Below are 144,179 nucleotides of genomic sequence, written 5' to 3' on the forward strand. Positions count from 1 at the left end.
TAAAAATATTAAATATAGTGCATCATTTCTAGCGGCCAGTTTTCACATGGAACTTTAAGCAATTGCTTAAAAAAGCTCACTTTAAGCTTAAATTGCTTACAATTGCATGTAAAACGTACTTACAAAATTGCAATTACTTAAACTCCTTAAAGGTGCAGTGTTTAATTTTTAGCAGCATCTAGTGGTGAGGTTGCAAATTGCAACCAACGGCTCAGTCTACTGCTCACCCCTCGCTTTTGAAAGACATAAGCTACGGTTGCCACCACCAGACAAACATTGTCGGAGACAACTTAGTAGAAAAATGTGTCCGTTAAGGGCTTCTGTAGAAAAATGGCGGCACAAAATGGCGACTTCCATGTAAGGGGACCATCTGTGTATGTAGATAAAAAGGTCTCGTTATAAGGTAAAAAGAAACACATAACAGTTTATTATGAAAGGTTTTTTACACCCCTAATAATATAGTTTTGTATATTATTTTGCATTTCTGTCAAGAGATCCTTCTAAAAAATTACACACTGTGTCTTTAAAATTCCATGTAAAACTTGACGCAAAATGACGCACTATATTTAATTTTTTTTAGTAAATCCAACATATTATTTTTTTCAGTGTAGATAGTTCATGTAAATCAGGTTTTAAATATTTGAAATATTTATAATGTAATGTAAGTGTTGTTAATAAAGTTATTACGAATTGTCACTTAATATATTTTACTCTAATAAGTTGAAAATGTCTCTTACAGACTGCCCTGCACTGGGCTGCAAAACACGGTAAAGCAGATATGACCACGGCATTGGTGGAAGCAGGAGCCGACATAAACACAAAAGCGGTAAGCACTTCACTTAATACATCATCATGACTCCATACCATAAATAATAGGTGATATACAGTAATATTATGAATGCATACATGACTAAACTCAATAAATTCACTAATCAAACATTTGATATTTTTGTGTCTTTCTGACAGCATGTAAGTATTGTACGCATCACCTCACATGGACTCTGGATATGTAAGCGTGCATGCATGGGTTAATGTTCCTCATGTTAATGTCGAGCTGTCAGAGAGTGTCTGTTTAAAAATCTGACAGCTCCTCTCCAAACCAGCTGTACAAATGAATCCAGAACGTATGTTCATAAATCAAACTCTGTCATGTTAACAGCTTCCCTTAAACAATGTCTTCATGTATTTCTAACAGCAGCCTCAGAGCAAAGCAATTTCACTCAATTACTAGCCAATTATGATTCTGCCATTAGTTTGTGTTGCTGTAACCTCACTTAACTTGCGCATTTTCTTTCTCCACCCCTTTTTCTTCTCTCTCTCTCTTTATCTCTCTTACTCTCTCTCATTCTCTTTGTGACATTATAGGGGGTGAGTGTTGAAATTAATTTTATTTAAACTACAACAAATACTAATATTGCAGTGCATAACAAATTTATTAAACTAATATTTACACTGCAAAAAATGATTTTCAAGAAAAAAAATCTTAAATTTCTTAAATTAATATGTTTTTTCTTGGTGAGAAAAACGACCCAAGAAAATAATTTAAGTGATTTTGTGCATAAAACAAGCAAAAAATAATGGGGTACGCAAATTTTTCTTGATTTTTTCTTGAATTTAGTGTTTAAGAAAAATGTTCAAGATTTTTTTGCCTGCCCCATTGGCAGATTTGTTTGCTTGTTTTATGCACAAAATCACTTAGGTTTGGTGTTTTTGGTTTGAGAACTGGACTTGTTTTCTTGGGTCGTTTTGCTCATCAAGAGAAAGCATCTTAATTTAAGAATTTTGAGATATTTTTACTGAAAACAAATACTAAGAATATTTTTTCTTGAAAATCATTTTTTTTGCAGTGCACTGCAAAAATTACTTTCTTACTTAGTATTTTTGTCTTGTTTTCAGTACAAATATGTAAAAATTCTTAAATCAAGATTACTTTTCTTTATTAGCAAAATTTCCCAAGAGAATAAGTCTACAATTTAAGTGAATGCGTGCTTAAAACAAGCAAAATTATCTGCCAATTGGGTGAGATTTTTTTCTTGAATTAAGGGGGCGTGCACACCAAAGCTTATTTATGCAACTTGTTTTAAGCACAGGTATATTTTTTCATTTAAAACTAGACTTATTTTCTTGGGTCATTTTGCTCATTAAGAGAAAGAGAAATTGTTAGATATTTGTACTAAAAACAAGACGAAAATACTAAAAAGAAAGTAATTTTTGCGGTGTGTCATAGTTGTCTTAAACTAACATTATTGGTGCTGACCAAAATCATTTGTTATGTTCTCTAATGGTTAATCCATTAGTTTATGTAAGCACTTTAGTATTTCTAATGCTAAAATATAATTATTGTTATCCAAGAATTGTCACATTTACTTTTTCACAAGGAAGGCAGAAAAAAATAGTAAAGCACTTTGTTTTTATTCAAATGCCCCCCAAAAAGTTGAATGTGCCACTTCAAATGTGGGTATAAAAATTCAAATTCAGCTTGACAGTCATCACTTCATTAAAAATGATGAAATATTGAGTCCACATTAAAACACTTTACAATGCTGCATGATTTTTGAGACAAATAGACAAATGCTCTTAAATTTGTTCAGAACTGTTTATGATAAACAGATGATCACACTGTAAAAAAATTCAACATTTTTGTCAAATCAACATATATTTTTATGTTAAACAATTTCAACTTGATTTTATAAGTTATGTCAACTTTTCACAGCCAAAACTTTAAATAGTAAGTTGAATTGACTTGAAAAACCAAGTTGTTTTAACTTCATGCTGCATATTTTTTACAGTGCACATTTAGAAAATGAGAATAAGATTTTGCATTATAGAAATGAGCTTATATCTTAATAGACATAAAATTCACATCTAATGATGAATTACATCATTCTTGTTTGTTATTTATACAGGGATACACACCTTTACATATAGCGGCACTACATGGGCATCGACATATAGTTGACCTGTTGGTCAAGAAATACGGAGCAATAACTATGCCACATTTGTACATAATATAAGCGCATTTGATTGAGTGACATTGCTTAAATTCATATTATTGAAATACACAGGAGCAAAGCTAAACCTGCGGGACTACAGCGGTCGCTTGCCATATTATTACCTCAAAAAATTGGAGACACAAATAGAAGACAATGAACTATGTAAGTCAAATAATTTTTATTTTTAGTGCATAAAACAGCAACATTAGGGCTTCAGCCTGTTTGTGATTTGGCAGATTCAGCTAGGTTTTTACACCAAACTATATGTTGTTGCTGTTGTGTTATTTTGCTGTGATTTGTATTTTCTTAAGGTGAGGCAGGTGAATGCCAAAGTCCTGCTCAGGCCTGCGAGCGCAGGAACAGAAAGATTTCATCCTTATTTCAATCCATGAAGAAGTGGGGTTCAGCGGAGGATCTCGCACCCATACAAGAGGAAAGAACCGTTCCCCATCAACTCATGCTCCCTGCGTTTAGGACCAGAAAGTTCTCACGGTAGAGCGCATGAGCTCCAAACGTCTGCAGATTGATCGTTTATAGATCAAATCACATGATACTTTATTCCTCTGGGCATATATATCTGCATTCACATTCCATAACATTTCGTTCACTTTAATGATTTTTACTGTATGATTAGCTTTTGTAGTTTATTATGCCTTATAACACGGGTCTGTTGAATGCTGTATTCTGATTGGCCGAGAAATGTTCCGTAGGTATGCATTAATTTCTGATAACCGCACACCTAACTTGTCAAATGTCTTAAAAAAAGGCACCAGAGCAATGTTTGTGGTAACCGTGGTATAAGAGGAATAATTGACTCCGGTCCTTTGAATTATTTGAAAATAATGCACACCCAAGGTGCAATGTGGCACGACGCGAATTTTCTTCTAATTCAATGGCCCGTCGTCAATTATTCCTTACATAACGGATTGTTACATGTCAAGTGTACAAACTTATATTTATCTTTGATCTGTATCATTAAAATGGATAAAATGTTTACAAAACCTAAAAAAAAGTCTTTTAAAACAACGCACATAATTTTTTTCAAGCAAGTAGAAACATTTTGGACCCTTGACCACAAAACCAGTCATAAGTCGCACGGGTATATTTGTAGCAATAGCCAACAATACATGGTATGGGTCAAAATTATAGATTTTTTTAATGCCAAAAATATTAGGATATTAAGCAAAGATCTTGCTCCATGAAAATATTTTGTGATTTTCCTACCGTAAATATATTTTAAAAAAATCTATTTATCCTTAGTAATATGTGTAGCTAAGGACTTCATTTGGACAACTTTAGAGGCGATTTTCTCAATATTTCGATTTTTTTGCACCCTCACACTGCAAGAAATGATTTTCAAGAACAAAGTTTCTTAGTATTTTTGTCTTGTTTTCAGTAAAAATATCTAAAAATTCTCAAATTAAGATTGCTTTTTCATTTTCTTTTTTTTTTTGCACAAAACAAGCAAAAAAATCTTGAACATTTTGAACATTTTTCTTAAACACTAAATTCAAGAAAAATTCAAGAAAAATTTGCTTACCCTATTGGCAGATTTATTTATTTTTTTGCTTGTTTTATGCACAGAATCACTTACATTTGATAAGTTGTTTTGCTCATCAAGAAAAAGCATCTTAATTTAAAAACTTTTAGATATTTTTACTGAAAAATACTAATAATTTTTTCTTGAAAATCATTTTTTGCAGTGCAGATTACAGATTTTCAAATACTGTAGTTGCAATCTGCAAATATTGTCATATCTTAACAAATCATACATCAATAGAAAGCTTATTTATTATAATAAAAATTGACCCTTATGACTGGTTTTGTGGTCCAGGGTCACATTTTTGTTTTATATTTTACTCTTAAGAAATGCTGGGTTGTTTGTTTCGACCCATGGTATGGACAAACCCAACCATTTTTACCATACAGCTTTAATTTGCCTCATGTTACCATTTTAAACCATAACTGAATTCAGAAAGCGATTTACACCAAATACCACAGTGTCAGAAAAAGTTCATAGTACTTCAAAGGGGCATATTGGTACCAAAGAGTGCCTATTAGTACATCAAAAGCACATATTATTAACAAATGTATACATCTCTGTACCTAAATGGTTCATGTCAGGACCTTTTTAAAGTGTACTGCCCCAGTGACAGCTTGGGACTATTTTTTGCTATTTTTTTCCAATTTTTCTGTTCACCTATGGTTTATATCCATACAGATAATAAATATTAATAAAATAAACAACACCTTGCAATCCAATCAAATATCTATGAATAAAAATAAAACATGCCTTATAATATTTCCTATTTGGAAATACATTACTTTAGGGAAGTTAAATGAATGCTGTTTATTTAATTTTTGCCTTTATTTTCTATAGATGTGATTTAGGGCATATTTGTCTTGTATTTCAATGTTTAAATAAATTATAAACAAATAAGCTTGTTTCCTTATGCTGAAATCCATCTGGTTTGTTTTTAACCCATGCTGGGTAAATATTGGACAGAACTTAACGCTGGGTTAAAAATTCAACCCAAATTCAAACCCAGCATTGGGTCTTTTTTTGTTTATGGTTTACCGAAACATTGGCTTTTTGAATGTTTATTTTCACAGTGACATTTATATTCCCTTATATGAAAAGGAAAAATAAATTTTACTGACGATCACTTTTATCTTCTGGCGCTTTTATTATAAATCATTACACGATTTTCCTCTAATTCATCATAACAAATAAAAAACTCCTAAACTCCCCCACCTTTCCTCTGGGTCTTCCGATAATCTACCGTGCCCTCTCTTTCATCACCCTCGTGGATCAGCCTAACAAGATTACACCCTATCAGATCTTCCACCTCAGTCACTATCCCCTCGCACCTTCGCAGCTACACCCCAAAGAAAACCACTGCGGTTCTTTTCTCCTCTCCGTCTTTGATTTCCACGAACCGCTCGCCTTTGAGTTCCCCAGATGGAGTAAATATGGTCCTCCGTAAGGTCCTGAGCCCTTAATTCCAGCTTAGTCGCAAAAGGCCAACACTTGCTTTCGGGTTTTGGGTATCACAGGAGTAAGAGGAAAGACAGCCAAGTGGTTTTGTGCCTTGTTTCTGAAGGCCACGGGGGTGTTTGAAGGATAAGAGGGAATTGCTGTAATAGATACTTATCTGACTGCCCTGCAGTTCTCAAACAAAGTTCTCCTCTGAAGAGATTAGAACCCAGGGAGGGCACATTAGCTCTAATCCCATGCTTTGAGGGGCCTGCCCCACCCCACGCCCCACTTATTCTTGCCCCTTCTGTTGCAGGGGGATACCTTGTATCTGGCCCATGTGTAAGGGAAGCCTGTGGCTACAACGGAGGGGGGTCGGTGGGTTTGTGTATGTGTGTCTGTGTTTTCGGGGGGGTGGCCGGTTCAATGGTGAAAAGCATGGAAACCCTTACTGCTGTGTAACTGATTCCTGGCTCTCTGAAGAGATTAGGCCATACATTGTTGGTTTGGTTGCTCATTTCCATCTGAGGGCCGCTCCCCCTGTGGTTAAGGGCTGCCATTGTACTGCGGAGGGGGAACTGAAACCAGCGGTTTAGGGCTTCTGGCTACCTTGTAGTCTTTGTTTTACAAATGGCCCAAAATGTAGATGTCATGTCACAGAGGCCTTACAAGCTCACCAGGTATTGATTGTGAGGCCTGGTTTGGAGAAAATGATCGCATAAAGAGTGCGTCTGTTAACCGATCAATGCAATGCTTTGTTTGTCCCCTTATGCCGCTTGTTATGCGGACTTTCTACATGTTTTTAAACAGTAGCGATCAATAATATCTCTTCTGTGTGCTATCTATTTATCGATCCATCCATCGATCTATACGTCTACCTATCTATATGTTCATCTTTACATCCATCCACACACACACATAAAGTACATACATACATACATACATACCTATATATCTATGTATCTATCTATTTATCTATCTATCCATCCATACATGCATATGTTCATCCATATATTTATCCATACATACATACATACATAAATACATACATACATACATACATCTATCTATCCATCCATCCATCCATCTATACATCTACTTATCTATATTCATCCTTACATCCATACATCCATCTACACACACATACAGTACATACAGTACATACATACATACATACATACATACATACATACATACATATGTCTATCTATCTATCTATCTATCTATCTATCTATCTATCTATCTATCTATCTATCTATCCATACATATATTCATCCATCCATACATACACCTATCATCTATCTATCTATCTATCTATCTATCTATCCATCCATCCATCCATCCATCCATCTATACATCTATACATCTATACATCTACATACATACATACATCTACACACACATACATACATACCTCAGACTATCCATCTATCTATCCATCCATCCATATCTATATCCATACATACATACATATATCTATCTATCCATCCATCCATCCATCCATCCATCCATCCATCCATCTAGTTATCTATATTCATCCATACATCCATCCAACTACACACATACACTACATACAGTACATACATACATGCATCTATCTATCTATCTATCTATCTATCTATCTATCTATCTATCTATCTATCTATCTATCTATCTATCTATCTATCTATCTATCTATCTATCCATACATACATACATACATACATACATATGTTCACCCATAAATTTATACAAACGTACGTACGTACGTACATACATACATACAAGTTTATCCATCTATCCATCCATACATATATTCATCCATACATACATACATCTATCATATATCTATCCATCCATCTATACATCTACTTATCTATATTCATCCTTAAATCCATATATCCATCGATCTACACACACATACAGTACATACATGCATGCATGCATACATACATACATACATACATACATCTATGTCTCTATCTATGTATCATCTATACATCTACCTATCTATATATTCATTCTAACATCCATCCATCTACACACACATACAGTACATACATACATACATACATACATACATACATCTATCTATGTCTCTATCTGTGTATCATCTATACATCTACCTATCTATATATTCATTCTTACATCCATCCATCTACACACACACACATACAGTACATACATACATACATACATACATCTATCTATCTATGTCTCTATCTGTGTATCATCTATACATCTACCTATCTATATATTTATTCTTACATCCATCCATCTACACACACATACAGTACATACATACATGCATGCATGCATACATACATATATACATACATACATACATACGTCTATCTATCTATCTATCCATCCATCCATATCTATATCCATCCATCCATCTACTTATCTATATTCATCCTTACATCCATACATCCATACATCTACACACACATACAGTACATACATACATGCATGCATGCATACATACATATATACATACATACATACATACGTCTATCTATCTATGTCTCTATCTATGTATTCATCTATACATCTCCCTATCTATATATTCATCCTTATCCATAGATCCATCTACACACACACAGTACATACATACATACATCTATCTATCTATGTATCCATACAGCCGTTCATCTATATATTCATCCATACATAGATACATAAATAAATAAATACATACGTCTATCCATATATCTATCCATCCATCCACATCTATCTATATATCCATCCATCCATCCATCTATCTTTATGATGAAAATCAGGGTATATTGGGCAGATTTCTGCACAGCTATGGTGGTTGTGTGTTGCTCTTTTATCAACATTCCTGTCTTTCAGCACATAGCCTGATCCTGGGTGTCCCAAATCCACATTGCTCTGTATTCTCAACCAGACCCAGATGATGGCCTGAAAACCCCCATAAGACACCACATGGCTGAGCCACAAACTACAACGCAAACTCCATCCGCCCATGCTGCCTGTCGCAGGCTAACGAACGCCACCTGTCACTCACCCCATGCGGAGGGCTGTCAATCAAATCACACCCAGGAGAGAAAGAGGAGGAGGCGGGACCGGGCCAAACCCCTAACAAAGGCTTCCACCCATTGGTGAGTACTTGCAATGCCACTTTTGTGAATAGAGGAGTGATCTAGTGCTCCTGATAACACAAATGACAAAAGATAGATGAGTAGTGAGGGAGGGGGGTGATAGAGGGGAGGTGAGAAAGACCGATAACACTCACGTTCAGATATCTTCCCTCTGTTTGGGGCTTTGGCCTTGGCAGAGCTCATTAGCTCACAAAATGAGTGTTTTGAAGACTAAAACAACAGCATTGTTTGAGGACAGGAATTTTACGTCATACTTTTTAAATTAGGTTTTATGTTTTTTTTATTGTTGTATAGATAACCGTTCAAAAGATTAAAAAAACACTTATTTATACTTTATTTATATCCACATTTTAGAATAATAGTACAATTTTTAAATAATGCAAATGTAGGATTAATGTTATGACTAAAGCATCCAAAATAAATCAAAACTATGTTATAGTTTATCATATTTAAAGTAGCCATCCTTGACTGAAAATTTGCTTAATGATTTTCTATTTATTTTAATATAATATAAATATATGTAAATTTTCTTACCCCAAGATGCTTTTTAAACAATATTAAATTAATTTCCGTCTATTCTGGGATTTTATTGGCTGCTTTTACTTCATTATTTTGTTCAAGTTACCTTTTTCAGAAATATATATTTTAAATAAAATTTTAGTTTTTTAATTAAACAAATTAATATGCACAAATATATTATTGCCTACAAAGCAAAGTAATAGGCAAGCATTAAACATACAACTCCAGATCACAGCGCTTTAATAAAGTGTTTTAAAACTTTTGAACAATAGTGTAAGTCTATATAAGTTTTCTCAAACTTTAAACTTTTTGTGTGAAGCTAAAACTATTTGTATACAGTATGCATTCATTTCTCAATTGTTGTAACTGGTATTGGTTTAAGTCAGATGTGTTATATGATTTAATCCCACAATTGAATGGCTGTATATATTTTACATTTATGTCAGATCAGGGAAGAAAAGTTTTATTACATTTTTCACTGATTTTACACTGATTTATTGACAAACATTGTTGTTTGAGTTTTCTGCTGGCATTGATTCAAATCATTGATGATATCATTCATATTTGATACACAGTGTTTCAATTCAATCTATTCAATCTTCTTATTATCTTGTTGATGTTCCTCTCCCTGCTTAAGAATTACAAGGGACTACGTTCAGAAAGAAAAACTAACATGTTGAAGGTGTGAAATGCTCTCAGTGGATTCTCAACAAGCTTTTGTTAACAGATCTTATTCACACCTGACTATTGGTCATTCTAATGACACGACCAGTCCCTTTTGTCTGCTCAGTGGTTTGTGATGAGCGTTAAATGAAGTCGCACCTCCGTCCATTGTCATTATCAACTCATTAGGCTTCACATACTGCAGTCAATGGGTGATCCTCCTCTTGGGCGATTTCCATTTTGGGCAGATATTTTTGTTTTCAGTTCTGGGGCACTTAAACAGAACAATGTGGTGTTGTCTCAACATGTTTATCCATAATATTTCCTCCCCACTAGATGTGTTGCATTAGTTGTTTTGTGTTGACAGTGATTATCACAATAGATTAAAGTTTATACAAGTTGGGAACAAATGTTATAACATGCTATTATACAAAATGCTTTACAGCATATTACCCTGCTTACATATAATTTTAAGAATATCACAATATGTTTCCCAAACAACAACAACTTAAAATAAGATACATTTAGCAGGAATTGGATATATTAATATATTAATTAAGCATTGTTTTCAGATGGTGTATCTATGTTAAGTGCATTTTGCCAATTTTTAAATGTACTTTTTGCATCATATAATTTTTTTACTCTTCACTATACTAAATGCTGGGTTATTTTATTGTGCAAAACCCAGCAATTTGGCTAAATTAACCACAAAAAAATTATATTTGACCCAACAATGGATTAAAGTAACCCAGCATAGGTTAAATTACAACACAAACCCCAATTTTTTAAGGGGTATAGTTATTGCAGCATTTCTTATAATGCATCAAACATATGCTTATGTTATGAAACTAATATATCAATGTATTTATAATGTTTCCATTTATAAAATACACAACATGACAAGCAATGATCAGGATTTGATTAGCAAATAAAGTGTGTCTGATTTACACCATGTTGCTAATTAAATTCTGATAATCGCTTGTCATGTTAGTAATGTTAGTTTCATAACGTAAGCATATATTTGATGCATTATAAGAAATGCTGTAATAACTATATTATAACTATACTATAATGCACTGAAAAAAACATTTATTCAATTTACGTATTTTTAAAGGTAAGTGGTTGCAATCAATTTATTTAAGGTACATTTAAACAAAAATAAAATAAAAAACTTTTTTTTAAATGTAGCTTAAATAAATTAATTGCAACCACTTACCTTAAAAAAATTAGTAAATTTAATTAATAATATTTTTTTTAGTGTGTGTGTCTGATTTGTTTAAAAAGGGTGGAAAGTATGTTGCAATTTTAGCACTAATTTTATATATTTTTGATCTCACATTAAAACAATAGTAAAAAGTACGGAGTAATTAAAATCAACATGTTTAAATAGTTTTATTTATTTATTAGTCATTTGAATTATTTGCAAATATTACATGTGTTTTATTATGTATTTATCTGAAATTATATGTTTAGCACTTTTTACAGAATTTTACTTAATTGCAAATTTAAAGAATTCAAAGAAAGTGTAAGAATCTTTCATTCAAATTTCTTCTGTTACAGTATTTTAACAATTATTGAAAGTATTTTTAAAGCAGACCTGTATGTATAAGGTATTCTGACCTAGAAAGCTGATCAAATCTAATTCTATTTGTTGATTTGTATTGATTAATCTGGTTGATCTGTTTGGTTAACCACAGTCCAAACCGCAAGGACTCTGATGAGAATGAACATCAGTAGAGTGGAACCAAATTGAATCCGGTTCTCAAGAGAAATATCTGCTGATGTTTGTTTTTCAATGAAGGAGGTCTGGCCGAGCTCATCTCTTATCTAAAGTATGTTCCCCTTGCTATCTCACATGTTTCTCCTCTCTGCAAATGACTCGCATCCCCCGAGCAAACAGTTTTAACTGGACCTGTCAGAACTTGAGTACACCTGCATTGTGTGTGTGAGCAAAGAGGAAGGAGAGGAGAAAGCCGAGTTTGAGAGGAACACAATAATCACAGATTATCTTCAGAGATGCAGCAGAGCTCTTTGCACCCTGTTTTCACCATTGTGCTAGTTGTGTAAATTTGCTCTTGGTCCGAAGGGATCTGAACCCCACCCTGCTTCCAGGTTTGCTCTGTGTGTCAGGCTTTATCTTTTTGTCTGTCAGTCTCACACGTTCACACAACTTCACACTAACCTCGCACTAAACCTTGCAAAATCTTAATACACATCACTAAATGAAAGGTGTCAAGTGCTTTGAAGAAGAAAATCAGAAGCTTTTTGACTTCAACAACTACAACTAAAGTGCTTAGATCAAGTGAGAAAGTCATTCTTAAATATACATGCATTGAGATATCCTGTTTAAAACATTTTGGTACAACATTTTGTGAGACCTAGTTGTAGTTTTAGGAAACAATATCAGCCACAACATGGTTAAAATCTGCCTTTAGGATGCTTTTAACTATAGATAACAGATTAAAGAGCAAGTTTCAACAAAAACCTTGTATTTCCAATGTCAGGGACCCCACACCCCCTGCTACTGGGCTGTTTGCTGTTCCTTTCTTTCTAGGGCATTGGTATGTATAGTTAGGAATTCTAATCTTATCTTAGTATCTCCCTACATTAACATCTGTTATGCTGAAATTACCATATACATTAGTCGACACCTGTTTCACTTAAACCTATTTAATTACACCAATTGTACCGGTTTGTTGTGGGCAAAAACAAAGTCATCCCCTTTTAAAAGAAGTTTGATGTTCGGTCACAATAATTCAGAGTTAATTTGACCTGAAACTTATCGAAAATATTCTTTAAAAAATATTGAATAGTATTAATACATTTATTTTTATAACAAATATATGGAAATTATTTTGAATTGTTTCATTTATTTAATAAACATGTTTTTTGTTTTACTTCTACAAAAATGTTGTTTATTTATTTATTATAAATTGATTTAATGAGATAAAGTATTGAATTCTTACACTTTCTTTTAAATTCTTTCGATTTTGCGATTTCTTTCGATGAATAATTAATCAAATAAAAAGTGTAAGCATGCAAATAATTAAAATTTATCTGCGAATCTACAAAGAAAACTATGAAACGCGTTCGTTTGTTGTACTTTTTATTTTTATTTTAATGCGAGATCAAACCAAAGTAAAGATATTAAATTAGTGCTAAAATCGCAACAAGGTATTTTCCTTTCAAACGCATCAGACACACATTACACCTTGTTGCTAATCAAATTCTGATAATCGCTTGTCATGTTGTGTGTTGTATCGGTTTGCTCAGACGACAAGATGAAACAGTCTCAGCAAGATGGAGAAAAGTTTATTGTAAGCTGTTAATGTGCGACATTTAAAGGTGTTCCGATGGCTCTCAATGCATGGCATGGGCAAGTTTTCCTTTTGAGTTTCATTTAATTCCTTAGAAAATCTTACATGTAATCAGAAAAGATTGCGTAGAGTCAATATAAAATGTATTTAATAAATTAAAAATTAAATTTAAAACTTATATTAAAAAATAATTTAATATTTTTTGTTTTTGAACACACAACTAAATCAAATGATAATTAACGTATTGCCCAGTAAAATAAATTATTTTATCATGACATTGATGTTTATTCTAATGTGGGACAACATCAAAACATGGATTCCAGAATTTCCAGTTAAGAACATTTCTAAAATGCGAATTTCAAATGCTTCCCTAATATCTTGCTCTCTTCAGTACGGATAAGATTTAGATAAGCATCCTTGTTTTAAAGTCTTTTAGGGGCCGTTAAAAGGAACAACCGAAATTCTCCTTTGAAGGGATTTAGTCCAAGTGAAAGCCCCAGAGAGAGCTTTGGAGCACAGCTGTCAATCAACTGCCTGGCCCCACCCATTGGTGCTGCTCGTCCTATAAAGAGAGCCAGCGACTATTAGGGGAATATCATTTAAACACCAGAGCTCAGGGAGTAAGGATGCCTGCTTCACCTACCGGGTTTGGAAACTTCTTCATGGAGCGAAACATCAACATGCCCGCTGGATATCAATTATTGGGCTGCCCACCAGGAATGCAACAGCCACCGGCACATATGGTGGGCATGACTGGGATGCCCTTACCTTTCTCAGGAATACCAGGGTACAGTTTCATCCCATACCCTCATCCAGGACACCTGGCACACATTGTAAGTAGTATTCTGCGTTTTATAACTTATTTCCATCACTTTAACTCTTTAGAATCGACAAAAACATCTTGTTTATCTTGCGTATGATATAATATATAGAATTTATGCAATTACGCATTGCAATTATGCATACCTTGCAAAAATCTTATTTCCATATTTTTAAAACGAATCTTTTTCTTATTCAGAGCAATGCTTATGATATCAAGACTGCATCATCATATCACCAAGCTCTTCTCGGTCGCGGTGGACCCTATTACGCTCCGTATCGCCCCATGCCAGCGGATGACCCCAGCCGGGTAACCAAAGTGGCCACACGGGAGAGCACGAGCGCACTGAAAGCCTGGCTCAGCGAGCACCTGAAAAACCCTTATCCCACCAAAGGGGAAAAGATCATGCTTGCCATCGTCACCAAAATGAGCCTCACACAAGTTTCGACGTGGTTCGCCAACGCTCGGCGTCGCCTCAAGAAGGAGAACCGGGTCAGCTGGGCCTCCAAAGGAAAGTCTGACGAGGAGGACGAGGAAGAGGACGGTGAAAGCGAAGAAGAGGGTTCATTGAGAAAAGACGCAGAGGATGAGGATGAGATCGATCCTCAAACAATTGATGAGGAGGATGTAGAGGTGTCAAATGAGCGTCTAGTAGAAGGACTTGACCATAAGGAAAGTGTGAAGTCCGAGACTTCATGTGAAACCAGAAGCGAAGTGTGTAAGCAAGATGCTGAAGTCCAAAAACCCAAAATATGGTCGCTTGCTGAAACCGCGACCTCAGACATTGTCAAGAAACCAAACGATATGAAGCTTCTTCAAAGCCAGAGTCCAGATTTTGGGAAATGGTGGGCTGGCTGGCCTTCAAGGGAAACATATTCGCCTATAAACCTCTCCACACATGATCTTCTCAAGCAGAAATAATTCATGAAACGGGTTTTTCCAAGACACTATAGACTCAATCTTGCACTTTGAAACCTTTAAATCCCTGGGAACTTTTGTGGAAGTTTGCCTACAAGATTTATTGCAATGGCTGGTTTAAAAACCAAAGTTTTGTGTGTAAATATTGTACATTTTATTTTGTTTAAATTATAAATGCATTTAACTGATGTGCTGACTTATTTTTGCTAAAATAAAACAATGAAAATTTAATAAGTTTTGTTCACGGTCAATGGCAGTTTGACAATTTTAAGATGCTAAAATTAATTTATGTATTTGTGTAACGTTTTGAATAGATTTGTTAAGGTTTTAATTCTACTTTCAAAATAATAGATTGCTAACTGTAATGATATTGCTTCAGAAATTCACACTTAACTTTAGACAAAAACGAAATAAACGAAACTGCGATAGCAATTATTATAGCCTAATATACTCAAATGTAATATATATATTTTTAAGTAATATAACGTTTGTTTATCACAACTGTATGTTGTTTACTGCTTGTAAGCAACGTAAAACATGATTTTAATTTTGGTGGAACTTTCACCTCAGTCAATCAGAGTTTAGAAATGGTGACGATTTGGGCTGTTTCTCAATCCGAAGGCTGCAGCCTCCGGAGGTCGCATATCTAGGCTGCATACGTCATCAAAAGTGTCTTATTTCAAAATATTAGCAATTATAAAGTTGACCATTATTCTTGTTTAATCGTAAATTGCTGTAATATGCTTAAGACTTGCGAATGTAATGTTCAGTTAACGTAAAAAAAAATCAAGCTTGATGACGTATCATTGATGACGCTGCAGCCTTCAGATTGAAAAACGGCCTTTATAAAACGGTGCTAACAGCAATATTATAAAATAAATCAATATTCATCAAACATATATATTTATTTTATTACATAAAATACTTTTTCATAATATAAGACTTTTAAAAAGTAGTTATCTGTGGTTGGATGTGCGGTCACAGGTGTGTAGACTCATTTACAACTATTTTCAACGCGTTGTCATAATTATATAGTAAACAGTTTTTCTAAGATCACTTCGTAAGATTTACCAGCTAAACTCTATGTATGGTAATTGATGTGGCTGAAGAGGAATTGGCAGATGTAGAAGCAGATCAAGGCGTTCAAAGCGTTTCACTTCAAGGCTGGATTTAGACCTCATGTTATCAGTAAGTAGACTACTATTAAGGGATTTGCATATCTGGCTGTGATCTGTTAAAACAATTCAAAGCTGTGCGGATTAAAGAGACGAATTGTTCCCTACTAAAGGGTGATAATTAAGATTATTCTCCTGTTTAGTTACGACTTGACAGACCAAATGTGCCGGAGGCTTTTTTACCTTAACATGTATTTAAGGATAGGTGCTACAGGATCAAATCTGAACAAAGAGACTTGTGAGAAAATAGTTTTAACAAAAGAAGTCAAGTTAAACGCGCAAGTAATAAAAGTCAATGCAATTTGCAGTGTAGAAAAGTTGGGAAAAACTGTATTTATGAAAGTAAAGAAATCAAAATCTAAATGCTAAAATATATGCTAAAAAAGTTTAGAAGTTAAAAAAATTAAATTACACGAATTAATGCTAATTGCAATGATAAACAATCAATTATAAATTAGCACCTATAAGACAAAACTTCAAATTGAAGGATCAGAAATTAAAAAATAAAATATAACAAATAATGAATATATTTTTATGTTACTTTAACTTAACAAATTAAGTTAAACAATTTTAACTTTTTATAAGTTATAAGTTATGTCAACTTTTTTCGTCAAAACTTAAAATAGTAGGTTGAACTGACTTGCAAAACGTAGTTTCAACTTCATGCTGCTTTTTCTTTACAGTGTAGGCCTAAATAAAAACTCAATTGTCAAGGGCTATCTTGCAACAAAAATCTGGCATGCTTTGGTTTCTTTTATAAATCTCTTGGACACAAACACACCAATGAGATTAGACCCTAGGACAATATTCTGTTTTTGTGACCTCCCCTCTGCAGAAAGAATGATAAAAGGAAAACTCTTGCTTGCCAGTCTTCTTTAGGTCTTCATGTAAATTCAAAGGCCTGTGGCCTGTTAATCCGAGGATAATGAGAAAACCCCTGGGTACAAAAAAGGAGCCCCTCCCATTCATCCCCCGAAGCACACAATTCACAGCTAACACACACTGGGCACAATCTCTTCCATGCCCCCTTTTCAGTGGCCCAAATGATGTGTAATCCCAGTCTAAACATGACAGGCAAAAGGCTGTGATATTGAGATAAGGATTGAGGTGTTGAACAATGGTGTGAGATACAATGCCTGTATCAGCCATCAAACGTGTCAAACAAGGGGTTTCTGATCTGAGCATATGGTCATATGCTTTGGGCAGTACAGCTTTATAGTTTAACAAACTACTTTGTTTATATGCATGCGATACTATAAGTGTACATTGGATCTGAACAAAATAACTTTGCCATGACAACTTTAACCCTAATAAGACCCTTGGGGTCAATTCTACCCCCAAGCCACTTTTCTTTAGTTTAAAAACATGGTTTCCTTTATCTCAGTGGAATAAGATTTTGTGACTTTTCCAGATTATAATTTGCATCCAGCTGGACATTTATTATCTTAATGCACCTCTAATATGCAAACAGCAGCCTCTAGTGGACAGGAAGAGTATCGCACTATTCTCCAATGGAGTTTTACATCAGTTAATACATTTTAAATGGATCAAAAAGGTTCATCAAAGTTGTCTTGAGACAAGAACAGATATTGGTTTTAAGACAACCATAAGAAAAGGGTTTGATTCCCTTTAAAGGGGCCATGGCATGAAAATTTGACTTTTTCCATGTTTAAGTGCTATGATTGGTTCCCCAGTGCTTCTATCAACATAGAAAATGTGAAAAAGATAAACGCAGTAAATTAGTTTACAAGCACATGAAAAAATAGGTAGTTGAAATTTGGCTCTCCTTATGATGTCATAAGGAGCTCTTATTATAATAATATCAGCCTATTAATCTGCACTATCCAACCACAGCACTGCCATTTAGAGCAGAGAAAAGCACAATTGAGTTTTAAGTGCAACAAACCACCATCATTGTGATCAGTGTTTGAATTTCATCAGCTCATTTGCATTTTAAAGGACACACCCAAAACGGCACATTTTTTGCACACACCTACAATGTGGCAATTTTAACATGCTATAATTAATAATTTATATGGTATTTTGAGCTAAAACTTCACATATGTGCTCTGGGGACACTAAAGGTTTATTTGAAATCTTAAAAAAGTCTTGTGCCATGGCCCCTTTGAAATTTTGACTAGTATAGTTTATTTTACAGGTGACACGTATTAACAAAGAAGCAGGCTCATAGGAAAGTTTTCATATCACTGATTTATTATGTAATTTTTTTTCCAAAACAAAAGCATGTTCATCTAACAAATAAAGATAATAATGTACAGTAAAATATTTACAGAACATACTACAAAGATAGGCAGCCGATACAACATCTATCTTACAGCAAATAAACAATAAAAAAGTTACAAAATAAAAATAAACACATATGCAAACCTTTAACTAGTTACACATAGTCTTCATAATTTTCAAGTATGAAACGCCAAAAACATAAAAACAATAACATTGGTATTGAAATGGATTTTTTATGTAGTTTTTGTTTCATTGCATTAATGTTGTTGTGACATGGAGCAATTGTTAACCATGTGCACTGTAGTAAAGGCTTTTGTCAAATTTCTTCTGGGTTTTTCTGGGAAGCACAAAACCATAAACATTCTTTAGCACGCATCTGTCCTTTTCTCGCTTGACTAGTGTTACTCCCATATTTTACATTTTGACAGATCCAGACAGATGCATTCACTGTATATATTATACAACTGTTGTTACTGGGTTAAACCCTAAACCTTGTGTTTTAAGTGCCGTGCTCCACCAGTTGAGCTACATTAACACTGCTTCATGTAATTTTGTCTACATGCATTTCATAACAGTGTTGCTGGTTGTACCGTAACGGCTGTATGTTTGCGAAGATACTGTTTCAGCTTTAACACTTAAGATTTACAACCAAAAGCAATGTTAGTGAATATTGTGACATGCAGATTTGTACTACATTTAGAATAAAGCAGGCTTGTAATGTAATGCTCTTTATGTTGATTGTAGCATACTGGGAGCAGATTTTAGAGGTAGCTGTTCTCTGAAAATGGGCGTGTTTCAGTACTTGAAACAATCGAATGTTTGCCATCCTCTTGCACAACAACATTCCCGTTTTCCGTAACGTTACTTGGTGTGGGGCTCACAGGTTCAGGGGTTTCTACATCTTCCTCAGGCTGCTGTGCATTAAATGGCTCAGCTACTGAAGGGTCTTCTTTTAGTTGAGTTCTTTTAAGTTTATTCTGTAACTTAAAACAGAAGCATTTATTTAACACAACACCAATAAACTGTAGATGCCTTTGTGTAACATTATATTTGGATGGAAAAGACATGAAACATTTAAAGAAGAAAATATTTACCCATGTCAAGTTGATTTTTCCTGAAACAGATCAAAAATGGCAAGTGTTAAAAATGCTTAAAGTCGTTTTTGTAAAATCGTAATATTGTGCGCCTATTTAGAAAATATCAAAGCTGAGCTCATGGTTCCCACACCTTAGCTAACTTCAAATTCAAGGACTTTTCAAGGACTTTCCAGGTCCAATACCCTCAAAATTCAAGGACTAGATGTGGGGACACATTTCAATTGAGAGCAAGGTTACATCGTGTTACCTTTTAAGATACACTGTTACAGTTCCCTTTCGAGGGAACTCGCACTGCATCACTGCGTTGACACTTTAGGGGTAAGTGCATCTGAATGTGTATATCAAATTCAATGGTGAGCCTTTACAACAAAGACAGGGTGACGCGGGAGCCAGGAAGTATATTGCTATCTGAAATATTGCCAAAGACGGTTTTACAGGGACGCAGGAAGTATGACAAGGGAGACGCAGCGCCTCGTTCCCTTCTCAGTGAACAATAGTTACATACGTAACCCGAGACGTTTTCAGGTGTCAAACACAACTATGCAAAAAAGCATTTTGGTATGAATCAACATTCGCATACAGAAGATATAAGCATTTAAAACAAACCGTTTAGCACGCGTGCTTAAAGTCTAGAACTTTATGATATTATCCTACACTACACAGGGAATAATTTTTTGTATGAAATAGATCCAAGCACTTTCAATGCCCTGTATCTGGGTGATTCTCACGAAACCATTGAAACACCACGGCACTAATGATTTTAGCTTTAAAATGTGTAATATAGTAACATTAAAAAGCATCAGAATTAACACAATACTGTGTTCTACCTTGCACAATGTGTGATTTCAATTTTATCTCATTTTCTGCTGAAATTCTCATTACCGCAATGTGTCCGGCTTTGTTTGAAAATGCGTTATGTTGTAATTTAATCAAATTAACACAAACATATTAGGAAAAAAAATAAATGGATGTTTTGCTAGACTACTTTAGATGACAGAAAAAATATTTACTGAATATTCATGTATAATAATAATGAAGAAAAATTAGGAAAATTATGTGTCCATGCCTGATGTTCTCATCCTCCGCAACACTTTTTGAGAACAGTTTAAGCACACATACAGAATTTTAATAAAGTTTGATTTTGAGTGACCAAGCACATGGACCAGTTACTTCAAGATGGCTACCAGGTAAGATCATTTTTTTACAGTTAATTTGAAATATTGTCTTGTCAGAATGCTTACACGACATTTTGATTATCATTACCGCAACAGATGCTTATTAAATGTTAATTTAATTAATAGAAGCATAATACTTTGATTTTAAATGCATGTGCAGAATCTCCAAATTATGTTCTTTCAGGTTTGTCATGTCATTTTGAAAATATGTCAGTGTTGATGTTTTCTGACTGTTGCGGTAATAAGATTTTTTAGGACTAATTTTTTAAATTATGTTACAAAAAGTGTTAAATGATAAGTAAAAGTTTTTAAATTAATGTTCCCATTTACTCCAGACTTTGTTTTTCAATGTCTGGTGGGAAAAAAGTAAATTTAAGCAATTTTTACATTTTCATGCTTGACATTTTTAAAACCAAGTTTTCGTGAGAATCACCCATCTATGTATGTATATTTTCAAAAACTTCCAGGGATTTCAAGGACCCGTGGGAACCCTGTGAGCTGTCATAAGCAAAATATGTTTTGGTACTTAAGATAAATTAGGTTTCTTACTCTTTTTGAGAAAAAACATTATAACAATTCCTGTAACTATCAGCAACAGAACTCCAAAAACTGCTCCCAAAATGGCAGCTCTGTCAGAGGGCGTACCCTTTTCTGAAAAACAAAACATTTAACAAACAGAATCTACATTAATATTAAAATCAAAACATCAATACTGACAAAATTATGAAATATTGGATATTTTATAGTCTTCTGGGGTCTCATATATAAAACTGGCCGTGGGATCCTTACTACAAGTCTACATACGCACAAAGGCCGAAAATGGCATAGGCCAAAAATATTAAGACTTATAAAACAAAGCAATGTTTCCTGTATAAGTCACAGATCACCTGCAAGTGTGCGTACATGAATCATCCTCAGATCCCACCCTGCAAGCCCGTTGTTTTTTATAGATCACAACCTTTGCGTGGGTACGCAAGCTTTATAAATGAGGCCCCTGGTGTCCTTCTTGTTCACCAATTTAGGAACTAGGCTGCACCCACGTAAAGTTCTCAGGTTTCACTTCTGTACTGTACACCACGTTTACTCTTTCACATATTAACTGACTTTAATAATGACTTTTTTTGGTGATTAAATAAGTTGAAGGTCTCACCACAGATCCTGTCTGATGTTGAAGTGCCTGGAGTTTTCTCTACATATCCAGAATCACATCTAGAGAAGCAAAATGAAAAACACAGCTATTTAAACAAGAGCATGCTCTTCATAATTTTTTTTTTAAATATACAAGCACACAAGGTGCATTATATGAGTAAGCTTTCACATACGTTGTCCATTTTTCACAGGTGGTGGCCGAATTGTTGTTGCTAAATGTCCCGATTTGACAGTCTTCACAAACTGTATCACTTTCTGGTGAACCTGTAAAAAAACAGAGAAATAAACAGATTAAAGGTGGAGTCTGTGATTTGGAAAATGCTAACATAGCCTGATAGCATTTAAGGCATCTGATCCCATCCGGCCAGAAATTTTGCATTTTAAAGATGTTTAAAGATGAAGGTATACATTAGATTAGACAGCAGGTATACAAACCAGCTTTGTGGATTTTCTGTCCTGCGCTGCAGACTTTGTGTGGCCTACAAACGCTGCAGTCATCGTCTTTGGTACAGAAGTATCCAGGTTTGCATTTGCATACACTAAGTTTGTCCTTGGGAGTGGGAGTGATTTGTGGCAGAAAATTTAAATCTATTAAAAAGCAAAACAAGAAAAATAAAATAAAAGAGTGAGTTTTAATTTCAAAACATAATCTGTTCAATACATTATCCAGATCAGTCAAAAAATTAAAGATACATTTATTTGAACAAATAACCAACACTTTTATTAATCAAGATTTGTTTATAATAGTTTTACTCACTGGTGTCACAGCTGGGTTGGGGCTTGCATTTGGTCTCACTTGTGTATCCGCTCTGATATTCTCCTTCTGAACAGTCCTGACAACTCGGGTCCATACAGTCATCATTCATCAACATCCTCTTCCCTGTAACACATTCATTGTTAATGCATGCAAACAGTACAGGATCACATCCAATATATATTCACATTCACCAATAATGCATATAATTACAGATGCAGCTATACATTATATATACACTGATCAGCCATAACATTATGCAAGCGTAAGGGTCTTAGCGACTTTGACAAGGGCCAAATTGTGATGGTTAGATGAGTGGGTCCGAACCAACAGACGGTCTAGTAAAGTCCAAGCCTTGATGAGTCAGACCTGTTTTGGTGGCAAAAGTGGGACCTACACAATATTAGGCAGTCATAATGTTATTGATAATCGGTGTATGCTATATACATTATATAGTGTAATATTCTTCTTTTCTGCTTGAAAGCAAATTATGTGAGATTTGTGGAGATACTTTCATTATCATACAAATTAAACAGACCTGGTCCACATTTCTTGCAGCATTTGCCATCCTTCTCATAATGTGTTTCCTTTTCACAAGACCACACAAGGTAAAACAATGTGACCTGTTAGGGGTAAAAGGGAGGAACATTATTTAAAGAAAACAACATTATTTTCTTATGGGAGATCCCAGCATTCATAACCTTAATCTGTACATTTTCATAGACATTTGAAGGATGTTAACATACAAATCTAAAATCCAGTGTCATGAAATTACACTTTTAAAAAGTTTGGAATCGCTAACTTATTTTTTATTACCCCCCACATTTCATAATAATAATAAAGCATCTATTCTCTCCTGAAAAATCCAGCTAAGACCAGCATAAGCTGGTGAGCTGGTTTTAGCTGGTGTAGCAAGCTGGTCTACCTGTGTTTTGGTCACTTTTTAAGGACTTAGCTGGTCAGGCTGGAAGACCAGCTGACCCACCCGCTTGACCAGCTTTGCCAGGCTGGGGGTACCATCTTAAACCAGCTACTGCCACCTTAAACAAGCTAAAATCAGCTACCAGCTTATGCTGATCTTTGCTGGATTTTTCAGTAGGTTTGGATTTTATCAAACTTGAGATCTCAAATATGAGATCATTTTTAAAGAATATTGAAAGACTTTCCTTTTTTTGAGCTTGTATAGGCTGCTGTCATTTATTATTCAATTCAAAATCTTATGTTGGCACAATTATGTTTGTCTACTCTACTGAAAAATCCAGCTAAGACCAGCATAAGCTGGTGAGCTGGTTTTATCTGGTCTCCCGGCTTGGTTTTAGCTGGTATTGCTGGTGTAGCAAGCTGGTCTAGCTGTGTTTTGGTCACTTTTTAAGTTGGTCTAGCAGGACTTTGCTGGTCAGGCTGAAAGACAAGCTGACCCACCAGCTTGACCAGCTTTGCCAGGCTGGGGGTACCATCTTAAACCAGCTACTGCCACCTTAAACAAGCTAAAATCAGCTACCAGCTTATGCTGGTCTTTGCTGGATTTTTCAGTAGGTTTGGATTTTATCAAACTTGAGATCTGAAATCTATGAGATAATTTTTAAAGAATATTGAAAGACTTTTTTTTGAGCTCATATAAGCTTCTGTCATTCATTATTCATTTCAAAATCTTATGTTGGCACAATTATGTTTGTCTACCCTACTGAAAAATCCAACTAAGACCAGCATAAGCTGGTGAGCTGGTTTTATCTGGTCTCCCGGCTTGGTTTTAGCTGGTATTGCTGGTGTAGCAAGCTGGTCTAGCTGTGTTTTGGTCACTTTTTAAGTTGGTTTAGCAGGACTTAGCTGGTCAGGCTGGAAGACCAGCTGACCCACCAGCTTGACCAGCTTTGCCAGGCTGGGGGTACCATCTTAAACCATCTACTGCTACCTTAAACAAGCTAAAATCAGCTACCAGCCTATGCTGGTCTTTGCTGGATTTTTCAGTAGGTTTGGATTTTATCAAACTTGAGATCTCAAATATGAGATGATTTTTAAAGAATATTGAAAGACTTTCCTTTTTTTAGCTTGTATAGGCTGCTGTCATTTATTATTCATTTCAAAATCTTATGTTGGCACAATTATGTTTGTCTACTCTACTTAAAAATCCAGCTAAGACCAGCATAAGCTGGTGAGCTGGTTTTATCTGGTCTCCCGGCTTGGTTTTAGCTGGTATTGCTGGTGTAGCAAGCTGGTCTAGCTGTGTTTTGGTCACTTTTTAAGTTGGTCTAGCAGGACTTAGCTGGTCAGGCTGGAAGACCAGCTGACCCACCCGCTTGACCAGCTTTGCTAGGCTGGGGGTACCATCTTAAACCAGCTACTGCCACCTTAAACAAGCTAAAATCAGCCACCAGCTTATGCTGGTCTTTGCTGGATTTTTCAGTAGGTTTGGATTTTATCAAACTTGAGATCTCAAATATGAGATGATTTTTAAAGAATATTGAAAGACTTTCCTTTTTTTAGCTTGTATAGGCTGCTGTCATTTATTATTCATTTCAAAATCTTATGTTGGCACAATTATGTTTGTCTACTCTACTGAAAAATCCAGCTAAGACCAGCATAAGCTAGTGAGCTGGTTTTATCTGGTCTCCCGGCTTGGTTTTAGCTGGTATTGCTGGTGTAGCAAGCTGGTCTAGCTGTGTTTTGGTCACTTTTTAAGTTGGTCTAGCAGGACTTAGTTGGTCAGGCTGGAAGACCAGCTGACCCACCAGCTTGACCAGCTTTGCCACACTGGGGGTACCATCTTAAACCAGATACTGTGACCTTAAACAAGCTAAAATCAGCTACCAGCCTATGCTGGTCCTTGCTGGATTTTTCAGTAGGTTTGGATTTTATCAAACTTGAGATCTTAAATCTATGAGATGCTTTTAAAGAATATTGAAAGACTTTCCTTTTTTTTTTTTGAACTTGTATAGGCTGCTGTCATTCATTATTCATTTCAAAATCTTATGTTGGCACAATTATGTTTGTCTACTCTACTTAAAAATCCAGCTAAGACCAGCATAAGCTGATGAGCTGGTTGGTCTCATGGCTTGGTTTTAGCTGGTATTGCTGGTGTAGCAAGCTGGTCTAGCTGTGTTTTGGTCACTTTTTAAGTTGGTCTAGCAGGACTTAGCTGGTCAGGCTGGAAGACCAGCTGACCAACCAGCTTGACCAGCTTTGCCAGGCTGGGGGTACCATCTTAAACCAGCTACTGCCACCTTAAACCAGCTAAAATCAGCTACCAGCTTATGCTGATCTTTGCTGGATTTTTTAGTAGAGTTGGATTTTATCAAACTTGAGATCTCAAATCTATGAGATGATTTTTAAAGAATATTGAAAGACTTTCCTTTTTTTGAGCTTGTATAGGCTGCTGTCATTTATTATTCATTTCAAAATCTTATGTTGGCACAATTATGTTTGTCTACTCTACTGAAAAATCCAGCTAAGACCAGCATAAGCTGGTGAGCTGGTTTTATCTGGTCTCCCGGCTTGGTTTTAGCTAGTATTGCTGGGGTAGCAAGCTAGCTGTGTTTTGGTCATCTTTTAAGCTGGTCTTCTTGACCCACCAGCTTGACCAACTTTGCCAGGCTGGGGGGTCCAGCTTAAACCAGCTACCAGCTTATGCTGGTCTTTGCTGGATTTTCCAGTATAGGGACAAAAATAGCTGCTTTAAGGTAGCAGTAGCTGGCTTAAGTTGGTCTTCCCGGCCTGGCAAAGCTGGTGCGTCAGCTGGTCTTCCAGCATGACCAGCTAAGTCCAGCTAGAAAAGTCACCAAAACACAGCTAGACCAGGTTGCTACACCAGCTAGCTGGGAGACCAGCTAAAACCAGCTCACCAGCTTATGCTACAACTACAAACATTTAAGCAAACACCTTATAATTAAAACGTTTTAAGATCATGGGAATTGAAACAGGTTTAGACGGTCACAAAGTAACTGCCTCATATTTAAATGTATTTCATTTCTGAGCCTGGGTGGTGTCTGTCTGAAACCCCAAACAGATCACGGGGGGATCTCAAAACTGAAACGACATGCGCAGACGGAAAGTACCCGACACTCCCCACCACAGAACAGCAGTTTTTGTAGCATATAAACGCATTCTTTTAGCGAATATTCAACAACACACAATGCAACGATCAACAATTGACAATGCAAATAACTGATACCACTTATTTAGATCCGTATGTATGTATATATTCCTTCCCATTCTACTTATTCAAAACGAAAGTGAAAGTAATGCATCAACAACAATACTCCATAAATCTCTTTAATGGCCCCCGAACGTTCTAGATATTGCACAAGTAGCGACACAATGTTACAATAACAATACTGAAGAAACACTACAATGTAAGTTACAATGTAACGAACAGCATCGTGAACATTAATATTAGCAGTTTTAAAGCGAAACGCATTGAAATGACACGAGCGGTCACTTACCACAATACAAAGAGTGTAAAATATCCTCATGATGGTAACGGATCTTTGAAAATAACCTCACAGACACAACACACTGAAAACAAACGACAGTGCAGCTCTGAGTCTCTTGAAGACACGGCTCCTCTGATAAGACTAGTAGGGTAAAAGGGAATTCTCCCAGACACGCCCACACGTGACGTAACCATTTCTGCTTTATTCCAAGAAATGAGTAAAAATAATTTTTTATTTATGTATTTTGGCTCCTGGAAGATTATATCTTATAATTTTATAGTTTACGGTAAATGTTTTAAAGTTGTCATGTTAATTATTTAGCATATGTTATGGACATTTACAGAAGAATGGCTGGATTTTATTAATTGTCATCTTTACTACCATGTTTTTGTAGCTAAATCTTAATTGTGGCTTGGCTATAGTCAGCTATTGAGGATTATAATATGACCTGACTGTTTTTTATTTGATTATACTTTAAATGCTATTTGTGCTAATGTGTTGCATGTTGATAATCTGTCATTCGCACACCATGACAATTGGCATCTCAACTTACCAGAACTTCCCACTTCCCGTTACCATGGCAGTTGACTTTCACTTCCTTGTAACCTTTACACTATACTATTTAGACACGTCATTTGTGGCAAAAACATTTTTGTCTCTTATCTGGAATCGGCTTTCCTTGATTTATTCCCTTATATGCTTTTAATATGATTTATTTTTGAGTTGACAGTAATAAGAACAAATTAACATAGCTATCAAAGTCTTATGTGTGACAGAATAGTTTGCACAGGAGAATAGAAAATAATTAAAATAGCTAATAAATAAATAAATGCATAAATACATACAATTCCATCTACGTCTACACTAGCCACAGGTAAATCCCACTCCTGCTGCAGGGCTCTCCCTCATGAAGCGATAAAATTTCCAGGCTTATATCCTAGAAGCAGCAGGTACTTTCCCACATTTTAAGGAAGTTGTTTTACTGGGAAAGGACAGGAAAGAAATTCTCTCTGACCAGTGACCTAATCAAAATCCCAGCAATGTCTGTGCTGATCTGAATAAGGCTGAAAAAGACATTCTCTCACTTCCTCATATAACAATTATTTGAGGCGTGTAATACAGTAATTAAACATCCTCTTGAAAATACCCTTGAGTCCCACGAGAAACTGTTCAGAGAAAACAGGGGTCAGATTTTAATACATCTTTAGCCATTTTTTAGTGGAAGTCAGGTGTTTTAAAACACTACACTGTAACTTCATTGGCTTAGCTGGTAGAGCATTAGCAGCACAAAATGTCAAAGGTCTGATCTCAGGGAACACACATAAATGTGTAGGGTAAATGTAGGTTACTTTGGACCCCATTACACATTTCAAGCTAAAAGCTTGCTATATGGTTTAAAATGATAGAAATTTAAATATTTAGTTCAAAATAAGGGACAAAAGAATTTGTACACTTTCTGGCTGTTAAAATAAGCAGAACATACTCATAGTTAATGTGATGAATTACATTACATCTGTGGTTACTCTGCATACATAGTGGTTGGAAATTCAGTTATCCAATGCAAAGACATGCATAGATTTATGTGGATTATTATTATTATTATTTGAGGCCTATGTATGTCAAAGTCAGACTGTACACTCATATAAGCTGTCATCAATGCTGAATGTCTATGTAACTCAGTTAATAAAATCAAACGAAACAGGAAATCATTTCTTCTTTGTCACTTCGTCACATCTTTGCTATTTTTAAACAAGTGTGAACTGACAGCTACACATGAATATTGTTGCTTTGGTATTGAAAGGCCACGTAAAGACAACCAATATTATGTTTGTAGGTATTATAAAAAAATTTTTAAAAACCCCAAAGCTTAACATTTATTACATAAATAGACAGAGCAGACATTCCCATTTACAAAGATGCCTGGATTGTAAAAATCCATTGAGGATTAAGAAAGATATAATATTTTTAATATTAGAAATCCGAGGAAAAAGTTATATATGGATGTCAATGGAAGGTGTGAAAATGAAAATGCAGCTTATTCACATGTTTTTGCTTGTAACTTTCTCATTTCATCAGATACACTCACCTAAAGGATTATTAGGAACACCGTACTAATACTGTGTTTGACCCCCTTTCGCCTTCAGAACTGCCTTAATTCTACGTGGCGTTGATTCAACAAGATGCTGAAAGCATTCTTTAGAAATGTTGGCTCACATTGATAGGATAGCAGTTGATGGAGATTTGTGGGATGCACATCCATGAAGCTCCCGTTCCACCACATCCTAAAGATGCTCTATTGAGTTGAGATCTGGTGACTGTGGGGGCCATTTTAGTACAGTGAACTCATTGTCATGTTCAAGAAACCAATTTGAAATGATTCAAGCTTTGTGACATGGTGCATTATCCTGCTGGAAGTAGACATCAGAGGATGGGTACATGGTGGTCATAAAGGGATGGTCAGAAACAATGCTCAGGTAGGCCGTGGCATTTAAAGACACACCATGCAGTTATTTTACCTTAAAATAACAGCCTCAAAGTTATTTCGGTGGTAAACAAAGTAAGGTGAATCATCCTCCTGTTGACGCTCGGGGAGGACGCCGCTACCAAAACCAGCAATGCAAGCTTGAGAGAACCGCCCCTGACAAATCTCGCGAGAATCACGACTTGCTTTACGGAAACGATGTCACACACGTTAGGCTTGTTCAAATTCGTGTGGCGCTGCAAGAACCGACCGCCGGATGACGTCAAAGTACCGCGAGAATGATCCGAGACGGCACTTTGACGTCATCCGGCGGTCGGTTCTTGCAGCGCTGCATGAAGTCGATCAAGCCCATTACAACAACTACACGCGCAAATTTGAGACGTGAGGCTAAACGATTTAAAAGTTAAGAAAGCGCGTTCGGAAGCGAGTAACAGTTAGGAAAAGGAAAAGAGAATCTGACCGCGTTAGGAACCGGACAAGAGTCCCACTCGGTCAGGTTTTTACTCGTTGGCGTGAGCTAAAAGACAGCACCGGATGGGATGCTGATCTGGCGATCTTGTTGATGGACTAGTAAGTAAATCTCTCATTTGTAAACTTATTTGCGGCCTATGTTGTATGTTGTTGCGCTTGCTTGTAGTATGTCATGCGATTATCATGACAACAGTTGTCAATATCTCACATAATTATCAGGACATAAATAAGCCTAGAGGTTGTAAATAGTGTAAACATGCACAATTTGCAAACTATTATGATAAATAGCAATAATCATGTATAGTGACATTATAACGAACAATGTTATGAGATAATGCCACGTACACAATTAACTTTGTCATGGCATTTTGTAATGTTTAATTGTGATTTAGCTGCAATCATGTTAAAACATTATAAGCTAGCAAACGCGGTATTTTATTATTATATGCACTTTACACTTGGAATAAACAACTTCTTATCCTATTACCATCATCTGTAGTTTAGTAGACTATGCAGTAGCCTAATATTTGTATGAAATTGTGAAACATTACCTGGTCATTATCTTTGGAGTACTAGAGTGGGAAATTACGACAGTTGCAAATATTCTTCAGCGACTCTAGGGGTCGCTGTTTGACAAAAAACGCCGAATTGCATAGAGCAACTTTAAATGATGCCCTATTGGCACGAAGGGGACTAAAGTGTGCCAATAAAACAGATGGAGACAAGTGGAGATAAGTGGTACCCCGTGGGGTTTTCTGCTGTTGTAGCCCATCCGCCTCAAGGTTGGGTGTGTTGTGGCTTCACAAATGCTTTGCTACATACCTCGGTTGTAACGAGTGGTTCTTTCAGTCAAAGTTGCTGTTCTATCAGCTTGAATCAGTCGGCTCATTCTCATCTGACCTCCAGCATCAAAAAGGCATTTTTGCCCACAGGACTGCCACATACTGGATGTTTTTCCCTTTTTACACCATTCTTTGTAAACCCTAGAAATGGTTGTGCTTGAAAATCCCAGTAACTGAGCAAATTGTGAAATACTCAGACTGGCCCGTCTGGCACCAACAACCATGCCACGCTCAAAATTGCTTAACCTTTGAAGCATCACCCCACTCTATTGAGTTAAATCTACACTCTTGGAGCTTTCAAACAATATACAGTTTGTCATGATTAGATAAGAATTCATATGCAAACATTGAAGTAAATGTAGTCGTCCTGCTGCTGGGACAGTGACATTTAGCAGAAAATACATTTTTTGAGGCACACTTTCTTCATAAATGAATCAATTACTCTCCCTACATAATTTATTTTATAAAAACACTGTTGAAATGTCTATTCTGGAGGCTTAGACCTTTCCAACGATATATAGTTTGTAGTGATAGATTAAAATTTACATCTACAATATTAATGCAAACTTAGGTGTCCCGTATTCGGGACGGCGACGCTTAAAGGTGACATAGAATGATTGAACGGAGTATTTATCCTTGTTCTGTGATGTGACATGTAGACAAAATTCTTTTTGTTTGGGTCTGTAATGCCTTAGAAGTTTCCTAAAAACCTCTCTCAGACCTCGCTCTATTAGGGTGGGGGATTTTAAACAAGTGGTTTTGCACCTATTTGGCTCCCCCTACTGGCTTAACTTGCAATCTCATTACTGATTGGCTGACTTTGCTGCCACTCAAAAAATTTTGCCAATTATTTTAAAGTGGAGGGGCAGTTAGATGCCTGTGATGTCATAAGCATCAGTTTTTCAGATTGGGCTGTTTTCTGGCTGACATTTCTAAAAGAGGAATTTCTATAAGACTAAGATGTTTAGCATGTTTAGCACTTTTTGTATGTTTGTGAATGTGGGTAGACTACCATTATTCAACAAAGACAAGGTAAAAATGGTTTTTCATTCTCTGTCCCCTTTAACAGTTTAAATCACCTTTCTTTCCCATTCTGACATTCAGTTTGGAGTTCAGGAGATTGTCTTGACCAGGACCACACCCCTTAATGCATTGAAGCAACTGCCATGTGATTGGTTGATTAGATAATTGCATTAATGAGAAATTAAACAGGTGTTCCTAATAATCCTTTAGATGAATGTATTTGCATGAAATTTTAACAGACGGCAGAATTTTGATAGTTTTTTCTAATGAAATCATGAACATTTACTGTTTTATTTGGAATGGGCCATTTAGTTAGAATTAGTTTGTCATATTCATACTCGGACCCATGGTTTTTGGAACGATGCCTGCAGTTCTGATGTTCTGACAGGACGTTCTCTATTCATCAAACATGTTTATTATGATTATTTACCAATAGCAAACAACACATTTGTACTTTGATTTGTGAATACTTGGGCTAAAATTGCTAAATATAAATAATTCTGCTTTCTGCATTATTAACATATACCAACAAAAACTTACCACCATCGGAGGCTTGTTGCGCAAACCGAACAGACGAAAGGTGTTTCGACTTCATGCGTGCGCCAATCGATTGACTGATGTCACTTTACCGCGAGAGCGAAAGCTTTCGAATCGATCTCGCGGATCTTTGATGTCATATCTGTGATCACGCAACTGCGATTTCGAACGCAGCTAAAATAAATTAATTTTAGGATAATGTCACTTAATATGTTTTATGGTTATTAACTTTCTCTTTCAACCCAAGTTTAAATATTAAAATAAATATGAGAAGTTTTAAACCTAGATTTGCTGATTAGTCTCGCAATAAAGATATAAAGATTTAAAAACTCGATCATAACCCCAACATATTCAAGTACAATTTTTTTGGAAGACACTCTCGAGGTGGATTATTATGGGATTGACCCAAGCGTGCACACTAATGGCCATGTTCGAATTAATGCGGCTTTGCCAGAACTGACAGGTTGATGACGTCAAAGTACCGCGAGATCGATTCGAGAAATCATACGGAGGAATCTGCTTTCAAATCGCTCTCGCGAAACTTTGACGTCATCCGCCTGTCGGTTCTCGCAACGCCGCATGAAGTCAAACAAGTCTAGGCCTACAGCGGTCTGCCTTTTGTGAGCAGAATCGGTCGGATTTCTGCCGTGGCAGTCGAAATGTACGGTTTAACAACTGACTATTTTGGTCTGACAGGACTCCGTTGGTGTGTTCCTGATAAACGTGGTCCTTCTGATTGGGTAATAAGGTGAATGCTACTTTTAATATTTACACAGGGTTCTCAGTTCCCTTACGAAAATTAACCATGGTTTTACTACAGTTAAGGCCAAAAAACCATGGTTACTGTAGTAAAACCATGGTTACCACAAAATAACCATGGTTTTGACAACCATGGTTTTCAAAAACCATAGTTAAACCATGGTTAGTGTAGTAAAACCATGGTTTTGCCCATAGTAATCAATTTACCAAAAAAACATGGTTACTACACTTTTACCACAATAAAACCATGGTTAATTTTCGTAAGGTATGATTTATGCCTATATAGTTTGCCAAATAGTTAAATGTTAACTAATTACGCCTTGTTTTACTTTCCTCTTGCTTAATGTATTTCCTTTAATCACCGCATTTTTATACTTTACATGTTTTTTAATATAGTTTTTATTACATATATTGTTTATTATTTTTTTTACATGTTTCAATACAAAATACAGTATAATATTTCATCTGAAGCTTGATTCATACCGGTTTGGCTCCATCTAGCGGACAAAGCATCGCTTTACAACCATGAGCTAATAGAAATCAGTGTTATATCTGACATTAATTAGAAACAAACTAAAGAACCTTAGACGAAAACTAAAACATGAAAGTGATGCTGATTTCAGAAACATTCACATAACATTTACAATTGAGAACCAAATATTATAATGTGTCCAATATAGAGATCAGAAATCAGATAGTGAAGGTGTGTAACTTCATCAACTTACTACCTGTAAGCCACATTTAAGGAAGTTGTTTAGTTACAAGGTTAACATACCACACAAGTTCACTCTCTCTCTCTGTCTCGCCCTCTCTCTCAGATATTCACAAACACACCTCTTATTTCCAAGAGACGGCAAATCTCAATGTATTCGTATCATTTGGCCGCACTTTGTGAGTGATCTGATGTCTTGTGAGTGATGTTGTCTTATGTCTTCAGTTCTAACAGTATGGATCACAAGGCAGTGGTTGTTCCTCAGGTAAGACTCACTTCTTATATCTGCATCGTGCAAATGTTGATTTAAATTAAACTATTATCTTATTTAACTTAAGACAACACATAAGCAGGCTGATACAAAAGTGCATTTAAATTAAACCTTTTTAAAAACTTTTCAAATATCAAACCTGTTATCTTAAATAAATTGTGATGCATTTGATAAGTTAAACTGTTTGACACTTGATAACATGAAAAAGATGTTATACTGTGCAGGTGCTTTTAAAATGTTATGTAGGCAATGAGAAGTGCTGTGATACAAACATATACAACAGGTTGAAGCCAACCGAACGCTTCCTCATTTTAACAGACCTCAAACATTTTCATGGATACAGTGTATATACGTGTTCAGTATCTTTTGACTTTTCTTTCATAGCTCAGCAATGAGATGCAGATCAATCTTATGAGCATGGTGAAGTCAGGAAAGCTGAGTATTGATGAAGCGCTGATTCGTGCTAAGAGTGGCACGCTACAAAAATCACAGAGGAACTTCTATACGGAGGTGAATTTATGGGATATGAGAAAAGCACAACAACAAGTCAAGAAAAATACAATGCAATACATTTCTTGTTTTGTAAATACAGTTAAGCAACATTCCTTTGTTGATTCAAAGAAAGATCTTATCTATATTTAGAATCTCTGTGTCTGTTTTTAGCACAAGTTCCCTTTGTTCGCTTTATATTTTAACAATATCTTTTTGTTTAATTATTTTTAATTGGTTGTGCAGAGACTGAATAGCTAACATAGTTGTCATTGGAATTCAATCTCGGAGACAATGGAAGTGGAAAGTCGTCAGCTTTTGCTCACATCTTGTTAGGGAAATGTTTGTTGCTTAACCAGTTTTCATTAAACAAGCGGTAATAAAGACATGTCACCAAGGTGATTATAATCAACCCGAGGCAGGTTTTGTAAATGTTTTTGAATGCATTGAGGAAGTATAGCTAGTTATTACCTGAAGTCTGTGTTGTTTATCAGTGTTATTGATATGCTTGTTTTAGGAAAAACAATACAACTTCAGTGTCCGCAAGTTCAACCGCTACATCTGGCAGAAAAGAGTGCTACAGGTTTGTATACAGAAACCAGAGATATGTAAACCTTACTGTGAAAACCCAGCTATAGTCATTTTTTTACTGATTTGCTGTTTATTGCATAAAATACATAATCCTACATAATACATAAAATTGCATAATCCTACATAATTTAAAGGTGCAGTGTGTAAATTTTAGTGGCATCTAGTGGTGAGGTTGCGAACTGCAACCAACGGCTAAGCTCACTGCTCACCTATAGCTTTTGAAACACATAGAAAAGCTACGGTAGCCGCCACCGGACAAACATGTCATCGTTGGAGACATCTTAGTAAAAAAAGTTTGTCCATTAAGGGCTTCTGTAGAAACATGGCGGCACAAAATGGCGGCTTCCATGTAAGGGGACCCTCTGTGTATGTAGATAAAAACATCTCATTCTAAGGTAATAAACGCATAACGTTTCATTAAGGTCTTTATACACCCCTGATAATATAGTTTTATATATTATTTTGCATTTCTGTCAAGAGATCCTTCTAAAACGTACACGCTGCACCTTTAAAGGTGCATTGTGTAACTTTTAGAAGGATCTTTTGACAGAAATGCAACATAATATACATAACTATATTATAAGTAGTGATTAACTATATTGTTTTTATTACTCTAGTATGAGCTATTTTTTATCTACACACACCACCGTTCCCCTTACAGGGAAGTCGTCTTTTCGCGCCGCCATGTTTTTTCAGTAGCCCTAAACAGACAACTTGCTATATAGACCGTTTCAGCAGTAACAACATAAACAAGCGGCTGTCGCGGTCCGCACGTAACTTCCGGTAAACTCCGCTAAGAATGAATAACAACAAAGTTCTTTAAACTTAATTTATTTATGTAACAAGCAAAAAAAACAACACATAGATTACCTAGGAAACCAAAACATTTGTTATTTTCGACGAGGCATTTGTTCAAGAGATCAGTTTAGCAACTAGTCAGACCATTAAAAAACGAAACCGGAAGTAAGGTTCGGATCCAGACGTGTATCGCGTACTTTGTATAGAGCACCTAAGTCACTACGTTGTCTCAGACGACGAGATGTTTGTCCTGTGGGACTACCGTAGCTTCTCTATGCGTTTTGAAAGGGAGGGGTGAGCTATGGACTGAGCCGTTGGTTGCAATTCACAGTTTCACCTCTAGATGCCGCTAAAAACCTACACAGTGCACCTTTAAAGAACGTTCTGTAAAATTATTTGATGTTATTTAATATTAACTGAGTAAGGACATTGAAATCAATATGAAATCATTAGATAATGAGACTTCATGGACTGGGTCACATATATGAACATCCATAAATAGTAATACTCCTTAAAAAGAGTCTTGTAAATTGTGTATTAGGAATGAAAATGTCGTGATTCCTCCTTTTGCAGATTGATTTTGCCAAGAATCTAATATGCAGCATTGAGAAAGGAATTGTAAAACGCCAACTCCTCTTCTCGGATGTAAAAAACTGCCATGATTCTGCGGGCACCAAATTCTCCATTTCATTCAAAGGACGGACAGACTATGAGCTGGAGGCTGCGTCCTCAGAGGACAAACAGAAAGTGAGATTATGTGTAATAATAATCTGTGCCAGATTAGTAAATGCACATCTGTTCTGATGACCTGAATGAATACAAATATGTACACACAACTGTTTGCATGTATATGTGTTGTACGTAGAGACGAGTTTCTAATGGCATCTTCATCTTCAGATCATGCAGCTGGTGAATCAGGTAATCTTCAATAATATATACAGTCTTCCCGTGGACAGTTCAGCTGACGTAGAGACTCTAGATGAACCTTCGGAGAACCTCAAAGAAGGACAACTTTTACTTCAAAGAGGAGGACTGGCATCATTCAAATGGAAGAAATATGAATTGTTTGTGTCTTGCAAAACCAATTTTCGGGTTGTATAGCGGCTTGGATGGTAGCAATGTTGCCTCATAGCACAAAGGTTCCTGGCTTGAGTCCTGGCTGGATGCTCTGCTTTGTGTATAGATCGACTGATTTCAGGGTTCCCATAGGTCATGGAATTCCTGGAATATCATGAAATGTCTATTCCAGATATTGAAAGTCAGGAAATGTTATCCTTTTTTGTCCAAGTCATGGAATATCAGGGATTTTTGACACCTTAAATTTTAGTTTTTCATTTATTAACTCATTTTCTGCCAGCTATTACTTAAAAAGTTACCCGCAAGCATTTTTTTTGTGATTTTCACAAATGTTTCACAAAATCTCTTCTAAAAATATATGAACATACAAATATATCAAATGAAAGAACAGACCCAAACAAACAAACAAAATGAAAAAAAAAAGTTTCATTATATCTATATCTTTTCTTTGCTCTTAATTTTTTTTGCAAAAAGCTGAAATAATTGTATTTTTTTGAAGGAATTTTGTTAGCGATCAGATTCAGAACGATTATCAAAACATACACAGAGTTAAAAATTTATGAACATTTTGGCTTCAGTTTTTTCCATAAATTGGGTAAATGCCATCTAGTGGTTAATTGCGGTATTGCAGATTAACAAAAATTCATCAGGGACACTTTTTTATGCAAATTTTTCTCTTAATTGGGGAAGAGTTAAAATGTAATCTTCTTGTTAAGTTGTGATGTACGGATTGTTTTTCTGGTCCAGGGCCCCACTGATTTATTCGTCCTGACAGCCGTTTATTGGCATTGTTTACTCATTTCAGACATTTAAGCCACATTTTTATATATTTATTTTTATAAATTTTTATTTTTACATTATCCAGGCTCACGGCATTCCGGATATAAGTCAATAAAAAAATTCAGCTTCATGAAGAAGGTCTTTTCCAGACATTTAAAGGTGCAGTGTGTAATTTCTAGAAGGATCTCTTGACAGAAATGCAAAATAATATACAAAACTATATTATTAGGGGTGTATAAAGACCTTACATAATGAACAGTTATGTGTTTATTAACTTAGAACATGATCTTTTTATCTACATACACCGAGGGTCCCCTTACATGGAAGTCGCCATTTTGTGCCGCCATTTTTCTACAGAAGGCTTTAACGGAATTTTTTTTTACCAAGTTGTCTCAGACGATGTCATGTTTGTCCATTGGCGGCTACCGTAGCTTTTCTATGTGATTCAAAAGCGAGGGGTGAGCAGTGGACTAAGCCGTTGGTTGCATTTCGCTAAAATTTACACACTGCACCTTTAAAGTCTGAAACTTTTGTTTGTTGCTTTAAATTTTAGTTTTTATTCATCAAAAATTGTTATCTTGTGACATAAGGAATCAGTCTGCACTGACTACAATTTAAACAGCTGTTTATCAGCACTGTTAAGTCATTTCAAGCGTTTAGGCAAAATTTTTATAAACTCACGATCTACACTAAATTATCCAGACATAGGTCATGGAAATTCAGCTTTGGAGCTAGTGAAAGTCAGGGAAAAGTTGAAAAATGTGAACTTTGGCGGATTTCCGCACCACGTTAACCAATCAGATTCTTGCTGTAGTCGCAGAAGCCTCTCCCATGACACGAATTTCTGCGTGAAATCGCAGCGAATAAAGCGAGTAAACTCAAATGTTCCAGCGTCCAACTACGCGCAAATAGTGCATTTTTGCCGCCTCTACCGCGGCTGGTGTGAATGCACCATTACCGTGGGTTCAAACCAGCCGCGTTTGAGGCGTCAAATTCGCGTCTTCCGTATCTAGTTTGCCGCTTGAACATTTTAAGTTTACTCGCTTCATTCACGCGTGAAAGCCGCTTGTGAAATTCTAGTCATCGACACACGCGGAAATTTGTGTCATGGAAGGGGCTTCTGCGACTCCGCTCGCTTGCTGTAATCACGTCACTACTAGAGCAAGCTCCTGATTGGTTAACACGGTGGGTTTTTCCGCCAAAGTACAAATTTTTCAACTCGCGCTATTCCCGCGGCAACGCTTCATTTGCGCCATTTGCGTCTACGGCGCTAAACGCCTAATTCGCTCCGCGAGACCTCCAGACGCACGTTAACGCGTCTTTACATGGACTTAATGTTGAAATCACTCTCGCTTGACACCTCTACCGTGGCTGGTCTGAACATGGCATTAGAGTGGGAACCCTGTGTTATTTTCGAACAAAAGTAACTTTGTATTTTAATAGACAATTAAATCAGCACATAAACCTCTTATGTTTACTCCAGTAATCACCCATAACCTCCTAACAACCATATAGCAATATGCTTAAAACCACTCAAGTACCATAAAACTGTAATAATCATCTATCGATTTTATTTAATTGCAAATTACTTGATGTTTGAGCAATGACTTCAATGTTACTAACACATATATCATGTTTTGTGTCGTAGATATGAGGCTCATCTTCAAACTGGCTTGCTGAACTTGTTGCCAGTTGCTGTTGACACAGACACGTTGGTTTACTCCAGCGAATTTGTCTATAATATTTCGGAAATTTACAACAGTGTGGATAATGAAACATGTACTGGAGGAGACAGGACCGCTGTTGTCATTCATCTCTCAGACGGTAACGTCAGGGTGGAGACGTCCGGCGCCCCTGATACCTTTACACTAATCAACGACAGAAATAACTTCCTGTGAGTCTAGTGGTCTTGTGTTTTAAAATAAGGTGCACTGATGAACAGTAAGCATGAATTTGAGCCAGTTTCGATTGAACGTCAAGACATAAAATGGCATTTGTGATGCATACATCATCAGAAAAGACTTTATTTTCATATTCTTGTTTGACCAACATTTATCTCGCTTATTCATCTCACAGTCATATCTCTTATATTTTTTTGTCTTTTTTAAACATTAACAGGTTCAAAATACCAAAAAGTGACCACATGACCTCAGAGGCCATCACAAATGAGCGAGACGCCTGGGTGAAAGCCCTTAAAACATTATGTATCGACTGGAAACGAAAATCACAGCATCAACACTTCTACGAAGTCACTGAACCAGAGATAAATCACAATGGCATTATAGAAACCAACAGCGAATCAGAATACGGAATGCAATGTTACTACATGCCCACCACGCCTCCACCAGTACCACCTTCACCGAGACCACGCTTACCCAGAACTCCTTCAGCCGTACCCGAGGCCGAAGAACTCAACTCCATACAAGAATCAAAACCAAGACTAAAGTCCAACCCAGAACCACAGGTTCAATATGAGGAGATACCTTTAGCAGCGCCTATGATCGTACCAGCTTCTCCTGTGCCATTCTCTCTGACCTCGATGATGCTCGTGCCAGGTCCTGTTGCAAACCATGCCGTGCCACCTGCTCCTTTACCCCCTCCACCATTACCCAATAAAACAGCCAAGCAGCTCACAAGCCGAATGAAAGCTTTTCACTGGGACCTGGTTTCTCAGGATAAGGTATTTGCTTTTGTGTATTGGATTTTAAGGAAATAATTTACTCATCCTCATGTCATCCCAGATGTATATACAGTATACAACACATTAATAACTTTAAATCTCACTGGTTCTCAGATGTCCTCGTGACAGATTGCACTGTATGTTTACATGGATATACAACGTATCGATCACTAAATTTTATTGAAATGACCTGTCATGCTAAATCATCCTTTTTCAAATGGTGCATTTGCTATTTTCCAGTTGGCATGATAAGAGAAGATCACTTACAGTTGAGAAAATGTAGATATTGTCTGCTTTCTCCCTTTGCAGATCGAGAAGTCGATATGGGCCCGCAGGAACCCCAAAAAGATTGATCTCGACACATCACGCTTGTATGAGCTGTTCGGAGTAAAGGACTCAGGAGCCGCTGGCAGATCTGAGTCCAGCACTAACATGGAAATCATGCTGAACGCAAAGATCGCTCACAATTTCAGTGAGTACTTCACAAGTGGAAATTATTTATGGGTCATAAATCACAGAAAAAATGTCACATTCAGGCCAAATTGGATACAGGTGTCGGAAAAAATAGGGAAAAGGACCAACCTAAATGTCTGCATAGTAACATGCCAAAAATGTATTAGCATCCGTATTAACTCTTTCCCCACCATTAATTGATGAGTTATCTCGTCAATTAAGAGAAAAAATGTGCATTAAAAAACATGTTCCTGATGAGCTTTTATGTAAATCTGTAATACTGTGACCCACTTTATAAAAAAACTGAAACAATTTGTTTTTTTTACTAATTTTAAACTCTACACTGTAAAAAATACTTTGCTGCCTTAAATTTTTTTTTATAACAACTCAGATTTTCAATTCATGTCAACAGAGATAAATTATAAAGTGTAGTTGAGAAAAGTCAACTTAATTTTATAAGTTATAACAACTCACCTGTAGTCAAGATAAAAAATAGTAAGTTGAAATGACTTGTAAATCTTGAGTTGATTCAACAAAAAATTATAAGGCAGCAAAGTATTTTTTACAGTGTGTTTATATTTTGATAATCATTCTGAATCTGATCTCTAACAAAATTCCTTCACAAAAATGCAATTATTTCATCTTTTAGCTATTTTTTTTACCCAATTTATTAAAAAAAAAATGAAACAAAAAAATGTATTAATTTTAAACTCTGTGTATATTTTGGTAATCATTCTGAATTTGATCTCTAACAAAATTTCTTCACAAAAATGCAATTATTTCAGCTTTTTGTTAAAAAATATTTTTACCCAATTTATAAAAAAACTGAAACAATTTTTTTTTACAAATTTTAAACTCTGTGTATATTTTGATAATCATTCTAAATCTGATCTCTAACAAAATTCCTTCACAAAAATGCAATTATTTCAGCTTTTTGCTAAATTCTTTTTTACCCAATTTATAAAAAAAATGAAACAAAAAATATTTATTAATTTTAAACTCTGTGTATATATTGATAATCATTCTGAATCTGATCTCTAACAAACAAAATTCCTTCACAAAAATGCAATTATTTCAGCTTTTTGCTAAATTTTTTTTTACCCAATTTATAAAAAAATGAAACAAAAAATATTTACTAATTTAAACTCTGTGTATATATTGATAATCATTCTGAATCTGATCTCTAACTAAATTCCTCCACAAAAATGCAATTATTTCAGCTTTTTGCTAATTTTTTTTAACCCAATTTATAAAAAAACTGACATTTTTTTACTAATTTTAAACTCTGTGTATATTTTGATAATCATTCTGAATCTGATCTCTAACAAAATTTCTTCACAAAAATGCCATTATTTCAGCTTTTTGTTAAAAAATTTATATTTGAAGAAAAATATCCATATTAAAGATTAAGCAGAGAAAAAAATATAGATAGGATGAAACTTTTTTCCCGCTTTGTTTGTTTATTTACAGTTTGTTTGAAAGCAGAGGGTCTGTTCTTTACCGAGCCATTAGGTGACATTAGAGTAAAAAATCAAAAGTTTAGTTTTATGTGCTCAAGTGAAACTTTAGGGCGCACACGTGACAGTTTTGCACGACCACGTGAAACTAAACTCGATAGTTTCACGTGTGCATGCGAAAGATTCACTTTATTTAATTTTTCCTCCATGTCCCCTTAGGGGCTCCGTATTTCTTTCATTTGATATATTTGTATGTTTATATATTTTTAGAAGAAAATTTTCCTGGAAGGCATTTTGTGAAACTTCTGTAAAAATCACAAAAAATGCTGGCGAGCAACTTTTTAAAAAATGACTGGCGGGGAATGAGTTAATCTCGGTGACAGTCTGGCGCCAACCAGACCTTATTGACTGGAAATCAAATGTATATTTATAAACGTAAATAGTCCTATTATTTTAATATTTATCTCAAGACGTCCATAAATTGAGTGGGGTTTGGCATTTGTGCAGTCTTTTTTAATATTTCATGACATCTGATACTCTGGTGGTCATTATGGTATTGAGTTGCATGGCTGTTGACGATCCGTGTGTTTTACAGAAGTTAGCTTGAGCTAAACTATGGCATAATATTGAAGCAAAATGTGATGCCTTGCTAACGATGCAAAATATGATATGCAATACAACACTTGTATAACAACTCACGCTTTACATTCTTCTTGTAATTCATGAAGCTTAGTGGAAGAGCATTGCGTAAGCTGTACAAAAGGCCATGGGCTCGATCCCAGGAAACACAAATACTAAAATAATAATATTTTTTTTGTGTTGCTTTGGATAAACGCATCTGTCAGATGCGTAAACGTAATATGAAAAATGCATCACTCACTAGACTCCCTAATATCTGCATCAAACTAAAACTTTGACTATACATAACTTTTTAAAGTATTAAAGTCATTCAGTTATTGCAAACCGATGCGTGTTACGTTATGCACATTTGCAATATTTTCAATAATTTCCATATATCTTGCACCCCTACAAATAGATGTCTTATTTTGTTACTTTGAGAAATGGCAGATGTTTATAAATGTTGTGTTTGTTATGGAACCGGTAGATTTGGTCACGGTGGGCAGGTTATTGATCACTGAGAAAGGATTAAAGCATCAACAGAGGATTGGTGGCTTGACTTTGAATAACAATAGAGTTGGCAAACACTTTTGCTCATTTAGCCGAGAAAGCTTTATTTATTAGACAGCTACCTTATGTTTGCATTTATTAATGATGCCTCCTGAGGTCAGTCTCACTATTACTGTTAATCATATTCAGTGTTTAAACTTTAATATTAAACGAACTGCAAATCGTCTCATATGTATTGTGTGGCACGTTGAGGAGAAATGTGCTATTACTTTTCTATACTATTACATCTCTTGAATTATATTATATGATATCCAAATACATAAACCTGATATATGACTTTAACAGAGACCACAGCTTTGAAAGCTACAGCTAGGTGGCAGTGTTGCTTCATTCTGTACTTGCCCAGACAGACAACCTAAAATCAGACAAAAATGAAGAATTGGTCATACATGGTTTTAAGTTTTTATTTGCCTCTTGCTCACTGATCCTTGAATAGGTGCATTGTAATTTCATCTCGTCTGAAATCTTTAGAAATGTAATAACGGTTTCTCTTTGTGTCCTCTGTATTAAAATACATTTAAAGATAAAAAAGTTTAATTTGCAATTTGAAGTGGGTCCTTGTGATCTCAGTTATTAATATTTTGAAGCATCCTTGGCAATTATGGAGGTCACGTTTTCATTTTATCTTTATGCTTGATTCTAATAAACCAGCAACATTTTATGTCCAATTGAATGAGCCAGAAGCACTTAAACTTATTTAAGAGTTACCTGCAGAAATAACAAAGATCAGATGATCCATACTAGAACAAGACAGTTACATAAATATGTAACCCAGTCATTTTTTGTGATTTACTATAAAATCATCCTATGTAATGTAAAGAAAATATTACCTTGATATGAGTAAGGCAATGCCAAATCAACGTTAAAGACAGGATTACATTTTACGCTCTCACAGAGATGTTGCCTTGGATGCAGATCATAATAAAAGAGTGACTAGGTTTCAAAAGATTAATTTACAGCGAATCCTTGTAAATCTTAACAACAACAGCGCACCTGCGACAGCCAGATGACTTCTCGATTCCCATGCAGGTGGATCAATTAGCAAAGCGGTATAAAAAAAAATGCATGCCACCCTTACAATCATGCGTCAGCCATCTTTTTTCCTCTCCAAGTGTCTTTTCCTGGTCTCTGACATGCTGTAGTTGTAGGCAATCAGAGCCCAGAGCAACCCCCAGGCAATCTTATCTCTCAGCCAGTCTAACTCGAGGAGGGCAAAGGGGCACGGAGCACAGAAAAATCGTAATGCATCTTCGGATGAATATTGCATGTTGATCAGTAATAGCGCAGTAAAAAGATGTGCAAAGTGATTGAGCTCGTAGGGCTTCTGGGATGATGGCATCAAGAAGAGGCGACTCAATCGAGATGGCATTCGGAAGGAAATGCCCACTTCAGACAAGCTGATTAACTTCACCAAGTTGGTCCTCTGCTTCTACAGACCACAATTTGGTGTTCATGTCTTTGCCCGCATTAGCCAAATTTATTGACGTGTGCAATATATCAGCAAAGTTAGGAATTTGATCCTGCACATCCAAGTGAGTTTATTACTACTGTAGCTTTAATTCACAGATACAGAGACTAGCGTTTCTTTATGCACAGATGGCCATGAGGTGAAAATACAGATGGAGGAATTACAAGAATTTGAATTTCACTCATCTAAGAATATTATTAACATTCAGCTTTGCACTCGCCGATAGCTTGACTTTATCAACATCTCACGGTTAATTAATTTGTGCTAAAATAATTCTGTTAAAATTCTTTGTACTCTTACCGTCTACTTTTATTCATAGCAAATATTTAATGTGAATAGCATTGCATAGAACATTTTTTGGGGGGAAGAATTTGCATTCATATCGAGGTCCCTAGCTGAGTCACACACTTGCATTTTGGTGTATTTTTGTAAAACCATTGCATATACCGTTCATAAAAAAAATTCGTTTAAAATCCATGATTGGAGCCGCAATTATGGCTTGAAGTGTTTTTCCCAATAGTCTGACTGTTCGTCTGATGGTAAAGCACTAAACCCCTGCAGCTCTGAGCAGCTCTGCGCAGTCACAGCCAGGAAATAAGACGAACGGTATATAATTTACACAAACACAAGTACCGCATAAAACCTACAGAGAGGGAATTATATCTTATAGCTTTTGAACAGGATTTAAACTTCTTGAGCTAAAGAACCTCCCCTTCAACGTGACTTAATAAAATAGCTTGATTTTTCACCATTAGATGATTAAAATAACTCTTATTATGGCTTATTATGGTTGCAAAGGGGCGGAAAGTTTCCGGTAAATTTCTGGTAAATTTTCGGAAACTTTTCAAGGGAACTTAATCTGGGGAATTTTGGAAATAATTTCCAAATTGGAAACTTAACAGAAATTTATGGGAAATATTTTAAAATTAAGCGGAAATGTATATAAACTATATTATAGACAAATATAAATAAACATTTTGTTTGGTCATAACATAAGCAGGCATGCATGTAAGGTAATACACATTTTAAAGAATCCTCATACTTAGGCTTATCAAGGCTGGATTTATGTATGGATATATGGATTTAAATGTATGTAATTTACGTGAATACAGGCAAAGATGGACATTTTGACATTATTTTGTGTGCAGGATTCAAGAAATTATCTGTGCATGTAATGGAAGAATGCAATCAATGCCTTAATGGCCCTTCAGTAAGCTGTGTGCATGTGACTGAGGAATGTGCAGGGTTGAAATTCAACTGAAATTGCATAAAATCTTGTTGTTTTAAACAAAACTATGCTGCAAGATTTTTTTTACTTACATTTAAAATATAATTTCCATGTTTAAAGGCGGAGTCCACGATGTTTGAAAGCCAATGTTGATATTTGAAGTCACCTAAACAAACACGCCCCTAACCCAATAGAATCTGGACCTTCTGTTGATAGACTCGCCCCACACATACGCAACCCGGCAAGGATGTCGGTTAGTAGACACGCTCCTTACTGCTGATTGGCTATAAGTGTGTTTTGGTAGTCGGCTCGTCTCCTTTTCCAAAGCGTTTTTCAAACATCGTGGACTCTGCCTTTAAGTGCTATAATTGGATCCCCAGTGCTTCTATCAACCTAGAAAATGTGAAAAAGATCAACCCAGTTACTCAGTTTTGGTAAACCATTGCCTGTAAGCATGTGAAAAAACAGGTAATTGAAATTTGGCTCCCTTTGTGATGTTAGAAGAGGATTATACCACCCCTTAATCTGCATTATCCAACCACAGCACTGCCATTTAGTGCAGCTACTCAGTCTCACAAAGTTTCGTGATATAGTCACGTATTTTTTTTATTCTTTTTTCGTGCTATTATCACGAAATTTCTTGTTTTTTCGTGATCGTATAACGAATTCCTGTTTTCGTGTGATTATCACGTATTGGTTACTCAACTGTTTTGTCCTATTTTTAAACCATTGTCGCTATGGTTTAGGGTTAGATTTGGTGCTTGCATTAGAATGTCACTTTATATATTGATTTTTACTATTTTTTCTGATTTATTTTTTTATATGTCGCCTGGCGTTAGGGTTAGAGTTGGGTTTGGGTAGGGATGTAATTTTATGTAAATCTAACCCTAAACCGAAGCGACAATGGTAAAAAAAATAGGACAAAACAGTCGAGTAACCAATACGTGATAATCACACGAAAACAGTAATTCGTTATACGATCACGAAAAAACACGAAATTTTGTGATAATAGCACGAAAAAAGAATAAAAAAATACGTGACTATATATAACGAAATTTCGTGAGACTGGGCTGAGTGCAGAGATCAACTCATTTGCATTTTAATGGGCACACCCAAAACGGCTCATTTTTGCTCACACCTACAAAGTGGCAATTTTAACATGCTATAATAAATTATCAATATGGGATTTTGAGCTAAAACTTCACATACATACTCTGGGGACACCAAAGATTTATTTGACATCTTAAAAAAGTCTTGTGAAATGTCCCCTTTAAGTTTACTGTTATAGGCAACTCAAGTTTTCAGCCTTGAAATTCCCAGAATTTTGCCACCCTATTCAGCGGTCAAGAGTTTGTTGCGCTATGCATCCTAACTTGACATGTTATTGAGAGTGAGAGTTTTCATCATGTATGAAAATAGATCAAACGCCTCATCTAAGGGCACACTCACACTATCCAAACCACGCCCGGGCGCATTTGACCCCCAAAGCCTGGTTTGTATGACTAGTGTAATCACTCTGTACTGCGCCTGGGTCCGGTTTGGTTAATCGCACCCTGGATGGCTTGCAGAGGTGGGCTCGAGCGCGGTTTACTTGGGCGCGGGCGCTCAATGTGATCGTAAATCGCGGCAGAGAGCGTTTTAAAAAGCAACCACCCACCTTCATCTGCCTTCGTAAAAACCTTCTGATGCATGCAGAATGTCTGAGCTGCACGCGCAACAGACCAACTAAGCAATATGATAGGCATGTGAGAGGGCTGTGTGTCATCGTGCACCAAATGACTCCGAATATAAAACACAGACTTAATATTACGATGGGCTCCAGTGTTAAGAGAGCGCTTTACTTTCTGCTTTGTTCAAAACAATCGCATCCTAATGACGAAAGCGCGCCCGGGTCTAATCGATAAAAGTACAGTGTGGGTGTGTACTTGTGGGGGAGAAGGGAGTGGGGGACAATCGCGCTCAGTGTTGTACCTGAATGAGTACATTGAACGAATGTTCATATACTGCCTGATGAACGTTAATGTGAGCTCGTTCATTCTGGTGTTTGTGAACAGCACGCTCTCTCAGTTTAACATCATTTAATAGGGTGCCAGATTTGTATAGAGTCTTCCAGGCGAAAACCCGGCTAAAACACACTGTAAACAGGCCTTAATGTGTAACAGAAAAAAAACACCCAATCTGGCAACACCAGCCACCAGTGTTTCACGGCTGCATGCGTCATCAAAACAAAAAGCAGCATAGAGGTGACTGACTCTGGATGCTGTTGAAATCCCTGCCGCGCCACTCACATAGTTTAACATTAAATAACATCATATTTGTCCCAAATCGTTAATGATTAAAGGGGACAGAGAATGAAAAACCATTTTTACCTTGTCATTGTTGAATAATGGTTGTCTACCCGCATTCACGAACACACAAAAAGTGCTAGACATGCTGAACATCTCATACTCATAGAAATTCCTCTTTTAGAAATGTCAGCCAGAAAACGGCCCAATCTGAAAAACTGATGCTTATGACATCACAGGCATCTCACTGCCCCTCCATTTTAAAATAATTGGCTACATTTTTTGAGTGGCAGCAAAGTCAGCCAATCAGTAATGAGATTGCAAGTTAAGCCAGTAGGGGGAGCCAAATAGGTGCAAAACCACTTGTTTAAAATCCCCCACCCTAATAGAGCTATCTGAGAGAGGTTTTTAGGAAGCTTCTAAGGCATTACAGACCCAAACAAAAATTTTTTGTCTACATGTCACATCACAGAACAAGGAAAAATACCCCGTTCAATCATTCTATGTCACCTTTAACATAGGCTGCTAGTGCATATTCTGGATCTTGAAATAGACTCTGACTAAAGGCGGGCGTACACGGTGCGATTATTGCTGTGGTAGGAGCTCGCATGCGACTTTTTTTCTCTGGAGCAAATCGTTTATGCTCGTATGGTCGCGGCTCGCACTGTGTGAGAGGAATTAGGAGCCGAGCCGGTTACGAGCGCCTCACAACCTCCAGATAATTTTTAAACATGTCAAAAAAGTTTGGGAGTTGTCGGTATAAATTCGTAATGTTGGTGCAGGTGTACGAGACGATCTGGCAATGCATTTCAAGTTGACCAATCAATCAGAAGGTGACAAAACACAGAAGAAGAAAGACAAATGTGGCACTGCAACCTCGAATCTGGACGACAACTCTATAGCTGGCTATATGTTTCGCGCACACACACACACTCCGGTGACCGGACATCATGACAAATATGACAGGTCCTTTCAGTGACGACCTCTTGATCAGCTTCTTTGCCTGAAAAACCTGTCATACGTGTTTTTGTGATGTCCGGTCACAGCTTTGGATGTGTGCGGAAACAGGAGAGAGTGTATAAAACGAGGGCTACTTTTTGATATTAAAACTTTTTTGTTTTACTTTGTAATACTGTTGATTTTTCTTTACTTGTTAATATGTTTATCATTATTTACAATCTAAACATAAAATAAGCCAACTAAAACATGTAATAAATAAATATAAAAAATATTAGACTCCGTGCAGAGACCATGGTTTAAACAGTATAGGATGGACAAAGAATGTCGCAATTTTGTGTAATCCAAGCTGTGCCAAAGTCGCTGTAGTACAGTTTATAAATGAATGGATATTAAAAGGGCTGGCGTGACAGAGAATAAAAAGCAACGGAATGTCCATGTTTAATAGGCTATAAGATATGCATTTATTGTTTTACACTTTTTACTCATATAATAAATGCAAAATAAATTGTCAATGAACAAGAGACTATATTAAACATGATGATCATACGCGGAGACGACGTTTTCCAGATTATTATGGAGCTTCTGCTTTAGCTTAAACGTTTTTGTTCGGTGTTTTTTACCCATATATATATTTTTTACATATTTTCGACCAAAGGAACACATGATATAGCCCAATGTACGTTGTTATGGTAGCCTAAGCTTGTTCTGAAATGATGAGAATATTTAAATGACTAAAAATGTAGGCTATCTCTGAAACTTTATTTAAATAATGATTAATTTGTTTTCATACTATATTTGTATTGCTATGTATTAATTTACATAGGCCTACTGAGAAAATGCCATATATTAATATGCAATGCCTTCTGTATGGCATTTATTTTGTACATTTACATGAGCACAAATGCTGCGTGCACTTTTACTTCAATACCCCGCATTGACCGAGGGTCCGCGTACATTTGCACTAGACAATGCAAACAAGCCTAGACAATGTGCTTAATATTACATTAAATGATTTTCGTTTTACAAATTAATATTTGGCTGTAGATGTATTGTCTAAATAATTTAATCATAAAGGGAAAGACGTGTTACGTTATCTTACCTTGCGTTTTACCTCAATTGCTCCTCATTCTGCATTTACAAATAAATAAATATGCCCACTGAATTTGTTTTTAAACGTCATATTTATAAAAAAACAACAATATATGTAACATTAATAATACCAATATAGATATTTACTTGGCACTACAATCAAGATATATTAAGAAGATAAAACCGCATATGCGCTAGCAAGAAAAACCACTGCCAGAGAAATTCCTTCACCGCCACAGCACTAGACCTATATTGCAATTTCGGAATGCATAAACAGAAATACAAAAAAACAGAAACAGTTTTCTGCACAAAAGCCAATATCTTTGCCGTATTCTTCTTGTTTTATTTTTTGTACATTCTGCCACTCACAGGTGCGAAATTGCTTACGTCAGAATTCCTCAAGTCCTACAGTAAAATCTTGTCGTGTGTGACTGCGTACGAATTATTTTCGCATAAACTCACTCGTGTCGTGTGCGAGAGCTCACGACGTTCCGACCGTCAGAATTCGCACCGTGTACGCCCAGCTTAAGCTCACGCTATTTAACGTGCACCTGCGGTTTGCGATAGCTGCGAGTTGTCCTACACACGACGCCGCGCAGTGCTTCTCGCCCGGTGTGCAACCCCCTTGAAGCACCCGGCTAGCCTTTCAAGGTATGTGCAACTGAAAACAAGTACAAAAATTAAAAGACAGTCAATGCTAATGTAAACCCTGGTTGGATAAGGATTTAAAGTTGGATATGAAGATGAAATCTGATAAAACAAAATAATTGATGTCTGTTGTTTTATATGGGCTATATACTAAACTATAAATTAGTTCATTAACTGTGAATTATGAACTAAACTAGTTCATTAAAAAATTTGTGAACTGAACTTTGAACAAGTTCATGTAGAAAGTGAACTTTCCCAACACTGATCGCGCTGGGGCATGCTTTGATTTGGTTTGGTTTGGATAGTGTGAGTGCGCCCTAAAGAAGCTGATTTTCCAGCTTGGGTCAATGTTGAAATAAAATAGTAATACCCATGAGGCATCCTCCTTTCCATAAAGAATCCAAAGAGGATTTGTTCCATGAGTTGATAAAAGCACTCGCCATTCTAATTGCACCCTCGAACCCCGATGCCACTCAATCAAAGCACGAATACTTTGCCGTAATGAACACGTTATCCCATTCGCTACATTCACAACATGTCCGTTTGCAACTTCAGCACTGTGAGGTTTATCGGGAAAAATTCTCATCAATTTAGGTTTTTCAGGATGTAAATCAGCATGCATTCAGTCTCTCCGCGTTCGTGCGGAGAGAGATAATTAAACGCACGGCCTTTCAAAATGTGTTTGGAGTTTTTCCATCACAGGTGTGGAGGGTGTCTGTCAAGAGAGGTTTGTTTCAAGTGCTTTTCAATAAGACTGAAAGCGCGTGCGCACGTTTGTGTGTGACTGACTTTTTTGTATGTTGTCCCCGCAGATATTTTTCTCAAAAGTTTCCCCGTGCCTCCAAAAGAGCTCAAGGACAGATTGTTGATTATAAGCGAAGAGGATGGCGGCCTCTCCGACGAGCACATCGCCTCTCTCAGGAGGTAAGAGTCACGTGGATACCCAACATGCCTGCCAAACTTGACACCTGCTATAGTTCATCTTTTCATAAGTGGAGAATTATCTCAAGTGGAGGTGTATGTTTTTAAGTTTTTGTGTCTGGTATGCCCATGAATGATTAAAAACATCCTACCAAGGAACTACTACGAATTATATCATTTTTGTTGTAGCCCTGCTGAAAAAAAGCAGCATCAAACCAGCATCCCTGCTGAAAAAAACAGCATACCAGCAAGACCAGCATATGTTGTGTTTTGGTGCTGGTTTGCTAGTGAACACCAGCATCAGCACCAGCATTAGCACCAGCTAAACCAGCACCAAACCAGCATTAGCACCAGCATCCCACGCTGGTCATACCAGCAAGACCAGCATATGTTGTGTTTTGGTGCTGGTATGCTGGTGACCACCAGCTAAACCAGCATAGACCAGCATTATTCCCATGCTGGTTTGATGCTGGTTTTTCAGCAGGGATGGACCAGCATGGGAATTATGCTGATCTATGCTGGTTTAGCTGGTGGTCACCAGCATACCAGCACCAAAACACAACATATGCTTGTCTTGCTGGTTTCATCAGCATGGGATGCTGGTGCTAGTGCTGGTTTAGCTGGTGCTGATGCTGGTTTGGTGCTGGTGTTCATTAGCATACCAGCACCAAAACACAACATATGCTGGTCTTGCTGGTTATATCAGCATGGGATGATGGTGCTAGTGCTGGTTTGGTGCTGGTTTAGCTGGTGCTGGTGCTGATGCTGGTTTGGTGCTGGTGTTCATTAGCATTCAGCACCAAAACACAACATATGCTGGTCTTGCTGGTTTGACCAGCATGGGATGCTGGTGCTAGTGCTGGTTTGGTGCTGGTTTAGCTGGTGCTGATGCTGGTTTGGTGCTGGTGTTCATTAGCATACCAGCACCAAAACACAACATATGCTGGTCTTGCTGGTTTGACCAGCATGGGATGCTGGTGCTAGTGCTGGTTTGGTGCTGGTTTAGCTGGTGCTGATGCTGGTGCTGATGCTGGTTTGGTGCTGGTGTTCATTAGCATACCAGCACCAAAACACAACATATGCTGGTCTTGCTGGTTTCATCAGCATGGGATGCTGGTGCTAGTGCTGGTTTGGTGCTGGTTTAGCTGGTGTTCATTAGCATACCAGCACAAAAACACAACATATGCTGGTCTTGCTGGTTTCATCAGCATGGGATGCTGGTGCTAGTGCTGGTTTGGTGCTGGTTTAGATGGTGCTGATGCTGGTGCTGATGCTGGTTTGGTGCTGGTGTTCATTAGCATACCAGCACCACAACACAACATATGCTGGTCTTGCTGGTTTGACCAGCATGGGATGCTGGTGCTAGTGCTGGTTTGGTGCTAGTGCTGATGCTGGTGATGATGCTGGTTTGGTGCTGGTGTTCATTAGCATACCAGCACCAAAACACAACATATGCTGGTCTTGCTGGTTTCATCAGCATGGGATGCTGGTGCTAGTGCTGGTTTGGTGCTGGTTTAGCTGGTGCTGGTGCTGATGCTGGTTTGGTGCTGGTGTTCATTACCATATACCAGCACCAAAACACAACATATGCTGGTCTTGCTGGTTTCATCAGCATGGGAGGCTGGTGCTAGTGCTGGTTTGGTGCTGGTTTAGCTGGTGCTGATGCTGGTTTGGTGCTGGTGTTCATTAGCATACCAGCACCAAAACACAACATATGCTGGTCTTGCTGGTTTGACCAGCATGGGATGCTGGTGCTAGTGCTGGTTTGGTGCTGGTTTAGCTGGTGCTGATGCTGGTGCTGATGCTGGTTTGGTGCTGGTGTTCATTAGCATACCAGCACCAAAACACAACATATGCTGGTCTTGCTGGTTTCATCAGCATGGGATGCTGGTGCTAGTGCTGGTTTGGTGCTGGTTTAGCTGGTGCTGGTGCTGATGCTGGTTTGGTGCTGGTGTTCATTAGCATTCAGCACCAAAACACAACATATGCTGGTCTTGCTGGTTTGACCAGCATGGGATGCTGGTGCTAGTGCTGGTTTGGTGCTGGTTTAGCTGGTGCTGATGCTGGTTTGGTGCTGGTGTTCATTAGCATACCAGCACCAAAACACAACATATGCTGGTCTTGCTGGTTTGACCAGCATGGAATGCTGGTGCTAGTGCTGGTGTGGTGCTGGTTTAGCTGGTGCTGATGCTGGTGCTGATGCTGGTTTGGTGCTGGTGTTCATTAGCATACCAGCACCAAAACACAACATATGCTGGTCTTGCTGGTTTCATCAGCATGGGATGCTGGTGCTAGTTTGGTGCTGGTTTAGCTGGTGTTCATTAGCATACCAGCACCAAAACACAACATATGCTGGTCTTGCTGGTTTGACCAGCATGGGATGCTGGTGCTAGTGCTGGTTTGGTGCTGGTTTAGCTGGTGTTCATTAGCAAACCAGCACCAAAACACAAATGCTGGTATGCTGGTTTTTCCAGCATGGAGCTTTGGAGACTTTTGGCGCTTTCTATTGCATAGTACAGCTCGGTACAGCTTGGTACGGCTCACTTTTGGAGGGGGGGTTTCGACCGTGTGCAATACCTAGTACCGGTATTCTTTTTAGTACTAATAGAGACATTAATGAGATCTCATATGAGGTTTTATTTTCTTTGTGGTATGCCTACCTAATGCATTTGTCAGACACTTTTATCTAAAGCGACTTGCAGTGCATTTAAAGTATACATTTTATCAGTATGTGTATCCCCTTGGACTCAAATCCTTTACGCTACACGAACACCTAATTCATAAAGTCTGTTTTTGTGTTACCTGGCCCTTAACAAAACAAATGAAAATACAGCAGTCCAGAAAGCCGCAGATATGTGAGAAAGCCCAAGTAATGAAGCCCACAGAGACCGGATAAAGTCACAGACAGTTCAGATTAAAGAAGGCACTACAGTCTTTCTTTAATGCTAATGTACAAGAACACATGCCAGACTCTCTTAACAGAACAGTCTCCTTATGAAACTTTCATCAGGTGTAGTTGAGTAAAGGGAAACTATTGAGTTGCCCTCAGGGATGTTTAGTCTGAAGAAATGCCTTCTTATCTACGCCCGTCTTCGGGAAACATCTTTAGATGACTGCGGCAGGCTGACCTGCATGCAGGGGACATAATCTAATGCACCTGCTGCGGGATTTATTCAGACGAATATCCAAGTGTGGCCGCATGGGCTTCTGAATACAATCTTAATCGAGTCATTTCCAGCAGAAGCTGCAATATTAATGGAAGGTGGCTGTAGTTTCTCTAGTGAAACATCCATGGGCTCATGAAATAGTCAGTGTGGTATGGATTCGAAACACGCTAAAACAACATGAACAAAGGTCCATTTTGGGTTCAGACTGGATGGAAGCATCGGCTACCTGGGCACTTTATATAACCTGACTGCAGCTTGGCTTTTAATCAAGTCTTGCTCCTCAGACCATTGGAAATCAGAGTAGCGTGCCTATTTTTCAGACAGATAGATGAAGGGATAAAAAAAGAGGAGGCAATCTCAGAGGAGACAAACAATCAAGCTGTTAAAAAAAAAGGATGAGGTTGTGCGACATCTCTTTAAAATCATGCATGCTTAAAACGCTCAGCATTTATAAGCAGAGAACCCTTGTAAAGATAAATTAGGGCAGGCAATTCTGTGCCCGGCTATGACTTTTATTTTCTGTCCTGCACAGGTACGTGCCTACAGCGGATGACATTGAGATGTATAAATCATATAAAGGAGATGTGACTGAACTGCACATGGTGGATCAGTACATGCTGGAGGTAAAGCTCTAGACTCAGACTGTTTTCACACTCGAATTCATTCACTTCTGTAATAATGCTGATAACAATCATCACATGACAGACATAATGTTAATGATCTGACAAACACGTTACCTTTTTCAAAATGCAAATGGTTAGGGAATTGCTTTTTATTTTATGGGAATAGACGTTGCATGTGTGATTCATTAAATCACGCAGTTTTTCCATGCTTAACCTCAGGGATGTGATTTTCACAATTGAAAATCTTGTCATTGCACAGTGCATAATAATTTAAATATTTCGGTAATGTGTTTTTGATGATACAGAGGCAAACTGTTGCATGTACTGTAAAGCGTGAATCTCGCAAAAGCTGTCATGAACAATGTCCAGATTTTAGTTTAACCCCATAAAAAACCAAGGCAAAAATTAAGAAATTATGTTTTTGTAAAGAAGCTGAGTCTGTAAAGTTTTTATTGACTTACATTTTCCTGACAATTTTCATAAAAGATAACTTTTATGTTTTACCCTCCAAATTTTCATCACAGAAATTTGTGTGAATTAAAAAGTGTAAATTACTTTTATTAACACCACCAGATTTTAAACAGTGTAAACATCCACATTTATAAATCCACAAAAATAGTTTTAAATTATTACAAAATAAACAAAAAATGGTCAAAAATATATTTGCTGAAATATATATGGAAATATGTTTACAAAAATATATTTGTCATCAATCTATTTTTTTGGCCATTTTTTAAATAAATTTTAAAAATGGAACTATTTTAAAGCATTTATATTCGTGTTGCATTGGATTTTTTTTTTTTAACAAATCTATAAACATAACAGGTTTGAAAAGGTTCAAATTAAATATATTTTCAACTGCAAAAATATGCTTTATAAACTTTTAATGTAATAAAATGTTATAAACTTTTATAATTTGCCAGGAAAATACAGTGTAAATTTTCAAATTCAAAAATATATTTAATTTAGCTTTACTTTTATATTTAGCATATATTTAAAACATATTTTTGGCCAAATAAATTTATCTTAATGGTCCTAAAATACCTTTTAGCATGGTTTTATTATAGTAAAAGTCTAGTAAACAGATTTATTTTACTACTTAAAAAAGTCTTGTGAAATGTTCCCTTTAAAACAGTGGTCTTCACTATTTTTTTCATGAGAGCCACACTGACATGTCAGGGTCAATAGGAGAGCCGCCTTTACCACAAAGTATCAAAAGTTAAATCCAGTCATAAAAAGCATGTCTGCTTATCAATCTGTCAATCTGTTGCAATGTAATAAATACAAGGGCAAATCATTCTTTATCATTAACAGTCAAATTTATAACTGAGACAATGTGATTTCCCTTAATGACAAAAACAGGATTTTAATGCTAAGCATTCTTATAATATGCTTATGCAGTGCCCCCCAAACCACCAGGGGGCCACCTTTCTCGTTATTTCATGTGGCGCTGCACAGAACGGTTGGCGAATGGCGAGTGACCATTACTGTGCGCGAGAGCAATTCGAAAGCATAACAAGCAGTCTTATCTCACGGTACTTTGATGTCATATGACGATCGGTCTGTGCAAGCGCTGCATGCGGTTGAACAGGCTTCTCGACGTGCATCTTGATCTAATAGGTAGGTTTTCTAACAAAGTTAGCGTCCGGAGCAAAAAAGACAGAAAAAGCGCATGCCTGCATGATCATATCACTGTATTATTTACAGCCATGCGAGCCACAAATTAAAGCTTGCCGAGCCGCATGCGGCTCGCGAGCCGCGCAATGAAGAACACTGCTTTAAAATATGATTACTGAAACAAAACCATGATTCATTTGTGGTAACCAATGTTTAACTATAGTACCTATTTAAACTGTAGTTTTGTTTTATTTGCAATAAAGCCATGGTAAGATTTTCTTAATAACATTTAGGGACAATTTCCCTGACAGGGTTTCGATTAATCCAGGACTAGGCCTTAGTTATATTAGGACATTTAAGTAGTTTTTACAAACATACCTTACACAAATTAATACTGGTGTGCATCTTGTGACAAAGCAATGGCACTGATTTATTTTAAAATCATTTTAGTCTAGGACTAGGATAAGCCCTGTCTGAGAAACAGGCCCATAATCTTTATTATAATAATTTTTGCCCTTTTTTATGCACATTTACATGTAAAAATTCTTTGATTCTTGAATTTGGAGTTAAAAGTAATTTTTAGTGAGACTCACACGTATGTATCAATGTGTTGCCTCACATTTCTGTGACGTTTTGCTGATCGTCTTACGATGCAACACTTCTTCCTCAGATGTGTCACATCCCAAACCTCAGCGCACAGCTGGATCTGCTGCTCATGTTGAGAGAACTTCCCATCTGTATGGAGGACCTCACACCGGTCAGAGTCACATTACAAACACCTCATATGCACCTGTCACTCACACTCACGTCAGGCTGACGGTTTCATTCACTTTTAATCTGTCAACTCATTCTCACCGATAGCACATATTTAGAATATGCCACCCAACAGAAAGAGCATTTACTTCAGAAGATACAAGAAAGCGGCACTTGGATTAACTTATTATTTATTTAGCATTAAAGATAAGCAGCATATTAATTTGCATGGTTGCATATGAGACAGATTGTGTGTGTATGTGCGATGGCATTTGTTTTGTAGTTAGCACCGCAGCGCAATGATGATTATGATTGACAGAGTAGGAAAATTAAAAGTTTGGTTGTGGGAAAACACAATCTTATGATGTCGAGTCTCTTGGTACTGGAGGTGGGTGTAGGGGATATCAGCATAGACATAGAAAAAATAAGAATAAAAAACACATCTGGGTAATTCTCATGAAATCCAGATTTAGAAGGTGTCCAGCATCAGAATTTTTAAAAAGCCCTTGAAGTCAATTTTTTTGCACATACACTGCAAATATTATTTTAAAGAATTTTTTTTTAGTATTTGTGTCTTGTTTTCAGTAAAAATATCTAAAAATTCTTAAATTAAGATTGATGAGCAAAATGACCCAAGAAAATAAGTCTAGTTTATAGACCAAAAATATCAAATTTAAGTGATTTTGTACATTAAACAAGCAAAACATCTGCCAATGGGGTAAGCAAATTTTTCTTGAATTTAGTGTTTAAGAAAAATGTTCCAGATTTTTTTTGCTTACTCCATTGGCAGATCCCTCGCCCGTTCTATGCACAAAATCACTTAAATTTGATATTTTTGGTCTAAAAACTAGACTTATTTTCTTGGGTCGTTTTGATCTTCAAGAAAAAGCAACTTAATTTAAGAATTTTTATATATTTTTACTGAAAACAAAACAAAAATACTAAGATTTTTTTTCTTGAAAATCATTTTTTGCAATGTATAAGATTATGGTCAGAACTTACTGTAACCATTATTTTTAGAGGATTTAAAAAATATTTCCTATAAAATCTTTACATTTTTTAGATTATCATTATCAAAAATGATCATTACCGCAACATGATGAAATATATGCATTTACAAACTTGTTTCGGTAATGACAACTAAAAAGTTGTCTAGGTACTATGACAAAGAAAATTTTATCTGGAGAGAAAAAATAAGAACTGCTTACCTGGTAGCCATCTTGAGTGTCACAATCAATTATGTCCCTTCCAACATTTTTTAAAATGTTAGTTTCTTAAGGGCTTAAACAATGATTGAAAATTGTTGCGGAGGATGAGAAAATTGGTCTTGGACACATTTATATTCCTTTTTTTTTGTCTCTACATTTACCAATGATCACCAAAAACCACATGTTTGTTTACTGTAAATGTTTATAGTATAACATCCACTGAAACTTTTTATTTTTTAGATTTTTTAATTATAAATATTTCCATGTCAAAGAACCCAAATCCAGTCATGGACACGTTGCGGTAATGAAAATTTCCCCCTTAAATGTGGAAAAAACAACAAAATTGGTTTGTATGATGTCATTTGAAATCATGTGCAAAATAGTACACGAAGAGATGTTTGTAACTGTGTGCTTATTATTTTGATAGCATTTACTTTTATTATCAAAATGTTTCATGACACCTCATGAAGTCTAATTTCGCGAGAATCACCCATCTACTACTGCGAAAAATCATCTCGGCAGACAGTAGGTGCATGAAAGAAAAAAGCGAAATGGACCTCAGAAAAGAAGATCATGCATTAATACACAGGAGCTCCAAGTCTGAGCACTTATAAAGGGCTGAGGGGTTTTCTAATGGTAAATTTCCCTCAAACTCTGGAAGTCATTTATTAGTAAGAGCAAGGTAGTGCCTGGCTGGAGACGTAGCCCGAAAAGGCTTTTTCTACCTGAAAGGCTCAAATCCCTCTTGTACTTTAAGTTCACCTCGAAACTTTGTTTTCATTGGACTCCCTCTATAACCGCCTGGCCCCGCACCATTAAATACATTTCTCTAAGATGTTGAGCTCTCTGAAATCCCTCTAATGAATGAAAGCACGGTCTTAAGGGCTATCTTGAGAAGCTGCCGTGGATGAACTTGATGAAACCTGGCGGTCCGGGGCTGGAGGTTACAGGCAGTAAATCCGAAGGTCGGGGTCAGGGAGGTATAGTCATTTTTCGGAGGTTATATGGCGCGGGAAATACACTTGACTCTGCATATGGATGTCAGGAAGGGCTTTCGCCTCAGGGGACTGACAGCTATTCAGCAGATTTTGTTGTACTGTCCACCTTTATTTCCTTAGGGGTGTCACAAACTGATGTCAAAATAAAGATGCTATAGAAGCAGTAGTCATTTTTAGCTGTTCAGACTTGTGTGTATGTGTATACTAAGAATTTGAAAGGTCTAAAATGTTAAAAGTTCAGAGCGCTATTTGCATATTGCAAAATCACAGTCATTACAGGTCATTACATGCACAACATGCACAAAAAAGACCAAATATGCAAATAAGTGTTTTGATTTTTTTGCTTTAAAAGAGCATCTGGATGAAGATGTATTTAATTGTCACTCAGTATGAAAGGCACTTCATTGCTAAGTGCACCCTCAGCAAGAACCCATGGTTGGTGTTTTTCTACGTATCCCATTAAATCCATGGGATTTCAGACATGGTTGACTTTTTAAACCCCAAACATTAAGATGGATTTACCCATCGTGTGAGAGGCTGGGTGCAAGGGTGGAAAATTGGTCTGGCTTAGATTGGGAATGCTGGAGAATCTCTAGGTGTGTTGTGCTTTGTCTTCAAGACATCTGACGAATGCTAACACTTTGTGGCAGGATGGGCTCTTACTAAAAAGTGCCTACAGTGTTTGAACGGTATTAAACTGAAGGGTGTTAAACTATAAGCCCCCTTCAGACAGCCAGCAATCAGCAGTAGCAGAGCGACGCAATCTCACTAACTTCAATGAAAACCGGGCGACCCCCGGCAGCACGAGCAAAAGTGACCATTGGCGGCCGTATGGGCGTGCCCAGTGACGCGAGAAAGTTAAGAAAAGTTTAACTTTATGCAAATGTCGAGCGAATTTCGGGAGCGACTACCAATGAGAACGAAGCACGTCATCCTTCTCTCGTCAGTTACTGGCGTGGATGGTACTCGTTTGTTTATGACAAGCAGATTGAAAAACGACTCATTGAAAGAGACGGACGACACACAGTGATAACATCGCTGGCTGTCTGAATGCGGCTTAAAATGTAACTAACAGTCGTTTATAGTTTTCGAAAGATGATTGTCTGGTTTCTATAACGTAACCCTTACAAAAGCCACATGTGATGCATGAAAATGTTCAATGTAAAAACCACAAACATCCTGAAAAGTTAATCCAAAATATTTTGACTGCCCCCTGGTGGCTGGCTGCATTATTATATACCCAGTCCTCCATGTGAGGGTCAATGACGTGACGTTAATTATTTTGTGTCCGTATGGTTCAATTAAATGTAAAAGGGTTAACATTTTTAAAGTAAATTTGCAGATTACTTGCATACATTATCTTATTTGAGGACCAAGTCTAAAATACCTGGTTTTATTTCATTTTGAAAGAATATTTGGGGGATAATTGCAAAAATGTCAATGTGGTGTAACCGGTCTGTGTCAATTGTTTTAACTAGTATTTTAAAAAAATATATAAATATATTCATAAAAAAGTGGAATAAAATATAATCATCTACTTTAGTGTAATATGATATTTTTACATACATTTGTACATCATTTCTCAAAGATTATTAAGAAAACAGAGCTGTTTTTCAGCATATGTCAAGGCAAAAATTACAAAAAATGCATTAAAATTTAGAAATAACTAATGAAATTATATATTTTTTTAAATGTTCTTGATGATGATTATGTCTATACTGAGCCCCTAAAGTGACATTGGAGTAAAAAAAAGTTAAGTTTAGTTTCATGTGCTGACGTGAAACTTTCATGTGCTCACGCAAAACCTTTATGTGCAGAATTTTTTTTGAAAGTTTAGTTTCGCTTACTCACGTGAAACTATTGCGTGCGCACGTGAAAGTAACATTAAAAAAACAAAAGTTTCACGTGCGCATGCAATAGTTTCACGTGCGCACGCGATAGTTTCACATGAGCATGCAAAACTAAACTTTATTTAATTTTTGCTCCATGTTAAGGGCTCCGTATGTTTACATGCCATCAAGGTGGATAAAATATTTAATATTTCTCATTCTTTTGCGTAATTGGCGGTTACACCATTTGACATTTTCAGGTCAGTCTTAGCTTTCATCAAAATGGTGCAAATATAATTTTTTATTGCATAAAATTAACATAAATACACTACAATACATAAATGTGCATTGAAATAAACCTGATGCATGCTTTTAAAACAAGTTTTTTTTAAAAGAGTTTTGAATTTCTCATCGTGCCAAACCGTTTTTGTCACTGACCCGTGAACGAGTGGTACGTGTACCAAACTTAAATATCAGATTACACTTCAAATACATTTATTTCTGTGTTTTTGTTAGTTATTTCTGTATTTTTGCTTATCATGTTGATCTACTTTTAAGTGTTCGTATGTCTTATAAGTTTAGTTTTAGTTAGTTATAAGATGCTATTAAAAGGGGTGTGGCAACTTGATGTGTGTGTTTGTGATTAGTTAAACCAAAAAATGTGTGGTCCCTACACTGTAAAAATACTTTGCTCCCTTGTCAACAGAGATGAGTTGTCACAACTTATAAAATATAGTTGAGAAAAGTCAACTTAATTTTATAAGTTATAACAACTCACCTGTAGTCAAGATAAATAATAGCAAGTTGGAATGACTTGTAAATCCGAGTTGATTCAACAAAATTTTTTTAAGGCAGCAACGTATTTTTTACAGTGTAGATACCGCATCTAAATCTCACGATAACTACTACGCAGAATTTGGGTCCAGATGATATTGGTGCAGTGGCCATTTTGTAGATATTTTTGCTTCATATTTTTTACAATGGAAGTGTACTGGGACACGTTGTACACCTTTTTACAGTCATGGTATAACCATATAGGATGTGGTCACATATCACCAAGTTTCACGTGATTACATGCGCTTCACATGGGAATTGGGATTCACATGAAACTGTACCCAAACCATGATATTGTGCTTTTGTACTTGTAAAAGTCATATGGCATTTTGTAAGGAAACGACTAACAGAGGTTTGTTTAATGTCATTAAGCAGTGGTTAGGATTTAATCTAATCTTATATGAGGCATTGAAGGTAATGGATTGAGACCAAATGGAAGTCTGAAGGTTGGGGTCACTTGTGCATACAGTATAATGCTGATGCTACTACTAGATTATAGATGTTATGTCAAGCAGTATGTAAGGACCTATTAAATACTATATCTACCCTTTTTTTACTTTGGGGCTCTGTATATAAGATTGAAGAGATGGAAAATAACTAGCAGCGTAAACAGCTTTAGCAATTAATGCTAGTGTCTCATAATACCTCAACCTGTTTATCTTGACTAAATCACATGGGCTTTCCCATAAGAGAACCGTCAGGATGTTACTTGTGGTATTATTAAGAATATAAATGAGACACCTACATGAATACGGTGCGTCTAATTTAGTAAAGATAATTGGAAATAATACAATGGTGATCCGCAGAGAGAATTACAAGTTTGCATTTCATCAGTCTAAATGTAATGTTTTATTAACAAACATTGTGATACTATAAATACATCATTTAAATAAATTAATAAAAAACAAAACATATGAAGACAATAACTAAGAGATCATAAAAGTACAAGAACAAAATTGCAACAAACAGGGTAAAAGAGGCATGAAACAAATGATATAAAGTATGATGTGATTCAACTTTTTTGTCAGCCGACCCCCCTTGACCTAAATTATTTTCTTGAAGTAGGGATGAGCGGGGCACAAACTAACGCGGGGTTAATTGTAACGCAGCTACTTTACATATTTCTACAGGGCCAAGAAATCTGTGCTTTTGGTAATTTTCTCTTACTGTCAAAATATCTCCTGTGAAATTGTGAAAAGTTTTGATGTGTTTTGGTTAAGATATTCAATTCAATTCAATTTTATTTATATAGCGCTTTTCACAATTTGGTAATTGTATCAAAGCAGCTTTACATAATAGATGCAGTGAAAAGCACAGAAAATCGACAGATAGCACAACATAATACACGATAGCACAAGCAGCTAAATTTGCTGCGGCTATAAATCAACATTATAAGCGAACGTATTACTAATGTAACATATAGAAGTTAAACCCAAAAAGGCTGCCTCCCCGGGTTGAAAACCCCCCTAGGAGAAAAAAAACCCCGGATTTTAAGCCGGGGAAGTAAAAAAAAAGTCCTAGGAGGGAAAAACCCTTGGGAGTGTCTCATTGTCCTCGGGATCAAGGACGAGACAGGGAGAGAGACACAAAATCTTATTAGCGTAGGGGCCGTTCACATGAAAAGCAAGTGTAACACAGTGATGCGGTTTTAGTCAGCTCGGTTCCGGACAGGCTAACTATTGCTGGTTAAGTGTATTACATATAGTTGATGATTTTTCAAAATTTGTGGGCCCAGGGCGAGTCTATGTATGGGGCCCCCCATATGAGCTTTAAAACAGAAACTCGTTTGACTATTTTGAACAAAGAGTGATTTTCAATAAAAATTTTGTGCATCAGAAAGCTGTGCTGTGGATGTTAAAGGTTCTTCACTGACAAATAATCTTTTAGGAACCTTAAATTAAAAGATTAAAAGTGCATGCGTTTGTCCGAAGCAATTGACAGTACAACTTAAAGCTACAAATCCCAATGGTACAAACCCTAAGCTGGACGTCTTTTTGACGTATGATGAGCTTAATTATGTCTAGCAATATATTACCAGTAATAGTTGAACCCCTTAACCCCTGATCCATCAAGAGGTGTCAATATCAGCAGGGAGATCACAGAAAAAACTTAAGTGCATGTGAGATGTAGGGTAAGTTTGCGGGTGTATTAGTCGGAGTTGACGTGCTTTGGCGTTTGTCTTACAGCTGATTAACCAGAAGATCCGCATGTGCCAGCAGTTTGTGTCCTGCGAGTCATTTGTCAACGTGTTGGAGCATCTCCTGACTGTGGGCAATTACCTCAACCAGAACGCAGGCAAAGACAGGGCCAAGGGATTTCGCCTTTCATCTTTAACAAAGGTAAGGGCCGAATCCGACTGGGAAATGACCCCGAGATGGCATAGAGGAACGGATGATAAAAAGTTTCATTGGCATAGGGGACAAATATCTGCCTTTTTTATTTCTTTACATCTTATATGTCTCAATCATCTGGTTTTATTCCTCTAGTCACTGTTTTGGTCAGAGTTTGTATCAGTTTTAAGTAACTAGTTTATAGCAACAATTGTGCTACCTTAACATTTTTCAGTAGCGTGATAGACTGGTAAAAAATGATTCATTCAATTTACTCAATTTTTTTAAGGTAAGTGGTCGCAATCAATTTATTTAAGCTACATTTAAACAAACGTTTTTTGTTTTGTCTTTCTATAAAAAAAATTTTGTTTAAATGTAGCTTAAATAAATTGATTGCGACCACTTACCTTAAAAAAATGGAGTAAATTGAATGAATAATTTTTTCAGTGTAGTAGCAAAATAATGTTTTTTTGCATTTCACATGTTACAAAAGCTTGTGACTGAAATACAAATTTTATTAACCAGTATTTTTGTATTGTTTTCCTGAAATAAGTTAATTTATAGTAAATTTAGTATTTACTTGAGTAAACTGTGGTAAATTGCAGTATACTGGGAAAAAATGATTCATTCAATTTACTCAATTTTTTAAGGTAAGTGGTCGCAATCAATTTATTTAAGCTACTGTAATAGTTGCTTGTGGGTGTTCTCGGGGCTTAAAACTAAATATAACTTTAGGAATATATCAATAAAACCCTCGGACACGGACAAGTTCTTCTTTACCCCCTTTTTTTTTACTTTCCTCCTTACTCTACGTCTCCCCCTCGTCATAATAAAAGTCCTCACAACAACATCCACTTTAACACAAGTATGTACTAAATTAACATTGAGATATTCAAATATAACATCAGAATTAACATTCAGATATTCAAATATAACATCAGCATTAATCTTTTAATGTAGTGTGCTATACTTTTAACTTTTACACTTTTAACTCTTATACTTTTAACTCTTACACTACATGTAAACAAAAAAATTAGATAATACAAAACAAAACAAAAAACGTTTGTTTACATGTAGCTTAAATAAATTGATTGCGACCACTTACCTTAGAAAAATTGAGTAAATTGAATGAATAAATTTTTTTAACCTGACTAGACCCAAATGTAAATGGCACCGACGTGTCTGCTGCACTGAAAAAATTATTCATTCAATTTACTCAAATTTTTTAAGGTAAATGGTCACAATCAATTTATTTAAGCTACATATAAACAAAATTTTTTTAATAAAACAAAACAAAACAAAAAACATTTGTTTACATGTAGCTTAAATAAATTGATTGCGACCACTTACCTTAGAAAAATTGAGTAAATTGAATGAATACATTTTTTTAACCTGACTAGACCCAAATGTAAATGGCACCGACGTGTCTGCTGCACTGAAAAAAATTATTCATTCAATTTACTCAAATTTTTTAAGGTAAATGGTCACAATCAATTTATTTAAGCTACATATAAACAATTTTTTTTTAATAAAACAAAACAAAACAAAAAACTTTTGTTTAAATGTAGCTTAAATAAATTGATTGCGACCACTTACCTTAAAAAATTAAGTAAATTGAATGAATCTTTTTTTTCAGTGCAGCGTACATTTTTTAACCCGACTGGACCCAAATGTAAATGGCACTGACGTGTCTGCTGCACTGAAAACAATTATTTATTAAATTTACTCATTTTTTAGGGTAAGTGTTTGCAATCAATTTGTTTAAGCTACATATACTTAAAAAATAAAGTAAATTGAATGAATAAATTTTTTTCAGTGCAGCAGACACGTCGGTGCCATTTATAGTTGGGTCCAGTCAGGTTAAAAAGAAATTTGCACTGCGCACTGAAAAAAAAGATTCAATTTAGATGGTTGCAATGAATTTAAACAAAAAAAATGTGAAAAATAAAATAAAAACTTTTGTTTAAATTTAGCTTAAATAAATTGATTGCGACCACTTCCCTAAAAAAAAAAATTTAGTAAATTAAATTAATAATTTTTTTTCAGTATACTGCAACTTACCACAGTTTACTCAAATAAATACTAAATTTACTATAAATTAACTAATTTCAGGAAAACAATACAAAAATACTGGTTAATAAAATATTTTTTTTCGTGCACACACGAATGTCGAGACCTGATGGTGCTAATATTATACCCGACTCATGTCTGAGGCACACGTGAAAGTTTTAGACCCAAACCCGCTTTCTGATCTAAGTGGACCCGTGAAGACCTCTACTCGCACTGTGTGTCCCATATTAGGGCGTTAATGCGTTTTTTTTATAATGTTAAATTAATTGTTCAATTTATTTGCAAGAAAAACATCAATTCATCTGCTTTTAGTGAGGTGATGAACATGTAGCCTAGAGATGCACCCATTCTCTATTTATCTTTTTATTACAAATAAGTCAATGCACATTCTAGTTATTAGCTCACCCTGTTAGTTCATGATTGAAAATGTGACCAAAAACAAAAGCTATTAAATATAATCATTAAAAATGAAAATGATAATGTTAAAAAACCTTATTGTAAAGTGTCCCAAAACTGAAATCACTATTAAGTCTCCTAAACTATTAAAGATTAGCCACTTAATTTTTCTCTATTGGTTTGTATCATTCGCCCTGTCACCCATCCTGACATAAACACATTTCGTAAAGCTACAATACACAAAATAGCTTGTATAGACAGAAGCATTTGCCTTTTTGAAGCCTAAAAATAACCAGAATGCATCCAATGAATGTTTGCTCAGCACTTAGATACAGACATAATCCTAAATCTCCCAGAGAGGAACCCCAAGTAGTGCACAGAGCGGTCCGGCACATTCATACTTCATCACTTTCAAAAGAGCACACAGTTCTGTTCATTTCTTTGTCAGGTCTCCATGGCGACAACACAGGGGTGGTGTGTTCAGATGCCTCATTAACTTAAAAGAAAGTCATTCTGCTTATCGTGCAAGTGCCCTGAAATCTCTCTACCTAGCAAGCAGCTTTCCGGCACCCTGGCCTAAAAAAATCAATACACGTTACCGTTGTGTTACTAATGATTCAGTGAGTTGCAAAAAATGTCAAAACAAATGCCCATGTTGCCACTTGGCTAATGAATTAGGATGCAGGAACAGCAGCTCATAGCCAAGAGGAACTAAGATAAATTTAAAGGTAGCGTTGAGGTGTCATGTGCAATTTGTGAAGCTGATAAAGTCGAATGTGACAAGGAAAAGCTTGTGGTTTGCCAACTGCCATAAAACACAAAAGAAGAAAAGTTTATAAAGGAACTGCCTTAATTCTAAGTGGCATTGATTCAACAAGGTGCTGAAAGCATTCTTTAGAAATGTTGGCCCATATTGATAGGATAGCATCTTGCAGTTGATGGAGATTTGTGGGATGCACATCCAGGGCACGAAGCTCCCGTTCCACCACATCCCAAAGATGCTCTATTGGGTTGAGATCTGGTGACTGTGGGGGCCATTTTAGTACAGTGAACTCATTGTCATGTTCAAGAAAACAATTTGAAATGATTCGAGCTTTGTGACATGGTGCATTATCCTGCTGGAAGTAGCCATCAGAGGATGGGTACATGGTGGTCATAAAGGGATGGACATGGTCAAAAACAATGCTTAGGTAGGCCGTGGCATTTAAACGATGCCCAATTGTCACTAAGGGGCCTAAAGGGTGCCAAGAAAACATCCCCCACACCATTACACCACCACCACCAGGATGCACAGTGGTAACAAGGCATGATGGATCCATGTTCTCATTCAGTTTACACCAAATTCTGACTCCACCATCTAAATGTCTCAGCAGAAATTGAGAATCATCAGATCAGGCAACATTTTTCCAGTCTTCAACTGTCCAATTTTGTAGCCTCTTTTTCCTATTTGTAGTGGATATGAGTGGTACCCAGTGGGGTCTTCTGCAGTTGTGGCCCATCCGCCTCAAGGTTGTGCGTGTTGTGGCTTCACAAATGCTTTGCTGCATACCTCGGTTGTAACGAGTGGTTATTTCAGTCAAAGTTGCTCTTCTATCAGCTTGAATCAGTCGGCCCATTCTCATCTGACCTCTAGCATCAACAAGGCATTATTGCACACAGGACTGCCACATACTGGATGCTTTTCCCTTTTCACACCATTCTTTGTAAACCCCAGAAATGGTTGTGCGTGAAAATCCCAGTAACTGAGTGAAATACTCAGACCGGCCTGTCTGGCACCAACAACCATGCCATGCTCAAAATGGCTTACATCACATTTCTTTCCCATTCTGACATTCAGTTTGGAGTTCAGGAGATGGTCTTGACCAGGACCACACCCCTAAATGCATTGAAGCAACTGCCATGTGATTGGTTGATTAGATAATTGCATTAATGAGAAATTGAACAGGTGTTCCCAATAATCCTTTAGTGTACAGCATTTTTATAAAGTGTTACCCTCTTTCCTTAATGATATTGACTTTGTTTCAGATTTCCTAAAATTCATTAGGAGACAGATAGAACAGTAATTGTTGTTACACAGTAAGAGCATTGAAATGCATAACTAAGATTATTAGCTATTTTATAAAATTTTCAGATTTATAACAGATGGTATCCTGGCAAATTTGAGCAAAGATATTGAGAGAGTCACCAGATATTAGGGGTCTCTTCTCTGGAGGAGAATCTGAGAGACAGGAGACTTAAAGCAAAATCGTAATTTATGTAGTGTTGTAATGGGAAGGATTCGAAATGGTAAACAACAAAGTATGCATACTCCTTAATGCAGCAGCCATCCAGGTTTTATCCCCATGTGCAGCAGAAATTGACACATTGGCTTTACGTCTACATTTATTACCATAAAGAACACATCCAGGGAGCTTGACAGAGACTCGCTCTGGTTCTCTATAGACCTCTTCAGATGCAGATCTGAAAATGATCATTCTGCTAAATGCAAAATGCTTTGTGACATTAGCTCTCACTTTACACAATGCAATTCAGATAGAAGGATTTAGCACTTACAGTACTAATTATGATTTGTTTAATTATGTGAAATGTTTTGAATTAGCAGCTACGGTGTATGTGCAACTCGCAATACATGATAGACTTTATACTGCGATGGTGCATGGTTAATAATAGAGCACAACCTTGGAGATCCTTTGTGGGAAAATGTTTAGCCATTTTTTACATGTATACAAAAGAGGTGCACTTCAGTACAAGGACAACAACAACTGCCATTTTTAGTTCGTGGTAATAGTTTTGAGTTTGTCAAACCTTCCTCATCCTGCGGCCTTGGACACGTTATTGGTATTCACAGTGTGGACTGCTTGCTTGAAAGATAAATATTTGCTTGCCTGCTTTACTGCATTTAACTCCCCTTCGGTCAGATGGGATATTTGTTCAGGCATGTGCGACTCTTTCTTCGAGCACCGGCATTGAACACTTACTCAAGCATGCTTATTGTTTCTGTCTGATCTTTTTGTAGGTCTCTCAGCTGCGTGGGAACAATCGAAAGTTCACCTTGCTGCACGCCCTGGTGGAACAGATCATGTTGCAAGAACCGAGCCTGGCCACCTTTTTCCATGAGCTTGCAGAATTCGAGACGGTTTCTGGGGGTACTCCTATCAAAATTTTATTGAAAGTGAAGATGCAAGTGATGTTTTAGGGCTGATTTGATTGAATGCCTTCTGATTGTGTGTTTTTGTGCTTTTCCTGCAGCCTCGGTTAAAGGCCTGACAGCGGAGGTGGATGGTACGTGGACGACTTTTCTGATTTGTATTGTTTATAGATCTTGCTTAAGAGAAAGTGATGCCACTTTTGCTGTCTGAACATTACCCTGCAATGTTACGTTCAAACATTTTCACCTTTAAAATCAGGGTTCCCACGGGTTCTTGAAATCCTTGAAAGTTTGTGAATCTGGGGGAAAAAATTCAAGGACCTGGAAAGTTTTTGAAAATATATACATACATAGATACAGGTTATTGAAAGTGCTTGAATTTATTTTATGCAAGAATTTTTCTGAAAAAAATCCATATTATTCCTTGTGTAGTGTAGGATAATATCATAAAAATGTTAGACTTTTTAAGCACACGTGCTAAACTGTTCGCTTTTAATGCTTATATCTTCTGTATGCGAATGTTGATTCATACCAAAATGTTTTTTTGCATAGTTCTGTTTGACACGTGAAAACGTCTCGGGTTGCGAATGTAACTGTTGTTCCCTGAGAAGGGAACGAGACGTTGCGTCTCCCTTGCCATACTTCCTGCATCCCTGTAACGCCGTCTTTGGTAAAATTTCAGATAGCGATATACTTCCTCTCCCGTGTCACCCTGTCTTTGTTGTTAAGCCTCACCATTGGTTGAGTTTGATATACACATTCAGACGCACTTACCCCTGGAGGCGTCTCCAAAGTGTCACCGCAGTGACGCAGCGCGAGTTCCCTCTAAAGGGAACTGTAACAATGTATCTTAAAAGGTAACACGATGTAACCTTGCTCTCACTTGAAATGTGTCCCCACATTTAGTCCTTGAATTTGAGGGTATTGGACCTGGAAAGTCCTTGAAAGGTCGTTGAATTTGAAGTTAACTAATGGGTGGGAACCCTGTAAAATAAAAGGTTCCTTATGATGAGGAACAATTTTGGCAGGAGAACCTTAAACATCTGAATAACCTTTCTGTTTTCACACAAAAGTTACAGGGGTCTCCAAAAAGGTCTCCAACCTTTTTGTCTACCATAATGGATAAAACAATCTGGAGAGCTACTTTTTTATAGTCTACTCAAAACTTTTTTGTTTTACTTATTGACATGTTTTATCATTGTTTAAAATGTCAACATACATAAAAGAACCTAAGCTAATATAAAAAACAAGTAATAAATAAATATTAAAATTGAGGCTATTAATAGAATGTGCTTTTAGACTCGGGTTGCCAGCAGGCACCACGTTGGAGACCACTGCTTTAGACTATGAAAAAGTATGTAAGAAATGTTTCTTCAAATAACCTTTGACTGAACAGCATTGCTGTGAAAGGCTTTTTAAGCGACTTCATTTTTAAGAATGCTGCATATTTTTATTATGCTGAACATTAGATAAAAAAACTTGTTTGTGCATGAATGCATGAAGACATTGCAGTAATATTCATTCAGTAGAAGGTCTAATTTAAATGATTTGGCCTAAAGAGTAAAGCAATTTCCAATGAAAATCTTTAATCTCATCAGTTGTGAAGAATGAGTTTCAGAAGGTCATCCAGTACAGGAAAGCACACAAGAAGAAAAACATGGTTAATCAACAGCCCAAATTCTTCAAAGACTTAAAGGTATTTCACATCAATGTACCACTTTTTATCATTTAATCCACATCATTTGATCTTGTAACTTAATTTAAACATGTATTTAAATGAATATTTCAATACCAAGGTGATAATAATGGCATACGGCCAATGATGAGTAATTTACAGTTTATACAAGTACTGTTAAATGTTCTCATCAACACTCTTAAAAATAAAGATGCTTAAAAGGTGCTTCACAGAAGAACCTTGTTTGGTTCCTCAAAGAACCATTTCTTTATACATTTTTTTATAATCTAAAGAACCTTTTTGCACCTTAAAGAACCTTTTGTAAAACAGAAAGGTTCTCCAGATGTTAAAGGTGCTTTAAAGAACATTTAAACAGAAAAGGTTCTTCTATGGCATCGTGAAGCAGCTTTATTTTAAACTTTTTCCCCGCCATTGACAAGTTATCTCGTTAATTAACTCTTTCACCGCCAGCGTTTTTCATGATTTTCACAAAAGTTTAATGCCTTCCAGAAAATGTTCTTCTTCAAATATATAAACATACAATATACCAAATGAAAGAAAAGACCCTCTGCTTTAAAAAAAAAAAAAAAAACGTTTCATCCTACCTTCAGTGGTTCTTTTGTAATCACCTTTTGAATATGGGTAGGTTTCTGCAAAAACACCACATTTTGAGCAAAAAGCAGAGATAATTCCATTTTTGTGACGGACTTTTCATAGAGATCCCATTCAGAGCGATCTTTAAAACAGACACGGACATGCAGCAGCTTGCCATAGGGCAATACTTCCGGTTTTAAAAAGTTGCGGAATGGCGCCACCTAGTGGATAATAGCTGTATTGCGGAAAGACGGAAATACTCGTCATTGGCGGGGAAGCGTTTTCTCTTGATTGACGAGGTATCTCGTCAATGGCGAGGAAAGAGTTAAGAGAAAACTTTGGATGAAAAAAAACATGTCCCTGATGAGTTTTTATGTTAATCTGTAATACCGCGATTATCCACTAGATGGGTGCACTTAGCCAATTTATAAAAACTAAAGCATACACTCCATGTATGTTTTGATAATCGTTCTGAATCTGATCTCTAACAAAATTTCTTCACAAAAATGCAATTATTTCAGCTTTTTGCAATTTTTTTATTTTTTAAGAAAAATACCCATATTTAAGAGTTTATAAGCAGATAAGTTTTGTTTGTTTGTTTGTTTGTTTGTTTGAAAGCAGAGGGTCAGTTCGTTCATTTGATATATTTGTATGTTTATATATTTTTAGAAGAAAAATTTCCTGGAAGGAATTTTGTGAAACTTTTGTGAAAGCAGTGGCGACCGCCGGTGACTTCTACTTTTGAGGGTGCTCAATGCGAATTTTGTAACAACATGTATAGCCCGTCATGTGTGTGGTTCGTAATTTCAAAATATGTGTTCTGCGTGTCGAGAGATTCTATGTGCATCACGTGTCTTGTCAAAATAAGTGCCTGCTGCAGATGCGTCTAAAGAGTTTATGATAAAAGGGACACTCGTGTTTGCCAGATACTCGCATAATCTCATGCGTAATCCGAGTTTACTATTAAGGGAGTGTCTTGCGTGTATTTTGTGAACATGAGCATCTCTTTTATCATAAACGGTTTTGACACGTGTGCAGCAGGCACTTATTTTGACAAAACACGTGATGCACATGGTTTACACATATTTTGAAAACGCAAGCAACACACATGACACTCAGCACACTTATTTTGAATTAGCGCCGCTCGGATGAGCAGTCACGAGCCGCCACTGGTTAATAGTAAACCAATCATTGCTGTCTGACTTTAGGGTTGGGATATTATAATTTTCAGAATATTACTTATTATACTACAGGGCTGTTGAATGCTTTATTCTGATTGGTTGAGAAATGTTCCATGGGTATGCATTATTTTTGAATATTTAAACGGCCTGTCATCAATTATTCCTTAAATATTCATGATAGTGGTTCATCAATATGGATTTTTCATTGGTTATGGATTTTTTATATTAAGGGAGGGGTTATGTAACAAATATGTTGGTGGGGTCTTAAGGTTGACATAGCGGTGGAGCCTTTGGTGTGTGTGCGTTGTAGAACTTATTAAAACTCATCAGTCGCTTAAATGGAGGACACTTCAAAATTAAGCTCGAGGCGAGCTGGGAGCACACATCTAAAACGTCCCTAAGAGATTGACCGCTTGGCCTTTTGTGCTGACCCACTAGATTTTCCAAAGAGAATTAAAAAAACAAACTCTCTTCATCTTTCTTATTTTAACACACAAATAACACTGAAAGAAATACATTTATCACAAGGTTAACTCTCAGATTTACTGTAAGCTCTTTTTATTTAGAAGGCTTTTAAAATCTCTGCTGCATCATCAGATCCTATACTGATGAGCCCAGCAACACCAGTTGTGGGATGTAAATAAGGTTTACAATTATTGTATGCTAAGTGACTTAGAAAATGTGCTTAAAAAATGAAATTAAGAATGTTATTAATTAATTTAATCCAGCAGCAATTAATAATCCAGAGTATAGGATAAAACACCTTTTATAACAGTTTGTATTAAAGGATTAGTCCATTTTCTTTAAAAAAATCCAGATAATTTACTCACCACCATGTCATCCAAAATGTTGATGTCTTTCTTTGTTCAGTCGAGAAGAAAATGTGTTTTTTGAGGAAAACATTCCAGGATTTTTCTCATTTTAATGGACTTTAATGGACCCCAACACTTAACAGTTTTAATGCAGTTTAAAATTGCAGTTTCAAAAAACTCTAAACGATCCCAAACGAGGCATACGGGTCTTATCTAGCGAAAGGATTGTCATTTTTGGCAAGAAAAGTCTTTGTGTCAGATTATTGTTTAAAATGGTCCGCAAATGTGCGTTTCATATATGTAAGACGTAACCTTTCGACGTGATTACGCAATTACGTGAGGTCGCGCTGGCTCGTCACACAGCCGGAGGAAGACGAGAACTTGTGATTTAAAAGTGCATATTTTTATTTTTCTTGTCCAAAATGACAATCGTATCGCTAGATAAGACCCTTATGCCTCGTTTGAGATCGTTTAGAGTCCTTTGAAGCTTTAATTTTAAACTGCATTAAAACTGTTAAGTAATGGGGTCCATTAAAGTCCATTAAAATGAGAAAAATCCTGGAATTTTTTCCTCAAAAAACATAATTTCTTCTCAACCGAACAAAGAAAGACATCAACATTTTGGATGACATGGTGGTATGTAAATTATCTGGATTTTTTTTATTTTTTAACTTAAATGGACTAATCCTTCAAGTGTGGGCAGTCAGATCACAGTGACACAGTCTTATACTTACCAGCCAGCACCAGCTTGTACAATGTCTAATGTTTTTCCTGTTTGTTTTTCAAACACTTGCATATATGTTTTATTTAGCTTTATAAAAGCTAACACTCTTAGAGACCGTTGGGTCTCACATTTTCAGCGCTACTGTAAAGAACAAAAGAAAAGAAATAGCTCGTACCTAACACCGTCTCTTCTTTATCTCCGGCTCTAGATGGCCATAGAAAAGTACGAAACGGATCTCAGCCAGCTGACGAAAAGATGCGAGGAGATGAGGAAACTGTACGCTGACATATTGGTAATCCCTGAGTTATTATTTCAATATCTTCTTGTTGTGTTGCCCGGGGAGACGGATAGGTTGGAAGCCTGGCCATGTGGAGATTGGCCTTTTTCTGCTTATCTGTGCCAGGCCGACTGAGCGAAACAGGGAATATATTTCAGCCAAGCCATTCCTCAAGGTTACAAAGGCTGTTTTCAGATCGTGAGAGACATGATGCATTATTATTGCGTGATTTATGCTGTCAGTTCTGTTTATGGCTGCGTTAATAGCAAATAATGTTAACTAATTATGCTATTGTCACAGACATTTGCTCTTTGCTTTTGAGATTTAGGCTAAAGTTTCATAATCTAATGATGAGATTAGGAGCATCAAAGTTTGATTTCATTCATTAGCTGCGTTTCCATTAAAGATTTGCGCAAAACTTTAGCGTTATTTTCTAAATGTCGACAAAAAACTATTGCAAAAAAACTAACAGCATTACCATTTACCGATGTTATGGTGCCCAATCTCACGAAATTACGTCCCTATAGTCACATAAATTTTGGGTTATTTTTCATGATACTGTCACAAATTTCCGTGTTTTTCGTGATCGTATCATGAATTTCTGTTTTACGTGTCATTGTCACATATTGGTTACTCAACTGTTTTGTCCTATTTTCTTACCATTGACACTTCGATTTAGAGTTAGATTTACATAAAATTACATCTTTACCCAAACCCAATTCTAACGCCAGACGACAATGGTTTAAAAATCAGAAAATATAAAAAAATAAATCAGAAAAAATAGTATAAACGAATACTTAAAGTGACATCCTAACGCAAACACCAAATCTAACCCTAAACCGAAGCGACAATGGTTTGAAAATAGGAAAAAGCAGCTGAGCAACCAATACGTGACAATGACACACAAACGGAAATTCATGATACTGTCACAAAAAAATGCGTGACAGTATCACGAAAAAATAAAAAATGTACGTGACTACAGGTACGTAATTTCGTGAGACTGGGTTGCACGGCATGCGACTAAAGTGTAATTTTGTTGTCTTGCAAACTCATTCTAAAACCATGTGGCGGGTGTGAACGACTTCATCCAGCGCCACACAGACCGACATACGATAACATCAAAATACAGCGAGTGCGACTCGAAACCATACCGAGCATGAATTGCTTTTGCAGTATTTTGATGTAATGCCCTTGCCGGTTCTTCTGGCGGCGCATAAAGTCGACCACAGCTCTTCTGTTTTGTCCTCAAATCAAACATACAGCGCCATATTTAAAGAATCATCATGTGTCTTTTACACACGTCATTTTCGTAAATGCGAACCACCTCACCCGAGCATAAAAACAGTTTTGCAATATATATGTTTGTTTGTGCAAAATTGAGCGCATTTTTTATTTGCTATTTCACTAAAGTGTAATTTTGTTGTCTTGCGAACTCATTCCAAAAACCATGCGACAGGTGTGTACGACTTCATCCAGCGCCACACAGACCGACATGCGATGACATCAAAATACAGCGAGTGCGACTCGAAAGCATACAGAGCAGTCGACTCACGAATTTCTCTTGCGGTATTTGGATGTCATGCACTTGCCGGTTCGTTTGACGCCACATGAAGTCAACCACACCTCTTCTGTTTTGTCCTCCAATCAAACATACAGCCCCATATTTAAAGAATCATTATGTGTCTTTTTCACACGTCATTTTCGTAAATGCGAACCACCTCACTCGAGCGTAAAAACATTTTTGCGTTATACATGTTTGGTTATGCAAAATTGGGCGCATTTTTTATTCGCTATTTCACTAAAGTGTAATTTTGTTGTCTCGCGAACTCATTCTAAAACCATGCGACGGGTGTGTACGACTTCATCCAGCGTCACACAGACCGACATGCGATAACATCAAAATACAGCAAGTGCGACTCGAAAGCATACCGAGCATGAATCGCTCTTGAAGTATTTTGATTTAATGCACTTGCCGGTTCTTCTGACGGCGCATAAAGTCGACCACACCTCTTCTGTTTAGTCCTTAAATCAAACATACAACGCCATATTTAAAGAATTATCATGTGTCTTTTACACACATCATTTCGTAAATGCGAACCACCTCACCTGAGCATAAAAACATTTTTGTGTTATACATGTTTGTTTATGCAAAATTGGGCGCATTTTTTATTCGCTATTTCACTAAAGTGTAATTTTGTTGTCTTGCGAACTCATTCCAAAAACCATGCAACGGGTGTGTACGACTTCATCCAGCCCCACACAGACCGACGTGGGATAACATCAAAATACAGTGAGTGCAACTCGAAAGCATACCGAGCATGAATCGCTCTTGCAGTATTTTGATTTAATGCACTTGCCGGTTCTTCTGACGGCGCATAAAGTCGACCACACCTCTTCTGTTTAGTCCTCAAATCAAACATACAACGCCATATTTAAAGAATCATCATGTGTCTTTTACACACGTCATTTTTGTAAATGCGAACCACCTCGCCCGAGCGTAAAAACATTTTGTGATATACATGTTTGTTTTTGCTAAATTGTTCGCAATTACTCTCCGCTATTTCAATTTGCGCAATTTGAAGGGTAATGGAAATGCAGCTATTGATTTCACATTGATTGACATGAATTTAATCAATATGAAAGATATCAAGTTAACAATTTCACAGAATGTTGAATTATATAGGATGATTTTAAATCACAAAAAATTACTTTAGGTGGGTCACAAATTCGCAAAGCATCTTTTGAACTGTCCCAATTTTCTTCCATACGATCTCACAGTGAGGTTGTGTTTCACTGTGGACATTTGGTCTATTGTGAGTTTGACAGGCTGAAAAGTGATTCTGTAGCCAGAGATGAGAATTGCTTTTACAAGTTTTACAATTACAGCAAAAACTTTTAGCTTGTGGCACAAAATACAGAAAGGAGCTATTTGGGGCAGCCTGGAGTGAGAAAGAAACAAAAAACCTTGCATTCTGTCCAGTGTACAGTTTATTTTAGTTTATCGACATTTGAAGTAACTTTTTGGCATGTCAACAGTGGTTTAATATAACTTTTGCACGCAGCAATTCGTCACTGCGACTTATTTTTTGATGTATTTTAACTTTAACAGAATTCCATTACTCATGCAATACCGGCTTTAACAAAACATTTATTCATCATCTTTCATTCTTTCTTCCACAGGTAAAATTCGGAGAGCCTTTGGATCAAGACTCCGAACAACTTTTCGGATGGATTAGTCAGTTTGTTAATGATTTCAAGAAAGTTTACTCCGAGTATGTTCAGTGAGACCCGTTTTCAAGTTAAGTATCCACACGGAGCTTGTTTGTGCATGCTGATATCTGCACCCGCAAGCATTTCATGAATACAGATTCAGTCCGAAGGCAATGTGAATATGCATAAAAGCAGACTTATTTATGGACTAAGACCCTGTTTGCTGGGTCTTTCCCAGTGCTCGTGTGGGCTTTGGCAAGCAAGTTTCTTTGGATCTTTTACTTTGTGCCATAACAAATAGTTTGGATTCATTTTCCAAGCAGGAGCAAGCGTTTACTGGAGTCGCATATGGGGGCACAATAAATGAATGTTAGTGGTTCTGGGTCCAGCTGGGCAGTTTTCATAAGTATGATTTTCTCTCTTTATGGCCTTGAGGATGCGTGTGCTTTCTTGATGATACAGACCCAACAGTGATATCTCAGCACAGATCTGCATTTCACACTGTTTAAAACTGACTCGTCTTAAAATTTCTTTTCGAAGGATTTGATTTTTGAAAATGAAGAGGACAAATAACAAAGCAAAGTAAATTTCTTTTTCAAAACTCTAAATTGGTTTGTATAACACTGCTAATGTACATGTTCATGACTTGTAAACTGTTGAAAATACTGCATTTGTGTCTGTGCCGACATAGCACCAGTGCCCTCACGACTACCTGAGTTCGATTACAGTCTCTGTGGTCCTTCGCCAATCTTGCTCCCTGTCTCCACCCAACACTTTCCTGTCATGTCTCTACTATTCTATTCAAATAAAGGCATAAAACCCCCTAAAATATATTTATATATTTTTAAGGCCATTTTGCCGTTATCTGACAGACAGTAATCAAGAGATGACAAGAAAATACAGGGCGGAGAGAGGGGCATGGGATCGGCAAAGGACCTCGATCCGGGAACCGAACTCGGGTTGCCGGAAGTGCGTCTGCACCATATCGGAGCACTGTCCACTACACCTTTGGCTCCGACAATCCTAAAATATAAATAATAAAAAAAATACTGCATTTGTGTTGTTAAAAGTGAGTTAGTCTTTTCTAAATACATTTTGGTTAACTATTTCATTATCCAGCAATACAGATTAGAACAGAGCAGTTGGGTCATTCTACAGAAAAGGTGGAAATGCTTGTCCCTTGCTTTTGCAGACCCCTTAATCATTTAATTTGACCCAATAATCCCATAATGATATATATTTAATAAATATAGACTGTCCTTAAAATGATGAGGGAGTTTATTTATTTAAATTTCTTTTTAAACTGTTTTTAAAATGTCTGGTCCTGAAAATTGCCCTGTCCCTTTGATCATACATGGGAGTTGAACTGTGTACTTATTATTTAAAACCATGTTTTTTTATAAAACAAATCTAATTTACATTTACCTTTAACCTTGTATGAATGTACTACAACACTGAAATGGTGAGAATACACTATTAATATGAGTAATATCAAATAAATATTTGTCCCCCAAATTTATGTCATTGGTGTTACCCTCCCCAAAGCACTTTTATTTTGAAACAATGCATCAGCTCTTTGAACTTTTTCATGGGTCAAGAGGTCAGTGAAAGAAGTGCAGTGGAGGAAGGCAAAAGGTTTGTGAGATGTCTTACCTTATTTGTCTAAAATATCATGATATATCGAAGAGTTCTGAGATAAGATTTTTTGGATGTCATTAGTGTTACTCTTTTTTTATAGCTGGGAGTGTTAAGATCTTTACATAAAAATACATTATACTGAATAAGTATGTGATTGGTACATCTCTGATGAAATAGCACATGACTAATGGCAGCCATTTTGTTAAAATATTTGTTTTTTTTCTGTAAATTGTCATTAGTGTTACCGTCATTGGTGTTATTTCTCTAATGAGTACTTTGTTGTGTTCATGAATAACATTGCATTGGGGACTACTATTCTGAAAGGGAAATGCAGAACTGCTAGAGCGGGAGAGCACGTGACATGATGACGTGTGTATGTGCAGAACATAAAAAGTTAATGTGAAGTAAAGCTGTCTGTTGAATGTTCGCTACTTCTGCTTGTCCTGCTTCATTATTTAATCTGTCCAATACCACAAATTGGCGACGAGGATTACGTTTTTTTCTTCCTGCTACTGGTCGCGAGGATGGCTGTTGCCAATGTGCCTTTTCCGAGTTTTTTCCTGCCTTGCCCCGGTGAGCCTGCTATGCCGTTCAGCACATGGCTGCGAATCTTCGAAAACTACTTAAAAGTTATCGACGCAACAGGGGATGCATGGCCGGACTCAAGACGGAGAGCCGTACTGCTTCACTGCCTTGGAACAGAAGGACAGCGGATTTTCTACTCACTGCCTAATATAGGTACGACATACCAAGATGCAGAGGCTGCATTAAAAGCCTACTTTGTGCCGAAAGCTAACATAGTAGCTGAACGTCATGCTTTTCGTAAACGCTGCCAGGCGCCTCACGAGACAGTTATACAATACGTTGCTGCTTTACGTGAACTTGTTGTCACATGTGAGTTTGGTGCCAGTGCTGATGACATGCTTCGCGATCAGCTTGTGGAAAATGTGTTTAGCCCACGAATACGTGAGAGACTGTTGCTTGAAACGGATCTTACACTGGACAGAGCTGTTACGATAGCGAGCCAGATTGAATCTGCTGCCGATCTGGCTAAATCCATTTCGAATCCCCGCCACGCTACCGCTACTGTACAGGCTGTGCAGCACGTCGCAAAGCGCAGAAGCGGAAAACCGTCACATGCACCTCGTAATACTGTTTACGTCGGGAAAAGGAAGTCTTGCTTTCGCTGTGGCTCAGAAACGCACTTAGCTAACGCTGCTAACTGTCCTGCTGCATCTGCAACGTGCAGAAAGTGTAAAAAGACTGGACATTACGCTAAAGTGTGCCGATCTGCGCAATCAAACACGCGCGAGGTCAATGAGGTTGAACTACCCGAAGTTACTGTTCTGTATGTTGAATGCCCTGCTCGCCCTCCCTCCATTACAAGTACTGTAACAATATCTACTCCTGTTTCACAAGCCTGTGTGGTGGATTTAGTAGTCGACACTGGGTCTTCTGTGTCTATTTTGCCCCACAGCATTTACGCATGCCATTTCAGTGATGTTGCACTATCACAACCAACCGCCAGACTTGTGACGTACTCAAAAGTTAAAATTCCAGTGGTAGGGTGTTTGTCAGCTAACGTTTCACTACATGACCGCACAGTTCCTGCCACGTTCTTCATTGTGGAGAAAGGTACAGCACTAATGGGAAGGGACCTCATGTCTTCTCTACATGTGAGGATCGAGAACAACCGAGTTCTGCCTTCTAATGTACTTTCTGAGCCAGTGTTTCAATGTACTGTTGCTGATTCAACCGTATTTGGATGTGCTAAAAATTTTGTACACCATGTAAAGCTGGACGAAACAGTCACACCAGTGCGGCAAAAACTTCGCCGACTACCACTTTCTGTTCGCAGTGCTGTGTCAGAAGAATTAAATCGCTTACAAGCAGCTAAAATCATTGAACGCATTGATGCTTCTGCATGGGTTTCCCCTATTGTTGTTACGCAGAAAAAGTCTGGAAAAATCAGGATGTGTGTTGACCTCAGAGAGCCAAATAAAGCCGTAATCGTGGACTCTTTTCCATTACCACATATGGATGAACTTCTCACTGCACTAAAAGGTTCTACTATATTTACTACTATTGACTTGACTAATGCCTACTACCAAGTACCGCTGCACGAGGACAGTCGTGATCTCACAGCCTTTATTACCCATGATGGACTGTACAGATTTTGCCGTGTCCCTTATGGATTAGCCTCTGCACCAGCAGCGTTCCAGAAAATGATGACCATCATCCTTGCTGGCTTGTCAGGGGTTGAAAATTATCTGGACGATATCATCATCCACGGATGTGACATGTCTTCGCATGACAAAACGCTCCAAGCGGTCTTACAGCGCCTAGAAGCCGCTGGCTTACAACTCAATAAAGACAAGTGTCGTTTTCGGCAAACAAGCCTGCTGTTTTTAGGACATACAGTGTCCGCAGAGGGTCTTCGCCCTGATGAGTCACGAGTACAGGCAATGCTCGATGCCCCTGCACCCTCTGATGTTTCTACTTTGCGCTCCTTACTTGGACTTATGTCATGGTACAGTAAATTTATCCCTGATTTTGCCACTGTTGTAGCTCCAGTACGTGCTTGCTTGCAAGGCCCAGATGGATTCAGCTGGTCAGAAGAGGCCGAACAAAGTCTGACCAAAGTTAAACAATTACTAGCAAACAGCCCTTCCTTGGCATTATTTGACCCCACAATGCACACCATTGTCTCCACAGACGCTTCCGATTATGGTCTGGGTGCCATGCTTTCCCAGGTCAGTCCAGATGGCATTGAACGTACTGTAGCTTTTGCTTCACGCACGCTGTCTGCTGCCGAGCGTAAATATGCCACAGTAGAAAAGGAAGCACTTGCATGTGTGTGGGCCGTTGAGAGGTGGCGTACTTACCTATGGGGCCGCCGTTTCACATTACGTACTGATCACCAGGCCCTGACAACCCTGCTTACCACTAAAGGTGTTGGCCGCGCTGGACTCCGCGTTGCGAGGTGGTCTGCGCGTCTCCTGTCATTTAACTACGATGTGGTATACCGCCCAGGTTCCCAAAATGCTCCTGCTGATTATCTATCACGTGTGCCTTTACCTGCCTCCTCCACAGATAATGCTTCTGTTTCATCATATGCTGCTGATGATGTGGACGATGAGTTTGTTGCTTTTCTGTCTGCCACTTGTAATTCCTTGTCTGCTGCTGATGTCGATGCTGCATGTGCTTCTTGTCCTGCCTTAACCAAGCTTCGTTCACAGATCTCAAGTGGTTGGCCTTCTTCGTCCAAGGGACTGCATGCTGAACTGCTGCCATACTATCCACTACGGCTGGAACTGTCAGTTAAGGACAATTTTGTCTTCAGAGGCTCTCGGCTGATTGCACCTGTTGCCCTTCGCTCTACACTGGTCTCCATAGCACATGAAGGGCACCAAGGGGAGGTGAGAACTAAACAGCGTCTGCGTGATCTCTACTGGTGGCCAGGAATGGACACTCAGGTCCACGATGCTGTTCGATCCTGCCATGTATGCCAACTCAATGACAAAACTGTAAACTCACATCCTACTCCTCTTCAGCCAGTGCAGCTGCCTGATGGACCATGGCAGAAAGTTGCTGTTGATATAGTTGGACCATTTGATACTGCTGCATCTGATTGCAGGTTTGCTATAACATTGACTGATTACTACAGCAAATGGCCTGAGGTTTCCTTTACTCACACTGTTACTGCTGACTCTGTGGTATCATTTCTGTCCTCTATTTTCAGTCGCCATGGCAACCCCTTGAGCATAGTTACTGATAATGGTGTTCAGTTTACATCTGCTACCTTTGCTGCTTTTCTAGAAAGGCGTAATATCCGTCACCATCGCACCTCTCTCTACTACCCGGCAGCTAATGGTGCCGTAGAGAGGTTTAACCGTGTGCTTAAACACACTGTTCAGGTAGCTATCCAACAACAACAACCATGGAAAACTGTTGTAACTGACTTCTTGCAAGTGTACCGTGCCACTCCGCATGCCGCTACTGGTACCTCACCCTTTCAGCTTCTTTACGGAAGGCAGATGCGCACAAGGCTGTCTATTCTGCCGCCTCCTTCAGTGCGCTCGCTTACAGATCGGACTGTTCGAAAGCGGGTTATACGGTTACAGCACAAAATGAAACTGTACACGGATGCTAAACGCGGTGCACGCATGCCTTGCTTTCAGGAGGGAGATAAGGTGAGAGTTCGGAATCATCGGCACGTTCCAAAAGGCCATAGGAAGTTCAGTGATCCTCTCACAGTTAACAAGAAACTGGGTGTGGGTACATATGTTCTTAGTGATGGGAAAACTTGGAATGCTTCCAACCTCACTCCATTTCCACGCATTACAACCAGCACTCCAGCTGAGGACACTGGCCAATGCGCAAACAGTCATACCCCAAGACCTAAACGTATTGCTCGTAAGCCTAACTGGTTGAGTAATTATGTCACTTAGATCTTATGTTATTGCATTTCTGATGTCTTGAATGCACTGTATTGTAATTGTTATATAATATGTTGTGCTGTTCTAGCTCATAAGTGCAAACGATACAGAGTGTTTACAATCTGTATGATATAGTTAAATTGCTGTTACAATGTTATATGATAAAAGTTAAAGGTTGAAATAAGCAGAGGTAAATATGATTTAGATTTATGATCATTGCTTAAGTAACCTGTATGGCTGCTTAGTTGATCCAGAGTATGTTCTTTAAAAAGAGGGAAAATGTTGTGTTCATGAATAACATTGCATTGGGGACTACTATTTTGAAAGGGAAATGCAGAACTGCTAGAGCGGGAGAGCACGTGACATGATGACGTGTGTATGTGCAGAAAATGAAAAGTTAATGTGAAGTAAAGCTGTCTGTTGAATGTTCGCTACTTCTGCTTGTCCTGCTTCATTATTTAATCTGTCCAATACCACATACTTCCTAAGCACTATTCCTTTAACTGACCAACATAAAAGCATAAAAACAAAACAAGATGGAAAATTTTTTAAGTTTTATTATATTCATTATCTAATATTATATTCTAATTTTGTCATTGGTGTTAAACCAAGTTTTGGTGTTATGAATGTATTTTCTTGTACTTTCTAGTAATATTTTGTTGTTGATATGGGATGTAAGACATTGTTGATATTTCAATCTTTGCATCAAAGCCTTTTTGGTTGAATATTTTTGTTTTTGTTGGTTTTAAAGAAAAAAGTCAAACTGAGAATTAAATAATTTCATACAATGCTGGGTAAAGATGAAGAATTTAATTAAACAAATATTAATAATCAATTATTTTTCTTGCTGTTATCATTCCTCTACTCAGCTTTAACTAAATACACAAGCTGTAACGAGAAAAAATATTTAGTATCACCATTAATGTTTTTTAAATCACAGGTAACACCAATGACAAATAAATGACTCATGGATTCTTTATTAAAATGTATTAAAAAGTTAAAAATAGATAAAGCTCCCCGTTTTGCGGCTTCATAGATTTGATAAGTTAATTAATGCTATTAAAGAAGTTTTGGGTATGTTGGAAGATGTTCATTTAAGCAGATTTCCATCACCCGAATTCCACCTTTTCTGTATAATGAACCAGTTATTCCCAACCTTTTTTCGTTGGGGGGTCCACTACATACATACATACATACATAAAAATATTCATATGAGATAATTTTACATTAAAAGCTTGAAAAAATAGTTTTATATAAAATTATTAGTGGAATATTTTTTGCATCAGATCCCACGGCCCCCATCATGTAATATGCTCCTGTATGGGTGATTCTCACGAAAACTTGGTTTTAAAAATGTCAAAGCATGAAAATGTAAAAATTGCTTAAATTTACTTTTTCCCCACCAGACATTGAAAAACAAAGTCTGGAGTAAATGGGAACATTAATTTAAAAACTTTTACTTATCATTTAACACCTTTTGTAACATAATTTAAAAATTAGTCCTAAAAAATCTCATTACCGCAACAGTCAGAAAACATCAACACTGACATATTTTCAAAATGACATGACAAACCTGAAAGAACATAATTTGGAGATTCTGCACATGCATTAAAAATCAAAGTATTATGCTTCTATTAATTAAATTAACATTTAATAAGCATCTGTTGCGGTAATGATAATCAAAATGTCGTGTAAGCATTCTGACAAGACAATATTTCGAGCACACATACTAATAGAAATGTATACCTTGTAATGTACTGTAAGTTGCTTTGGATACAAGCGTTTGCCAAATGCATAAATGTAAATGTAGTATTGTATAATAACATGTGAGTTTGTGTGCTTGGGCAGAGATCAGAAATAAGATTTTTTTGTAAAATATGAATTTAGGGAAACAGAGCATCATTTTATTTTGATTTAAACAACTTGACTGCGCAGGGAACACAATAACGGTTTGTTATTTATTAGAGAAAATTTATCACATACGAAAATGGAAATTTCCAAGGCTAATTTGTCATCTGAAGCCTTGATTTGCATTAATAGTCAATAAATCATAAGCCTCCTATCAAATATTTTAAAGCTCTGGTATCACAAATCTATCATGATAGTGTGTACAGTTGTCTCTGTTTGTATTGCTTTAATATTTTCCTTTTTATGGGATGAATATTCTGTGCTTGGAGATTTTGAACATGCTCGAGAAAGAAAAATCGTATTACAGCAAGAGGATTACAGATTCATGTCTGCTACCTAAGCTTTTATAGTGACATTTGTATTATCTTCTGTATACACTCAACTAACATATTTAACCCTACACTTTCCACTTTTCAACTTTGTTGTTAACAATAACAAAAAAATAATCTCATTCTACTTGTAAACGTGCTGTATGCTTTATATTACTGTTGGCACTTAAGCCAAAATGCTCCTTCATTTGTAAGTTGTTTTGGATAAAAGCATCTGCTAAATGAATAAATGTAAATAATACATCTGTTAGTATCGTCTTAGACACTTAGTTGCCACTTTGTTTTCTTTAAAATTTTATGTACTGGCGTATGCGTGCCTGCTGGCAATGGTTTGAATAGCGTGTTGTGTGGAGCTCAGTCGGTGGCGAGCTGCAGAGTTAACTCTATACAGCTGGTATGAGTAAGCATTCGATGGTTTGTGAACATAGCGTCCGCAGGGCATTATTTCAGCATAGGTCAGCATGGAAAACCACAAAGCAACCATCTTCATGAGTTTCGCTTTTATGTGTTAATAGTGATGGTATGGAGCTTGTGAAACTTTATTTAAGGTGTGCTTGCATTTTACTAGTATCCCAGATGCATGATTTTGTCCTCAATTGTTGATTCGTATTTCTGCCAAAGCTCGTCACGTTGTAATCACGTTGTAATCACGTTGCTACTAGAACAAGTGCCTGATCGGTTAACACTTTGTGAATATGCAACGCTATCTCACAAGAATTTGTACATTTTATTTGGCTAATTCGTTTTAATTTATACAACCACATTCGTAAGTTTTGGTACGATTGTCCTTGACCCCTGTGACGTTGGGGTTCGGTTTCGTTGTTTTTTCATGAAATCTTAAGATTTTGCATGATTTACTTCGTATAAATTGGAATTAGCTAACTCGTAAAATATATACGGTTTTTCATGAGATCAGGCTGGAATACCCACCAACGTTTAACTCGCACGATTCGCACAAATGACACGTTATGCGCGTCAAACGCCCGAAACGCTCAATTCGCGCCGGAGGATGTCTGCTTTATTAATGCATCATTACAGTTTGTGTTATGAACATCACTGACATATCAAATGATGTGGCATGTTATAGATTTGTGCTGATAATTTATTGTAAAGAGTGATTATTTTAAACAGTCACAAGTTTGTAATAGTGCTGTGTAAAGGTTGTGCTGTTCTCCTTCTCACCACTAGGGATGCTAGAATGCATTGTATTTCTGTATAAATTCATTAAAATCACTTCTGTATTTGAAATCCCAGATTTAAAAATAAAATCTGAATTTCATAGAGACCTAAGATGCAAGGTTTGCATGAGTGAAACACTCTTTAAAGCTGCAGAATGTAAACAAAATTGGATATTATAAGCAAGTTAAAAATCAAGGTATAACTGTCTCCTTATTTTATGCCATTTTTTGATGGTAAGCTTAAAAATAAATAAGAATTTATAATCTAAGCCATTAGGTCAAAATTTCGCAGGTAATGTCAGTTTGAAGGTATAGAGTGCCGCAGGGATGACGTATTTTTGTAGGCTAGTTAGTGGGAACTGGTTCACTGGCAAAACCACAAATTAATTTTTTGCAAATTATCGGAAAGAAAAGTTTATGACACTTACATGCTTTGCCCAACAAGTTAGATGAACACAACTTTATGAATTTTGAAGTCAAAATTCAGCTTTTATATTTCTACACTGTAAAAATGTAAGGGAGCAAAAAACATTTTAGTTGAATCAACTCAGATTTACAAGTCATTTTAACTTACAATTTATTTTGACTAGAGACTAGTTGTTATAACTTATAAAATATAGTTGAAAGAAGTTGTACTGTAGCAACTCATCTCTTGTCAAGATAAATAATAGTAAGTTCACATGACATGTAAATCTGAGTTGATTCAACTAAAAAATTTAAGTCAGCAAATATTTTTTTACAGTGTAAATGCATTTACACTTCAAAATTCATTTGTATTTATCTGTAAAGATGAACTTGTTGGACAAAACATATACGTTTCAAACTATTGTTAAACACAGAGCTTATTTTTGTGTTAATCCAAAAGTGTATGGGAAAAATGAATGGGGCTTCTTGCGAGAGAACCAGTGTCACTACAAAAAATATTTTTAAGAATTTTTTATTTTCTTAGTATATTTGTCTTGGTTTCAGTAAAATTATCTAAAAATTCTTAAATTAAGATGCTTTTTTGATGAGCAAAACGATCCAAGAAAATAAGTATATTTTTAAACAAAAATATTTAATTTAAGTGATTTTGTGCATAAAACAAGCAAAAAATCTGCCAATGGGGTAAGCAAATTTAGTGTTTATTTAGAATTTAGTGTTTGAATTTAGATTTTTTTGCCTACCCCATTAGCAGATTTTTTTGGTTGTTTTGTGCACAAAATCACCTAAATTTGATATTTTTGGTCTAAAAACTAGTTATTTTTTATTGGGTCGTTTTGCTTATCAAGAAAAAGCATCTTAATTTAAGAATTGTTTGATATTTTTACTAAAAACAAGACAAAAATATTAAGATTTTTTTTCTTGAAAATCATTTTTTTGCAGTGCGGGTTGGCCTACAAAAAAATCCCATGCAGCACTATTGGATTCGGATGTAAAAAAGCGTACGCAAAGCAACTTCATGCAGAGATGGCGATAAAGAGTCAGTAGTAACGGTAAAAAAAATTACAAGTGAATTTGTATTTAATTCCTATTGATGTATGTTATCATTTAAAGAGTTATGGTTTCGAAACCTTTTTCATTTATTTGTCAGCACTTTTCGAATTGCATATTGTTTTAAAGGGATAGTTCATCCAAAAATGAAAATGTTGTCCTCATTTACCCACCCTTATGTTGATCTAAACCTGTATGAGTTCCAGTATTCTGTTGAACACAAATAAAGATATTGCAACCATACAGTTCACAATACCTAGATTTCCATAGTAGGAAAAACAAATACTAGAAGTCAATGGGTGCCGTCATTAAAAAAAAAAACATCTGAATTTTCAAGTCATTTATCAGAAAAGCCTTGTTTGGATCTGTGATATCAGCTTCATTACTTTATATAATAATTATGAAATTGAACATTTTGCTAATAACAGCATTTAGCAGCATTTTCAACATCTCCATGGCAACATCTACTCTCCAGAGGTCTGCTTCTGTTATGTTTAGTCTGGCGTTCATCAGGATGTTGAACATAAAAGCCGTGCACATGTTGCCCTCTTGACCGTCGTGGCATAGAAGCATTTAGGCTGTTGAGGAAAAATCACTCCAGCCGAAGTGCTCAGCTGTGACCCCTTTGGATAGACATCAGATGAAACGATTGCTCTTGGTCTCCTTTGCAGAGCAGCTGCCGAGGTGAAAGCAGAAAGCTGTCAATCTCCTCCAAGCCTTTAAAGCCAGGCAAAATTGGGACCAAAAAGTTGCTTTTACCTTTAGCTGTATTTCCATCAGAGGTTAACACACGGTTAACCACCTCAACTAAAAGTATTTGCTGGGAAACAAAATGATTGCATAGATATTAACATGGCACATATGTCAGAGTTCTTGTGCCATTTTCAGTATTTTACAGAAGTATTATTTATTTGGAACCAATGGCAATTTCTTATGGATCATTTTTGGATTTTGCATTCCTAGTGCTGTGCTTAGAAGAACCCCATTGTAAAAAATTAACCATGGGTTTATTATAATAAAAGTGCATTAACAAGAGCATAAAAGCATGTATAAAAGAAAAGTAATTATATGATGCAGTAAGGTTGAAAATAGCTGAATCCCTTCTATCTGCTTTGAATAACTATTCCAATAGCTTGTTTAACTCATGGTCCGTGAGCAATTTCCTCATTTTAGGCTATGTTTTGCCCTCTCTTTTACCTGGCGGATTTGTTTGGATACCCCTAGAGATGTCTGGTTTGTTTGAACTCCAGGATGAGCGTGGGTCTCCGTTTGATGGATTTTAATGTCATTTGCTTTCGAAGTCAATGTCAGTTCTCGATGGGAGTTCACCGACAGCCTCTTTTTCACCCGAACCCTGCAGGCCTCGCTTTATGCTAAACACAAAGACACGCTTATAACCTCAAATAAACATCTAAAGTTCTCCTCTTACATGCTTGGCACTCTGGGCTGTTTTGATCTCTCCACCTGCACGGTGAATTATAACTTTATACCCTGAATTGTTCTCATGGGGCTCTTTCTCCCACAAACAGTGTCCGTGAGGTCGCAAGACCAGCCTTTTCTTTACGTTCTTACCCGGCTGAGAAGACAGGTAGCATGTAGGTCACAGCAGGTTGATTCATTCGCAGGAACCGAAGTCCAGCTCATTTATCTTACTCTCATCCAGAAATAGATTCAACGCTATCTGCCTGCCAGGCTGCCGTCTTGAGGATAGATCCAAAAATCCAATAGTCTTAATCAAATATTAACACCTTATGTCATTATTTGAGTCCAATTTTGATACAGTTGGTGAAAAAGTAATACATTTTGGATACTTGATATTTGAAGGAATAATGCAATTTGAAAATTATTTCATACTATACTTTTTCTTTGAATAACACTATATTTCATTCGAGTAACAGAAAGATGTTACATATTACCTATGTAATGAATAATGCCTAAGTCTGTTTTTTTGTGAATCACTTTGATTCAGGAATGCAAGGTCTAAACATCTAAAACATTTATGAATTCTGAAATATGAATGGCTACATCGGATGGCACGCTTTGGAGTTCACGGTTGTGGATGCACTGCATTGCAATGCTGCATTTGTTTACACAATAACCATAAGTCTCTTATGAATATTTTCTCATAAGCGTACGTGAGTAATGTGAAATATTAATGTAACACATACAACGGTATGCGGTAATTCAGCTGTCTTCCCGAGAAACTCAATACGTTCCCAGGTGACCTGACTGTTAATTTGTGCTTGCAAATATTCCATCCTTAATTTGATCCATAAATGAAAAGCTGCGTATCGCTAAAGCTCATTCAATGCATCCTCCGGAGTGCCTGAAATCAACAATGAGCTTTCGGGTGTACAAAATGTATTATGCATTTTTCATGGACTTCTTACACGGCGCTTCATCCCTAGATCCTCTTGAAAAAGTCTATTCATTAACAGGATCAGTGGCAGTATACAATGACTCGATGGCATGACTCCGCATTATTGAGTCCTGATAAACTTGTTTCATTTGTAATCTCATAGTTTGCCACAATGGATGCAGAGACATGGAGAAAATTGCATTGCTTAAAAGTCAGAGCTGCAGCACAAAGTAATGTGGTTTCATCTACATATGCATAAGATGCAGACATATAAAGTCAACTGAAATGTTTCCTGGCTTCATTAAATTATGTATTGTTTTTACTTCATTTCTTTATTAACACCTTATTGAGGCCTTTCCTTTTATCTCATATGCAATGTTCTCTTGTGACCCATGCAATTGATTTTTGTGCAATGCAATATACTGAATTTTTTGTCGAAGATCAGGCTATACCTGCCAGCTTTTGTAATTTATTTATGTACTTAAGTGGACATCCTGAGCTTTTCTGACAAAGGCTAGAGGTGTGGCCATAATATTTGCATTTGCATGTATTCCTTTAGCAGATGCTTAAATCCCTAGAGGTGTAAAAATGAGAACGCATACTTGTATTTGGTTGAATGCAAACACCAAAATTATTTGACAATAACATTTTCAAGTATAAAAATATGAAAATGCATGACCCCCCCCCCCAAAAAAAAACCCCATTAGAATGTTGATTAAAGGGTTTTTGTAAAAACTAATTTGGTTATTGTGTGGCATTGCATTAGGAACCTTTATTTTAAGTGTATACTTCGATAAAAAGTGTTTGCTGAGCCTCGATATTGAAAAATCATCTGTTACGCAACACTACGGGTGTCTCGGTTCCTGCCACTCGCGCAGTGAGCTCGAGTCTGTCGAGTCGGGCGTCATTAAGGGTGCGCGCGCTCTCATAGTGGTTTAGGGACAGCAACATCCACAGATGCTCCATGAAGCAGTCACTGGGATTTTATTAGGTTAAGTCTGTAGTGCAAAACTAGTATGGACAAAGGGTTGCGATTGTACAGGTAGTGCGCATAGAAGGAACTTCATCGCGGATGTGCCAGGAGCGCGCAGACTGTCCAAACCTATCCAAACCTTTACTCGCCTCGCGTCCTTTCTTCCGGAGACTTAAACACACGGAAATAAGTTTAATCTTAATAAAAAAATGACCACAGATATAACCTTGGTGTCTCCACCGATACGCGCAACATTTAGTGGTTGTAAGTAAGCGCTGATGTTTGGAGTAGGCTAAACGTGCGCAATTCCGGAGCTGAAGCGAAGTGAGTCGTTTGGATTTTGGCTGTGTTGGAAATGCGCATCATGGTGTTTTTAAACCCCTTAAAGAAGGTGTGTGTCGACTGTGCGGTTGTTTTATTCTGCCTGGCCGTCATGTGTGAACTCGTTTGGGCTCAGAATGACACGGAACCCATCGTCCTGGAGGGAAAATGTCTGGTGGTGTGTGACTCGAACCCCGCCGACTCGAAGAGCTCGTCCTCACCGCTTGGCATCTCCCTGCGCGCTGCCAACTCCAAAGTGGCTTTCTCTGCTGTCCGCAGCAACAACCACGAGCCGTCAGAGATGAGCAACAAAACACGAATCATATATTTCGACCAGGTAAGGATCATTTTTTTATTAAGATATCAAAACGCATACCCAAGGCTATATCATAAATGGCACATGCAACCATAATCTAAAAAGTTGATGGTTCTGGGCATCTTGGGGGTTTGGCATTGCTTTTATAATAAAATGTATTGATATAATATTTGTAGCCTATATGAGTGTTCTTTTTAATAGCTCTTTTGGCCATTAATTGAAGTAAAGCTTATAATAAAAGTTGGACTATAGTTTTGGGTAGCCTAGTGTAGTGACAATTTAACAATTATTAGATAAAAATAAAATTTGTATAATAATATAAAACTATTTTATGAATTAAAATGACAACAAACACAAATGATATATTTTCTTTGAAATAATTTTACTAAAGGTAAGAAAGTGATTAACCAATTCAAATTTAATGTAATGCAATAAGAAATTATATTATTATTATTATTTTGCAAATAACATACAAGTTTACACAATAATGTAAAATGTACTTATTTAACATTGCCTGGTCTGTTTTTTAAAATATTAAAATAGTCACAGAGTTATAGTAATGAATGCCAGAAAACCTTTAACAAAATACTGCAAAAATAAGATCAGACTTCAGTTCACAGGAATGGTGTCATATGAATAATAAACAACTAATGTGTATGTCAGTGAACATGCACAAAAGCCTAATGCATGTTTGTGTTACGTGTCCACCAGACACAGGTATGAAATATTGTGATAGTCTTCATTCATAACTCAAACTGTCACAACGGTAAAGGGCAGATCTTTTAATTTGTATTGTTTTGTGCGAGAGTCTATCTATGATGCATACCCTGATGCATGATATTAAAAATATAGATTTTCTGAATTTATGAAATGCTCCTAATATGTTCACAGCAATTTAATATGGATTTTGAGGTAGATGAAACAATTTACATGACAGAGATTAAGTCTCATTGTTGACTGTGAAGTGATGCTATGTGTTTGGGTACACACAGATCCATACACACAATCTGGCAACCCACAAAGCACAAACCTGATTCAATTCAAGACGTGATAGATTTAATGAGGCAGGGTCGGATCAAACAGAAAGCTTGCAGGTGTGCGTCCCTGAGGAAACTGTGTGTTTTATTACCAATATCCTTGAAAGAGATTAGTGAGATGCAATCAACTTTTTTAATCATTTATTTACTCCCCACTTTCCCACAGAAGCAGGATTTATGAACATTTGTATCTCAGTTCATAAACACATGTCTTACAACTTTAAACAGAGAGAAAGAAAGAAAGACAGAAATATTATACATAATACATGCATAGCATCATATGAAGAACATTCGAAGGGCACCAATAGAAATTTGGGACCAGCATATACATTTACAAAAACAAGAATGTTAAATGCTGGTGATAAATTGCGGAGGATGGGTTCAGATTCAATTATTTTTGCTGAGATATATAAAAAGCTCAGAGCAGTTTTGCCCTTGAGAATGTTTTATTCCCTTCTCATTGCTTTGGCTGCATGAAAATAAAAAATAAGGCAAAAAGGTACAAAACCAGCACAGCCCCTGAGCACTCACCACCTTGACACATAGTATTGTCCAATACACCGCCTGACCTAATTTTTGCTCCAGGTTCACCATATGTTACTTAGATCTCAGACTACAGGAGAAAAAACTGTGTTTGTGTGGGTGCCACAAGCTTTTTGGATCAGTATGGATCTTGCATTTGGAATGCTGAGTAATCCTAATGCTAAACACAATCACAGTTTATGCCGGAAGTCTTTTTGGTCTTCATATATTCAGGGAATTCAGACTCTTTATAAATATTTATGTATGATACTATGAGATCTAAAGTTTGAGACCACTAAATTATATAGATACTGCATCATAATATTTTAAAAGAGAGAGAGAGAGAGAGAGAGATGCATTTTTAGGAGAGGTCTGACCTGCCTCCACTAAACTGTGTATCTGCCGGGATGTCAGACAGGTGGACAGATAAATAAGTCGGACATTCACTTTAATCCCTTTTATTAAACATAAACCCAAATTTTCATTTTAAGTTTTGAGAAAATTGGTTTTGTTGTCTTTAATCCTTGGAAGCCATTTGGACCATGTTTGGCCCTATAACAGCATTTCATTTTGATTTTGTTCGTCCATTGAACTTTACCATAAAAGGTGTGAACCTTTTTCAGTTTTGCTACATCCAGGAAAAAAACGCAGGTCTGTGGCGTGTGTTATTGTTTTATTGATTTAAACAAGGGGTCTCCAACTTTTTTGTGAGCAAGGGCTACCACAATGAATAAATTAATCTGGAGGGCTACTTTTTGATATAGTCTACTAAAAACATTTTTGTTTTACTTGTTGATAAGTTTTAGTATTGTTTAAAATGTTAATATACGTAAACCAAGCCAAGCTAATATAAAAAAATATTACAATTGAGACTATTAATAGAATGTGCTTTGGTGGGCACCTCACAGATTCTGTGCGGGTTACCGCGGGCACCACTTTGGAGACCCCAGTTGGATATATTTAAAGAGTAAAGTTTGTTTCACTCTCAGAAAAAAGCACATGAAGTTGCAAAAGTTATTCCTTGGGGCAGTACCTTTACAAAAACACACTTGTACCTTAAGCTCGATTTATAGCCGTGCGTAAGCTCTATGCCGTAGCTACACCATAGGTTATCCGTAGCCTCTGCATAGCTCTGGGTAGCCTGATGTGCACTTCGCAAAATTTTTAACAGCGCATCAGTTCTACGCGGACCGCAAGCACTGTGATTGGACCACCTGCCGTCAGGTAAAAAAACTGCGTCGTAGGTATTTCTGTTTGCGACGGTGAAAACAAAGATGGGCCAAGTTAAGAAGTGATTTAACTTAAACTGCAACAAAAATCGCTGTTTATTTGCTTCCATCATTGCTGGTCTTCTCAAATCATACACAGCAAGTTGCTGTTTTTTCTTTGTTTGTGGGTTAACTTGCCGAGCATCTTCTTCATTGACGGTTGCGCTGCTACTGTGGTTACACGCATGGATAATGCCTACCAACGGTCTGCGCGTGTGTTTGCACGTCAACGCTGAAGACAGCGAAAAAGTATAAATGAAAACCGGCACGGAACCTGCGCCGTAGGACCTACGCACAACTATAACAAGCCCTTTAGAGGTACATATTTGTACCTTAATGGGACATATTTAGGACCTTTTCAAAAAGTACTGTCCCAGTGACAAAAAGGTACAACTTTTGTACTTTTTTTCTAAAGCCCGGGATACACTGCACGATTATTGGCTGTCCCAGACGAAAGATTGCCATCGTGAAACTATCGTCGCGATTTCTGTGATCGTGGCTCTTCATCGGTGGTCCTATGTCGTACAATGAGAGAGGTTCAAAGACTGACGTTTTCCCGGTCTTGCGTCCAAAGATAGCCTACGATAGTTTTCTGACAGTGTCAGAAATTCGGCATGATCACCGCACAGTGTGTTTGGTGCTACGACCTGCGCGCCGGTATTTGTTTACCACGAGCGCATGCTGGTGACGTTGCGCAACGTGTGGCGCTGCCGCCGAAGCTTCCGTGTCATCATCGTACAGTCTTCATGCCTGTCGTAACCGAGTTTAAACGCTCCGTGTCGCACAGTGTGATAAGTTAATGATCTTATAGGAGGGCAAAAATCCTGCAGTGTATTCCGGGCTTAAGAGGGTGTAATGGTTTTAATGGGAGTCCTAATGCATGAAGAAACAATGTTCCCTATCAAAAGCTACTCTCAATGCTGCGCTGCTAAGCGCTATGGGGAAACGTCTTTATTGTTGACCCGCTGAATATAGTGTGCAAACACGTCAATGAAATTGACCCGGAGGTATTTATAGTCTCGGTTGATGACGACATCAAAGCGCACGTGAAGCGAGACTATAAATTAAATGAAAACAGCTGTGATACTAGGGTCTTTTGTCTTCAGACCGACATCTGTGTATGTGTGCTACACGATCTAAAAAAATCATCAAAAACTATCTCTTACCTTTTGAACTCCACTCGAGATCTTTGTTAGGAGTTAGATTCCAACTAGATAGAGTGCAGTCTTTCTCTCTTTCCGATATTACAAGAGTTTAAGTTAAAAGAATGAGTAAGAGGAGCCACAAGCAGTCTAAGGTGTGTGTTTGTTCTCGCGCTATCGCTAAGGACGACACACACACTTACTGCTTTGTGTGTCTGGGGGAGGAGCATGCGGTCACGGCTTTACAGTCAGATGAGTGCGAGCATTGCGAGTCATTCTCTATAAAAATGCTTCGTGCTCGCCGTGATTATTTCTTAACCGCACCTAAAAGTTTAGGCTCATGGGGCTCCCAGATGGATTTGGCTGATGAGCAAGAGACAGGCGCGTCCTCTTCTCTTGCTTTATCTCCAAATCCATTTATTCCTTCACATGATCTTGAAGCGCACCCTGGTGCTTCTTCGGTTCATGTGGGGGGAAAAGATGATGATGATGATTATGATGATGATTTTTCTCTCGGTTCTGCGGACTTTGATAAACCAGCCTCCGAGCGTTCCTCGCACGATCATAGATCGGTCGAGGAACTTCTCGAGGTGGTAACCCGTGCGGTGGCCAGATTACAGATTGACTGGCCTCGCGAACCAGAGACGCCCAAAACAAATAAATTAGGTGATAGGTTTCTGTCTGTTGGCAAAGAGGAGAGGACGAAACATGAGCCTCTCCCCTTCTTTGAGGATCTCCACGGTGAATTAGATAAATCGTGGAAGAGACCATACTCTTCACGTGTTTTCGTGCCCTCGACGTCGGTTTATTCGACTATCGTGGGTGCAAAAGCACGCGGATATACTGAGATGCCACAGGTGGAAGAGACGCTAGCTAGTTATCTCTCGCCTGGCTCGGCATCAACATTAAAGAAACCTTCCCTTCCTACAAAGCCGTGTAGAGTAACCTCAGCTTTAGTGGGTAAAGCCTATCAATCTGCAGGTCAGGCTGGTGCTGCGCTGCATACTATGGCGGTGTTACAGGCGTATCAGGCTGACTTATTAAAGGATTTGAGTGCGGGCGAGACTATTGACAAAGAGGTGTTTGATGAGCTGCGTAGGGCTACAGATCTGTCTCTCCGTGCGACCAAGCAAACGGCTCGCGCTATCGGCCGTTCTATGTCCGCTTTGGTTAGCACGGAGAGGCATTTATGGTTGAATCTGTCTGGTATAAAGGAGAAAGATAAAGCGTTTCTCTTAGATGCTCCTGTTTCCCCGTCAGGGCTGTTTGGCGATGCGGTTGACTCCGTCGTCACAAAATTTACAGAGGCTAAAAAACATGAAGAGGCTTTTTCGCAGTTCTTGCCTCGCCGCGCACAAGGGGAGGGGCTTTCTGTCACGGTCACCCGACCTCTTCCCGGTCCTTCAAAGCGAAGGGACGCGAAGAAGGAGAGTGTGGCGAATCGTGTTCCCCCGCAAAGAGCTTGGGGTTCGACTCGCCGCCCTCAGCAGCCCCCCAGGGCAGACCTCAGGACTGTTATTAATAGGAAAAAGCAGTCCTGACGGTTGCATCCACTCTAGGGCTCATCGGCGGGGCGGAGCATATCGCTTTACATCCGATCGCTCCGTCCCGTTGCCCTCACGAAACCTCCCCACCTCCGCCGCCTCTGGGCTTGCGGATGGCGGTGGTTTCCAGCCAAAAGTTAAAGGCCCCCTGTTCTCCTGCTGTCATTCAGGAAACAGGTCTTTTAACATCCCCCCAAGAAAAAATATTAAAGCTAATACCATTATCAGAGAGTCTGGCAGCGTGGGAACTTCTGCCAGGTATTTCTGGTTGGGTAATAAGCACAGTACACATAGGATACAGAATCCAATTTATTCGTCGTCCTCCGCGCTTCAACGGCGTGATATTTACTTCCGTGAGACCGGAGCGGGCACATGTACTGTTGCAAGAGATACAAACTCTGTTGATGAAAGGGGCCATAGAACATGTTCCCCTCCCAGAGAGAAACTTGGGTTATTACAGCAGATACTTCCTGGTTCCCAAGAAAGACGGGGGGTTGCGTCCAATCTTAGATCTTCGAGGTTTAAACAAAACAGTAAAAACTCTCAAGTTCAAGATGTTAACAGTCAAGTCGGTTGTGGCACAAATTCAACGTCACGATTGGTTTGTCACAATCGATCTGAAAGACGCATATTTTCACATAGAAATATTGCCACAACACAGGAAGTTCCTGAGGTTCGCTTTTGCAGAAGAAGCATACCAGTTTCGGGTTCTTCCGTTCGGCCTAGCCTTATCACCCCGCACATACACGAAATGCATGGATGCAGCACTGGCTCCATTGAGACTCCGGGGCATCCGCATTCTAAATTACATAGACGATTGGCTAATACTAGCGAAATCACAAGAGGTGGCGCTCCAACACAGAGACATTGTGTTAGCGCATCTACTTTCTCTAGGGTTGAGACTCAACACCAAGAAAAGCGTTCTTTCTCCTGCCCAGAGAACGACATATCTAGGGATAGTCTGGGACTCGATTACGATGCGAGCACATCTGTCTCCCGCACGGATCGCGACCATTCAGCATTCCTTGAGCAAAGTCAAGCTAGGCCAGGACCTCACGGTAAAACAATATCAAAGGATATTAGGGCTCATGGCTTCAGCATCCACGGTGATTCCTTTGGGGCTGTTGCACATGAGACCATTTCAGTTGTGGCTCAGAGCCAGAGGGTTTCATCCAAGGGCCAACCCTCGGAGGCTAATAAAAGTGACGCGCCGAGGGCTTCGTACACTAACTATGTGGGTAAGACCCCGGTTTCTTGCCTTGGGTCCCACGCTAGGGGCGACTTGTCGTCGCAGGATGCTAACGACAGACGCCTCCCTGACGGGCTGGGGTGCGATCTTAGATGGTCGTCCAGCTCAAGGGAAATGGGAGGGTCATCAACTCAGTTGGCACATCAATTGTCTGGAGCTGATGGCTGTATTTCTGGCCCTGAAATATTTTCTCCCCCAACTGAGGGGCTGTCATGTCCTAGTGCGGGTGGACAACACAGCGACAGTCTCGTACATAAATCACCAGGGAGGTCTGCGCTCGCGCAATTTGAACAGGTTGGCGAGGCGGATCTTACTCTGGGCTCAGGACAAGTTCCTGTCGCTCAGGGCAGTCTACATACCGGGGAACCTGAATGTAGCGGCGGATTCACTGTCCAGAGAAACGTTGTTGACTGGGGAATGGAAACTCCACCCAGACATAGTTTCTCAGATATGGACCAGATTTTACAGAGCGGAGGTGGACCTCTTCGCCTCTTCTCAGACAGCGCAATGTCCCCTTTACTTCTCTCTGAGTCCCCCAGCCCCCCTGGGTCTGGACGCAATGGCGCATATATGGCCCAACAAGCGCCTCTATGCGTTCCCTCCAGTTGCACTACTCCCGCAGGTCCTAGCCAGAGTTCGCCAACAAGGCTCGTGCCTCTTATTGATAGCACCACGTTGGCCGAACAGAGTATGGTTTTCGGAGATAATATCTCTCCTCAACGGCTCGCCGTGGGCGATTCCGGAGAGGAGGGACCTTCTGTCTCAGGCGGGGGGCACGATATTTCATCCCAGGCCCGACCTGTGGAATCTTCATGTTTGGCCCCTGAAGGGCACCAACTAAGAGGCACAGGGCTCTCACCTGACGTTATTGAGACCATTTTAAGTGCTAGGGCCTCCTCCACTAGAAAGTGTTATGCCCTTAAATGGGGTGTCTTTGAAGCATGGTGCATGACACATAATGCAGATCCTGTTAACTGCCAGATTGCTACAGTTCTGAGTTTTCTGCAGGAAAAGTTGTCAGCAGGTTTATCCCCATCCACTCTCAGGGTTTATGTGGCCGCTTTTTCGGCTTGCCACGCTTTTGTGGACGAGGCGCCGCTCGGGAGGCATCCTCTGCTCGGTTGCTTTATTTGTGGGGCAAAACAATTGAGGCCTCCAACAAGAACTAAGATTCCTTCGTGGGACCTAGCTATAGTCCTTGAGGGTCTGGTTCAGACCCCTTTTGAACCTCTAGAGTCAGCGTCTGATAGACTTCTGACACTAAAGATGGTTTTCCTAATCGCAATAACTTCTCTTAAGAGAATTGGGGATATACAGGCTTTGGCGGTCTCGCCATCCTGTTTAGATTTTGCCCCAGGTATGGTGAAGGCCATTCTGCATCCTCACCCTGATTACTTGCCTAAGGTTCCCTTCTCGGCTGCACATCCGGTCATTCTTGAGACTTTCTGCCCGCCGCCATTCGTTACGTCGGAGCAGGAATTACACCACAAATTGTGTCCAGTCCGTGCTCTCCAGGCCTATGTCCACCGCACTAGCCAGTGGCGTAGGTCAGAGCAGTTGTTTGTCTGTTTTGGGGGCCGCAACAGAGGTGCAGCTGCCACCAAGCAGTCTATATCTCATTGGGTTAGGGATGCTATTGCTCTCGCTTATGAGGCGCGCGGTCAGGTTTCGCCAACGGGGCTGAGAGCCCACTCCACCAGGGGGGTAGCCTCCTCTACGGCTCTAGTAAGAGGTGCCCCCTTACAGAGCGTTTGTGATGCGGCAGGCTGGTCCTCTCCGCATACATTCATAAAATTTTATAGCTTGGATGCTCATGTCACTCCAGGTTCCCATGTCCTCGAGTCAACATCACAAGCTACTGTCTAACTATTTGCTCTACTTATAGGTGTTAGTGAGGCGGCAGGAGTATCCTTTCCGCACACACCCATGACTTATAGTTTGGCTACTTATGTCTGAGATTTCCTTGCGTTCTTTGTGCGCACACCTACACACCCGTAAGGGGTCCAGACATCTCCAAGCACGGCAGCGTGGGTATTGTCGTTCCCCATAGCGCTTAGCAGCGCAGCATTGAGAGTAGCTTTTGATAGGGAACGTTGGGGTTACTTGACTGTAACCTTGTTCCCTGAAAAAGCGGAACGAAATGCTGCGCTGTCTTGCCGTGCAGTAGATGAACCAGGACTGGTCTTCAGACAAAAGATCTGAGTATCACAGCTGTTTTCATTTAATTTATAGTCTCGCTTCACGTGCGCTTTGATGTCGTCATCAACCGAGACTATAAATACCTCCGGGTCAATTTCATTGACGTGTTTGCACACTATATTCAGCGGGTCAACAATAAAGACGTTTCCCCATAGCGCTTAGCAGCGCAGCATTTCGTTCCGCTTTTTCAGGGAACAAGGTTACAGTCAAGTAACCCCAACGTTTTATATATATATATATATATATATATATATATATATATATATATATATATATATATATATATATATATATATATATATATATATATATATATATATATATAAAACACCTTCCCATTTCTTTGGCCCCGTTTACACGTACATGGTTATTTTGAAAAACTGAGACATTTTCCTTTGTTTACACCCAAACGGAGAATTCGCCTATAAAAACCAATTCTTTCTAAAAACTCTGGCCAGAGTGGAGATTTGTATGTAAACTGAGACAAACAGGCAGCCAACGTCACAGTATGCGCCAGAGTTTGCACCTACGTCAAAAGTGCGACCTTGTTCAAAAGGAAGAGGTAGTGATTCGTTCCTGTTGTTGCTTTAGGGATTCTGATTAGCTTACTTGGGCTTGAGCTTCTTGTTACACCGCCACCTACAGGTTTGGCATGCTCTTGACGGCATATATACACGGGTACGTGTAAATGAACATCTTTCTGAAAAGTGACATGTGTGCACCATGTTATTTTTGTAACCGGAGAGGTTTAAATGTCTGTTTATGAAAATAGCTGCCTTTGTTGTGAAGTGGTTCTTCATTTTCGCACCCTAAACAGTAGTTGTCTTGTTGGCTATACTGCTGAGGGCCTATAGGGTTTGGTTCTGTATAAATGAAATCAACTGTGTTTCAAGTGCAAATACATGTATGTCACCTCGGTGCATTAAAAGTTCACATTCTGTATAGGTTCAATACATACTATAGCTCTTCATGGTATACAACTGCCCACCTCAAAAGAACATTTTTTAATTTACTTTTTCAAGGCTGAATGGTGGGAAATCCTGAATTTTCTTTTGAATATCGCAAAGACAAAGAAGGCCAATTGTATGCATGGCTGAATACATCTTTTATTTCGGCTGCCTGTTATAATCTAACAGGAATGTGTTTTAAAGTCTTTCTTACAGATCTAATAAAGGTACAGTTAAGTCTGGATGTTTCATTGTGTTGGATTTTATTGAAGCTCATGTTCACCTTTTTGCAGGTCCTTGTCAACGTAGGAGACTATTTCACCTTGCAATCGGTGTTTCTGTGTCCACGGAAAGGAATCTACAGCTTTAACTTCCACGTTATTAAAGTTTACCAGAGCCAGACAATCCAAGTAAGTCAAGAAACAGATTTTGCATCTCCCTTACTGTCAGCACAGGTTGTGTAACTTTTGTCTCTTGACAGAAATGCAATATAATACTTATAACTAGATTATCAGTGGTGTATAAAGACCTTATATAATAAACAACCGTATATTCTGGACTATAAGTCGCAAATGCGTTTTGAAGAGGTAAAAACATATATAAGTCGCATTTATTTAGAAAATGATTACACAAAATCCAAGCCGAAGATATTTAATCTGGGAAGACAAGTTATTCAACTAAACAATGGAATGCAGAATAGCAGACTGAATAGGTGTCTGTACATGTTAATGTAACATTAACATTTATTCAGCTAACACAATAGCATACAGAACATACCTGGTAGGCTGAATAGGCTAAATTAACACGACAAGCCAAATCAAGTTCACCAACCTCCCAAAGTCATTCCACATCACTGAATCCATTGAATTACATACATACAGGAGCAGCATATAGCGGACCCTCACGGCTGTAGACGGTAATGATGTCTCTTGGAATTCTTTTTGACATATAAGTTGCACCTTACTATAAGTCACAGGACCAGCCAAACTATAAAAAAGTGTGACTTATAGTCCCGGAAATACGGTATATTGTTTTTATTAGCTTAGAATGGGACACAGAGCCGGCGCCAGACCATAACTAACAGGGGGGCACGCAATTAGCAACAATAACTTCAAAAACAAGGCATTAAAACAACAAATACATTGCAAGCACACACTCTGGTACAGACTGTCAGCTAATTTCCCGTACAAAGTGTAGAAGATCACAAACTACCGGTATGCGCAAAAGTTAAACTATTTTGAACTTTGACCGATGCGCTCGCGCTTTGCTCGACGCAACAACAAACCGCGCGGTGCAAGCCATTGAAATGAATGGGTTTCATAGCGCAGCGCACACCGCGTCCTAAAAGCCGCTTTACCATAAACACGTTATACTGTTAACGGTCTATAGCCACACTTCACATTTAAGCTTACGTAACTTAAAACAACGCTAACTTACCTTTAAAAAAGCTGATGCCTGCGTGTACGAACATTAAACTTTCTTAAAACAGTGTCCTGCAGATTTGAAAATTCCACCTCGACCTGTAATCTCCGAGTTTGAGCCAATCTAAATTCTAAATGTTCTAATATCCATATTTTACACGATCCATAAAATGCCGCGAAAAACACGTTGCTAGTATCAAGTCACAAATATGCTAAAGACGTAAAGACGCATGAGACGCCGCAAAACAACCAATCAGAGAAACTGGTCTATTTTAATTAAAGAAAACGTATATCAACTATATTTTCCTCAATTGATTACATTAAAAGTCATGAAACATTCAATGTTTAATTTATTTTAATTATTCTTGATATATATTACATTAATAAAAACTGTGTAGGGGGGCACAACAACCTGTTAAGTTTCTACAGTAGCCCTAAACAGACAAACTACTCTATATATATTATTTTGTCACTACATTGTCTCAGACGATGATGTGCTTGTCCTGTGGTGGCTACCAGTGGGGATAATGCATTACAAGTAACGTGCATTACGTACGGTAATAATATTACTTTTCTGAAGTAACGAGTAAAGTAACACATTACTTTTTAAATGTACACATTAATATTTGAGTTTCTTTTTTTTTTAAAGTAATGCAAGTTACTTTTTAGTTTAATTAATTCCATTAAAAAATTATGTACTGAACTAAACTAAACGTAGTCACATTATTTACTCTAGAGATCAAGCCTCAGCCAAGAAAAGTAACACAAAAGTAACTAAAAAGTAACGTAAGCATTACTTTCCATGAAAAGTAACTAAGTAATGCAATAAGTAACTTTTTTGGGAGTAACTTAATATTGTAATGCATTACTTTTAAAAGTAACTTTCCCCAACACTGGTGGCTACCATAGATGCGTTTCGAAAGGAGCTGTGGACTGAGCCGTTGCTTGCAATTCACAATCTCACCTCTAGATGCCGCTTAAAATTTACACACCCAGTTGATTGGTAAATGAAAAATTATATTTGACCCAACAATGGGTTGAAACAACCCAACACAAGTTAAATTACAACCCAACGTGTTGGGTTCATCCATTTTTGACCAAATGGGTTGAAATTAAGCCAGCATTTTTAAAGTGTATGTGTGTAAAAGTAGTGCATAGAAATATTAGAATTTATTAAGAATTTGTGAGAATAATTTTTTTCATTTCTTTTAGTGTGTCCACGGTATTGAATAAGTTTTTCCTCCCTTGCTCATTTCTATGGCATCTGCACTGATTTTCTCACACTTTTCTTGTGCGTCAGGTGAATTTAATGTTAAATGGAAAACCAGTCATCTCTGCTTTCGCCGGGGATAAAGACGTCACGCGTGAAGCAGCCACCAATGGGGTTCTCCTGCATCTCAATAAAGAAGACAAGGTTTACCTGAAGCTCGAGACAGGGAATCTGGTAGGTGGATGGCAGTACTCCACCTTCTCTGGTTTTTTGGTTTTTCCACTGTAAAGCACATTAAAAACTGCCGCCGTTATTCTCCGACAAACCTACTACGTCATCGCGTAAGCAGTCCTTCAGTGTTATCTGGAGGCGGCCGAATGGATTCATAACTCCAGCTCATTCAACTGTCGTCTAAAGACTACTGGAAAAAGCTTTTGTGACAATGAATCTGAAGACTGCTGTGCAATATCTCCCATCATCTTCATAGACCAGCAGGTCCATCGTAACTCTGTTGGTTTAGTAAGTGATGTCAACGTTTTTGTGTCAGATGTCTGGGAGCATCCGTTACGTTTTCGTGATTAAAAATGACAGCGCCAAACCCCATTGAAAAAAGGTGATTATTGATCTTAACGCAGACACGAGAGAAAACATTGACTCATTTTTGTAGCTGAGAGGTGTTAACGGGAATTTTTGTGTGATCACTCATTGACTTCACGCAGTGTTTGTTTTAACAGATTCTTTGACGGCATATGACACATCATAATGGGTGTAAAGGTGCCAATTAGTTCAGACAAGCTGCTGAAACACCAGCAGAGTAACTCATTAACATGAAGACGTTATGCATATCAACGCAGTCATAATGAATTTGTGTTTTCTGTAATGATCATAACTTGACCTATAGGGTTTTGATCTTAGGGGGGCGGGGTGAACTGTTCCTTTAAAGTCTTTGGTTTGGATCTGAGCATTCAGTTTATAACCTTAACAGCAGGTTGTGACCCTGGACAACAAAACCAGTCAAAAGTTGCACGGGTATATTTAAAGAGTTTGGTTCAAAAACGCAATAAAATTTTTGATCCATAATGGGTAAATATTGGACAGAAAAAAATATATTTTTTCCAAGTATTTTTGTCTTGTTTTCAGTAAAAATCTATAAAATTCTTAAATTAAGATGCTTTTTCTTGATGAGCAAAAGAAAATAAGTCTAGTTTATAGACCAAAAATATCAAATTTAATTTTTTTGTGCATAAAACAAGCAAAAAATTGGGGTAAGCAAATTTTTCATGAAATTTTCTTGAATTTAGTGTTTAAGAAAAATTTTCAAGATTTTTTGCTTACCCTATTGGCAAATTTTTGTTTGCTTGTTTTATGCACAAAATCACCTAAATTCGATATTTCTGGTCCAAAAACTAGACTTATTTTCTTAGGGCGTTTTGCTTATCAAAAAAAGCATCTTAATTTAAGAATTATTTAATATTTTTACTGAAAAGAAGACAAAAATACTAAGATTTTTTTCTTGAAAATAATTTTTTGCAGTGTAGCATTAAAAAAAACTTGGATTTGTTGCATTTTGCGGAAAAAAGAATCAGTTTTTATAATAAATCTTTGAAAATGAAATTATGATGTTTAATGTTATTATAACCTAATGATGTTATGTGAAAGTTTGTAACAGAAAACAGTGGTTTTCATCATAACACTTTTTTTGGTATAGAAAACACATTTTTACCGAAATTAGTCAAAATGGATTTATTGCGTTTTGGAACCAAACTTGTAGCAATAGCCAACAATGCAGTACATTGTGTGAGTCAAAATTATAAATTTTTCTTTTATGCCAAAAATCATTAGGATATTAAATAAAAATCATGGTCCAGGAATTTTTTTATATATAAATATATAAAAAATATTTTTCATTAGTATATGTGTTGCTAAGAACTTTACAGGCGATTTTCTTCATATTTAGATTTTTTGCACCCTCAGATTCCAGATTTTCAAATAGTTGTATATCAGCCAAATCAAGTCCTATTCTAACAAACTATATATCATGCTTTCAGAATATGTATAAATCTCATTTTCAAAAATTGACCCATTTGTGGTCCAGGGTCACATATCATTATTTCAGAGAGTTTGCAAGACTTGAATGGCACTAAATATTTGGCTAAAGTGGCTTAATATTTTGATGGTACACTCTTAAAAATAAAGGTGGTGCCACTAAAGAACCATTTTTGGTTCCTCAAGAACCTTTCAGCCAAATAGTTCTTTAAATAAGCATTTCTTTTACACCTTTTTGCACTACAAGGAACTTTTTTTGAACAGAAAAGTTCTTCAGACGTTAAAGGCTCATTATGAAAGCATTCAGCCAAAAATGGTTCTTTTATGGCATCGTGAAGCACCTTTATTTTTGTGAGTAAATTCTGTAATAAAATGTGGCACTTTATTATGTTCAGTTCATGGACATCTTGGATGTTGGACTGCCGGTTTAAGTATTGGGGTTTAGATTTGTATCTTTGTATGGGTTTGGTACTGAACCTTTAAGGGTTTGGTCTTAACTACAGTTTCAATAATTACAGGGTGAGATGGTTACATGCTTAATGTTGTTCTTTTCCTTAGTGTTGTATACGTTAAAAGAGATAATGTTCACCTGACCAGTACGATTCATTATTTTCTCGGCCATTTGTGACCCTGGACCACAACCCCAATCATAAGTTGAACGGGTATATTTGTAGAAATAGCCAACAATACATTGTATGGGTCAAAATTATAAATTTTTCATTTAAGCCAGTAAAAATCATGTTCCATGAAGATATTTTGTGAATTTCCTATTGTAAATATATAAAACATTTATTTATCATTAATTTTAAACTTTAAAGGTGATTTTCTCAATATTTAGATTTTTTGAATACGCATATTCCTGATTTTCGGCTAAATAAAGTCCTATCCTAACAGACCATACTGTACATCAATGGAAAGCTTGTTTTGTAAACTTTTAGTTAATCTTTAAAAAATTAACTATTGTGATTGGATTTGACTGGATTTGTGCTCCAGGGTCACATTTTTATTTACATTTAATATATTATAAAATCCGGCTTCTTTCTGTATTTAAACCATCCAATCACCATAAAGATGTAGCTTTTCATGGCTCATGTGACTAATGAAAACAGTGAGACATGGATATGTGTGAAATATATCACAGTTTTCAGTATATATACCAAACCTTGCATTTTTCTGTAAATATTTCATTTTCATTCTTCTGTAAGATAAAATAATTTCACTATTTTTACAATAGATTTTTAGAAAGGACAGGTGATATATGAAGTGATGATATGTGTGTTTGACTTCACGCAGTGCCACAAGAACCGTCAGGTGAAAACGTTGAATTATCGCAAGAGTGATTTGAGAAACTGTACAGAGTCGTAGGTTTTTGAATCGCCACCGCGGTACTTTTTTGCGGCACCACTTGAAGTCATACACATCTTATAACTTGGCCCTCGGTCATATGACTTATTGGTGTTATGGGGCAATTGTTACATTTCAGTGAAGATGAATGCATTTCAGAAACTTCAATTGGTGATTTTTTTTCTCTAGGTAAATTTTCCCCAGTTAGTCCTAATCTATTCAAACAGAAGTGGTTTTATTTGGCATCATAATGACATACAGAATGTACATTTATTGCCATCTAAACTGGAAATGTTCGTATCTCTCAGAAAATTCCTGGCCACGATTATATTTCATTATGTTTTGTGGTTATTTGAAACAAATTATCATCAGAGTTAAAAATAAAAAAGTGATTAGGCTTCATTTTAAAGAGCTTTTTTAGCCAATGGGATGATAAATATATTATTATGAATGCCATCAACATCACTATGTTCAAATATTTTTACGTGACCACATGCAATTTACACTTCTGAGTCTGAATGCATACATTTGCAGGCAGAAAACATTTACAATAGTGTAGCAGATGAAAGCAGCGGTGTGAATTTTCAGCAGGCTGATGGGTCTCAAAATTAAACTAATTATCTGATATTAAAGTGAAAATGCTCGTCAAACAGTTTCCATGGCAAACATGGATCCCTTTCAACAAATGAGGGTTTTATGTGCATCTGTGTCGAAAGCTTTATTTTTATATAATTTAGGATATTTTCTATCTGTCAATATTCATGTTGTATTCCACTTCATAAATGTTTCATCCATGCACATTTAAAACATCTCTAATGTGCTCTTATGATGAGAGAATATAATGGATGTAAAGTTACAAAAAGTGGATAATGGAATCAGACTGTATCGACTTGAAGTTTCAAAGGACAGATACAGATATAGAAGTGATTATACTCCTGTTTAAGGTGAACATTTCCTTCATTTTAAATGTCCACCTGCTAATCACCAGTCGAATCATGATCTTCTCTGGTGCTATGAGACTGAAATGATGATATGACTTTACATGGATAGTAACAATCATTGTAATAATCACCAAAATGTATTTGACCACATGATTGGATTGTTGCTGATTTGAACAAAAGCCTTTAAAACCATTATGTGTTTTTGTCCTATTAAATTGAAGCATATATGAAAATGTGTCTTTGTTCATTTCGTAGTAATACTCCAAAACCACTCAAATGTTGAGTCAGTTACATCCAGCATTATTGAACTTTTGATGTCATGCCGAGTATCTTGCTGATGGTATTATAGATGTGACCTCGGGTTTAAGGCTGTGTATTATAATAAGTACACTTTCATTCCATTATAATTTTTTTCGTTCAGATGAGTTTCTGTATTTCATTGTTTAGTTAGTGTCAGTCTGTACACTCAAAAAATGATTTTCAAGAAAAAAAATTCTTAGTATTTTTGTCTTGTTAAGATGCTTTTTCTTGATGAGCAAAACGACCCAAGAAAATAAGTCTAGTTTTTAAGTGATTTTGTGCATAAAACAAGCCAACAAATCTGCCAATGGGGTAAGCAAAAACATCTTCAACATTTCTTGAAAAATTCAAGAAAAATCTGCTTAATCCATTGGCAGATTTTTTTGCTTGTTTTATGCACAAAATCACTTAAATTTGATATTTTTTGCAGTGTATGTGACCATGTTCAGTTTAATTCAGTACATTATTTTATTTTTAAATTGAATTAATTAAACTGAAAAGTATGCACAAACTCACTTAAATTTGATATGTTTGACTTATTTTCTTGGGTCATTTTGCTCACCAAGAAAAGGCATCTTAACTTAAGAATTTTTAGATATTTTTACTGAAAACAAGACAAAAATACTAAGAATTTGTATTTTACTAAAAAATTTTAAGAAAAAAATTAAGCGATTTTGTGCATAAACAAGCAAAATAATCTGCCAATGTGGGAGCCTATTTTATCTTGAATTTAGTGTTTAAGAAAAATGTTCAAGATCATTATTTATTTTTAAGTACATTATTTTATTTTTAAATTAAATTAATTGAACTGAAAAGTAACTCGCATTACTTTTTAAAAAAGTAACTCAAATATTAATGTGTACATTAATGCGTTACTTTACTCATTACTTCAAAAAAGTAATATTATTACGTAATGCGCGTTACTGTAATGCGTTACCCCCAACGCAGTTCATAACGCCAACACTAGAAGCTCTATCTTAAAAAACAAATAGCCATTTTATGCGATGACTTCTTTTATAGTCAACTTTGTGTTCACACATGTTCAAGATCGCTCTAATCTGACGTTAACACAATGTTCTTATTTTTTGCATTAAAAAGTAGAAAAAGTTTTAATAAAAAAATAATAAAGTAAAAAAACTTTAAATTTATGCAATATAACTTTATTAGGTATGAATGTTAAAAAATTATTATTTTGCACAAAATAGAGGAGACAATAACGTGTCTTTTGATACTTTAGCTGACGTGCTAACCCTGAGATTTAGCCAACATTAGCACACATGTTGGTTTGTCACTTTTCACACTGGAAATGGTAATGAGATAAGATATGAAAATGTAATGAATACAACATATGTGCCCAAGACTTCCTTCTTTCATTTACTATCAGATTTATACCATTGTGATGTATGTTGCTCAGCAAATGTTAGACAATGTGAAAAGTGTGACAACTTACCCCGCTTTCCCTACTGCCGAAACAAGATTTTATCCCGTTTATTTATCAAACCCCGCATTGTAATTTTAAAGATTATATACAATTTTATAATAAATTTAGTGGTATTAGTGGTGCTTAGATTATTAATGTTAGAGTTATAGCTTTTGACAATTAAATATTACGCTTTAGTACTATAAAATTGAAAAATTGAAAATTACTTTATTTGTAACACATAAAAAACTTCACCTAAAGTTGATCCAACTTTTCACTTTTTACAGTGTATGTAACTTTAGCTTGTTTGTTCAACCATCCTGATCTCACAAGAATTCGTACATATTTTACGAGTTGGCTAATTTGTATAAATTTGTACATAGGGATGCATAACAATTAATCGTGATTACTCTATAGGGGAATAAAAGTTTTTGTTTACATCATATATGTGTGTGAACTGGGTATAATAACTTTGTATAAATAAATGCACAGACATGCATGCATATATTTAAGAAATGTGTATATACATTTGAAAATGTATGTATAATTTATATAAATATAAATACTTCATATATAAATATATATTTTTTCTTAAAATTATACATGCATATGTGCATATTTATATATACATAATTATTATACACAGTTTACAGACATATATGACTTAAACAAAAACTTTTATTTTGCTATAGATTAATCGCGATTAATCGTTATGCATCCCTAAGTATGATCGTCACAGGGGCAAAAGCAAATTGTACAAAAATGCATAAATGTGATTGTACAAATTTATACAAATTAACCACCTTGTAAAATATGTACGAATTGCCATGAGATAGAGTTGGATATAAAGTAAATGATACTTGAAATTTAGGCAGCTTTTTTAAAGATATTGTTTTTCTACACAGTTGGACGTGTGAATATAGCCTGGTGGGTTAAAAATCCCTAAAATTTTTATAAGGTGAATATCACAGCGGTATGGAGCTGAACTGTTTTCATCTGAACAAAAAGTAAAAATCATGCACCTATCAGGCTTTAGCATCATGATGGTGGTGAGTTTCGCATAAGCAAACAGCACTTCGCTTTTTTATTATAAAAAAAATCTCGTTTAATTTTGAGATGCTGTTTTGGCACTATGCTTTTACAAACCTTTCACCTGAATGTGTGACTTTCAGTTTTAGTGATCGTTTTAACACGTATCTTTTTCAATATGCACCATCACAGGGAATAACATCTGTAAAACATGACATGACCTAAATAAACTTTCTTTATAAGACCCTCCACAATCAATAATTAACGTATCAATCTCTTTATATGAATTTCCATGCATTCGTGCCATTTTCTGCATTGAAAAAAAATGCAGCATTTATGTCATATCAACATATATTTTTATGCTACTTTACCTTAAAATATTAAGTTAAACAATTTCAACTTGTTTTTTTAAGTTATGTCAACTATTCACAGGCCAAAACTTAATTGACTTGCAAAACAAGTTGTTTTCACTTCATGCTGCATTTCTTTTTACAGTTTATGTCCTTTGCTTAATAATCTCTGTTCGTTTAGTTTCTCACTTAGCAGCGAAGGCTCGCTGGATTCAACGGCAGACGCCCAATTACTCTAAATATTAAATTACCCCATGCAGCCACTAAACAGACGCCTCGCCCCGACAACAGCCAATTCTGCACATTTCCCGAAATGACAATATGCAGAATCCGCACTTCTGTTTCTGAATAATTGGTCAATTTGGCCATTTTCTCTCAATGTTTAGAGAATGATAAATATGTTGTTCTGGAGGATGCACACAATGGCCCGTCGAGCGGCCGCTGGAGACCTCAGCAGGTAGGATGGATTTTAATGTGGAATCCTTACAAAGCCCCTGTTTACTGGCCTCTCCTCATTTAATATTAAACACCAGAGTTAATAAAGCAACCATCAGTGAGAGCCATGGAGACATCCAGACAGAGAAATTTTAAGGTAGAGCGACGGCGAAAAGAGGGGAGATGCTAAATGCAGTATTGATTTGTTTGCCTCCCTGTCCGTCTTGCTGTCCACGCATCACTTCCTCAATCCATGAATTCATTTGTTGGTCCTCTCCGAGTATAATTGATGAAATCGTTCTGCTTTGAGACAGCATTTTAGTATCATAAGCAATGCTCCTCTACAACCGTATGCTTCTTCATAATAAGGCATATTTTTTGTGGAGCAGAATGTCTTGCAAGGAGGCCCACAAAACCCTTTTAAAAATAGCAAGGAAAGCAATCTCACTAGATTTTGAACTAAAGCCAATACAGAACATAACACCAAGTAACATTAATATCATGGCGCAGTGCCCAAGCCCAAACAGAGTCCTGGCTTAAGAGTTTTGGCCAGCGCTCCTGCCCGGCACATCTGAGCGGTCCTCTGTAATTACCGTCATAGATGAAATTATTCACAGCTGGTGCAATTAGTTACGAATTGTCATGATTCATTATTCATGCTGTGCATCTTACATTGCGTAAACAGCCAATTACACGACATGGTATTCAGATGGATTAAAGATGTATATGTGCAGGTAAGGGACTAGATACGCAATGCATCAGGATAATTACATTCTTAAAAATAAAGCTGCTAAGAACCTTTTATGAAATGAAGTTTATTTAACTAAGTTCAGGAGAAGCATGGTCATGTAATCCAGTATTTCACAATCTGCTCAGTTATTGGGATTTTCACGCACAACCATTTCTAGGGTTTACAAAGAATGGTGTGAAAAGGGAAAAACATCCAGTATGTGGCAGTCCTGCGGGCGAAAATGCCTTGTTGATGCTAGAGGTCAGAGGAGAATGAGCCGACTGATTCAAGCTGATGGAAGAGCAACTTTGACTGAAATAACCACTCGTTACAACCGAGGTATGCAGCAAAGCATTTGTGAAGTCACAACACGCACAACCTTGAGGCGGATGGGCTACAACAGCAGAAGACCCCACCGGGTACCACTCATCTCCTACAAATAGGTAAAAGAGGCTACAATTTGCACAAGCTCACCAAAATTGGACAGTTGAATACTGGAAAAATGTTGCCTGGTCTGACGAGTCTCGATTTCTGTTGAGACATTCAGATGGAAGAGTCAGAATTTGGCATAAACAGAATGAGAACATAGATCCATCATGACTTATTACCACTGTGCAGGCTGGTGGTGGTGGTGTAATGGTGTGGGGGATGTTTTCTTGGCACACTTTAGGCCCCTTAGTGCCAATTGGGCATCGTTTAAACGCCACGGCCTACCTGAGCATTGTTTCTGACCATGTCCATCCCTTTATGACCACCATGTACTCATCCTCTGATGTCTACTTCCAGCAGGATAATGCACCATGTTACAAAGCTCGAATCATTTCAAATTGGTTTCTTGAACATGACAATGAGTTGTACTAAAATGGTCCCCACAGTCACCAGATCTCAACCCAGTAGAGCATCTTTGGGATGTGGTGGAACGGGAAGATGCAAGATGCTATCCTATCAATATGGTCCAACATTTCTAATGCTTCCAGTACCTTGTTGAATCAATGCCACGTAATTCTGATGGCGAAAGTGGTTCAAAACAATATTAGTATGGTGTTCCTAATAATCCTTTAGGTGAGTGTATGTTAAACCGTGAAACAGATATTAAAGGTTCTCCATGGAACTATTCAGCCAAAAATTGTTCTTTTATGGCATCATGAAACATCTTTATTTTTAAGTTTTAAAAATGTGACACCGAAAGGTTGAAAAGGTTTTTTAGGAACCTTTCTTTTTTATGAACGTGTCTACATAGTATATCATCAGATCAAGGGGATGAGGCTGAACACTCATTCGTTTTGCTTGGTTGCATGTATTTACTGTAATCAATCAAAGAGCTAATACATTTCAAGGTTTTTCAATTCTGCCCTTAAAAAGATTTTATAAAAATAATGTCCATTCATTCGGGACTCACCTTTGCACCTTCAAAGCATACATAGCAGGTTTTCCATAAAGGTTTCCGCTGATGATTGGCACTCTTGCTTTCACTACTATAATGGGTTTGTGCCTCATTGCATTCAGAGGATAAGTATATAACTGAGATGTCAAGGTAAGAAGTGACGGTCAAACCCATTGTAACCGACCAGACGTGACCCATTGACCACCCATTGATGCCGAATGGCATGCGTAATGATTTAAGACAGAGTACGTTTTCAGATTTTTGTCTGTAATGGTGCTTAAAGCTTTTATAGTTTGATTGCAACATTTAAATATGCATTTTTGTTCTAAACATTCAGAGGTTTATGATGTACTATGTCGGACATTCTGATTAAAGATTAAAAAGACCTTGGTTAGATGTTGTGTTTTGTATAACGCAGAGCATTACGGACCTTGAATTTAACAGATTAATGGCGATGCGTGTCTATGTTTGCTCCCATAATCGTGACTAGCTTGACCAAGTTATACTGTAAGGTATTAACTGCTTTCACACATACAGTCTTTACTGGTAAATTACTGGGAAATTGCATTTAAGAGGTGCAGTTGTGTGAACTGGATGGTTTTAAAAACTATGGCTGGACCAAAGGTTTGTAAGATAACCAGTAATTTACTGATACGGTTGCGATTCTTTTCACGGTTCAGTTATCTAATAAAATATTGTTTGGTCAAGAGCAACTGTGCACGACTGTCAGCATTGGCCACAGAAGAAAAGCAACAACAAAAATACGGACCGCTGACATGAAGTCATAACCAGTGTTGGGGAAAGATACTTTTAAAAGTAATGCATTACAATATTAAAATCGCCATGAAACGGAAGTAGCGATTGCCTTATTTTCCCCATGAAATGGCTTTTGAGATGAAATAAGGCAGGGCTGGATTTGAATTTGTCCATTGAGATCTGATTGGATCGTTTGAAGTTGGGTCCTGTTGCTAATTGCTAATCGCTGCGATCTTCTCCCGGACCCCGCCCACCTGCCATCGTTTTGAAGAGGGAAGAAGATTTGCATTTTTGATTAAAGATTATGAGCACACACAAATTTTAAAAAAAATAATGAAGCTCACAGATAAGTCATTTGTTAAAAATACCACAATATAAAAAATATATATATAGTTTTTCATTTCAATTTCATTGCGACTTTAAAGTTACTTTCAAAAAAAGTAACTAATTGCGTTTCTTAGTTACTTTTCATGGAAAGTAATGCTTACATTAATTCAGTACATTTATATATATATTTTTTGAATTAATTAAACTAAAAAAGTAACTTGCATTACTTTTTTGAACAAGTAACTCAAATATTAATGTGTACATTTAAAAAGTAATGCGTTACTTTACTCACTACTTCAGAAAAGTAATATTATTACGTAATGCACGTTACTTGTAATGCATTACCCCCAACACTGGGTATAACCCGCCATTGTTTACAACACAACCTCGCCGTGCGGCAGTTTAGAGTAAACTTCAGATTTCTTTACTGGTATTTTGGTACTGATGTGTTGCTGGTAAAATGACGTAACGTTGTTGCGTGTGTGAATCAGGGGCATAGCCACGAGGGGGCCTGGGTGGGCCTTGGCCCCCTCATTTACATGCCCCCCTCAGATTTCCAATTGCTTAAATTAAATAAGAAAATGTTGATTTCTTAGTGTGATTGACACTTGTTTTCAAACTTGATTGGATTAGCTCATGTCACGTGTTGTTGTGCGTAACTTATGCTCTCATCTTTGCATGAGAGTTTATTAATATTTGGTGACAATGGCAGCTGGCGTGCAAAGTACAATATTACGCTTCTTCAAAAAAGCACGGAAAGATGAGCGAGAAGAAAAAAATGTGCCATCTATATCATCTGAGTCTACTTCATGTTCTGCTGAAACAGTGAAGTAAATATGCTGTTTTAAATGGGTAAAGGTGTTAAGCTGTTTTATTTATAGTATATATATATATATATATATATATATATATATATATATATATGAGTTGCCCCCTCATTTTAAGATGGGATCTCCTCAAAAATAAAATTCTAGCTACGCCCCTGGTGTGAAAGGCACATTTTTTAATGGTATTTAAGTAATTTTGGTAAATTTATGGTCATTTACCGATATTACTGTGTGAAAGAGGCTGTTGAATCTACATTAAGCATTGGTGGAAATGGCAGAGATTCACTGGAGGGCCTTGTGAAATAGTCTATTTTATATTTTTAAACCAAATGCAGAAAATCTTACAATAAAATCTGCATAGTGTTTGGGAGGCTATTTTGTGGATAAATGATGAAAATCCTTTACATACTTGAAATTCACTGCCTGGACTCAGTCCTCCCATTTCCAGCCCTGACTTTAAGATGCTGTATATCCCAACAAGCAATTTTGCATTTAAAAGACGCCTAATAGCCATCCTAACAATGCTGTCTAGGCTAAAACACGGCAAAATTTGGGCTGTCAGTAAAAATCTAACAGACGTCTTATCATAGCCCAACTAAATTAATAAAAACCAAACACCTTGTAATCACTGTTGCGTTTTAAATGAAATATCATAGATCTCACAAGTTATTCTCGCAAAATGACCTGTGAACCAAATTTAAATTTATTTTGGCTAAAAGTGTGTTACTCATAGCCAGACTTAAATGAGTCAGTTAACCTAGATGGTGAAATGATGGCTATTGTTTGATGGGATGGACTACTGCCATGCTGGCATTTCTTGACAGTGTTGTCCTAAATAATTTCTGCTTTCATGTTTAACAGATAAATATAATAGCTAACTCACTTGATAAAGGGTGAGTAAAAATGATAAAAAATGATTTCTGTGTCATGTGTTGATCTGAAAGTTTAGACCCTGGTAATATTTTTCAGATAGCACATTGGTTTTATGAAGATGCTTTGTCTTTGGGGATGAACTTGTTTGGCATTTAATTATCTTCCTATGATTTCCAAATGAGTTTTTTTCATAGCAAAACTAATAACAATAGATTCGGCTGGATCATGAAAGACTGGATTTGTCGGTATGGAGACAGCCAGAAGACAGCCTGCTTTATATTCAAATCATCTGAGATTTACACCCACCTCCTTTAAAACATGAAGAAATAAAACACTTGTAAGGAAATTAAGTCAGAATATATCCTCAGCTTATCAGAGAATGATTTCTTGTGTACAATATGAGTGTTTTGTGAGATTTTTGTACATCATGCACCTGTCCATCTTAAAGGAATGTGTCAGGATTAATGTCCATTAAAAACAATCTCAGTTCTGTTATTTAAAGCAAAAACGATTTTGATAGTAATAAACTTACATTTGATGTAAACAAGGCCATGCAGTTGAATAGGGTTTGATATTTAATTAAATTTCATAAAAGGTTGAAATTTGAAGGTCGTACTTTTTGGTAAACACTTGGGACTACTTTTCTAGGCGGATTAATTTTATAGGACTTGTATCCTTGCACTTCATGCCAAGTGTTTTTGTGTTTGTCTCAAAATGGCCACGACTGAAGTTGAAAAACTGGATAAAATGAGGTTCTTGGATGAGGTTAGTAAAAACTTTATCACACAAGTCTCATCTTAACATGTATAATTTTCAAGTCTTGTGTCTAATAGTCTATTATAACATTTAGTGTTTTATAATATTACCCTGTTAACTTTCATTGTGGTTCGGATATACTAACAATTATTATTATTATTATTATTTTAAAGTTAAAGGATTAGACATTTCATACAAGCTTGTGTTGAACCAAGATGATTTATTAGGCTACCCAATAAAATGTTAACATTTATTTACTTCATTAGTTATTATAAAACAAATGGTTCTGATGTCTGATTGGATGAGCCACATCCCTTACAGAGCATATAAGCAAAGCGATATACATCGGTGACCCCACATTGATTATATTTATTAGTGCCATATAATTCATTTAAATTAAGTACAATGCGTTTAACCTCACTAAAAACTATTGAACAAATATTTCTGACACAAAAAGATTGACATTTGCGTTTGAAAACAGTTATTCGTATTATTGTAAAATATTTCATGTCTTCCTATTAGTGGTAAACAGGAGGAATATTTCATTCAGTATTTAATCCTTGAACATTTCTGGAGAGAAGGTTTATATAGCACAGTTTTCTCTAAATCAAATAATTTAAACTAAAAGAAAGTTAAATCAAACTGGTGTAGACTACACTATATTTGTTTTAAATCAGGGCATGTCTCATGATATTGCAGTTTGCTGTGTAATGTCCATTTATTTTGATGTATGTATGACAATCTGTTCATTTTAAATGCCACTTGGTACTGAATGAGTCTACAATCTTTGGGTGCAACCATCAACCCTGAGAACTTTCACTCTGCATGCTATCCTACTTTAGAGATGATGGGGTGCTTCCCAGTTTAAAGGCTGCGTCCTCCGAAGTCAGTGATGTCACCGCACTGCGCTGAAGTTCACAAGCCTCCAGTTGTGGTTTCAAAAGCATCCTTTGTTTCCCCGGGAAATGAAGGATCCATCAGATGTCTCATTTCAGTTTGCTTGGACTTCGGAGGCTGTATCCTTCAAAGACAGAATCCCCACCTTTAAAGTTCACATCCTTCAAAGGATCCAGCCTTCGAATTGGGATGCACCCAAAGTAACTTCATAGTTTGTTACTAAATTCATATTTTGAACCATGTTTGTTCATCAACTTATTTAATGATTTCACACAGATAATAAAGTAATAATGTCTACTAATAAATAAGTTCAAGATCAAATAAAAGTCAGATTATTGCTGTAAATAATGAACAATTTGTTTGCTTTATTTCCAAAGTTTCAGTCAATCGCAAGTTTCAACTAAAATGCAATGTTTGTTGTAACGATGGTTTCAGGAATTTACCAAATCATTGAACTATGCTGACACAAATGCAACCACAGCTGACTTAAGATACTTTGGGAAAATGCATCCCTGATCTATGTTTTAAAATTCTGAAACAATCAAAAAAAAAGGCATAATCATCCAGCTTTCTGAATGAAAACTAAACAATTTTAATTTACCAATAAAATTAAAAAGGCACCTATTGTCCAATTCACGATTTTACATTTCCTATGGTGTAGGTGTGGATTAGTACATGTTATCGACATGCAAAAGGTACAAACCCTAAAGTAAATGATGATGTTTCGAGTTATTGTTTCCAATGTAAATCTCTTTTCTTCGACTACAACAAACACACAAATTATAGGCAATAGTTTACTTCCTGGGATTGGTGATGTACACAAGACTGACATTATCATAATTCCTCCCGTTTTGGACTCACACACTGCAAAAAAATGATTTTCAAGAAAAACATTTCTTAGAATTTTGGTCTTGTTTTCAGTAAAAATATCTAAAAATTCTTAAATTAAGATGCTTTCTCTTGATGAGCAAAACGACCCAAGAAAATAAGTTTGTTTTTAGACCAAAAATATCAAATCTAAGTGATTTTTAAAACAAGCAAAAAATCCCTCTGCCAATGGGGTAAGCAAAAAATCTTGAATTTTTTTTCTTATACACTAAATTCAAGAAAAATTTGCTTACCCCATTGGCAGATTTTTTTGCTTGTTTTATGCACAAAATCACTTAAATTTGACATTTTTGGCCTAAAAAGACTTATTTTCTTGGGTCGTCAAGAAAAAAAGTTTTTTTCTTGAAAATTATTTTTTTGCAGTGCAGCCTGTAAGTTAAATCCTGTTAGCATTGCATTGTGAGCGAATCTTTCAAATATGGTAAGGAGCGTCACATTTCCGGCTAAAGAGATACGTCAGAACGTACAGAATAGCTGGCCAATCAGGGACACAGAGCTTTTCAGATCAGTGCATTTCAGGAATCTGAAGCTACAAAAATATACGGTATGTGGAAAATAATATGTTTGTTAAACTATAAACCATGCAAACACATTGTACAACGTGATCTCATGAGAATACGTGTGTATTTTTACGTGTCAGTGTGGTTGTACAATACGTACATTTACAAAACACACTGAAACGTACAATATCGACGTTTTGACGTGACTAATATGTAAATTATTTACGTATTTACAGCTTCACAAACGTACAAATTTGTACGTAAGTTATTCCTATTCATAAATATTAAAATCGCAGGCATTGGCATTTATTACTCATAACAATGACATGTTTTCAGTCATATTTTCTGACTTATTTATTTAAGACATCAGTTTACCCATTTACCTAATGAAATGATTATGATATTCAGAGAATTTCACAATATTTAACATTTTAAAACTTTAAAAGCATTTATGTATTTATATTTAGTTTGTTTGCCATGACACACAAAAACGCGATTTCTCCTGCTGTCTTACTACTAAGCAATAATTACAACATAAATTCACAAAAGATTTTACTTTTATTCATTTGCTGTAATCGACATCTTTAAATTTCATACGATTGCGTAGTGATGGTCGTTTTCGTAGCACTGCTTCATGAGGCTTCGAAACATTTACGAATCTTTTGTTTCGAATCAGTGGTTCGGAGCTTGTTTCAAACTGGCCCAAGTCACGTGATTTTAGCAAACGATGCTTCTTTACGTCACAACTGTTTCGAAACGTTTCGAAAATCCGATGGTTCACCACTAGGGGGAGTTGATCACAAATGACCAGTGTCTAATATGTTTAGGTGAACTCGGGTCAGTTTTAGTATGCAAGTTCATCAAAACATTTATCCTTCGGACTAATAACACTGCCATGTTGTCTACTTTTTTGTTTATAGACAGATTTAATGACAAAAATGTGCATAATTAAAAGGGTAGTTAGTTTTATTCATTTGTTTGCCCTAAATAAAACTAGAAACACATAATACACTTTTAACTATGTCTTAATTAAGTTAAATACTTTTTTTAAACATATTTTAATAAAGATCTTGCTATTATTTTGTAAAAAAAAGTGTAAAATGTTTCGACACATCTGCTTTTACACTATTTTGACCAGCAGGGGTCGCCAGCGTGTGTGGGTTTCGAAATGCTTCGAAAAACTGAATCAATTTTCGAAGCAATTGGTTCGATTGATTCGAAGCTTCGAAAAGCTTTGTTTCTCCCATCACTACGATTGCGAGGAACAGATCCAAATTCAGCCCTTTATCCAGCAAAATTTATCCGCGTCCTCATCAGCAATCGTAACGTCAGATCGCAAGTTCGTTAATGTGAATTCAAATATCCCGCCTCAAGAAGCTTTACGACACATTGCTTTACGGCAGTGATATCAAAAGCTCATTGGCTCTTTGAGTGCCACGTGACATAATTGCGTCATTTCCATTTCCGTTGGTGTACGTTTGAAATTAAAAAAGGGCGCCGTGAGAGAGGGAAGCAGGATCAACGCTGATCAAACTCTTGGATTAATAACTTTAATACTTCTCTTTACTTTACTTCATATACTCCAGAGAGGACCGCGGCTGCAGCACATCATCATTATAACTACTTTTGGTACTGATTTTAATATTCGCAATAAATAAGTTGTTGTAATCATTACACAATGTGATTACACTTAATTGTCTGCCTCTTATGATTTTTTTAAACAGTAACGTTAAATGATTTTAATAAACTGTTTTGCGTATGACTGTACAGGGCTCTAGAGTGCGACCAATTTGGTCGCACATGCGACCTAATTTCTCAATGGTGCGACCTAGCCTGGGTGCCAGCCGATCTTAGCCCCGCCCACAAGAATGTGAAAACGGGAAGATCGGTCTGGCGTTTCTCCGTTGAGGAGCTACTATGCTTGGACAAATGCTGGTCGAACCAATCAAATTGTGAGGGCGGGCTTTATACGATGATGGACAGATAATCAACAGTAACGTAATGAACCACGTCACCAAATGAACCACGTCACCAAAGAGCGCGTGTGTTGAATGGCTGCTGCTGTAGAGTTCAGATGTGTGGATTCTGACATTGAGTCTGTTCTAAAAGATATCGACAGAGCATTGATTTTAAAAGAGGAACAGAGAAACGCGAGCAGGGCATTTGTTGATGTTTTTGCCGTCCTTCCTATTCGGCAAAAGTTGGTCGCAACTGAAATGGCTAACGTTATCACGGCGATGCAGCTCAGCGTGCACGACGAGATGGATATAATTAGCGGTCGTTGCCAGCTTCTTTTCGGAAGCCCGGAATCGTGGTTGCTGAATAAGTGAGGGACATGCTAGGCTCCAATATTTTCAAGCAAAGGTAATGGGTATTGTCGTGGATGAAGTTCACCTAACGTACAAATGGTAAGAGATAGTCTTACTCTACGACTTAGTAAATACTTCATGTTGTGATATAAACGAAATGTTGTAAACATAATAGGTGTTGATGTACATTCGCTAACTCAGTATAATCACAATGTTAGTGTCATTGTTGCGAAATAACTAGCAGTTCGGTCAGGTTGTAAAAGACGTAACGTACTCCGTTGCTCTGATTGGTCGTAGGTCTATCCAATTGAGTGCAGAGGCATTTTTCGGTTGAGACACGCCTTATAATTATAGCTCAATGGAGCGGTATCAGACTCAAATTCTGACTAGAATTGAGTATGACAACGTCAGGCTAGGTGCGACCAGGAGTTTCGAGGGAAAAAGCCATGGTCCAGACCTACGTGTGTGTACGTTTAAAAATGCGTGTGCGCTCCAGTCAGAGAGAGAGAGAGGGGTGAGTCCGTCAGATAAACAGAGTGAATGTGGCCGCGGATGAGAAGAGAAGAGGAAAAGAACGATTCACAACTTTTTCGTTAAGAATGTTAAGTTGCCTGATCCGTCCGAAGATCATAACCAATGCTCTGACATGAACCTCCCGTCACATCAGGTAACGAGCCTCTTACAATCGAGTCAGAGCCAAAGCATAATTCTTTTGAAGAAAATTATTTGAACGTATCCCGAACAGCAATGTCGCGTGCCGTACGCCAAATTTATAGAAAAAAGCCAGTAGTCAGGACCGCTGTTTTCTTCATAATCTTACTTCCAAATCTAATCCTATAAACTTTTCGGTGTTTGCTGTATCGCTATCACCGCCCTGCCAGACTGTCTTAAATAGAGAAATAAGTTAATTCCTTGATTTGCGTTGTTGATTCATTTATAAATAATTCCCCCAAGGGTTTAGTTTAAGCGCAGAAAGCATTAAAATGAATAGAACATGATGATTGATTACATCTTTCTTTTGTGAAAAAATAATAAAATAAATAAGCCTACATGAAATGTGTTTTAACTTAAATATTAGCAAATTAACAAAACGAATTCAAAAGTAGCATATAGCCTATATGAGTTTATTTATTGTGTGACACGCTCCAAATCTGATGCAGCACAAAAAACTTTTTATGCAATCTCATTACGCGTTTCATGCCATCACCGGTCCGGCGCGGGTTTACGTTAGGCAGCGAGACAAATACATTAAACTTTAAACATTTAACATTCTACTTGAGTTTTTTGGACATCTCTTTGGAATCACTGCAATCATATCATCAATTTAAAAGGTATAAATATAAGCGCAGCGCTTATGAGTGTTCAAACACTGCTGACCGCTCAGCTGTCAATCTGCCGACCCTCACAAAGTTTCACATTAAATTTTAATATATTTGTCCAGTCATGGTCCTGTGCTTATTTCTGTCAATGTTCTGCATGAAGATCTTTAAAGGTTTCTACTTACTTCACGATTTGCGGTGCGGGCGGTCGCAGTCTTTATGTAAAACGGGCGGGTATGAAATAAATTGATGCTGATGTCGGATAATGGGTCAAGTGTTATTTTAATCGCGCGGATGCGGGTTATCAAACAGGACTGTGCATGACTCGTATAAGGAAAATTATAAAATAGCCTACATGTTTATATTTTGTATTAAACCACTATGGGCGCTAAACTTGCGGTGTTAAAGGGACAGTTCACCCAAAAATAACAATTCTGTCATCATTAACTCTCCCTCATTTTGTTACAAACCTGTATAAATTTCTTTGTTCTGATAAACACGAAGCAAGATATTTTGAGGAATGTTAATAACCAAACCAAGCATGAGCCCCATTCACTTATAGGAAAAAAATACTATGGAAGTGAATGGGGCTCATGAATGGTTTGGTTACAAACATTCCTCAAAATATTTTCATTCATGTTCACTAGAACAAAGACATTTATACAGGTTTGTAACAACATGAGAGTGAGTAAATTATGACAGAATTTTCATTTTTGGGTGAACTATAAATCCGATGCGGTCAAAAATTAGGGTGCACCTAACTTTTGTGCTGGTGCACCTAAGAAAAAATGTTAGGCGCACCAGTGCAACCAGTGCAAAAAGTTAGTCTAGAGCCCTGCTGTAGCACCTTAAAATATCTTTTGAATGCTATATTGTTACTAAAATGTTCCTAAACATATCTGTCCGTTACATTGCATAATATAAAAAGAATACATTACATGTTTTAAACATTTTGTATAAAAAGAGTTTTGGTTTAGGGTAAGGTTTGGGGTAGGGTTTGATAACCTGCGCGAGGACGTGGATGTACTGAAGAGCTACCCAGACAGCACACATACATCTGGCCGACGTTGTGCCGACTTTCAAAGTTCCATCGGCAAGATGTCGCTCAGGGAGCGTTTGCTCATTGGGAAGATGTCGTCTAGATGTCGGCATCTCGTCGCAAATGCCCTCGGGCCGATGTTTAAACGATGCAATTTCAGCCGCTCTGCACGGGCTTTACCGGGCATTTATTTATTAATTTAAACCTTTATTCATTCACACTTATTCAGAATAATGTGCTTCTGTGCAATAACAACTAAAAACAAGTACACCACTGTCAATAACCGTTGCAAATTTATTCATTTGACAAATATAACATATAAACAGGTCAAATTAATAAATCAGTAACAGAATATTTAGATGTGTCACACATAAATTACATATTCTGTAACTATTATATACTGCTATACTACTGTGTAAACGTTTTTAAACACTTAACTAAAATATTTCTTATACCGTTCAAAATAATTTACTCTTAAGGTATATGATTCAATTACGTTTGTGGACAAAAATAGTCTCAACATATACATTTATTTCAATTGAGAACTAAAATTTAAATTAAAACTTTTTTCAAATTACTTGGACAAAATGATAAAATAAACAAGTAATTCAAGCCCATAATACATGGAAATTTCTTTAAAAATATCTCAGGGTGAGATCTCAAAAAATTACTGAAAAAACCCAAGGGTATATATTTCAAATTCTAGGCAAAAGGTGGCTGCATTTGAAATGCTAAAATATAACAGTTTGGATTTCAGAAGTTTTAGTCTCAAGATAATTCACATATGTTGTACAAATGGGACACAGCCTGTGAAAACCCAGCAAAGTATTTCTTTGTGACTTACTGTTTTCTACATAAAATCATCCTACACGATACAGAAAACATTCTCTGAAAATATAATCTTGACATCTTTAATACTGACTGAGTAAGGTCATGCCAAAGACTGAACTTAATGTTAAATCAGTAAATTCAAACTTTAGATGTCATTAGATGTTAAGACAGTAGCCTGGATTTCATATACAAGGTCACATATTTATGTATCTTAGAAATATATTGTAAATAATAATAATGTGCATGTACATAACAAAAACATTTAATCATAAAACATTCTCGTCAGGTCTTCTGTCTTTGTTTCCTACACTTGTCTCTGCAAGCAGCGCCTTTAAACCTTAGAGGTCTTCTTTTTGCCTTTGTTTCCTGTCCCGAACGCCGCCTTTTAAACATCTGGGGCCTCATGTATAAAGCATGCGTACGCACAAAACAGGGCTGGAAACGTGCATACGCCAGTTCCCACGCAAAGGTTGTGATTTATAAAAAAACAAACTTGATGGGAGAATGGGCTTGCAGGGTGGGATATTAGGATGATTCATGTACACACACTTGCAGGTGATCTGTGATTTATAAAGGGAACATTGCTTTGTTTTATAAGTCTTCATAATTTTTGGTGTATGCCATTTTTGGCTTTTGTGCGTACGTAGACTTTTAGTAAGAATCCCACGCACAGTTTTATACATGAGGCCCCTGGACACCACTTCTTCCTATCCATTGTTCCTCTTTTGTTGCTTTAGGATCACCTGAAATGGAAACATCCCAAAAATTATTAATCATACGATCACATTTTTATATTTAAATTTAGGTGCCTATGGCAAACATGAACAATCGTGTATATTGGATAGATAATCAAAAAGTGGACCCACAAAGCATACAGCACTTTATGTAAGCATATAAAACATCTGGTCTACTGTGTTGTTGCATTCCTGAATGTCTGGCGGTGCATTATAAACAGGGTTAATTCTTCTTTGCATCCTCAGCTATACTTAAAATGAGTGCTATAGGAGGAATTAATGCAAATGTCTTGAAAATTATACATTTTATTGTTAAAGATATCTAAAGATAACAGTCACCCACTTGCTTACCACCAAACTGTGTTGAACAAGTGCTTGCATCAATGTTCGTGTAATCGAGTAAAGTATAACCTTATTCACACAGCACTTTGGTCCCAGAAAATATCCATAAAATTGGCAGACAGGCATTTGTGTGAACGCAAACATGTGCTGCAGATGTTCTGGGATTGTTCCAGGAAAGAGGACCTAGTATCATTACCGTAACATACCTGGAAAGCCCTCTTTGTGAATGAGATGCAGAAACAATGGCGTAGTTTTTAAGTTATGGTTCAGCTCTTTAAAACAAGGGTTTTACAAAGGTCGGCAAACTGTACTGAAGCAGAGATCATGGAGCTCGTCACTATCCACGCTGAAGCAGAGATCATTTAGCAGCATAACAGTTCTAGCGTGTCAGGCGCTCACATGAGCTTATATTAAACAAAATACATGTGCGCCATCGCAACAAGATATACCGTTCAGCTCTTTAAAACGGGGGATTTAATGAACATTTACATTCACGATGAGAAATGTCTGCAAACTGGACTAGGACCGAGTTCAGGGAGTTTCAAATATCCACTTTGAAATTGGGTTAATTCATGTGCATACTAGAACAGCGCATCACGCATTCCATTATAGTCTTATCATAAACAAAAATGCAGTCTTCTGCAGAGAGAAATAACCAATAACAACAAACCTTCAGACACTGTGGATAAAACCTATCAAGTGCAGGACTTTAAACACATCATGTGTCTTTACGGCATAAACACAGATTCCAGAAAATCATTGACAGTGTGAATGAACCAAAAATCAAATGGTCCTGGACCAAGTTAATAAGTATAATATGAATGGGCCCTTCTTCAATGTATCGTGTCTAACAGATACCAAGTAGCAAAGTTTGTCTCACCTGTGGGCCACAACACTTAGTTCTGTCCTAGTATACGCCTTAGTCCTCGGTCTAGATCTCACCCAAACACTGTAAACGGAGCAGAACAGAAATGTTAATTTGTAAGTAGAAATGATAAGTGGACCCAGATTTGTTCCAGAATGTATTAAATGAAATTAGCATGGCCTGCTTTTTCTAAGATAAAGGATAAAATGCACCGTTAAATAAAATACATTTTAAAGGGTTGAGTTGTCTGAACCAAGTCATCTTGTTGCTTTGACGTCTTTGTTTTAGTTTATCTTTACCCTTCTGCTTATTAACACACATCATCAGTAATGTTCAATTATCACTTTATGCATTACTTCATTATTTTATTAATGTTAAACACACCTTCAGTATCATCAGTGTACTTTAATAGATAAGACTGAGCAGTGTTGATTTACCACCAGAGATTTTGATCTGTAACTGAATTCAGTCAAAGCAACAAGATGACTCAAATGAGTTAAAGGATTACTCCTCCCACCAAAATTTATTTACCATCATGTCATCCAAGAAGTTATCTATTACTTTTTTAACAGAACACAATCAGAGTTATATTAAATAATTTCCTGGTTCTTTACATTTATATATTGTATTTATATTTTGCTTTATAATGGCATTGACTGGGATCAATGCCTTTCAAAGCTCAAAAGTACATCCATCCATCACCAAAGTAATCCATACCCAACCCAATGCATTAATAAATGTCCTCAGAAGCAAAACCATACGTCTGCGAGAAAAACTTCATACTTATAGCTTTTTGTGATAGAGACAAGACATTTACAAAGTTAAAAAGACAATTTAAATATGGCGGCACATGTTATCGCATTGGATGTTATGTATCTCATGACTAGTCGTAATATGAATTGTGATGAAACACAGTAGAGACACGTGAGAAACAATGCGATTGAGTTGTTGTAGTCTGTTTACATTGCATATGCATCGTAACTCGCTTAAAGCTTAAAATATAAAGTTTTTCTCACAAGCCCACCATTTTGCATCAGAAGACCCACTGGGTTATATATGGATCACTTCAATGATGGATGGATGCACCCCTGGAACTTCAAAACATTGATGCCCAGTCAATGCCATTATTAAGCATTGAAGAACCAGGACCAGTGGCGGACAATGACTTGATTTTCCGAGACAATGCAATGCGAAGCTCATCCCAACATGTATGTAGCCCGTCATGTGTGTGGTTCGTCATTTCAAAATATGTGTTAGGCCTATCGCATAAACCCATGTGAATCACGTGGTGTCATGTCAAAATAAGCGCCTGCCGCATACACGTCTGAATGGTTTATGATAAAAGATACCTGCATTCTCTCATGCGTAATCAGAGTTTAATGTTAAGTGAATGTGTTGTGTGTATTTTGTGAATGTGAGCATCTCTTTTATCATACACGGTTTTGACGCGTGTGCAGCAGGCACTTCCCCCGACAAGACATGTGATGCACATGGTTTACATGACGCAACAAACACATATTTTTGAAAACACGAGCAACACACATGACACTCTGAACACTTATTTTGAATTCGCACCCCTCAGAAGAGCAGTTACGAGCCGCCACTGGCCAGGACAGTATTTAATATAACTCTAATTGTGTTTGGCCAAAGAAAGAAAGACAAACATCTTGGATGACATGGGGTTGAGTAAATAATCCTTTAAAGCTAAAAGTTTATATAAAAATTATAATTGTATCATTTACTCACCTTCATGTTGTTATAAACTTGCCAGAAATTCTTTAATCTGATAAATGATGTCAATCATACAGTTGATGGTACCCATTGACTTCCATAATAGGAAAAATAAATTTTATTGAAGTAAATGAGCAGCTGTGTACTTAACATCATTTATCAAAATATCTTGTGTTGTGTATATCACAATAAATAAACTCATGCCGGTTAAGAACATAAACAGGGCCTGTCTGATCACTAAAGCACAATGAAAGACATGTAAAGCTATCTTACCTTGAAATAAAATTTGACACAGACTACTGAAAATCTAATGAATGAAAAAGACAAATAATATATTATGCACAAACGTTAAAAACAACATTGCAGTATAGTGCTTAGTATAATGTGTTTTAAATAAGTAAATTCAACTTACATTATTTGTATAGTATATATCAGTACAGTGACATGCACAAGTTTGGGCACCCCTGGTAAAAAAAATCTGTTAATGTAAACATTTAAGCGAGGGGAAGATGAAATGATCTCCAAAAGGCATAAAGTTAAACATGAAACGCACATGATTACCACTGTATGTAGTCCAGTGCTGGCATTGTCTGAAGTCCTTGCAAGGGCCGATGTCATCTTTCAATTTGTGTTAGGTCATCTGACAGAGGCAGGATCCAGACTGCAGCTCACATAATTGCTAGTAGAAATAGAAAAGCAAATTGAGAAAATTTGCATGACTGCTGTTCATAGCTTTTTAGGTCGTGGATAGTTGTGATTATTAAGTTATTTATAACCTGAGGCAAAGGTTAGTGAATGCAATTATGTGTATGCTAGACTTAGAGCTGTTGCGTTTGGTCGATAGACTCGGCGGTGTCAATTTCAACGTCAATAATTAGTCAACAAAAATATTGTGTCATCACAACAAAAATATAGCCTTTTCCCCTTTGACATGGCAGATTTAAATGCAGATTAACATTCACAATGAGAAATATCTGCAGACTGGACTGAAGAAGAAATCAGGGAGTCACTATCAGCTATGAACATTCACCAGCATAACAAAACAGCGTGTAACGCAGTGCTTCCAAATCCTGGGCCTCGAGCAACCCCTACCCAAAACATATTTAAAACACCAGATTCAAGTTATCAGCCTCTTTCCAAAATGGTAAACATGTCTCCCTAACAAGCTGATGAGTTAAATAAGGAGACATCTAAAACTTTTTGGGAGGGGGTGCTCGAGGACCAGGATTGGGAAGCACTGGTGTAACGCACTCCTTTATGATCTTATCATAAACAAAAAAAATACACGTGTGGTTTCTCGAGAGAGAAATCACGGATAAGCAAACTACAGATGCTACAAAAAAAACCTACCAAGTGCAAGACTTTAAATATGTCTTGTCTTTATGGCATGTGTGTGAAAGCACAAACAAATTCAGAAAACTATTGGCAGCGTGAATTTACCAAAATCAAATAATCCCGAACAACTCCCGGATGTGTTCTCTGTATTTTTTCCATAATGTGTGTGTGAAAAGGGCTACAGACATTAACCATTCATTGAAAGCAAGTTGTCCATTGAACCTTAAATGTCCTTGTCAGTATCGGGAAAGCGGTCCTGAAACAAATATCCTCGGCATACGAGATGTACGGCGTACTGTCTCGACTAAACATATGGAGTCCTTCTTTAGGATCTCTGACTGCCGCACTCTGATGTTGTTCACCTGGCGTGTAACACAACAACCCAAATTGTCTTCATTATCCCAGGCACCTGCACAGAAACATTGAGAACACAAGCTCCAGGGAAGCAGTGAGTGTGCGTCTTACCTACACCTGATGTAGCGTGTACATGCCGGGCGATGGAGGCCCCGGTGATCCCAACATAGCATCCGGTCTCATGAAGAGGGAGCAGTTATAAGTGGTTATCTCCAAAGCCTGAGGCAATGTGGGGGGAGAAGTGCTGGCTCGTGTCTTCCACTGTCGGTTTGCTGGCATTGGAGAGAATCTCATCTGGATAGGCCGCATCCTAGATGTACATGCCCTGCACAGAGAAACAGATGGCTTAGAGGTGGCATGTCCTTTCTCCGATAAAACTAATATGACAGTATGGTTAAGATCAAAAACACTTAGGGTTAAAGTCAAATAATAAAAATGTCTGTAACAGCTGGTTAAAAACAACTTACAGCAAATGATGTTGTGATCTGTTTTGCAAAGACATAAAACATAACAATTGAATATTACAGATTTACATAAAAGATTTCCAGTTACACCCACTAAAATGTCTTGAGGTGTCCGTCAGTGAAATACTTACACAGCAGTGCCAATGACCTGTTTACACACAAGAAGAGAGGAAACATATATAAGGAAAATATTAGCTGAGGGAAATATTAGCTAAGGAAAAAGGCAAGAAATGTATTCAGTCATTTCCAGCCCTTGATGTGTTTAAAATACACAGTATGGCAAATGACTATGATATGAAACACCTGTTCATTAAATCACTGTACATTTCATACATCTGACATACAATAACGTAAATCAGATCGCACTGTGCATAACAAAATGGTTGTCAAAGTATCTGAACTAACTTACATAAACATCTTGTTTGTTTTGCTTTTAAATTTGCTGCCATTGTAAGCACTCAAACTATCATACAGATCATAATAATACACTTTATACAGTAACTAAAACTGCTTGATGATTTAAACTTGATCATTTAAACACCAAACAAACACTCATAAAGAAATTAAACAACCAAAATTACTATGTTATTGAACTCAATTATATAATCATCGATACTCATCTTCATATTTTTCCTAAAATTTAAATTACCTCAGAATACTTCCAACTGCTGTTCAGAAAAGCAATGGCCATCTGCCTATATTAAGTGCATCGTTATATAGCAACAAAAACACAATACTGAACAAGTGAAAGGGTATTTAGATTGATTTCAAGTACCACATTTTGTCATAGTATAAAAAACTAGACGATAAATGACATTTGTGTCCTCAACGTTAACATTACCTCTAGTCGGTCAGACTATACATAACAACAAGCTGACACGTATTGCTTCACAGAAACATTTTAGAACAACAAAAATTAATGGAAAATACACAAACATTTTAGCAAAAATGCCTCAAGTCTGAATAGCGCTGCAAGTACTACAAATGTTACTAACTATGACTTTATTTGCTGTGCTGTAGTAGACGGAGTGCCTTATACTAACTTTTAAGAGTCACAGACATTTAATATAAGATTTTTGTCGAAAACTTACCTGAACCACGGACGTTTGCGAAGCCAGCTCCCGCACTTTTTCCTTGTTCATGGCAAGACGAGACTGGAGTGGCTTCTCTGGGTTAAGGAATATATCGCCATCTGTTGGTTTGGCATGCTCATGACAATGCTTCATACCGGGGTTTTGCGTGTTCGAGTTGACGTGGAATTATTTGTTTTTTATGAAGGAGGGGAACACAAAACAATGATACGTGTAAAACAAGCCAATAATTCCTTATTTTTCCTCACTTTCCCCAGTTGCATTTTCTCTAACTTACTTGAGTATTAACGGCGGCTGGCAACCAGCGTATGTACATTACTGCCCCCTTCTGCTTCGGAATAATCGAACTTAGCAGCTGTGTGTCATTAAAAGCAAAGAAGGCGCTGCTATATTATTTATTTTACTTGTATATTATATTAAAACATTTACATTTACTTAACGGATTCCATTTTTCTTCACTTATTATCATTTACTTAGTTTTTGTACATACTTACACCCATAATGTCGCCTTTGCTCTGGTGGTTGCAAAGGGAGGAATAACTGGGCACGCACCAACAGAGAGAAGCGTGGCATCGGCCTCCGGTATAGTTATCCGACCCAAAGCCGACGTAACAGACAAGCCTGATGAGCGGGAAATACCGTCGACTTGACTGTAGATTTGGCAGATGCCTGGCCGATACTTATTAGATGTTTTAAATAAGGAGGCCGACGTACGCTCTTCAGCCGACGTCGGGCAGACGTACGTGTGCTGTCTGGGTATTTATTTACATAATTTAAATTACTGTTAGTTTAAATGTACTTACATTAAACAACTATACATCATTAAAAAGTGTTTTGATTTAAGATTTAGTTTTTGACCTTTATTTTAATCTGAGAATCCTAGTAACAGTAATTTCTTCATTTTTGTCAGGCGTTATGAAAATGAAAAATGGTACATACCTTTAATTTGAAATATAACCCACAGCCGCACTCATTGATAAAAAATACTCCTCCGTGATCGTCATGAAAGCACTCGATAAAACAACATCTATCGGGGCTTTTAATTCAAAGTATGCATATTTGGAGAAATATTACTTCAATTTTTATATGTTTACTTCAAATTTCTGCAGTGGGGGTAATATTTCACCCATTTTTATTCAAAACATGGCGATATGAGCAAGCTGGAGTCCTGTAAGCATTCACACTCAGTTTGTTTCATTCATACGTGAAGCCGGAGGGCGCTAAAGTCTGAAACTCTTTCATAAACTTTCATAGAAAGAATAAGACGTCAGTCAGCTCAGCAGCAGCCAGCTGTCAGTCAGACGTGAACTTGAACAGTGACCTGCAACGAGCGATCGCTGTTTTTATAATAACATGCAAATAAAGATGTTTTGATGTTTTAAAACCATGGAGACAATAAACACGATTAAGATTATATATGGTTTGTCTGTATTTTTAACGCTATGTCTGTTATTTTCATAACAGTACTGTATATTATAATGCTATGCTAAGCTAACAGCATAAATAACATAAAATTGTTTATTTTCGGTCTTATTTTATGATCCAAAGCCACATCAGATCACGCATGATTGTTTAAGCACTCGACTTTTGATGTTATAATGTGAGTTTTATTATAAATGCTTTTATTTGTAGTGTTTTGATGGTATGCTAAGCTAACGTACTAGCTGTTCTGTAAACATCTGCTGTCTGGAGATATGAGATATGTGTTTCTAGGAATAATTTTGACTGGTAAAGCTTCTTTAAGGTAAGTTTCTTTTTGTAAGAAAGGACTTTAATAAAAAGAAAGTGAATTGAGACAAAAGGAGGAAATAAAACACTAAATAGAAATTATGAACAATTATTATATTGTTTATAATAATAAAATAAACATTTAGACAGCCATATCCCGGATTAAAAGTTGTTAATGACTCATCCGGATGCTTATTTAATGAGTCTGTTTAAAACACGGAGCAATAGGACAATAAACTGAAAGGATGTTGTGAGATATAAATAAACAAACATTAGCTTAGCATTTTTGCTGTTTTCTCTAAATAAATTTACATGACATGGGTCTAAAAAACATATCATAAAATACAGAGTTTTAGAGGTATCATCTTCAGATTTAAAACAGAACATGGTCAGACCTGTGGCTTTAACTGCAGAGCATTTCTAGATTGCTCCAAGGCCAATTTCATTTAGATTTTCATAACAATATTTCATACATGTTTGGTGGAGTTTATAAAAAAGTATAATTTAAGCTCTCTATAACATCTTTTTTCATTATGACAGTAACTAATGTTCACCTCTTAATAAACTTCCAAGTGTCTGCTTTCAAATGAGACCAAACTTATGCTTTTAGTGCAAAGACTTTATAAACTGTATCTATTTTAGTTTGGCTATGACAGTTTTTGTGGGGGGGTTCGGAAAATGGAATGAAGGCTAACAGGTTAAAGTGGTAACATATCGCTAAAATGGATAAAAGGAAATTATACAGCAATCTTTATGGAATAAAAGATACGTAAAAGTTTTACGTTTTTTAGCTGTCAAAACGTAATAATGCTACGTTTAAATGTTTAAAATACGTCTACATTGTACGTTTTAGCATCTATTTAAACGCAAAAAAAATACGTTTTTGTTTTTAAAGTTACGTGTAAATACTACATATTAACAGTGAGACCAGGCTGCATTGTATTATACCAAATACACAAAATAACGTTGTTTTTTAGCAATGAAATAGGTGCCCTTTAACAAAGATTGCTTATTAGAATTCATATTATTTACTAACTATCAGTCTGCTTCCTCAAAAAGTTCAAAGGTCCCGAGGGGCCCCACCGTCACATCAAGGCATCAGAATATTACAGAAACGTTCAAAATAATGGGAACAAGAACAAGTTCCAGCACAGAAGGAATTTAGCACAAACCAATAACACAAATATTTTCCTTAGAAAATGTAGTTTGTTGCTTAAATCATCACTTGCAACACGCATTCTCAGAGTGTTTGCAATGCATTTCCTCCGGATCTACGCAGATTTTACAATTGATCAAACTTTTATCGCAAGTGGCCACAACCAAAACAGCGTTGCCATCAAATCTGATCTCTGTTTCCTCGCCCATGCTATCACGCTCTGTTCTTGGTCTTTCACTTACTTTAACTTTAAACAAGGTGCTGAGAAAAAGGAAACGTGGTCTGTATGGATGAAGCATCATCCATCAAATGACCTCCTGAGAGACTGCTGTGAGATGAAGAGAAAAATGCTGTTATGCTAAATTCTCAGTTGTGTCTGTCATAATTATCGCATCAGTGTTTCGAGAAACGGCCGACTACAGCTGATGTGTCTGTCATGGTTTCCTATGTAAATCTCTGCTGAACGTATCGATATCTGACAGGATGGTCGTTGTGTCGCTCTTGTATACGTTTTATTACACGTGCATTTCAGTCTTGGATGTTAATGTAAGTGAGCAGAGGGTGATAAGGGATACAAGATGTGACTTCCAGAGTGTTTTATTTTATTTTTGTATGTAAATGGCATCATATTAATGAATCAAATTCTACATTTTCTTACATTGAAATGTATTCGTCCTTGTACTGTTTTTCACCCCTCTACGGTTTTCTTTCTCCGTGGGGAGTGTAACATTTCATTTTTGTCTATCTAACGAAAAGCATCTTTGCAATTTATTACTGCCTAAGCACAATTAAAAGCAAAAGAACACGTTAACACAGCAAAAAGGCAAGAAATGACAATAGGTCATATATCATAGAGTTAGACATCTGTTATATATGTGAAGAAAAGTGTGGCAGGCCTCTCTCTCTCTTTCTCTCTCTTTCTTTATAACTTCATAGCTGTTCATGTATGAAAGAGCTTATTTATTTTTGCTTTTTATTTATTTTACTCATAACATGATCTTGCTGCATGCTGTATGCTACACTGTTTCCCCACTGTTAAAATATTGAACAGTGCATTGTTTATTTGTAGCAAAACCGTATAAGCAAAGTATGCACGAAGGGCCATTATCATTCTGCTCGACATCTGACGAAATAATTACATTCAAGACTACCTGGCACCTGAGTGCTTCTTAGTGCAGTATACTTTAGTATCATTGCTATTTAAACTCCTAACCTAAATTTGGGAATTTTTTAGTAAAGGACATTTAATCAGTGGCGGCCGGTGATTTCTTTTTTCGAGGGCGCTCAATGCGAAGTTCGTCATGTGTGTGGTTCGTCATTTCAAAATATGTGTTCGGCGCGTCGAGTGAATCTATGTGCATCACGTGTTTTGTCAAAATAAGTGCCTGCTGCAGACGTGTCTAAAGAGTTTATGATTAAAAAAAAGATGCTCGCGTTTGCCAGATACTCATATAATCTCATGCGTAATCATAGTTTACTGTTAAGGGAGTGTCTTGAGTGTATTTAGTGAACGTGAGCCTCTCGTATCATTTTATCACGGTTTTGACGGAAAACCAGTCACCAGCCACCACTGCATTTAATCAGTCAGGAGATAAAAAAATCTAAATGAAATGTTGTACAAAGTTTGTGTGTATCAAAAGTACTAAAGTACTTAAAATCTGTAAAAAACTATATTTTTAACTCTTTCCACGCCATTGACGAGTTATCTCGTCAATTAAGAGAAAACATTTCCCTGGCAACACTCCTAAAAATTAAAGGTACAGAAGTTGTCACTGGGACAGGACCCTTTCAAAAAGGTACACTTTTGTACCCAAAGTGTGCATATTAGTCCTTCAAAGGGACATATTGGTATAAAAGGTACTACCCCTGTGACAGCTTTTGTACCTTTATTTTTGACAGTAAATGACGCTTTCCTGATGAGTTTTTACGGTAATCTGTAATTCCACTTTCAAAGAGCTGCAGGTGTTCAGCTCTATTTTTTTACATTTTTGATAAAAAAAAGAAAAAGTATTGCAATGTGTCACAACATGCAACTTATTGTATTGTATCGTGATACATTGTATCATGATACATACGTATCGGGAAGCCCTTGCCAATATCGACCCAGCCCTAAATTCCACTATTATCCACTAGATGGCGCTCTTACCCAATTGATAAAAAACTGAAGCAAAAACCAATTTTTCAACATTTTAAAATCCGTGTAGGTTTTGATAATTGTTCTGAATCAGGGGCCGGATTCACAAAACATGTGAATGCCATTTTTATCTTAAATTCAAGCTTAAGAAAAAAGTTAAGAATATTTTGTATTGTCAAAAAAGCTTCTTTTTTCCTTAAGTATGTTCTTAAGTAACATCTTAAAGTTAGGATAACCTTACAGTAGTCTTAAATCTCAAAATGTAAGATGTTTTTGACATCTCTTGACGCGTGAGCGCGGGGCGCGGGAGACGAAGCCGTGGGCACGGAGAGTGAAGCACGAACACCCAGAGCGCTCCACCCGCATGACGGACCGAATGGGACATTATGGAATTATATTACCGCACCGCCTTAATACTAGCTGGCCTCTGTTACAACAGCGAATAACATCCTGTGTTTGTCTTAATGCATCACTTGTTTGTATCGCGTTAATGATCGTAAGGTAGTCAAAAGATTAATGGATAAGTGTTTTGTTACCTCATTAGCAGGGTATCTTAATTCATTTAAAAGCTTGTCATTTTATTCTTAAGACACAAATTTAAGATATTCTTAAGAAAAAAATTAAGAACTTCTTAAGAAATGTTTGAGAATTGCACTTAGAAACATTCTTACGCACTTCTTATAATTTATCTTAAGAACTTTCTTATTTTTTGTCTTAAGAATGTTTTCGTGAATCCGGCCCCAGATCTCTAACTAGCCTGGGTTTCCCCATGCTGCCTTGCATGCAAATTTATTCAGGCTGCCAGTCTAGCATGGAAATTATGGACCAATATTGCCTCTGAAATAAGGAACCAATCACAGAACGGGGAGGGGGCAGCAAGACAATGACGACGTCTATGTGACACACCAAAGCAGTTTTGACGCGAAGTTACTTTTCAATGCAGCCTTAAACAGTGTTCGAAGTAGTTTTGATCGCAAGTTTATTTAAAAAAGAGCAACTTTTGCCGTTAAACAATTTTATATCCAAGAAGGATGTTTGGATAATGGAAGACATGATAGCCACAGAGTTTTATAGGACCAGCGTGCTAGGCATTGTCATCGACGAAGTACAATTAACTTATAAATGGTAAGTGGTATTTATTAATAACATATTGTCATTATGCCTGTACTGTGGTTGTCACAGTGCCACTAAATTGTGTTGCTTTTCAATGTCAATATACAGCTACCGGTTTAGTTGCATAGCTTTCAGCTGTGTGCACTGCACATATACCGATAAAAGTGGTTTACGTTTGAATTGATGTCGCTCTACATACGTCATCTGGTATAATTTAAACGATTGGCTATGAGCTACGCTCAGACGCATTTGATAGACATTCGTAGTGCCCAATAAACGTCTCTAGGCATTCCTAAACCACGCCTTAAATACGAGAAAATGAGCATGTGGTTCCCAGACCCTGTCTCAATCCTAACAAAATCCCTTTACAAAAATGCAATTATGTCAGCTTTTTGCTCAAAATTTTGTATTTTTAAGAAACCAACACTCTAAAAATGGCTGGGTTATTTTGAATCCACAATGAGTAAATATTGGAAAGAACACATCGCTGGGTCAAAATTGACACAATGCTGGGTTGTTTTAACCCAACTGTTGGGTTATTATACCCCATGGTTGCATAACAACAACCCAACATTGGGTCATTTTAACCCATCATGTATTCTGTCCAATATTTACCCATTATGGATCAAAAATAACCCAGCCATTTTTAAGTGTATATTTAAGAGGTTATAAAAAGACATCAAATGAAGATAGAATATAAGTTTTTCCCCATTTTATTTGTTTGTTTATTTTTTGATTGAAAGCAGAGGGTCTGTTCTTTCATTTAATATATATGTATGTTTATATATTTATAGAAGAAAATTTTCCTGGAAGGCATTTTGTGAAACTTTTGTGAAAATCACAACAAAAATGCTGATGAATGAGTTTTTTTGAAAATAAGTACAGGGAATAAGTACATCAGGTATGATTTGACATAGTATACTGTGCATCCTTAATTTATAGTTTCTGTGTATCTGGCCCTGAGCGTTACTCTTACCGTTTGACCATTTCCAGGCGTTGCTCCAGTTTTCAGATTGCGAAAGAGCTAAAATCACTTTAAACAGGTACTTGAAGTTTCAAATGAAAAAAAATTGAAAAATATTTTAAACTTCTATCTCTGAAAATCATTTTATAAATGTTATATAAAGTCGACTGCAGGGACCGATTTTGTTTGAGGAGAGTAAAAGAAGATAAAAACAGTAGGAAAGGCCAAAAGTGAGGGATTAATACTTTATCTCTTCTGTCACATTCAGAATGTGATCCATCATGAGAGAAGATAGACCTTGGCAGATGGACACCTTTAGTCTGGATCTTGAGAGGAGTGACTTTTCACAGAGACAAATGTCCATTACTTTTTTAATCTTCCGACTTTTTCTAAGTATAGCTTGATCTCTAAAAGAAGTGTGAACTTTAGGAGGGGCGGGGCTTGTGTCTGTCTCGTATATTCCTCAATCTGATTTGTTTAGTAAGAATTAATTAATAATTTAAACATGCTATAATTAAGATCCTGAATGATATTATTTATTTAAAAGATCTGTTAATAATAATCAATGTAACAGTAAATGTAAAAGTAAACGTATTGGTGGGCAAAAAATGAAGAAAAGGCCAAGACCTGTTTAACAATAATTTTACTTTGGTAAATGTAAGAAAATAAATCAGTGCAATGCAGTGCAGCAAACTACAGTAAAGCCACTTTATGTACCGCCGGTTTGGGACAGATTACAAAAGCAATACTGACAGACTCTAAATCTCATCCTTATCTCAATGTCTAAATCCTAAAGCCTGTAAACAAGTGAAATTGTACCATAAAACAATACAATAAATAAGCGTAGGTTGTAGCAATCTGTAAATATACTGTCCATGCAGTTGAATATAATCATTATTTGTGATCCTGTATAGCTCAGCATTGCGTTTGCAGCGCAAAAGGTCACAGGTTCGAACCCAGGGAACACAAATATTGATAAAAAAGGTATTGCTTGTAATGCATATATTCTAGTAACATTATTGTGTCTCATTTTGAAGGCTGCATCTTCAGGAGGTTGCATTAGTCGACCGCATACATTATCGAGGTTTGTTGTAAGGTTTTATTTCAGAAAAGCAATTGTTTTAAAGTAAGAATAAACTATACCGTGATTACGTCTCACAAGGAATAAATGTTTTTCCCTCAAATGCGAGAACTTCAATGACGAATGTGGCCAATAAATGCAATCTCTGGAGGACGCAGCCTCTCAAATAAGATGCAGCTATTATGTTGCTTTTCGCAGTCGGTCATATGTTTTCCAAGCAGAGGGAAGGCTTTTAGTGATTTTACTTCATGAAAGTTGCGTTGATAGATTGGCTTTATTATTTGTATTGTGTGGTAACAGTTTTATAAAAGAAATACTCAAGT

At 36.9% G+C, this 144,179-nt stretch overlaps 5 protein-coding genes across 7 annotated transcripts in view; 4 read left to right on the forward strand and 1 right to left on the reverse strand.

Moving 5' to 3' along the window:
* The window catches only part of LOC129430961 (uncharacterized), a 33,197-nt gene extending 27,764 nt beyond the window's left edge, over positions 1 to 5,433 (forward strand). The window contains 5 exon segments of the mRNA XM_073874831.1: positions 740 to 826; positions 967 to 1,027; positions 2,836 to 3,001; positions 3,058 to 3,155; positions 3,305 to 5,433. Of these exon segments, the coding sequence (XP_073730932.1) occupies positions 740 to 826; positions 967 to 1,027; positions 2,836 to 3,001; positions 3,058 to 3,155; positions 3,305 to 3,489 (597 nt within the window). The 3' untranslated portion in view covers positions 3,490 to 5,433.
* A 7,926-nt stretch (positions 5,434 to 13,359) lies between these two features.
* irx7 (iroquois homeobox 7) lies at positions 13,360 to 15,499 on the forward strand. Its single transcript, XM_055187304.2, has 2 exons — positions 13,360 to 14,406; positions 14,592 to 15,499. Exons 1-2 carry the CDS (start codon positions 14,200 to 14,202, stop codon positions 15,312 to 15,314), a joined length of 930 nt encoding a protein of 309 aa, XP_055043279.2. The 5' UTR covers positions 13,360 to 14,199; the 3' UTR covers positions 15,315 to 15,499.
* A 3,180-nt stretch (positions 15,500 to 18,679) lies between these two features.
* On the reverse strand, positions 18,680 to 27,495 carry cd40 (CD40 molecule, TNF receptor superfamily member 5). The gene is given in 8 exon segments (XM_073875518.1): positions 18,680 to 19,713; positions 19,825 to 19,844; positions 21,552 to 21,653; positions 22,153 to 22,211; positions 22,325 to 22,739; positions 22,909 to 23,031; positions 23,444 to 23,528; positions 27,345 to 27,495. Coding segments are annotated over 8 exon segments (1,056 nt in total). The 5' UTR covers positions 27,375 to 27,495; the 3' UTR covers positions 18,680 to 19,491.
* Positions 27,496 to 33,296: 5,801 nt separating this feature from the next.
* LOC129431128 (uncharacterized) lies at positions 33,297 to 81,788 on the forward strand. Of its 3 annotated transcripts, none has more exons than XM_055188861.2 (18): positions 33,297 to 33,438; positions 34,387 to 34,426; positions 34,817 to 34,942; positions 35,439 to 35,504; positions 36,884 to 37,057; positions 37,208 to 37,365; positions 39,816 to 40,061; positions 40,286 to 40,847; positions 41,157 to 41,319; positions 52,436 to 52,547; positions 56,244 to 56,334; positions 58,622 to 58,708; positions 65,760 to 65,912; positions 71,386 to 71,515; positions 71,619 to 71,651; positions 73,116 to 73,213; positions 76,712 to 76,795; positions 79,961 to 81,788. In XM_055188861.2, exons 1-18 carry the CDS (start codon positions 33,350 to 33,352, stop codon positions 80,063 to 80,065), a joined length of 2,517 nt encoding a protein of 838 aa, XP_055044836.2. In that variant the 5' UTR covers positions 33,297 to 33,349; the 3' UTR covers positions 80,066 to 81,788. The 3 variants fall into 3 exon arrangements, with proteins under 3 accessions (XP_055044836.2, XP_055044837.2, XP_055044838.2); XM_055188862.2 differs by having other exon boundaries at positions 33,306 to 33,438; positions 34,268 to 34,426; positions 79,961 to 81,786; XM_055188863.2 differs by having other exon boundaries at positions 33,331 to 33,430; positions 79,961 to 81,787.
* Positions 81,789 to 94,183: 12,395 nt separating this feature from the next.
* Positions 94,184 to 108,665, forward strand: cbln4 (cerebellin 4 precursor). Its single transcript, XM_055187303.2, has 3 exons — positions 94,184 to 94,945; positions 105,126 to 105,242; positions 107,554 to 108,665. Exons 1-3 carry the CDS (start codon positions 94,643 to 94,645, stop codon positions 107,749 to 107,751), a joined length of 618 nt encoding a protein of 205 aa, XP_055043278.2. The 5' UTR covers positions 94,184 to 94,642; the 3' UTR covers positions 107,752 to 108,665.
* The last annotated feature ends 35,514 nt before the right edge of the window (positions 108,666 to 144,179 follow it).

Source organism: Misgurnus anguillicaudatus, chromosome 13, assembly GCF_027580225.2.
Source record: "Misgurnus anguillicaudatus chromosome 13, ASM2758022v2, whole genome shotgun sequence".
Taxonomy (NCBI): Eukaryota; Metazoa; Chordata; class Actinopteri; order Cypriniformes; family Cobitidae; genus Misgurnus; species Misgurnus anguillicaudatus.

Excerpts from the sequence above, each read along its gene's own strand:
- irx7 (XM_055187304.2), top strand. The coding sequence starts at position 14,200 with ATGCCTGCTTCACCTACCGGGTTTGGAAACTTCTTCATGGAGCGAAAC. Across the intron at positions 14,407-14,591 it reads CAGGACACCTGGCACACATT|AGCAATGCTTATGATATCAA; the intron begins GTAAGTAGTATT and ends TTTCTTATTCAG.
- LOC129431128 (XM_055188861.2), top strand. The coding sequence starts at position 33,350 with ATGTACGGTTTAACAACTGACTATTTTGGTCTGACAGGACTCCGTTGG. Across the intron at positions 34,943-35,438 it reads AGAGGAACTTCTATACGGAG|GAAAAACAATACAACTTCAG; the intron begins GTGAATTTATGG and ends TGCTTGTTTTAG. Across the intron at positions 73,214-76,711 it reads AATTCTTCAAAGACTTAAAG|ATGGCCATAGAAAAGTACGA; the intron begins GTATTTCACATC and ends CTCCGGCTCTAG.
- cbln4 (XM_055187303.2), top strand. The coding sequence starts at position 94,643 with ATGCGCATCATGGTGTTTTTAAACCCCTTAAAGAAGGTGTGTGTCGAC. Across the intron at positions 94,946-105,125 it reads GAATCATATATTTCGACCAG|GTCCTTGTCAACGTAGGAGA; the intron begins GTAAGGATCATT and ends ACCTTTTTGCAG. Across the intron at positions 105,243-107,553 it reads ACCAGAGCCAGACAATCCAA|GTGAATTTAATGTTAAATGG; the intron begins GTAAGTCAAGAA and ends CTTGTGCGTCAG.